The sequence below is a fragment of the Prinia subflava genome, chromosome 14, assembly GCF_021018805.1.
Source record: "Prinia subflava isolate CZ2003 ecotype Zambia chromosome 14, Cam_Psub_1.2, whole genome shotgun sequence".
Classification (NCBI taxonomy): domain Eukaryota; kingdom Metazoa; phylum Chordata; class Aves; order Passeriformes; family Cisticolidae; genus Prinia; species Prinia subflava.
Genome location: NC_086260.1, coordinates 20531478 through 20650054, shown reverse-complemented (window position 1 = coordinate 20650054; position 118577 = coordinate 20531478). Strand labels below are relative to the sequence as shown.

General features: G+C 39.3%; 1 protein-coding gene across 24 annotated transcripts; it reads right to left on the bottom strand.

Annotated features, from left to right (window-relative positions):
- Positions 1-27797: 27797 nt before the first annotated feature.
- SLMAP (sarcolemma associated protein) lies at positions 27798-109076 on the bottom strand. 24 transcript variants are annotated; one of them, XM_063411544.1, is made up of 25 exons: positions 108970-109076; positions 107501-108865; positions 76147-76294; positions 70615-70687; positions 69755-69791; positions 69530-69592; positions 68434-68529; positions 68091-68162; positions 67280-67420; positions 66477-66614; positions 65056-65224; positions 64918-64968; positions 64354-64404; positions 60743-60805; positions 55091-55147; positions 51657-51740; positions 51341-51400; positions 46503-46625; positions 45849-45923; positions 41624-41944; positions 40679-40796; positions 40278-40449; positions 38728-38862; positions 35213-35302; positions 27798-34192 (listed from the first exon to the last, which is right to left on the bottom strand). In XM_063411544.1, exons 2-24 carry the CDS (start codon positions 107696-107698, stop codon positions 35219-35221), a joined length of 2529 nt encoding a protein of 842 aa, XP_063267614.1. In that variant the 5' UTR covers positions 107699-108865; positions 108970-109076; the 3' UTR covers positions 27798-34192; positions 35213-35218. The 24 variants fall into 24 exon arrangements, with proteins under 24 accessions (XP_063267614.1, XP_063267612.1, XP_063267623.1 ...); XM_063411542.1 differs by lacking the exon at positions 35213-35302; XM_063411553.1 differs by lacking the exon at positions 46503-46625.
- Between the last annotated feature and the right edge of the window lie 9501 nt (positions 109077-118577).

Sequence of the window (118577 nt, the reverse complement as noted above, 5' to 3'; positions counted from 1 at the left end):
CTTCATGGCTGCTCATAAATAAGTCAAGCTCAACTTTATACTAAGTCATAAGTAAACAATGAACTATATGAAAATCAGACTCAGCTGTGTTATAACTGCATGGGCACAGTGCCCACACAGAAATGAAAAGTGAATGTGATACCATCACTGTTTGGTTTTGGAGACTGAATTTGGGACTGAGACTCTTAAGGGGTTTTGATGTGTGTAGCAGGGCAGTTGGACATCCAGGCCTTTGAGGCCACTGGAGATGCCTGTTTGCAATAAATAACACATTATCTTGGCCATTAGCAGTTCTGAAACTCAGATTCCAATGGGCAGATTTTTTGAAATTATTGTCTGGTGTCTTCTCGCAACAGTCCAAAATCTCCAGGCAGTGCTCTTGTGTTCTTGCAGCCTGTTCCTTCATCAGTGCTCTCTCCTAGAGGGAAATGAAGGGCAGCAAAAAGCTGTTCCTTCACCCTGAGATGAGCATTGGTACATCCTGTGCATCTCTCATAACCATAACCTGAGTGCTCGGCTGGATTCACAGAGCTGGCTGCAGTTTTTGATTTAATAACTTTTTGAACCAGTGTTGTGAGAGAAGGCAGGAAATAGCAGAAAGTATTGATTAACTTCTATCTTGTTATAAAATTAAGAGCATATAAAACACAGTATTGAAATAACTGGAAGCCTGACCACACTTCACACAGCCCAGCTGAAGGGCCAGGCAACAGAAGGTGTGTTGATGGCACTGGGAAAGACTCTGGCACACGGTCATGAAGGATTCCTTCTGCAGCAGGGGCAGCTGAAGCCACCTCCAAGTTTGAGCTCCTTTGCCACACCAGCGCCCCACCCACATTTGTATTCAGGTTAATGGAGCCAGCGGGGTACAAAGAAGATCACAGGAAGCAAATCCTGTGAAAATTTTAAGGAAATCCAGGGTGTAGTTGGATGTGTTAGAGGGTACACAAGGTTGACAATCTCAAAGGATATTTGCTTTTCATTATACTGACACTGTGCAGGTAACCATTAATGGCAGAGCTGCTGTTGCCTGAAGAAAGTGCTCCTGCCTGACAGACGAGCCAGTTTTGAAATCTTCCAGGTCTGCATGGGCTTTGTGGTACACTCTGAAGTGATGTCCTGCTGCTCCCTCACCGTAGCCTTCTCCACCCAAATACAGTAGAGCAGCTCAGGCTGCCTTTCAGATAGGCAGTCGCTGTCTGGCTATAGGAAGGGAAGAGACCAAAGCAGCTTTTCCCTGAGAGCAAAGCTCCAGCATCTGCCAAAGTACACAAGGACACAGACCGCCTTGTGACTGTCCCTGCAGAACAGGGGCTGGGGCAGATGGGGATATCTGTTCTACAGTGATGTGTCCAGACATGGAGGAGGGCTTCAAGATGTGTCACAAGAATGAAAGCCCAGAAGAGGCTCAAGCCTGGCCACAGGCACTCAGTCCATCTCAAGGGATACAGAGTCTCATGATGGGAAATGGTGCCTGGCTCCCTTCCTCCTTCCTGCCCTGACATGACTGCATTTCTTGAAAAGGCTGAGAACAGTTGTGCCCTCTCAGGATTCTACAGATGATTTACAAGTCCTCTCAGGAGACCTCCAAAGAGCTCCTCTGGCTCCTTGACTTCCTCATGGTCCTTGACTCAAATGACTCTGGCAGTCAGAGCAAGCTGGGCAGTGCCACAGCCTCAGCTCAGGCTTTTCCCAGAAAAGATGCTCTGATCAGGGAAGTTGTTTCATTTTCTCAACCCGTGGTACAGTAGTAACAGGGCAAAGCATGGATGATATCCAACCAGAGATGTGACTGCACAAGCCCAGATCACTGCTGTCCAAGCAGAAATCATCTGTAAACATTCTCTTTTTAACATTGGAAAATTATTGTACTTTAATAAAGTTCTGTAAATGGATGGATAATTTCCACAAGGAAAGAATATTAAACTTGCATTGGCAAAACATTACTTCTAATTAAGTGATCTTCATAATCCTCCAGAAAAGCAAAACTTTGTATTTTCCATATGTAGCCATCTTTGTCACCCAAAGTACTTTGTATTCAATAAAAATACCAGCTTTCATTAAAGAAAAAAAACCCTTTTGGTGTGCAGTTTTCCTGGCACTGCACATCTCTGGTTCACTCACTCAACATGTTTAGAATTAAATCACAAAACCTTAATTCACCCTCTAATGATCTGTTTGTTTCCAGATTCATATTCCCACAATATGTTTGCTGACAGCAGTTGGGCTCTTTGACAAAAGTCAAGAAATTTTTCCCAACAATGTGTATTTGCTTAATTTTGGTGAATTACAGGGGAAGGGTGCAGGCTGTAGAAGCTGTCACCAGTAATGTGACTATAAGACCAAGTGTAATTTATTTAGTACAAGCTAAATGTTTATACTAAGCATTATTTTATCCGAACATTATCACTTCAACATTGAGCTTTTTATGAAGAGAGTTGTGAGAAAGGTTGAGCACTGTTTTGAAAGGATTTTTAAATTTAGCATCACCATGACAGGAAGCCAAAACCCTGACGCATACAGTTCTCAAGAGAATGATGGTAAAAAGCTGTTCCCCTTGGTTTCAGGCACTTCTAAACTCTTCTTTTTGACTTTGTATTATGTGTTAGAACTGAATAAGAGCAAACCAAGTCTTGAAAGGATATGTTGTTTCAAAATAAATCGAAAATTTTACAGTCCAAATAATGTTCAGTGTGGTACTTTGATATAATTGCACCTTATCCCTATCTCCCACTCTTAAAATAATCCCTTCAAATTCATATTGATTTCACAAAGCACTTTGACCTCAATAGAAACAAAACACACTGGGATGAAATCTGGTCCTACCAATATTTCTCAGCCTTTTTCACCTGCTCATTGATGGATGGGATCTGGAAGGTGTCCTCACACAGCTGCACTTCAAGCAACAACGACAAGCAGCCCTTCTTTAATAAACCAGTGACACCAGTTTATTAAACTGGTGATAAAGCAAAACTAAGTCTGTGACACCTAGAGAACCCAGGATATTACATCTTTTAAAAGTCAAGTGCAAGCTACTCTGTCAGAAGACTACTGAACTTTGTCAGCAGCATGAATAATCTCATTCCATATAAACACACCTGAGACTGCATCCCAGTATATTTGTCACTCAGAAAAGATAACATGAAAAAGGAGAGCAGCAAGGAGGATGACGACCACGGCACAGGAAACCCACCTTGTAGAGAAAGACTTTGGGATCCTGATCTGCTGCTGAGAAGGTCAAGGCCAGACGTGTCACAAGCTGCAGCACCTGGATGGAGACAGCAATGTCAGCGGCGAAAGGTTTCCACTTCCCAGGGGAAAAGTGACTCATGGCAGAAAGCTGCAGCTAAGCAGCCCCACACTAGGGAAATATATGTTCAAACAGGAGTAACCTGACCTTGTGAACAGCTAACTGTACCTTTAACTATCTCTTACAGTAGATTCTCCATCTCTGATATGGAAGGAAGAATCAATGTCAGATTTTCTCTAAAACACATGTATTTTAAATAGAAAGAGTTGAAGGCAGTTGTCCCACCTTACAATACTGTACTTCATTCTAGTTCCTGTTTTCCTGGGAGCAATTCATCCTATGAATAGTGATTCCAAGTTTTACTCCTAGAAGGCATTAACATCTTAGTATTACTTCCATTTTTACAGCAGCTAGAATTGTCCTTGTTAGCTCATTGAAAAATATTTTAGACACAACAAATACGATATCTTTGGGTTTATCTGAAGATAGGAAATCCTTTCTGCAGACTCCCCTTTGGTCCCTGCTGAGTTGCCACCTCCAAAGCCTTTGGAGTGCCCAGCAGCTTGCAAGGGTGTTTCTCTGGTGTGTGAACCCTCCTACAGATAACAGCTTTATAACACAGGCATTGTTCGTTACCAGGGCACTGTTTTCACAGGTATTTAATGAATAGGCCTTCAACTGCAAAAACATAGGTGGAGATCAAGAAGGCAAATTACCTTTGGGCTTGTGATTGTATGTTCACATAGTTACGCTTATTTTCCTCATTAACATATTGGAATGTCTTTTTTGTTAATGCACTTTATTTAATTTCTAATAGGCTTTTTGTTGTATTTAAAAATCTAGAGGAAAACAGAAAAAAGTCCCATTGTTCTCCCACATGTTTGTTTTCACTACAACTACTAAGAGGAAAAGCCCTTTACAAAAACAGGATACAGCAGACTTCTCTATGCTGTGCATCCCCCCATCTCCCCTCCCTCCCCCCTCCCCCCCCCCCGCACACTCGGACACTCTGGGCATGGCTGCAGTGGTAATCGAGAGTCCATAGAAAGTCATTAGTGACTGAAAAACATCAATGGGAGTTTTATTATCCACTTGAATGAGAGTAGTATCAAGTCCCTGTTGAATAAACCTCACCAGCTGGGCAGGTTCTGCTCCCCTCAGACAAATTACCACCTGCCTCAGGACATTTTTTCTGTGACATTAATTACAGAGAGAGGGGCAGATAGGGATGTCTGCAGGGTGAACTCCACCATGGAGGAAAGGCATTTATGTCAATGACAAAAGCCATAGCATCCAGCATCCCTTCCCAGCAGTCCTAAGAGACAAATCACCAGGGAACCATGTGATGTCACCTACATCAGGTGCTGCTTGGTCTTGAGAGATGCTCCAGATCCCCCATGGATCTTACTGAGCAGCCACAGGCTGTCTGGGGTGGCCTCAGGAGTGGGATTCTCCACTGCATTTCTATTAATGACTTTTCAGAGCTCCTTTCTTAATGTATCCCATGGCCTCCTCTCCCCCATCTTGGATTATTGCTTCCCCTGATAGATTTTTGGCCAGTCAACAGAGTTTCTGGCTGTGCCAGCAGCCCTCAGGAAAGGCCAGAGCTGAGGCAGGGGAACTAAGCTGCACTCACTGCAAAGCATATTCCTGTGGGCTGTTAAGAAGATAATAAAAATTGCTCTTTTCTTTCTCCCCACACATTAGCACTTGGAAGAGTTCATACTTCGAAAGAATAACACTGACTTGTTCTCCATGATACAGAAAAATAAATCAAATGAAATTACCAGAAGACCTGCATTTTTGTAATCAAGAGCCTCGTCTCTGGCCAGAAAGTACCTTGGGGGAATCGAGTTCTAGTGACTGGAAGTCCAGTAAAGAGCATTTGAGTTTTTCTGACTGAAATGTGGTGATTACACTTCCAATCACCTAGGCAGAAACGACCACTTATCAGCCTGGCAACTTCCTTCAAACACCATCTCAAGAGCATTTCAGTTTAAAAAAAAGTCTCAAATTTTAGGGAAATATGTCTTCTGATTTCTTTCTAGGGAAAAACATGAAATGCCATAAGGGTTGAGGATATTCTTCCAGTGAAGAGAACAGAATACTACTTTGGTTTTAGTTTTATAGGATTGTGATTCTACTTGTTTTTCTTTTAACTATGTTAAGTAAGTCTTGTTTCTTCACCAGAAATTATCATGACATTTGATTTAGCTATGCTTTCTGAACAAGAGAAATCTATCATGCAAAATGATTACATTACAATGTAAATTATATGAGAACTGCTTATGCAAATCCTTAGGTAAAACAATACCACTTTATTACTGCAAAATAAACTTTCAGATTACTGACATTTTATCTTTGAATCAGAGAGTCTGCTATGGCTCAATAAACTGAAGAGCCAGGGAGACAACTTAGCATAAGGCTATGCCTGATAATACTTAGAAACAGACCACAATATTTTCAGTTCAAGGGGAAAAAAACCCCAATTTCCACTTATATCAAAATCTTTCATTGTTTAGAAACCATAAACTGACATCGGCTGCTTTTTGCATTTTTTGGTAATTCTCTGATCATCATCAGAGGACAGGATTATAATAATGCAGCTGTCAGTCCTTCCTCATCAGAGAAATAAACGCCCAGTGTCCTCCCTTGCTGCATGCAAGGAGTTCAGCTACAAAACTATGCTTTTCCCAAACTCTCAGTATCTGCTGACTGAGTGTCCTAAAAGGCAAGAAATCACAATTCCTCAGGCAGTGTCGGGGCAAGCTCACTTTGAGCAACTCCTTTTCTGAAAGCAGAACAGGGACAGCTATCTGACCACTCCCTCCATCTCACAGACCCTCACTCCCTGCCATCACCCTCCAGCCCCAGCCCCGGGGTCCCGCCAGAGCCAAGGGCAGGTCCCACATTGTTCCCAGCCACGCCACCACTCGCACCTACCGTCCACTGCTCCCTGCAACCTCACCACGCTGGTGGATGGATGGAAGGAACTGCTGGGCTTGGCTGGAAACTGCTGCTGTCCCAGCAGCGGGAGGTCACCAGGCTGCTGGTCTGATCTTCAGCTTGCTTTCCATCTGAAAAGTTTAACTCTTTCATGCCCTGAAAGGCACAATATCAGCAAATACATCCCTTGCCAGGGACTCTGGGCACACCCTTGTTCCAGGATGCTCAGAACAAGGACATGCACCTGAGAGAAACAAGGATATGGGGGGTTGGCATGGGCAGTTTTGCTCTGAGACTTGGGGGTAAGTGTGATGCAAAGAAGTCTTCAATGAGATATTCCACTTAACAACATACACCCCTAAGCCCTGTCCTGAAGTCTCCTGTATTCCCACACATTCCTGTGGCTGCCAAATTCCTGCTGGGGACCCTAGAGGCTTACACTTTGGAAGGGAAGGGGAAAACCTTTGACAGCACTTTTTTCCCTATCTCACCAAGCCCCAGGGAAATTGAAGGAGGTGGAAATTGCTTGTGGCAGAGATACCCAGATCTGAAAGGGCACACTGGGAAGGGGCCCCAAAAACTCCCAGCCCCATCCTTGTTGCCAGGAAACCCCATATCCTGGGCACCCATGTCCCTCCTTGCTTTGTTCAGAGAGGGGCTCCCTGTGATGGAGTTTTGTGGTCCAGCTCAAGATGCCTGTGCAAGAGTGGGGGTAAGAAGTTGTCTCTGCTTTGCCCTTGCAGCCCACCGTGTTTACAGCTCTCTGCACAGCAGCCCTAGGCCCTGTATGTGGTACTACCAAAATGTATAGGACAGAGTAGTGGCAGCCATCAGGAACTCCAACCGCTGCTTTTTCCAGCAAGAGTTTAAAATGGTTACATAATTATGTCAACCCTGACCTCCATGTTCCTCTTGCACTCCTCTGCTGTGTGACTGCTGAGCAATGGAAACACTTTCTGGGTTTGAAGGCACTGACTCCTGTCCTGAATCCCTGGCTGTGGGCTCACTCTCACCCTCAGCCACCACACCGTCCTCTGCAGCCTATTCATATGTGGCAGATGGGAAGTTTTAGGCTTCTGCCCCCCCCAGAAACTAGGCTAAATCTGGCCCCATTCAAGGCTTCTTCAAACATCACCTACTAGGCATGAAATCATGGCTCAATACAAAAGCCCACTCTTGCTGCCACACACAGGCTGCCCTCTTGCCCAGCTGTGGTGGCAGTCACAGGAAAGGGACAGGTGTGAACTTATCATCCTACTCCAAAGGAGGATGTGCCAGGCAGGCAGGCTGCAGGATGTCACAGGGAAGGCCACACATGTCAGAGACAGGAGCATTGCATGGGGCCAGCAGGAAGGCAGCAGGTCCAAGGTGTGTTGGAGATTTTCTACCCAGAGTGTTGCAGTGCCCTGTGGGCACAGCACTTGCTAGCCCAAGTGCACTGGCACTCGCTATGCTGAGCCCAGCTGCTGCCCACCCCTGCTCAGCCTCTTTGTCCTTTCCAGTGCACCAGCACATGCATCCACAGGAACCCATACAGGTTCTCGTCACTGGCAACAAAGTGCTGACAGCAACCAACCAACACAAGCCTCTGGTAACCCACAGCTCCAATACCAGCATGTCCCACCCTGCACCCTGTGGCTGGGCTTCACTTGTAAGCTGCCCAGGAAGAGGCTTTGCTGAGACCCTTAAGTCAGTCCAGTGCATTTTAGCTCAATATAAATAACATGACCCTCATCCAGTCCCTCCAGATGGGGTGCACTTGGCAGAGTCTCTTCCTATCCCAAAGGTGATTCTGAAAGGACCATCAGCGCATACTACAGCCAGACCCCTGAAGCTCTCAGGCACTGTGAGTTATGCAAAAGGTGATTTTTGTCCCCAATAATAGGAGCCTGAGTGAGGGAGAGGGAGGGGAGAGGTGCCCACTTGCCCTTTTTCTGCAGAGCAGCAGGCTGTGACTGAAGTGGTATAATTCCAGGTGACATATGGCATATCTGAGGCTGCACCAATGGGGTGTGAAATGGTGGCTGACACATAATCCCCATGCAAACACACTTATCAAGGGGCTGCAGTAGCTTTTCATTCATCCCTTAGATCAGCAAACACCAACATTTAAGATAATTTTCCAAACCTTGCTCTGGAGGGAATAGAGCTTTGGGGTTTTTGATTTCAGGTATGAGAAATGTAATTATGGATAATGATGCCTCTTGCTGTAACCCAAGCAAAAAACCTTTCTGCATTTCATGGCTGGTCCCTGTTCCCTAAAGTAAAAGAGAGTTTCTGCTTTCATTACCAAACATATTTGTATTTCATCCTGTAAGGTCTTCTCATCTGGGAGCTCTCTAATGTGGCCAGCAGTCTCTCCTGCATCTGATGTTACTTAGCCAGCAATTTTATTTCGGTGTTGCCTGGGGGCCAAAAGTACTCCCCAAAAGGCAAAACACAGGTTAAAATTGTTTAGGGAACAAAACTCTTTTAGAACGTTTTATTGGAGTCCAGGGAAATTACTTCTAAAATACATATACATAATATTAGCAGCAATAATAGAATTTTAAAAAGTTCAGTGTAAAAGTAATGACATTTCAGATGCCAGCATTTCAAACCCATCTGTCTGGAAGATGACATCAGACACATACCTTATGTTTCCACTTTTGGTAGTGTGAAAGAAAATACGCTACACGTACTTACCTTTAGCTTGTGTGTTTGCTTAACTTGGACAGTTTGGTTGGGTAACTGCTTGAACTCAGAAAACTTCGCTTTCACAGAAAGTAATAACTGTGTTTTTTTCCATTTACAGGCTTCTCAGCTTGTATCAAAACCACCCCTCTCAATCCTCACTGCGTTCTGCCACTATGACACTTAAATCCACTATTCTGTTTAAATTATTGTAAGGTGACAAATTAATCTGCTGAATGCAAGACCTGACGCAGCAGACATTTCACAGTGTTACATTGCAGATGTTTAGGCTCACCTGGTTGACATCAACCTTCCATCTTCCCAGACAGTTCAGTGAGGGGTGGCAGTGCCAGGGTGGGCACTGTGGAGCCATGCTGGCTATCCTTCCCTCCCCCTAGGGCAAGGCAGCTTCAGCACTCCAGCTGGCCGCAGGCATCCCGGATGTCAGGTAAGCAGTTGCATTAAATGCTGGTGACTTCCTGGCTGAAAATAAAGAGAGTGGGTTATTCCATGTGTGTCTCTTGTGAGCAAGAGCCAGGTCTCATTTCTCACCTGCCTGTGAGCAGGAGCCCAGTGGGTTGTGGGCAGTTGTGCAGACAGTTAAAGGAGGTGCAGTCCCTACTGATTTGGACCCTGCCTAGGATGCACTGAGTCCAAGAACATTATACATTGCTTTTAATTAAGGATACCTGCCACTGGTGGCATTTTCTGCCAGGAATGGGAGCTCCTGAGGACCGTTCCCATCTGCAACAAGATGCCATTATCTGCAGTACAGAGACAGGCGGTGAGGAGGGGATCTGCTGGCATGCACACTCTAAAGCCAGTCTGAGATTTTCACATTATCTTAAAAAGAGGGTAAAATAATCTAAGTGATAAGAACAGAACAATGAAATCTGAGTAAACAGCACTAATGGATGTTTCCTAATTCCCTAAGATCCCTCCTATGTTTATAAATGGAAGAGAACCATCCAGATGTTTCTAGTATGAAATCTCTTTTTTTTTTATCAGAAATGCCCTGAGTACTTCTCAGTTTCTGTCTTCAGATGTTGCCTTCTCACAGAAATGACCACCTAAAGCATTCATCTTTTTATTAAAAACACATCTTCTCATTAAAAAATTACATTGGGATTTCGTTCTTATTCCAATACTATGGCTTTTTTTTTTTTTTTTTTTTTTTTTTTTACATGGGTAGAAGTATTATTCTAAACTGAAAAAAAATCCTTCTCGGAGGGAGATAGAGAAATGAAATATTTTTAAGATGTAGTGTTCTTTGATTTCCAAAGAATTTGATTCCAGAGCTAGAAAGCTGCAGCAAATAATCCCAGTGAAAGGAATAACCAAGACCTGGGTTATTCCCAAGGCTCTGAGACCCTTTCAAGTTGGTCTGAAAGCCTTATTGTTAATCAAAATAATTGCATGAGAACCAATCAGGAAATCCTGAAACATTCAGAATGAAACCTTGTCATTACAAATTCGCCATAATGGCTAAAACCCAGATTATTTCTGTCAAAAGCTGTGGGAAAGTTTGTTTTGTAGCAGTAGGGGCAGAAGTAAATATTTGCCCAATCTGTTTTGTTTATCCTAAAAACATATATGCATTTAAAGAGTTTCAATTAAACACTATTTTCTTTTTCCCCATGTGAACATCATTTGAACTGCCCATGTGAGGAGCTTTTAAAGCATCTCTCACAGGAGTCAGGGAGGTGGCTCTGTGCCAGTGCCTTACTCAGACCATTGCACCATGGCAGGGCAGGTTGGATTGCTTTGAATTTTAAGCCTCATTTCTTTGGTCTCACCTCTAAGTCCAGCCATAGCTGGCCCCTTGCTGTAATTTAAAGCAATCTAAAGCAGATGCACGAAGTGCCACTGAAAACATGCCCACCGATGGGTTGGTTTTGCTGGTAAATGCCACAACTTCCCAAGGCTGGTGATTGCAGGGAGCAGGTACAGGAGAAAGGGGTTCGGGTGTGGGCGAGGTCTGTTTCACCAACATGCAGATTTCCCAAGTAACTGTATTTAAACCACTTAAGAAATTGCATATTTTCTTGAGGAAGAGTGGTGCTGGGGATATCTGAGTTGGTGGAAGAGCTTGGGGGAACACTGGGACAGACCAAGAGTTCAAAACAGCTATTTTACTGCCCTGTGGGGGTCACAAGCCCCTCTTGTACCTACCCCAGAACCCTCCATGCTGACACCACTTTTGCAGGGACACAGTCAGAGATACAGATGCAAAAGGTCACCAGTCTGGGCTGTCCTTTGCAACAGCTGTTTGCAAAATTAGTTTCAAAAACACTTTGTTTTGAAAATGAGGTCCACACTTATAAACATGCCATTTAAAAATGCAGTCGTAAAAAAAAAAAAAAAGAAAAAAAGAAAGAAAAAAAAAAGAAAAAAAAAAAGGAAAAGAATAAAAGGAAAAAAAAAAATCCAGCCAGTGGTTGAACCCTCTGATTCCTTTTTTCCTGTGGCAACAGTGTTCAAACAGGTGAACAGGGAAGAAAAACAAAGGCTGGAGAAAAAACAAATGGTCACCTGCTGGAAGTGACTGCAGCAAAAAAATCATTCAGATCATTTCGGAAAATACCTGAATGATGCCCATAATCTACTGCTGCTGCTGAGGGGGCTGGAGACCTCCAGGCACGGCACCCTGAGACGCCACCAGAGTACCCACTGATCCCACTGGCATCACATGAAAGTGCAACAATCCTCTGTGAGGTATTAAGATCATTTCAGTCTCTTCTTGCATGAAACAACTCACAGCAAAACAAAATTACAGCTTATTTTGTCCACATTTAGCAAGTCTTAGATCTTTAATCATCTCAGGGCATCACGGTCCTTGTGCTTCTCCCACCCAAGTCATTGGGAATGTTGCCACAGGCTCCAGATGGCAACCAGACCTTATCCTACAGGCTGCCCTGTCAAGCTGACACCTTTTCATCTCCCAGCACCTATGGCAGCAATAGATATACCAGAGCTGGGTAGTGTCCAGGAAGAGCAGTGGGACAGACACCAGCCTCCTGCGGCTGCCCAGGCATGCAGTGATGCTCAGTCACAACAGCTACAGGTCCCTCCAAACCCTCAATTCCCAGACCTGCTGCTAAACAAACCTGTGCCAGGATCCCTGTGGTGGAGGATGAGCTGGAGGGGGCACCTGGAAGCCCTTATCCCTCCAGCCTGTGGTTGGGGCTTCTCTTCCCTGGCCACAGGTCAGCAATGCAGGTGAGAGATGTGTCCTAAAAATGAAAAATCTGATATTTTGGCCCTGCTCTCCCTCCAGGTCCTTGCAGTGCAGTGAGGGACTATCTTACGCCAGAATGCTGCAGCCAGGACTGCACAAAATTTTGCACATAAACACCACTACTTCCATGTGAGGAAGACAACTGATCTGACACAATGCTCTATTTCAGAGTAAGAACTGGTTGCAGCTACAGGCTGATCCCCTGCATGGCTGTATTTAATTTTCAACCCATTTCTGCTGGATGTAATAACAAACCTTTGTAACGTCATGGAAACAGACACATCCTGTGTGCATCCCCCACCAGGACCATTACTTCTGGTGTCCTGAGCTTGTCCTGTGCAGGGCCAGGAGCTGGACTCAATGAGTCCCTTCCAAGTCATGATATTCTGTGATCCTATGTCTAGGAGCCCTTCCAGCCACCCACCTTGCTGTGCTGCAGCACCTCACTGCGATCACAGGTCACTGCTGGTGACCCATCAAAGCCGAATAACAGCTCTGCCTGGCTGTTTATGCCTCCACATACACAGACATGGGTCTGCCCAGGTGAATAGGCAAAGCAGGCACTGCTGCCAACCAGGCACCTTTGTCATCCCAGCCCTCGGAAAAAATGGAGAAACCCAAAGGAAGTCAAGGACACCTTAAGAGAGGAACAGAAAACAATGGGGAGCTATGCTGGGAGGGAAAGAGACCAAGGAGCAGGATTACAGATAAATAATATGTGCAGTGTAATTAATCTAGACTAGTTTTTATATTATAGCATTAACAGCCTGCAGTCGCAGCATGGGGTGATCTGGCCCCGCGAATTCCCAGCATTGCAGGGCTGGGCCGGATCGCTGGGACAGCTCCAGGCAGACCATCAGCGTGCAGGAAGCGGTGCCGGTGACTCACCGGCTGCATGCTTGCTTGGAGACGGATGAACTAATTCAGGCACTCTGGCCCTTTCCACGGCCCCCTTCCATTAATCTTCGGGTTAAAAAGTGCAGCAGTCGCTCAAGAGGGAAATTCTCACAGAGCAGAAGGATTTGTGCCGGGAGCCCCCTGTGCTGACCTCCTTGGCAGCCCTTGCAGAGCCAGAAAAGTCCGACTCCTCCGCCTCAGCCGCCGGGCTCGGGAGCCGCTGGGATTTAGGGCTCTTCCTCCCAGACGCCCTAGGAGGCTGCCGGGGCCGCGCGCTCGGGATGCGACTCGTGCCTCGGGGAAGCAATGCAGAAGCAGGATCTCGTCCTGCTGCTGGGCAGCTCACAACAACATCTTTCCCACAGAAGGTTCCCCTTGCCAATTTTTTGCATATTCCAACTTCGGCAATAGCATTCACTGAAATGCTTACAGCCGTCCTCACCTCCCTCCCAGCCTCCCCTTCCCCACTCAAACTTTGGAGAGTTGGGGTTTTGCTTTCCCTAGATTACACATTGCAACATGCTGTCCCATTACCAACAGGCACTACTCCTAAAGGGCCGAGGGGTCAGTTGTGCCTCGAGATGTATTAGAGCTTTCCCAATTTCAAAAAAGTGAAGCAGTTAAAAATCGTTTCTTGAAACTCCTGAGACAGAAGAGCTGCACAATCCACAAACAGCAGGAGAGCAGGGGATGGTGGAGACAGGCTCTCCTGGAGAGTGTTGTGCAACAGAATTTGATCTCTGCTCCCCTTTTCATCCAGGACAGTCTGTATTTAACATTGTATCACGTGGAAAACACCTAAATAATTCCAGGGATGGCAGAGACCTACAACCACAGCCTTGGGGAATGGGACAACCAGTGCAATTGGGGACTGGGGATCCAGTTACCACACAGCTACTTTACTTCATCCTTTGTCTTTATTTTATATTTGTATTTCTTCAATATAATAGATTACAACTTATTTTACATAATGTATACAAACTATATCACAGTGCTTTACAGAGCTAAGTATGGTGAAACATTACATGGTGAATACTGTGTAAAATATTATATGGTGAAAACTGGGAGAAAATAGAAAGGTCCCCTGCTTTGCTAAGCCCCTTCTTTTCTCCCTATTCCAGGAGACCTCCCAGGACACCCTCAATCTAGTGGGAAGCTCCCACCCGACTAATTACTGGCCTCAGGGTGAATTTGGCTCATCACAACTGTGCTCTCGTCTCTCCAGAGCACTGGCAGGGCTCGTATTACAAGGAGTTGTCACATTTAACCCTCTTGTTCTTATCTCCTTTTTCTCACAAGACAAGCAGCAGCTCTTTCTTTTGATCAACATAATTCTCCCAAAGTAATTACTGGAAAGGAGGGAAACCCCCCTATCACTCTTTTCTCCCAGGATGAGCTATTTTTTCCAGAGCATATGGATGGTCCCAGCTAAACCACTGGGTTTGGCAATGCTGTTTGCTGCATTTATGAAAGCAGTAAATCCATCACAACTCCACAGTACCAGAGTCAGGATGGGATGCAGACCTGGCTTCTTCAGCAGTCTCTTTGTAGCACCTTTATGAACACAGCAAGCAAAAAGCACTCATAACCATCATTCATGGTGTTACAGGGTACTGTAAATTACATTGGCTTGATGGCTGTTAGAGGTCTCTCAGACCTAGGAATGATAGTACTTACAATGGGAAATTGGAAGTTTTTGGATGTTGGGAGAGAGTGGGATTGTGAACAACAGGAGATGAGGGTCACACACACATAACAGAAAAATGGCAAGGACAGAAAGAGGGAGACTGACCTCAATGCCAGATGAAAAGTTTTCAGATGGATCTCCAAAGTGATCCCTGTAGGAATCCTGAACACAACACAACATACACTTCTGTGAATACACAGACATGTAGCAACAAAAGGAAGGCTTCCCTCAGGCCCTGAGCTACTGCAGAACATCACACTGTGAAACAGGGCACTGTTTTAACACATAATTTTAATGAGTAATAAGAATAATAAAACACCCATTTTCCATTCTCTAATGTAATGGAATAAATGAAGAAATTCCCAGCATTTGTACAATATCATGTCCAGAATGATCAGGATCCCTTTCTGCAACAGTAAAATGGAACATACCCATGGCAGAGCTGATGACAATGGGCAGAAAAAGAGCAAAGGCAGACACATGGGAGTAACTTTCCCTACAACACTTAAAATAGAAACATAGGTCAAATATACATTTGTTGAGTAGGAAAAAGTGAACAAGAAACCAAAGTTTTCCTAACTTCAGAGTCCACTTCCTCTCCTAATCCCTTTAATTCTAGATCCACATCAATGAATCAGAATTTGACCTAAAAGCTTTGTAGCAGGAGAATTAGCCAAATGCTTGAATTATATATTGCTTATAAAAATCTATTTCCTTTTCTTAAAAGAAAATTTTCCAACTGAGAAACGCTTTTGAGACCCATATGCTTTCTAAATTTGGAGAATTAGACACCTCTCTCTTAAATCCCATCCCTCATAACCTGGAAAAGATAGAGCTTTACACATCAAATTATTTTCCATGAGAAACTCAGCAGGATATTTGCTTAGGCAGAAGGATTTCTCTACATCTAAACAATTCTTGAACAACCTCTTCATTTCTGACCACACATCCTGTAGTCATTGAAACCACTTCGAGCATGATGGGATCTGCTGGCCCTGGTGGCTGTTTGGTGTGTCAGGACTTCCTCCTGACCAGAACCTGAAGCATCTGCTGGGGCTCTCCTGGGCTCAGTGGCCAAGGAACAAACTTACCTTGGCTTGAATGCAAGGTCAAGTGCTACTGTGAGGTCACTCCAACAGAAAAAATAAATACCTCAGACTCTGCCCACATAACTGCACTTATCAAGAAATTCCCAATACAGTCTGACCAAAAAAACCCATGTCCCTCTCAATTTTATAGTGTATTGATATTGCGTAGTTACAATCTCTGGAGCAGAGCAGACAATGGCTTGTTGAGCACACATGAATGAATGCTGCGCAATGGCCTCGCTCACAAAATAAACACATTGCCAGATCACACAGGGCCACGCTGGCACAGGCAAGTGAACCACAGCTTACAAAACTTTAAAGAAGTGACTAAGACTTTGGGGATAGGACTGGGTCCTACCTGACTAATTTTGCTTTATACAAGCTTTTATCTCTACTAATAAACTTTGGGCTTGATGCACAAGTGATAAAGATGGGAACTGTAAAATCTCAAACAGAAAAATAACAAAGCATTTATTACATGAGTAATGGCTGGTCCATGTGCAGCTTCTTTTCCAGAGAAAGATATGACTATGATTAAAAAACATTTAATGCTTAAATAGGACTTTGGTTACTATGTTACGGTTCTATTTTTTAGTCCATCAATCATCACTCTTTGCTCAGCTTTGAGCTGCGACCATTTTTCAGACCACGGAAAGGAGGTTGTATCTTCCCTACAAGCAAGTGGAAGACCATTGAGTTTAACTAATGATGGAAGCTTTGCCTGGAGGAAATATAATAATTTAAGTTTCCATATTGGCGGCACAACTGGAATATCTAAGTCATGGTGTGAGTGTTTTCTTGGACTAGTTTTAGGATTACTGCATTGTAGAATTGCATTTTATGGAAATGGTATGCTCTGGCTAGCTCACCCCTAGAAAGTGACTTATCCCAAGTCTGTAACCTCGCTGCAGTATCGTGTATCTGTAACTCTATTGGCTGAAGAATGTTACTGCGCCTACTTTGAACCTCCCTGTTAAGAGTGCAAACGGAGAGGGCTCGCCCTCTTTGCCCCTCTTTGCCCGAGAGGTCTCCAGAGGCTCCCCTTCCCTCTCTCCCCTTCCCTCCCTTCCTTCCCTTCCCTTCCCTTCCCTTCCCTTCCCTTCCCTTCCCTTCCCTTCCCTTCCCTTCCCTTCCCTTCCCTTCCCTTCCCTTCCCTTCCCTTCCCTTCCCTTCCCTTCCCTTCCCTTCCCTTCCCTTCCCTTCCCTTCCCTTCCCTTCCCTTCCCTTCCCTTCCCTTCCCTTCCCTTCCCTTCCCTTCCCTTCCCTTCCCTTCCCTTCCCTTCCCTTCCCGCTCTCCCTCAGTGACCATGCTGCCTTCCCGGGGTAAGACTCCAAATAAACCCTCATCTCATCAGCACCCCACCAGCGTCTAAAGTCTCCTTACCTGCCAGCATGCGAACACCCACGACCCTAGAGCCCGGGGGGCTCCCAGGGAACCTTCCCTGGGGACCCCCCCTTAAATCTAAAACACAGCACTGCATAAAAGGAAACACTTTTAAGTTCTGGCAAAAATCAGAATTGGTAACTGGTGGGTTTATATCCTGCTGGGCCTTTCAGAAGCCATGGGCATACATTTAGAACAGCAATTAGGTAAAGCTTTTCTGTTTTTCCTAAGAAATGTAAAAACATTTTTTGAGAATTCTTCTTTATCAAGAGAGAAAAAGGAGGCAGCTCTCCCTGCATCACTCCTGACTTGCAGAGGGTTGTTGCCCTGTTTTTGAAGACTTTTCTGAGCCTTCTGAATTGTCCTTCATATTGGAGTCAGAATTTTTACTTTATCACACTTTATACTATAAACAATAGCCATGTTTTGCTAACTCCTTCATTGTTTACATATTTTAGGTAGGCTGAGAAAGTTGATTGGCAGTTGGTTTGACCAATGTGGTTTGAGAGATGGGATTCCATCCTCCAGTCCATGGGCACCATAGGAAATATACAAAACTGAGTTTTGTAAATAAACTTGTCCCTTTTCCTGCTTTGCTCATCAGCGTGTCCTCGTGCAGTTCTTTTCATGTCGTCTGTGACAGAGAGTGACTCTACATGATGCTCTGCAAGTGCACAAGGAATTTGTGTGCTCTGGGGCCCAGTCCTACACACAGGCACACAACAAACCTGGGGACTTGCAGTGAGCCCCTCACTGGCTCTGTGCACACACACAGACTCTTCCTGCCTCTCCCTCATTCTGACTCCAGCCATCGGAAATGTGTCCTGCAGGCTCCTCCAGGGAGATTCTCTGAACCTCTGCCTAGGGCTGTATGTTCTTGCAGTAACACAGGGCCATGGTTCCAGGCAAGATGACAACGCAGACCTCCCCGAACTCCCCCAACACTGATGGCACCCTATTAAACAACTTTTCCTGCACACAGGATTCCTGCCTGCCATATCCCACTCCCTCCACAGAGCAGTTAAGACACATACAGCAAACTGCATCCACAAGTTATTTTGCTGGGTGAAAAAGAGCCAGAGGACAAGACACAATAAGAAGAGGCAAAATATCAAGAATTTAGCATGGCACAGTTAGATTAGATTAGTCTTTTTGCTTTACCCCCTCACTTTAATTGGATCAATATTTTTTAATGAAAAAATTATCACATCTTACTAATGAAAACATTATTCATTTTTTTTGCAGCAAAATAGGTGGCAACACAAAGTATAATTTCCTAGGAGCTCATGCTCATGGCATGCTAAGTCACACTGATTCCTGTTCTAGGTATGCAAATAGAGATGTGTCAAGTTTTGAAGGACACAGAAGATCCTAATAAATACCCACAAAACAGCTGTTCCTCCGAAAGTGCTATAAGTAGATATACAGAGCACTGAGATAGTCCAGAAAAAAAAAATTGTATCCTAAAGCAGTCATGTTTCAAACATGTACTAAAGCCCATAAAAATAAGTTAAAGGCTGTGTTGACAAACAGGATGAAAAAAAAATCTGTTTCTGGGATTAGTAGTTACAAAAGGTCTTCCAGATCCTGGAGTAATCATACGATGAAATTTCCAGATGGCTCACCAGGATCTTAGTAAGACCAGGGAAGAAACACACATCCCTGAAGTTACCAGGCACAGCAAATCTTCTGGATAAATGGTATCTCAAGGATACTCCTGAGAATCGTCACATGATGGTGGCACCCAAAATCTTCTCCAAAAGATGATCAGCTTCTCCAAAACTGGTCCAAATCTCCTCACCTTCCTGGTAGCAGGAGTGAAAACTGCCTCTTGCCCTACATGTCAGCCAGGACACCAGCCCTTAGCTCTGGGCAGGCCCACACCTGTGAGGGACACACTGAGGATCTGTTTGGGGCACTGTTGTAATTTGGCCCCAGTGAGGAACTGGTGTATGTTTGTGAGATGCCCCAAACCATCTCACTTTGGCCCTCACATTAGCTGGGTTCATCTGCTTTTATAAAGCTGCTGTTTTGAGATGAGGATGAAGACACTTGGTAAGCTCAAAACAAAGCACAAAGTGCCATCAGGGAGTTACCCCTCCTACAGGGAGCTGGAAAGACGTAACACCTTCAGATGTGGTCTTCCTCAGGTTTAAGTGTGAAACTCAGGCACTAGAGCAAGTGAAACCTGGGAAGAGCCATGAAAAGCAAGTTGGTGACCTCCCCCAAACCAGCTCAGCAGCACTGGAGCCTTTCACAGGGCCAGCCCAGGCTGACGGACTGGCAGGTCCATGAGCGCTTCCTCACTCCAGCTGACAGCCTGGAAGTGCTGCCAGAGACAACAGGAAAAGGCATCTACCAAATGAGAGAAGTCAGGAATCTCACCCAAAGGTCGGCTGAGCCAGCCCTGGCTTAAAGCCAAGGAAAAGTGGCAGCAGCTATTACAAAAGGAAGGTTGGAGAAATGCTGTTCTGCCCCTAGTATAATGGAACACTTGCCTTCATTCACGGAGGAAACAATTCAGAGAGGACAGAAAGTTCTCTGGTTTAGAACACGGCTGGAGGACACTGGGCTGTGGCACCTCCCAATGTCCAACGGCACTTAACACCAGCCTTTCCCATGGCATGAGGCCAGGTTTGAAAGCAAACCCACTGGAAGCAACCACTAATGCTTGCTAAATACTTGCTGTTTTTTTTTTTTTAACAAATAAACAAACAAGCTAACCCTTTCAGCCTTCTGTCCCTACCTGACCGGCACAGATGTAGTCACTTCCTGACAGCAAGAAGAGGCACAGAGACATGTCCCTGCAGCAAGGCAGGTGCTAGGAAATGGGGAGTTTTTGTCTACTTTCCTCATCATAATTCACTACAGAAGCAATTCTTTTCAGTAAATATGGCAGAGAAAATCCAAGTGAAGAGAAATCAGGGTTTTCTCTCTCCAGCAGGCAGATCCATGTGTTGCTGCACACGTGCAGCTGGCACAGAGGTGGAGCTTGTCAATCTGCAACCATCCCCTTTGGAGAGAGTGATTTCCCATTCAGGTACAAAACAGATGCAAGAACCAGCCAGGTCAGTGCTCTTGGCTGCTGCATCCTGTGGATGTCTTTAAGGGCTGAATGACAAGCTGTGGAACAGATTTTCACCCTTGGCAGCAACTCAGCCATACTGTCGTGTATGGATTTGCTTTTTCCACTCTGGTCAAAAGGATGCATATTTCCTCCACACTGTGTGATGGAGGAGAGAACTGAACATGGCTGTGGTGATATTTTCTAACAAACATCAGCAAACTCCCCCAGTATGGAACTGAGTGCTTTACTGGAAGTTCAGCAATGCCCTGAACACCATCCCCTGGATGACTAACACTGAATCCCGGGAACAAGGCAGTCGTTATCATCACTGGATGGGTCAGACATCACTTACAAAAGGCTTTTGGAGGAGTGCAAAAGCAGATTTCTGGAGAAAGCTGAAAGGAGACAAAAAAGCTGGCTCTGCTGCTCTTCACACTTCACACTTGCAGGCTGCAAGCACCAATTTTCACATCGTTTAAAAGGAAAAAAAAAAGTGATTAATATTTGCTAATACATTACAGTTTGAACTGGAGTAAAGTCAGATTCACAGAATTTATCAGACTCAGGATACAGCATCTTTCTTAAATATATACACTTGAAGATGAATCACTCTTGTCTCATAAGGATACTTCCTAAAATTTGCCCTCCTGTAACATTTAGGGTTCCCTCTCTGCAATGGATGATGCCATTGTTTACATAAATAAAGGCAACGGTGCTCAGATCAGATCTAGGAAACCAGTCTCATTCCTCTTAAGTTACTAACCATGTCTACTTTCTTACAAGGTTGGGGAGTGTAAGAACGGACCAGGGCATAAATAGAAGTGCAGGAAAAAAAAAAGAAAAAAGAAAAAAAAAAAGAAAAAAAAAAAAAAGAAAAAAAAAAAAGAAAAAAGGAAAAAAATAAAAGTGAGCTAAATCACATACTTGACACAGATTCCTTTTGTTCTTAGAAAACTGGCCATTTTAAAAGTGATGTAGCTCTCATTGTTCTCACTCTGTCCACAGTAGGGAGACTAAACTTCTGCACAGGAGAGTTGCAACTGAAAAATATTGCCATTACACTGAGCACAAATAGCTTTATCTTGAACACTGAGCATGCACGTGGCCTCCCCTCTCCCCCCAGCTAACATTTTATAAGATTTTTTGACAGTCAGAGAAAACTCTCCTTCCGTATGTTCAGGATGTTAAGATTTCAACCTCCTTGCAGCAGGAAAACAGTCATCTTCTCTGTAATGCCACAGCACTGAGCACACACAGAGCACTGAAACAGTAACGCATGAACTGATCTCTGCCATTGCGGAAAACTGCAGGGATCCCGGAGCAGGTCTTGTTCCTGTCATGTCTGCAGATGCTCTGTTAAGGATTCCAGGGACATAGAGCAATTACTAGGGTTTGTTTCTGCTTTCCAGGAGCAGTTCTGTTTAGGAGAGAATAGAAAGGGATTATTTTTACCTTGTAGTTTGGACTTACAGGGTGTGAACTGCATTCTTCTTCCCACAGAGAGACATCATGTAACAACTCTTCCAATGTCCTGTAATGCAGTGCCCAAAAGCCCAAGGGCTAATGAGGGTGACAGGCAGTCAGGCAATTAGCACACTAGCATAGGGACGGTTGTGTTTAGACCACACACTGAGTTTAGAGGGGTTTTTTTTCCTTTTGGGGGCTTTGTTGGTTTGTGGTTTTTTTTGTTTTTTTTTTCTTTGAGTCTAGAAAGTTGACATCTGCCTCTGATACAATTAACAAACTATTTTATTTGTCAGTAAATGTAGATTGAAACAGTACTGAGAACTGCATTGTCTAGGTCTGTGGGCCTGCAGGAAGTATCGATGAAGCATTTTCTATCTGGAATGTGTATAGAGAAAAAAAAGCCATTTCAGTGAAGATAATTTTTTCCATATATATTATGTGCATTACTATATACAAGTGAGAATTAGACAAAACAAAACTAGAACAAAGATTCTTTTAAATTTTAAAAGGATCTTTGTCTCTCAGGCATAGGGATGGCTCAAGCCAAGCTCCGTGGGTGAGGCAACGAATAAGGCAACAGATGCATCAAAGGCATACCACTTGTAGTACAGTTCAGCCAAGGCAAGACTCAGACCACGCAGCAGATGTACTGGCATGAGTCATTCTTGCTACAGCAGAAAAGATGTTCCTAGTTCTTACCTTCTCCTGATGCAGCCAGGCTAAGGTGAACCCTCCACTGTGCCCTATACAAGTCCTGGCATTTGGGCCAGCAGAGCTGCTTTCACCAGGGGCTCTGCCCACCCTGCAGTGGCACTGTGCTCCCATGGCAATGTACCCAGCTGCATTCTGCAGTGTGATCTCCACCAAATCCCATCCCACCATGTTTCCTGCAGCTGTGACTGCCCAGACCAAAGACTGCTTCCTGGACACCTTAGTGACTAGAAGAGTGTCTCCAGTTAAAATCCCCTGGCAACTATTTTATTGTTCACCTGCTTAATGCTGCAAACAGAGCTTCAGGTCACCTCCCTGTTGTAAAAGGTGGGAGAAATCTGCACTGAGGGCAAGGGAAGCCCATGGACCTGGCTCTTATGTAGTGGTGAAATCTCAGGGTTGCTCAGGGTTGTTCCCTGAGATTCTCCTCGGGGTTGCTGTTCCCCGAGGTAATAAGGTTTTTCGTCTTTTCTAGGCCTAAGGGTTCCACGCCAGAGCCAGAGATGACAAGCTGAGTCCGCCAGTCCGTGTTCTCAAGGTTGTTTATTCTTAATTATCTATCAGCTCTTTCCCAGCTTTGCAAGGCATCCCCAGCAAAGCAGGACACACGGCAAGACCAGGGCAGATCAGAGAGCCCCGCACCTTATGTACGGTACCCTTGACCCAACCACAATCCAAAATGTATTTTTTATTTACAAAATTTTGCCAATAACTACTACCTATGCTAACATGTGGTTTCTATTCTAAACGAATCCTTAAAATCCAACTCAACAAAATATAGGGGACGAGAACAAGAACAAGGAGGACAGGGGCCACTCCCCAATTCTTCCATCTTGTCACTTCAGCCCCATATACTAAAAATCCTAACTTCTATATTTACATTCTATAATAAACTAGCTACTACTTGTTTTAAATTCTTCTGGCTTGTGATTCTTCCTGCATGTGAGTATTCACTCCCATGGCCAGGAATCAAGAGCATTGTCCTCCTGGGCTCTGTGTGAGGCTGGCTGACCCTCTTGTACAGATCCCAGATCCCCCTGTCCAGTCTCCAAACACTCCAGGGTGGCCAGAGGGATATCCTGGACTCTGACAGCAGAAGGTGCTGGCCCTGCACGGGTGGCAGGAAGCCTCAGGTCACAGCAGACCCACGCGTCAATGCCAGGAAGGGGATAAGAATGGAGCAGGCTTCCCATGAGGTTCAGGCATACGGCAGGAAGGCAGATATTGTCTGTGAGGCCCCTCTCTCACACAGTGTGTTAAACATTGCACAGCACCTTCCTTCTTGCTGCTCCTAAGGTCTCACAGGGCAGCTCCCCCTGCCCCAGGCAGCAGCTGGGGCTCTCCACCACCATGCTGGCTCAGGGAGGCAGGCAGCAGACACAAATAGAGGATGGGGATGCTCTTTCAAGGCTGGAAGAGTACTTCTTCCCTCTGTGGTAAAACCTAGCAACACCCTTCCCAGACAGATTTGACCCTTCCCTTCTTGATGCGCCCTCTACTCCATGCCTCTCCCTTGCATTGTGTGGGAGCGTTCCCCAAAACACACAGTTTTCCCCTCATTTCCTTCCTCTCGAGACACCTGGAACTTCCTCCTGCAGGCTCCTGCCACTCCTTATGGTGAAACAGGCCAGATCAGGCCTCCCAGGCACCAGTTTATTGTCCAGGAAACCAAAACAACCAAACACCCAGCATGGGGCCTCTGGGGCAACATGCTCAGGGAACACAGCTACCAGGGTCTTTGTGTACTGAGGATGACAATTTATTTCAGCAAAACCGCCCTGACATATTTGAGGAAAAACAGAAGCAGCAACTACTAGCAAGGACACCCCCAAGAAGGCTGTAGGGGAAGTATTTTCCACCACAAAATATTTTGAAATGTATTTGAAATCTGTCTCAAGCTGTTAGTAGAAGTTCCTTACTGAAATCAGTCTGTTTTGCATGCATTAAGCAATGCAGCACAGAAACAAAATATAAAATCCTCTCCAGCTTCAATGCCAGTTTAAAAGTTACTGGGAGGCAGACAATATATTTGGGGAAGGTTTTTAAACACATCTCTTTCAAACTAAGATGCTTTAGCAGAGATCTGTGCATACAGTACACACCACAGATCACAACTCCAACTTTACCCTTCCAACACACTGAATTTTAAAAGCTTGAAATACTTTTATCTAAATCTCTATCCTATTGCAACTGCATTGAGAAGCACAAAGCTTCATCCCACTAAGAATGTATAGATAAGTGGAGTTTCATGCTCTGCTCCACCAGCTTGTTTCTGCTCCATGATCATTTGATTCAGGAAGCCATGCAAACACAGCTTTGCTAGTCCATTGAATATGCACTATAGAACAGACACTGGATAAATACCCTTAATCACAGAATATTCTGAGTTGGAAGGGACCCACAAGGATCATCCAGTCCAACTCAATGTCCAACTCCTGAAAGACCCATACAGGGATTAAACCCACAATCTTGGGGTAACTAGCACCTGCTCTGACCAGCCAGGCTGATCTGTCCCAGAATCATTGCAGTTTGGACTGAAAGGGACCTTTAAAGATCATTTCAACCCCCTGCCGTGGGCATGGACACCTGCCATTAGTCAAGGTTGCTCAAAGCCCCATCCAACCTGGCCTTGAATACTTCCAGGGATGGGACATCCACAGCTTCTCTGGACAACCTGTGCTAAGGCCTCACCACCCTCACAGGGAAGAATTTGTTCCCAATATCCAACCTAAATCCATCTGTTAACATATGCTGGACTCCAGCTGAAAGCCAACCCCACAAGGCAGACCACGGCACACTGAGATTCAAGAGCCAGACACTGCTTTTCACTGATGGTCATTCACAGCCTCCTCAAATGGGTACTGCCAACTGCTGGGATTCAGCTCTCTCCTACTCTGGACACTGGCAGACACTGGAGCAGGTGTAATCACCTGTGAAACAGAACCCACATCACAGCAAATCACCTCAGCCTGGGACTGCAGAAAAAAGCACAGAGTTCTTAGCTGGAGGGAAGCAAGGCCATTATGTGTGCCTGGCTCTGGAGCCACCTGCCATGGAAAGAGGCCCACCTGACCCTGAGACCCCCCATAACCACAGTGCTGAGCCTGAGCTGCTTTTGAACAGGTCAGATACCTGCGTGCAAGATTTGAGCAGCCACAAATCACTGAAGGACTGGGCTTTCTTACACTTCAAGGGCTTCTTTTTATTAAGGCTTTCATTAGTGAGAAGCAGGAAGACTGAAGTGGTGGTATCCCCAGCCAGTGTTAACAGGATGTGACTCTACCCTGAGTCATCATCCTCTTTCTAAAGTGGAGATGGCTGCTCACACCTGGGTCATGGACACCTATGGCCATACCCAGCGCTTCCCAAGCTTGCACTTCAGAGGCTGAAGGAAGCAACCGTCACATCACACCATTAGCACTTTATATTTCCAAAGTACCTTCACAACCAAAAGGACTGAAGAACTCCAAAATGTGCTCAAAATGTAAAGGATAATACAGCAGTTTTCTGATGAAGTGTCTGAACTAGCAGGATCACACTGAGGTTTTAAGTCCAAGAGCCACACAGCTGCAGAATATCACTATGTGATTATTGTTCTCTATTTTACAACTGAAAATTTACCATGTTTGAATAATCTCCAGTGACATGTATTTCCTGGGAACTGGAAACAATTTACATTAAATCAACCAAATGAACACCACTGTTAATGAGTCCACCTGCACATGAGCAGAACTGAGGTGCCTCAGCTGAGAATTATCTCTGCCAATACTGTGGCTTATCTTCCATCCTGACAAACTTTACAATAAAGGTTTCCAATACATTTGCCTGCCCATCTAAGGCAGTCATTCAGTAGCAGGGATGTCTCACAGACTCACATTCCAAGCAGATCCAACATCCTACATGTCTGACAAAGCAATTCAGTTTTCACCAAAGAAACATCTCAGAAGTGCTCATTCAGATGGAATTATTCCAGTATTTATTTTTTAATTACTGGAAGAAACATCTTGTGGGGTAAACAATTTTTTTACCACTCTCTCTAGACTTCAAATGAGACACACTATATAAGAGACCAAAATTTTTTTGGTATGTCTACTAAACATCCTCCTGAACAGGGACACAGACATGCTATGGTACACCCTCACTTGCTGCAAAGGCAATCATGTAAAGTGACAATAGGGGAGATTGTTAATAATTTAATATTGGCAGGAACATAATTCTTCTAAAGAAGAATTACAGCTCAGAGAAGTCTACAGGAGAAGGATGTAGTACTATTGCTGCAACATGTAGCACAGGCACACCAACACCTGGCCAACCCAAGACAGGAACTGCAATTAAAAAATGACTGTGAAGTTGCTGCAGGCTGTCTTTGCTTATGTGCCACTGCAATAATTACAAAGTGGGGAAAAAAAAAATCTCTTACAATGGCCAGCTACAGTTGGATTCCAGTCAGGTTCTGCAACAGAAAAACTGCCAGTCAGCTGTGGCTGCTATACATAGAACACAAACACCAAATGCCTTGAATGTAATACCTACTGAGCCTGGAATATTGACACTGAACCATTAAAAATGAGCAAACTTTATTACCACCTTTTGCCTGCATCAATAATCAGAAATAAACTCATTCAGGGTCTAAGGAAGAGCGCTCTGCGCTGCTATTGGGACACACAAATTCAAGACAAACTTGTAACACATTAAGTGCTACCAGCAATGTCCCATGAAGAGCAGCAGATGTATTTATCACCTTTTTAGGCTTCCTTCTCCCCGCAGTCACTAACTAGTGCATCTGGAAGAAATGTTTTCATGTAACTCTAACTTTTTAAATTGAGATATAGAAGATACAAGTTACCTGGGTATTACACCAGGACTTTCTGCTTGCCTGGAATGAAACCATGTGTACTTAAACTGCACCCTGAGGTGGATCCAAACCACACAGTCTCCCAACAGGGAGGAGACTTTTTTTCCTCAGACTTGCTGAAAACTATGTGAGTGACTCACTGAATGTCGTTCTCTTGAGTCAGCACTGAAACAGAGCTCCAGAATTCCCTCTGATTTACAGTGGAGATAAAAGACTGTAGGATTGTTGGTTTTCTGATGATGATCTGTGACTGATCTCCTGAGGATGTCTCACCACTAAACCCAACAACTCTTGCACAAACTTCCCCTTCTCTCCCTTGGTTCAGACCTGCTGGAGCCCAGCTTTACAATGTCACACAGAGGAGGGAAGGTCACGTGGCTGCAAATCCCATGGCACAAAGTAAACAGGAAAATAGATTCCAATTTTGAAATCAGTTTTAATCGATTCATTAATTAGTAACTTGTCTTCTAATGCAGTAAAGCAGGTTCAGAAGTTGTGGAGTTAGGCTGAATGAAAGACTATATACAATACAGATCAGCTTTCTGTTGTGATGTAAATTTATTCCCATAATTTTTACCATTTATTCATCCCAAAAAACATATTGCATATTTGGAACATTTTTAAAGTAAGAGCCACTGTATTCGAAACAAGAAGTAGTTTTGTCACATCAAAACGGATGACATACTCAATAAAATTATTTTCCAGAGCAAGAACTCCGTACAAGAAATATAAATAGAATATAAAATTCATAAATGATCTAGCATGAAAAGATTAAAATAGCAAATTCATTCCATACTGAAGGCAGTACTTTACCACTCATAGTGTGTGTGCGGTGTTTCTAAAAAAAATCCACGTCCCAACACTGGGTACTGAAACAAATACAGGTAAGCTTTTGGTTACATCTTATTCCAATAGAACAGCATGAATTGATGACTTCATTCTTTTGTCTCAATTTACTGACTAATATCATCAAGTAATAAAACATTGCTTTAGTTTAACCCAGGTTTGAATTTGTTCATCAGACACGATGAAGGGATGACACGCTTTGGCAGCACACTGGCATTTTCAATGCCTCACCTGACACAACACAGGAATTATCTCTTCCTGCCAACATTTCCATTCCCACAGCTCAGAACCATTTACCCAAGAATCAAAATTACACTCCCACTCTCTCTCTCTCATGGCTGCTGAACACCAGTGACCATGTCCTGGTCCACCACATGCAAGTGCAATCCCAGAACAGTATGGACACACATCCACATCTCTTGGTGCCTTGGAGCTGAGACACAACCAGCTCTGGGAATGATGCTCACTGAGCACACTGAGAAACTCAGTCATGTGAACAACCTTGAATTTGAAATGCTTGGAGAGGCAAGTAATGTGCAAACAACATGATGGGGCTGAGGCAAGAGAGTAAAATGTCTGATTCTGGGAAAAGGATTGGCTTTGCTTCAATCTAAGATGTAAGCAAATAATAAAACAACCTATGGGAAGCAGTCAGCAAAAAAAAAATCTCAAATGTAAAATAATTCATACTTGTCAAAGCATTTAGAAAACAAAATCCCCCCTTTTTCAAGATTTTTTTTTTAAAAATGAGTTTATTAGTGTTATTAAACCAAGACTTCTGTAATCATGACATTCCAATAAAAGTGATCGCTACACTACTATCACTGTAACTAATAATGCAGGTTACAGAATAGCTGTCAGTTTGTAAAAATTAAGTGAAGGAATTATTCTATGAATGTTTTCCCTATTGTGCTTCAGGGATCAGTTTTTCTCCCACTACTGTTCAACAGTGTATGATCAATAGTCTAGAATAAAGCTTCAGGAGTCATCCCTATAAAACCTGAAGGGAAATAAAAAACCTCTTCAATGCTGTGCTGAACGGTCATGAGAACAGCCTGCTGCCTACAGTGGTTTTTACCAAACAATATTGCGAAGTCAGATACCACAGAACACACCTCGTACTGGGGTGACGTGAGGAGCACAGTGATTTGATTGACAAGGTTAAAATCTAGAAGCTATAAGTCAGTGAATCCCCCCCCAAAAGTTCTGGTAGACAATCAAACAAGAATACCAGAGCAGGATATAAAGCTCATTGTCTATTCATGTGATGTTAGTAAGGTAATAACTGTAAGGACATTTTCTATTCTGGCATCTGCTCCTCAAACAAGAACATTCAAAAAGTTAAAAATAGTTTAAAAAGCTGACAAGAAAATCTAGAGGGATGAAGAAAAAAAAAATTCAATCCATTAATATAAAGTAAGATTGGAAGGTATGATCATGGTATATCAAATCCCTGGATCAGGACAATGTTTGCAGCAAAATAACATCCTCCAAGAGAGATGTACTGTAGTTCAATTTTTGGAAGCCAAAGCAAAATGAACTCAAACACAGGTTGGGGATTGGCTTGGAATTTTTTTTTGAGAGAACAGTAGTTGCTCACATACCTGATCTACAGAGGTGACTAATCTTTTTCTGAAGTTCTTAAAGCAAGAATTCTTTTTTTCTAACAAATGCTAAACTTCTTGAAACTCTGCTGCTGCTGCTGTAATCAGACTGAAGTTTTATGACTGTGATATCCAGATTAGTGATGAGTTCCTCTTACCTTTACAAATGGGAACTTGAGCCTGTAATGTCCCTTCCCATCAAAAAATGTGTTTCAATTGCTGATTTACCTTCTACTGCTGGGAGCCTTTAGTTGGACACTGGTAGCACCCAGCTTTTAAGCAGGAATGGGTGCAGCCCCTCTCTTCCAAGCAAAAGGCTTGTTGGACAAACCTCTGCTCACTTCCAATAAGTCGGTACAAAGTAAAAACACAGGAAGGACAGAAAATAATTCCCTATATACTGCAGCCCAATTACCCACCAGCGAAGAAAAAATTCTGTGTTCATAAGCATGTGCAAAGATGGACTGAGATGAGCAAATCAGCTGCATCTGGGGGATTCAATGCAGCTGTTTGCAGGAAGTAATCACTCTTCAAACAGACCCAGAGGTATATGCAAGAGAGAAGAATATGGCTTCTGTTATACGATCAATTGCTATTAATAATGGAGACTCAATTTTGAGACAGTTGCTAATGAAACACTAATGGGAAAAGAAGGCCCCTGGTGAAACACGACCAGCCCCACTTGCAGAGCCAGTGCAAAGGACTGTGGCTTCCCAAAAGTGACTTGGTGTTTTAAAGCACTCAGATGCTTCTGGTGGAATGAATTCAGCAGTGGATTTGTCATGGAGAAGATTCAAGCTGAAGAAATGATTCTTGCAAGTGGCAGAACCCTATGGATTAAGGCAGGAGACATTCAAAATCTTACATAAAGCACACAGAAATCTGGAACAAGTAACATACTTCAGAAGACTTGATTAGGAAAATAACTTAAGGATATACCCCAAAAATACATGCACAGGTGATTACCTTGGCTTCAGCTATCAGTCATCTGAAAGTAATTCTCACTGTTTTATGAGAACTCTTGCAATATATTGTGCAGGCTCACAATTCTCCATTTAGCACCAAAAAAACCAGACATTCCGCAAAAAGGATGAGGCAAAGACTCTGGAAGAATGCATTTAATTCAGCTACAAGGAACAGGAAAATCACACTAAATTTTTCACATATTTATATTTTTAAATAAAAGGTCTGCTCTGCTATTGTAGTCCCCATGTACGTAAATTCTTTTAGAATTTAAAAAAGGTGCCTCACTCAAGACACCAGGACAAACCTGAAAAAGTGTTCAGATATTCTAAGATTTATTCTAAACCTTCCAAATTGAACTAGCAACTGATAAAAGAGCTCCCTGACTAACTTTGCTGCTATGAGGAACCATTTTAAAACCTCGAACTCCAATGCAAGCTCAGAGGACTTGTTTTACAAGTGGAGCATCTCACACATGTGAAAAGCTGCTCGGTATAGTAACTCCAAGGCTTAGCTAATCAAGCCTCACAAAAGAAAGAACCAAGATATAAATGTAAAAGAGCACAGACATTTACCATTTAAAAAAAGCATTAAAAAACCAGAAAGGTTTGTGCAAGGAGTCCTTGCAAAATAACTCCACTTGGTGTTTTAGTATCGAAGCACTGAAGAACAGTAGCTTCCCAGTTACACAACCCTTCTCCAAGGATTCTCACAACAGAAGAGTGAACTGTGCATTTTAGCCCATTCCTTGTAATTTTGAACATGCAAATGTCAAGAACTCCTGGAAAAGGCACTGTATTAGGGAACCACAGGTATACTTGTAAGCACAAACCCCCATGCAATGTGTACTATGCACCTATGTATATAATATAAATATGCATACATGCACATAATGGAATTAGAAATATTTCTCCTTTAATACAACCATGTCGGGCCTCAAACTGCAACTCTCTGATAGGCTAGAGATTTCTGAAAACACAACATTTGTCTTTAATACAAGGACAAAATTAAGCCCTCAGCAGAACTGCTGTGGTGCATGCCCCCTGGCTGCCGGCTGCCCCCAGGGAATGTGGCACCTTCCCTGCTGCTAGTGGAGATGGACCCCTGGCTCCACCAACCTCCACTCCTCATGCCACCTCCACAGGCTACCAGCAGGGAGGAGGGAAGGGAATCCACTGCAAAAGCAATAGTAGCTGAAAGAGGGACAAACAGGGAGTTTGAGATGCTTAAGAGGTGAGGAGGCAGCACCAGGATCCCTTCCCCCAGCAGGGCTCTCTCTATTGCCCACTGCTCCTCCGGTCTCACCATCCCTGCCATGGGCACATCCACCCTGCAGCTCGGAATACCTTTTCTTCCTCCATGGCAACATGCTCCCAAGCCTTCCATGACTTTCTGCTACCCCATTTCCTTCTGAAAACCATAGACAGAGGGATCAGCTAGACCAAAACTTAAACAGTGCAAATGTGAAATAAAAGGTAAAAAAAAGTCTTTTGCTCTTACTGGACATGCTGCAGACATTGTGCCTAATAACTGTGGCAATATCTAGTGCAAAAGAAACTTAGCATGAATCTCGTTTTCAAATGACATTCAACTCAAACATGCATAGGGAGAGTATTATTTTATTAAATCATGCACATCATGTGTGTTAGTGCAAATAGTTTAATCTGTACTCCAGAAATTCTATTGTATTTTTATATCTTTACAAAATAGATTTAAAACAATAAATTGCTTAAAAAATGTAATTCTGAAGTTAAGCATTTCAGAATAGTATTTGCAATAACCTATATACAAGAGGTACTGAGTACCACTGGCATACGAGTATTCTGTGGTTGGGCAGCTTCCTGCAACTGAAAAGGATGAAATGAATGAAGTAAATGACAATAGTTATTTTCTACAAGTCACTTGTGGACTATTTTCTCCAACTAATAATCCTCTCATTAGCAAATCCCATGTAACTTAAGATAGAACCTTTAATTACAGGACAATGACCCTTAAAACCCCACAAAGTCAATTATATACTAAATTTCTATTTAAATATTTAAACTGTCGATTGCCATTACATTCTTTAAAGCCAACTGAATTGCTGAGATTACCTCCCTATTTTGAAGTTTCTTTTAGCAGAGCAATTTTACTTTACCATTCTTTAACATATTATTTAAGTATTTAATAAACTTTTTTGACAGAAGGGTTGAGCTGAGTAAGACAACTATGGTCAACATTTAATTCAGCACTAACTATAGTGATTCCCACTAAAAGTCAGCAAATAGCAATAGTACTTAGATAAGGAAAATAAACTTTGTAATGGGGACCACTGCACCATACTTAAAACCATGTGATAAGGAGCCATAAAATTTTACTATCAAATTAAAATCCTTTTCACCTGACAATAATTCATCTGTTATATGACTCCAATTTCGTAGTATTTTACATATCTAGATTTTCGTAGCTGATCACAGACGTACTGTAGCAGTTGTCTTAATAAAGTTACGTCCACAAAAGCTTATTCTAAGGAGCTTCTCCAGCTCAAGTCAGAAAGTATCAAATGACTGAAAAAATAAACTGATACATGTGATATGTGAGAAGGTATTCATACTTTTAAAGAATGTATCTCTTTAAATATACGAAATTTAATAAATTACATTCAAACTAAAGTTAACGTAAGTTGAATCACTGCACTATGTCCATCAAATGACCAAGTACTTGCTCCCAGAAACACCTTAGTTCACTCAAGAACACACACATGCTTACATTCGCACACGCGCACACTAAATACTTCAGGCTGGTCTTCACCGTCAGTATCTCTATCTCTTTAAGGCTGGACATGAATTGTGTTTATTCCCAAAACCCATTAATAAACCAATCCTTACGAAAGAAAAATATGCTTCCTTTGAAAGGCGTGGTAAGAAGTTTTCTTAAGTCTTGTTCCCAATAGCTCAGTGACTAACAGCAAGTAAAATGATACACTAGTTTAAAAAAAAATAGATCATACTGGAAGGCACTGAGCACACTGCATCTGTTTCCCAAGTATCTGCAAGGTTACTTGGATGTCCAAATCAGTATCTTCCTAAGTCTAGCAATCAGATTCTAAAGTCAGTGTCCACAACTCTAGCCATTATAAATAATTTGATACCAAGAAGCCTACTTTAGGCCACCATTATAGCATTCGGAATCCCAACATACTAATTTAAAACTTGCATGAAGTTGTAAGCAAAAATATTGCTCACAGTATGATGAATCACAATTTTATTCCCTCTTTATAGACAGATACATTTTATACAGTTTAAAGCAAATGACCCTACTGCTGTTCTCACGCAGAGCTGTGCTGTATTAAGAGGTAAAAAGGAAGAGAATTAATCTGTTTTCCCTCAGTATATGAATGTTGCCAGCTTCTAAAGGGAGGACGGTGTATGGATTCAACAACAGTTCTCATGGAGAAGCTCTGGTTAAGCCTGGGTACAGCACCACGGCTGTTACAGCAACCAAAGCTGCCATCACAGGCATCCAAGGCCATTGTCTCTGTGTGGAGAGAAAAAAGAAATCAATATCATATTTGTTCTAATTCATACTAATCAGTTTACCTCGTGGTTCCTGCAAGTCCTGAGTACCTGTTGATAGGCATCACTACGATGTTACCCATGAGCCCTGCCGCAGGCTAGTCCTGACTTGGGAGCACCACAGCAAACCACGTTCCTCTAGCACAGGGAATTCCACACCTCTTCGTGACTGAGGATCATCTGGAGGACTTTTGGCAGCTCTGTATTTTGTAGGTTTGTTACTGTACACACCTCAGAGAATCTGCCACTGAACATGTGAAGGCTTGAGATGTTTAAAATATTGCTCATGCCAAGTCAAGGCTAGACTTGGCTAGAGGTTTTTGCACATCTTTAACTTTTGACCATTTGAATCCAGATCTCCAACTCAGTTTGTAGCAGAATCTAACAACACCATTTTTAACAGACTGTCACAACACTGCATGACAACAATGGCATTTTAAAAAGAGGATACACTGAGAGACAAGAGAAAATGCAAGCTGAGAGTTCAGAATACAAACCAACCACCTATTTCTTGTCTTTTTTTTCCATCTTTGCATCAGCAATAGTGAGAAAAATTAAAGTGTTTAGAGCCAGAGAGGAATTTCTTAGTCCACAGATAAGAACCAAAGCTTGTTGAATTTTATTATTGCAAACTCTTCATTTTTTATAGTTAATTAAGCAATTAAGTTTTCTTACAAGCCCTAGCATCGCAGCGTTGTGCAAAAGGCAGCCCATTTGCTAAAGACAAACTGAGATCGAGTTAGAAGAGGCACGTTCAAGCACCAGTTAGAACAAAATTGTTAGAATTAAAGAAATCACAGAGATGTTAAATGATTAGTGGATTGCTCAGCTCATCAGTGTCAACAGAATGGTATATTAAATGAAGGGTTTGCTTCAGGTAAAGAAATACCTGTGAGCATTTCACCATGCACTATTTGATACAGAAATGGCACAAACAGGTGAGAGGGACAAACATACATTGACTGAACAGTAGTGCTTGTACCTTTCGCTACCACAATGGGCCGTAACACCAATACAGGAAAGCCAGGATTAGGCCGATGAATACGGCTGGGACGGGTTGTAATATGGAAGGCTAAAGAAGGGAAGGGATATTAAAAATCACTTAGTGCTATAAATCAATCAGGTAAAGATGATTTAGAGAGGGGAAAATAAGTCACTAAGTTTTAACTGAAATGTATTAAAGACATCTAACACATTACAGCACTATCTAATCTGGTATACAAAGTTAGTACACCATTCTACTGAAATGAATGGGGATGTTTAAAAATAAAGGGAAGTAGGCAGAAAATGTTCCAAGAAACCTCTTGTCACAACTTGGAATTTACCACTTGAAAACAATACGAATGTTAAACTGATTTGCATGTATCTTATTTATAGTTTTAGTTTTTCTAAGTAAGAGGAAATCCTATTTGGATTTCTTGAGAGAAATGGACTCGCATCAAATACTGGATTTTCCATCACCAGCCTCCAGAAAAACAATCTTTTTTCCTCCATTAGTGAAACAAGTACAGCTATGTCCACAGGCAAACCCGCAGTTCATACATTTCCATGAGATTGTAACATGACTGTACAATCCACACCCAGTTACTAAAAAGCAGAGAAGCACATTTCTATCAGAGATACCACAAAGCTCAGCATCTCTGCGAGTTCAGCAGCCGTGTGACCAAATGAATTCTGAAAATTGATCAAATGCTGCAGCTGGGCCAAACCATCAGCTGGCCAGACTGCAGGGTTCATCCAGCTTATGGCCTCCTCAGAACCATCCACACTTTTTCCCAGCTATGCTCTATTCATGGAAAGTACTGCACATTCTGGATGGAAAAGCCTCTGTCTGTGATACGAAAAATTAAAAGCAAAAATGGACCTAAATGCTTTTTAAGCTGTCCCTGGAAGACATCTGCTTTCTCTGTATCCTACTCTATGTATTTGTGCGCACAAAAAGACACACAGGAGTTAAGGTTGAACCATGCCAAATATTTTTAAAACTGTTTGTGCTGAAGCTACCTTGATTTTGTTCAGTCAAATAAATAAACAAATGATAAATTCATGCTTAACTTTTCTAAAACATTGTGATTAGTATATAAAATCTCATCCTGTTACGAATTTTGGGAATCACTTATTTATAGAACCTCTAATATGGTTCAAAACACAGGAATATTAGAAGGTATTCTAGTCTTGTTCAATTACATTTTTAAATCAATTAAATTAAGGCAATACTTAAAGAAAAATTATGTGTAATTATTGAAGACCTTTTCATGCAAGATTATTTTTGTGTCACAGGTGCCATGAATCGCAGTGCCACCTTCTCACAGAAAGCCTGTTGGCAGAAATAATCACAGCAGTGCTCAAAAAAGTGCCAGAGGTTTAAATCAACCAGAGCATCTGATGTTCTCAAAGCATTCACATCATTAAATCTGTTGTGTAAAGCGCATCAAGAAACAACCAGTGACTACAAGCATGCAAACTCAAGTAGTACGCCACACCACTGAGCATTTCAAAAACACAACACTGCATCTTAAAATCTTTTTTAAAAGTACAACTTAAATATTAGAAACTTAATATTTAAATGATATCCCAAATGGAGTACAGAAGCCTTGTCTTTTCTAATATTTGTTGGTTCAATGAACAATTCTATAGTTTTTTTTCAAGTTATACACATTCTTGGCAAATGAAATCAATGATAAATATCCATCACATTCAATGAGATCACCTCCACATGATCAGATTTTCCCCTCACAAACTTATCAATATATAACAAATATCCCTATTGTGAAGGAGCATTTAACTAGCTTCAACAAAATTGTGCATCTTCTATTAGAATATGAAGATATGCAAACTCAGACACAGATGGGCTGCAAAAAGAACAAATCCCACAGTGGGAAGTCACTTGCTGTCCTCAGAAATGAAGTAACAGATAATGATTCCAGCATAAGGGGGCAATGGTACTTGAAAAATTTAATCTTGGAACTCAGCCCAATATCCACGATGTTTGAAACAATCCCCAAGATGGGTATGTTTTACATTACTGACTGTGAGTAATGTTTGGTGAGCAGTGAGTTTGCCCTTATATGGAGGATGCTCTTCATCATACTCTGACCTCCAGGTTTCAACTGTCACAACTAACTCCTCTTCTGCAAGCAGATTTTGGCAACTGCTGTGGTTTTTGCTTTCAGTTCAATACTCACCTCTAATTCTCCCTAAAATTTCCTTTTAGTTTTTTCACTTTCATCAGGTGCTCAAATTTCCTTCATAGTATTTCAACACTTTACTATCCCCCTTTTTCCACTGATCATTTTGATTCTGAGGTTAATGTTTCTAACAGAGCAGAGAATCTCACATTCACAATTATTTATTAAGTGCGATCTCTTCTATTAAAATGGGGTGAGGTTTTAGTCTGGTTGTTTTCGACTTCTGCTTTAAATAAGTCAAGCAACTCAGCATTACCTGAGCACTGCAGAAAAATTCTAAACAAGAATCAGGTTCCAAGAGATTTGTGAAATCATATTCCTGAAAACATGGCTGAAAAAAGTGAGAAAGGCTTTAAATTCTTTACATCTTTGACAGCTCCAGGATGTTCGAGGTTTATATTCAAGAACTGATTATGGCAAGGATATTCATACAAACTTTAGGCATCCAGCAGCCAGCTGATTTAGAGGATGGGACCTGTAAGACTTTCTTTGTAGTCAGAGAGACAGTTTGCTAAAGTCTGTTACAGAGCATTCATTATCCTCCTGTTTTGTATTGTGCATTACAGGAGCTGTTCACCCTGCACTGACCACAGAGGCAGTACAGGAAGACAAAACCAGCCCTCCCAGGGTAGTAAGGGACTTACTTAAAATACGGCTGTGACCACCTTTTAATGTGTTTGCCACACTCTTAATGTTTGGAAGATTTCAGAATCTCAGTAAAATAAAAAGCTGTCTTAGCTGGGAACTCAGATCTAATGATACAACCTCTCAAACAAATTGAAAATGAGAAAACATTATTTTCATTAGTGAACAGAAAGGACAGTTCAATTGTATTGTTTAAAGCATGAGCCCATCAGAAATAACCATGGTTAAGAAGCATAAGCAAGAGTAAGGAGGGAACATCCATTGTAATAAATACTAATAAAATGAGAGCAGCTTAAAAAGGTTTACTCAGTTCATTTGCATACAGGTTTGTCAGCTTTTACACCTGTATCATTCTTTGAAATCAGAAAATTTTACTTAGTTCTAGTTCACTAGTATTTAAGCCACATGTTTTCAAGTGAGCAGGTATCTAAGGACATACTTAAAATTGTCAAGCAACTGTAAATTTAACTTTCATGCATAATTGTAACAGTGTAATGATCTGCAAATCTGCACAGGTAGGACCAGAATGGAATTTCGCATAATATGGTACACAGTTGTTTTTTTTTAGGTCCATCCTTTTCTATTTGACTCTTCTATATTCCTTCAATCAACAAGATTGCCAGTGTCATAACCTGACTTCCCAAGACATTTGGTAGAGACTTACATTGTTTCCTTTTTCTTGTAGCAGCTTCAGGTTTTCTTTACATTGTTTAAGCTCTTCTTGGAGAGACTGGTTTTGTTGTTCAGCCACCTCATACTTTGCCTTCAGCTCTGAGAGCACAGTCTGTGTTCTTTCATACTAAAGACAAAGAGAGAACAATCTGTGGACCCCTGGACATCCAACACATGCTGACATCTACTTAGCACACAGCTACCTTTCTGTCATCTGCCTAGACTAACTTGCATCAGTGCACTCTCTTTTCATAAAAGCAGGGTAGAATTTAGAATTCCTTTTTTTTCTAAATTAATTTCTTTTGCCCAGCTTGGCAGGGCTAGGACTACTAAACCCAAGGAAATACAAAGTAAATGCAAAGCCTTAATTAATCTCTCATACCAATTATTACTGTATTGGAAAGGACTATAAAAACTACAAAGACGAAACAAGAAACAAGGGAACAAGGAGTCCTTCACATTTGAATAGTGGTCTCACATTTAGGCTGCAGCTTACATACCTACACCCCTCTAACATGTGCAAAATTCAACACTCTGTATGAAGTAAATCAAACCCTCTTCCCACACAGCAAATTCAAATGTAAGAGCAAGGCAGGCATTAAAAAAATATTATGGCTTGGTTACTGTCATGCCATAATCCTCAATGGGGGTCAAGTACAAAAACAGTACTGGGTGAATGTGACATGTTTCTGCAGAATGAGTAGCTTTTCTTTTTCAAACCCACATTCCATTTTTTCTATTCTAGCAGTCCTCTTGACTGGGCTTAGTAAGGACAGAACCAATGACCTTCAGTACTGGCATTCGCCACAAATTTGGAAGATGAGGAATCTTTACAAATACTGATCTGATTACAAAACAGAGATTAAGACAACTGGGATTTTCAGATTCTGAGAACTGTAAGGAATGTGACATGGATGAATTAACCACACAGCAAACAAAAGGACTGCAAAAGAAACTAAGAGCAGTGACTGGGGAAACATTCAAAATGCTCATAAGAGGAAGCAAGTAAGTTGTTGGAGAGAAGTAGTTCTTCAAGACAATCTTTAGAGGCCAGGCAGATTAAATACATGCTCAGAATGCTGGCTCTTCTTTATGCAATTAGAAATCCATTAAGATCAAATGAGATATTTGTAAAGAATGTGTTGTCCCATTGCCAAATAGAAGAGTTCAAATCTAACTGGGAAGATGAGACTGTAAAAAAAAAGAATTAACTTTGACTCATAACAGCTAAAGAAACTCTGGATCATCATGTCCATGAAGACTCTGAATAATGATATACCTGTCTGAACATCTTAAAAGTAAAATCACTACAATAATGCAGCTAAGTAAAGTTCAGGAAGTTCTCAAAGAACACGTGTATTTACCTGAAGTCTTTCCTTTTAGATTTGACTCCCAGTTTATATGTTCTTAGCTACCACTTAAACTGCTTGCAATAAACATATGAAAAAAATTCTTTACTAGAAAACTTTCCCTTTTCTTTTAGCTTTAAAAGGTCAGTCATCGGGCATTACATTCTTGCAAAATGGAAATATTTCATGTTACCTCTTTCTGAAAATCTTTTGCTTGACTCTCAGCTTCACTGAGTTGAGTTTTCAGACTGGCTGCATCCCGTTGATGTTTTTCTCTCAAAGATCCCATCTGATTTTCAAGTTCCTTTCGAGACATTTCAAGAACACTTATATCGCTGGTTAGTGCTAAACTCTGTTTCTGGGAGCTGAAAAACAAAATCCAATTGATTCGTTATGCATTTCAAATTTACACAAACAGGTGCTTTTCACCCTTGAAAGCTTAACACACTGGTTTTGACATGTAAATAGCAGCTTAGAGCAATCATAGAAGTAAAGACCATTATTGTTTCCCTTTACAGAGTGCTGACACAAAAGGCTGGCCATGGTCGGTCTTAGCTGCTGTGGTACCTCCTAGACAAACCATTGTGCCCTTACCTGGAAAGCTCCTTTTCTTGTCGCTGAAGTTCAGATGTAAGTGAAGTATTTTCCTTCCTCAGTTTAACACATTCAGCTTCCAGAGCAATCCATTCTGCCTTCAACCTTTCAAGTTCACCTGCAACGTGTAAGTTAATTCAATTAAGTAAAATTATTTCATGACTGCTTCAAGGAACACCAGCTAATAAACGGAGGAAAAGCTGGTATCAGCCATAAATCTCAAATATACCTGTTTGTAATCATGTCACATGAATTCTCTCATGAGCACCTGTAAAACATTGCAGTATCTTCTACTGTTACGAGGTTTATTATACCCAGTGCCAGGTGAGTTACTTTTTTCATTAAAGCTTTTTCTAAGGTACTAAGAAGTAGAAAACAAATCTTTTTATGGGTCAATTCTAGTATTTTAGAAGCGGTAGTAAAAAAGCATATTTGAAGAAAATTTCCAAGGCCTGAAAATAGCAAGAGAATCACTAGATATCATGCCTCTGTTACAAGGAAAAGAATGTTTAAAGCAATAAGCTTTGGTGAAACTTTGGTAGAATTAAATATTCAGGACCTCCCCCTTAATGGGCTTAAACAATAGAGAAGTTACACAAGTCCTCTTGGATTGTTTTTGCCACTATGAATCCCTCAAACTGTGAAAGTTTTCCATCTTTTCTAAGTGGAATTACACTTGGTCTACTGATATCAAAGAGTACCTCAGTTAATTTAGGCATAATTGACAATAACTGTTCAATGAAGCATGCAAAATGTCTTTTCTAACACCACAAGCCTTGGTACACCACATAGATACATATGCGTGTGTATACATACACGCACACACACATACAGGGCAAATGGCTACAAAGGGACAGACAAACAGTGATTTCAGTAACTGGTGTTCACCACAGTAAGCAGGATGCTCTGGTAGCCATGCTCTGTGACATCATTTCAAACAAGTACCTTTTAGGCGAGAGGCCTCTTCCTTCTGCTGCTCCTCACACTGCTGGCATCTGAGCTGAAAACTGGCTTGCAGATTGACAATTTCTTTTTCATAATCCGAGGCATCTTTCCTCCACCGTTCAAGCTCCGTTCGCACTGTCTGCAGCTCAGTTTGCAATGCAGACATATCCGTGTCTCGTTCTGATGCTACTTTTTCTGCTACTTTTTGCAATGACAGAATCTCATTTTGAGCACTGACTAGTTCATGTCGAGTGCTTGAAATTTCATTCTCCTTTTCCTTGCGAAGATTCTCAATTTCTTCTTGTAACCTTTGCAACTGAGCTGGAAAGCAGACATTCATGTTAATATTTTTTCAAACTGTATTTACAAAAAACCTAAAAACTTTACCTCCCTTTCTCAACACAGTGATATTTAACAGGATTAAAGAAACCTAATGCAACTGAAAGAAAAATAGTTATCTTGTCAAATGCTGTACCCTTAAAGAGGCAAGTATGTAGGCCATGTAATATAGAGAGTCAAAAGAAACAAAAATTATGTCTGGACAAAGCTGTCTTAGATAAGGCTGTGCGTGTGATACCAAAGCAACTTTCCAAAATCTCAAAACAAGATTTAGATCCAACATCACTATAAGCAAAATAAATATTAGAGGACAAGGACATTAGGACTTTCAGGGACAAGAAGAAAAGCAAGAAAGCTTCTGTCACAAGCCAAACATTTGCAAAGCTACATCGGAAATGTCTGCCTGTTCAGGAGTTAACTTGTGATGTCTATAAATATTTGTGACACAGAATAATTTCTACTCTGTTCTCAACATGCAGTAGAGGAAATACACATTATTTCTTTGCAAACAGCATTTTTCAAAGCACAAGATGAATTTTAAATTAAAAGGGACAGCTGCACCATGTATACTGAGCTAAAAGAAGGTCCTTTAGCATTTACAGCTTACTGTAAATGTGCAGCAGTCACATATACGAGGCTACTTGATATTTCTGCAGGAAGCAAAACTTATAAATTATTCCTATCTAAAACCCTTTCATTACTAAAGACAATTTTTCATAAATTGAGCACAATTTATGAAATGAGCACAATTTTTCATAAACACATACAGGAGTAGAATCCAGTGCAAACAGTTAAAAAAAAGCACAGTACAGAGGAAAGGTAAATATGAAAGAACAAGAGAACTATAGTTATAACACTGATGAGAGCAAAGTGTTTAATTTGCTGTTGTTCTATTTAACTTTTTAAAAAATGTATTTCACTTATTTCAACATGCAAAAAAGCAATTATTAAATTAATTAAGAATTACTCTGAGAAGAAAAGGTAGAACTCTTAAGAGCACTTTTCAAAAACCTAATGTAAGATACTGCAGAGGGTCAGAATCAGAGATTTAAAGTTGTATGTTTCAGAACCAAAGGGCAAAACAAGGACAGTGAAAAGCATGGGGAGGATAACCAAGGCTGAGTAACCTTCCTAGGTTACTTGTATTTATTTTTGTCATCTCAATCCATTATAGAACATGACAGGAAGAATGTGTTTGAGTCTTGCTGTAAACTGACAGAGCATCAGAGCTACTCAAAGGAGACTTGTACCCCCATGACAATTATACTTTATGTTTTTCAGTAGCTACATATGCAGCAATACAGAAAGAATTCATATACTGGTACAACCTAGAAACTTTGTTGATATAATTTAGTTGATGTGCAATGAAGAAGAAAAATTCATCTTTTTTGTGCCCTCGTCTAAACAGGCTCCAGAAAGACGTTTATTTCATTAAATACAGTAAAGAACCTATGAATTACCCAATTCCCCACTTAAAAGGAAAAAGACATAATGGGAAACTATATAGTAGTTATATATTGTAATACCTAAGAGGTATTATAGACAATAGTAAATTAATCTCATGGCAATTCTGTGCAAGATGAAACAGTCTATCTGTTCCATAACAAAAACATTTGCAGCATGATGGATTTTGGAATATATTACAAGCAAAATGAGGCTTACTACAACCTCCTTTGGAAATAATTTCTACAGCCTTATACTAAAAGAAAGCAAATGAAGCTGTGAATGAGAAGAACCAGACAGTAAGACAACACATGATGCATCAACAATTGCCTTTCCACGTATCTTTACATCAGAAGCCTTGAACCTTCAAAAAAAATGCACTAAAACACAAATAACTACAACTTGCTAATACAGCAGGTGCCTGAGCAAAGGAATGCAAACCCTATCTTCCTGATACTATTTTCTTCATCAAGCCAAGCTAAACTCCTACTTCTTGGTGCTGGCAGCATTTCAAAGAAATGTGTTTTTTTATCCTGTGCACGTTGTTGATGAACAACTCTCCCTTCAGATGTTCAGGCCTGAAAAGAGTCTTGGACTGAAATCTGAAGACACACACGAGTTCCAAGTTTGGTGTAGTTGTAGAAATAAGTTACACAGGAAAATTACTACTAATAATATGGGAATGGTTTCTGAAGCATTAGATATAATTTGAGAGGACAATTAGAAAGAAAACTTCCATTACATCTCTTGTTTATGGAAGCCATTACCTCATCTAAACTGAATGCTTTCCTTCGTTTTTTTAAATAAGGAGCAACAAGTTATTTGAACTTCTTTTCTCGGCCCGTTCATCTAATGAACCTGACACGTAGAGACACGACCTCAGTTGTTTCTCTGGCACTTTTCTCTATCACAAACAAAGCCAACAACACTGGCTGGCCTAAAACATTGATTCCCTGAAAATACTTCTAGAAATGTTACTTCATGAAGCTGCCAGTTGGTTTTTTTTCTCCCCTGCAGTTCACAGGGGCTGCCAAGGGAGAACCCTAATAACTTTTCCCAAACTGTGAGATGTCACACCCTAAAAGTTTGCAAAGCAGCAAAGCAGACAGTGAACATCAGAACATTTTGAACTACAACAGAGAGAGGAGGAAACACTAGCAAGACCTCTCTTGAGAAGGATCCAGAAAACAAAAAAGTACTGAACTGAGGAGAGGAATCCTGCAACTAAGTTTGGCTCTGTCAAGTTTCTACTTTCATTCTCTCTTTTTCAGAGGAAAAAAAAATTGAGTTTTTTTTGTGCATAGAAGTGACTATCAAATATTTTGTGGTTTTTGTTACAGCATTTACTACTTGGAGAATTTTCATTATTAGCAAGGTAACACTCAAAATTAAGTTGCTCCTCTTGTTCTAAAGATAAGCATTCGTAAGCTACTCTTTCTTACAAGACCAACAGCAGAAAATTTAATAAATAAAGATAAATAAAAATTTAATTAAATAAAGTTTCTTTGCTGACAGTCACATAAAACAGTGCTATTACAGAAGTTTTTCAGTGTAACTAGTATATGACAAGTGCCATGTTATCCAACAAACTACTGCCGAGAAAATTTTCTAGGGCTATTTTGACTTACTAAAAAAGTCAGGACTGTCAGTCCCCCTGTCTGTTTGCTCATGTGCCTTCCAGACATTTTTGGGTCCAAAGCAAATGATATGCTGACGAAGATCCCAAAGGAATGAAGCTCCTGAGTTTGGTAATAATCAGAGGCTGAGTAGCTCTTCAAACTAATGGTTACTCTAAGGAAATTACAACATAATAATATAACCTTTTTTGACCTTAAGGCTGGACAGACTGACAGACTCTTGATCAACAAGCTCACTCACATGCATGGATGAGAAGTTAATGTCATACAGAACATGTGACTCAGAAGTTATGTAAATCATGGGATTACATTCTGCTGTACACATTTTGGGCTGAAAAGAGCATGATTGATTTTATCAGTTTTCAAAAAGGCAGGGACAGGGTCTCTGTTGCAGCAACTTTACTGCATGCTCTGATGCTGGATATGGATCTGGATGAAAAATTTCTTTAGGAGGATCCTATAATCAAGTGTAGAGACTGAGTAGCACAAAAACACCTAAAGCTTCTGAGTGCTCTCTGAAGGCAGTCACAGTAAGAATCCCTGGATCATTCAGAACTGAGAAAGATTAACGAGAGATGAAGAACAGGTACCTATGACAGATACAATCTTTTGCGTTTTCTAAGTTACTATTATATCCATAGAAATTGAAATGAAACATTACACAACAACATTCCAAGACAATGGTGAAAGAAGTCAGATTTAAAACATACACTCAGCTAAACATTTTCCTTTATTAGTGACTATGATACCACAGAAACAGTCAAAACACCATAGTTTCCCTAAAGAGAAGGGGAAAAAAATCCTACCTTGCAGAGCATTTATTTGCTTGCTGGATTCTTCAACTTGCACTCGATATGCTTTTTTCTCTTCTTCCAAAAGAGCTACAAATAAAAGCGAAAATGTGCCCAAGAGTTTTTGTTAGTAACATGTATTTCACCTGTGTAATTAATTTAGTCAGAACCTCTCCTTAAATGAAAAGATTAAACAAACATTACTTCAGGAAGTTATCGAAAGTAGTAACTGTGTAAGTAGTTTAATAAAAGTTAATATTAAGACATCATTCCATTATTGTGGTAGTATTACAATTTACTCAAAATTGATATAATCTGTTGTCTGATCTGAAAACTCTAGGTGTGCTAAATGCAAACTGATGTGGGAGGAAGGAGAGAAAAAAAATGGTCGGTAAATATAACCCCAATGAACACTGAACAATATGCGATTAAACTGGACTATATTATTTCCTCTCAAAAACAACAGAGCTGCATAGCTGACCGGATGATCTAATGAAGAGCTACCACTGCAGACATTCAATTATATCCATTATCTGCCTGAAACAGGATGAAACATACAGAGTTCAAGTATGTATTCAATACTATGAAAATGTGTTGGTTTATCTTGAACTACCTGATATATACAATTTTAATGAATACCCTATAGAACCAAGTTGATCTGGGTCTCACCTTGAAGTTCAAAGCATTTTTGTTTACTTGTCCTAGCTAGCTCTTGGGCTTCAATCAGCTCCTTGTGCAGTTGCTGAATTCCTTGTTTAGCCTCAGTCTCTGATTGTGCACCCTGCAATTCATCTGTTAAAAGAACATTTTCTTTGAATCATAAATTTGGACAACAGCTTAATTTGCACTGCCATGTGATGACTGGCAACTGTTTATTCAAATCTTCCAAAGTTAATGTAAACTCAAATTTGGATTAGGCAAATGTTAGCAAAAATATTAATATACCTTTTAAAGTAGTAAAACATATGCAAACTTTAGAACATTCATTATATATAACATGCAATATCAAACAAAAGTTAACAAGAAAGAATTAGCGTTTTAAAAACACTGTATAAAATGGCAAGGACTTTTTTTTTTCTAGATTGACAAAAACAAGGAACAAGCCTAAGGCAATCCTTTACTGTGTTTACAACTTGTCTTTTTTTAAAGGAAGATGCTCTAAGACTGTTTCAGTGTACAGGCTCAGAGGCAGGAGCTGCTATTCTGTGTTTCACTACTGCCACCCATCCGCCACATCACCAGGCTCAGCCACCCATTGGCCCTCTGGGGACCACCAAGGAAATTTCCTATGATTAGTAATTATAAGAATTATTAATTATTAATTATAATTTCCTATAACAAAATTAAGAAAAATATGAAAATTTTAGCCTCCTTATTTCATTCAGTGCCCTTAGTGAATATTAAGATAAATACTGCACTTAAAAAAAATCTTAAAATATTAGGTGTATCTTTAATATTTTTATAAATCTATGCACATTATTTAAATTCTAAATAAAAACATTTGCTCTTCCCTTGAAGTTTTGTATTAGCTAAAACGCATATTAAATGCTTTTTACAAGAGATGGTCCACAGTCACAAACAAATTAAATACTTTTACAGTTGAAGTTTTAAAAGAATTTAAAAGAGGAAAACTAAGTATTTATTACTAAGAGCAGTGTCCTCTAGTGGGCACACATCTAGAAATCAGATGTAGAAACACTCCAACCTGCAGGAATCTGCAAAGCCAGGAACAGCATCCAGCAAACTCTCATTTACCAGATTTTCCTTAAGTTTGTGCCTGTGCACAAACTGATCTTTCAATAACCACAAACAGCACTAATAAACGCTACAGGTAGAGGGCTAAAACTTGGTATCAAGCTTGTTTGGTGAGAAAGGCAAAGGAAGGTACTTAGTGAAAGAATTCCAGCTGTGTATCATGGGAGAGGGTGAACAGAAAAGGGTTAGACAATTACCTGGTCAAAAAACATCTGCAACTATAGACCATATGGATTTCAGATAAAGGCTTAGAAAAAAATATTACTTTGGTTTGTCTGGACCTTCCGTTAATAAGAAAAAAAATTAAAAGAAACTATAATTTAGCTCATCATTACAATTTTGACATTCATATTTAGCTGTATATGTTATCAATAAAGTAATTATAGATTTTTTTTCTTTTTGTCTTAATTAAGAAAATTGTTTAGCAGATCATGCCAAACTCTTCATACAGCATCTCTCTAAGGGGCTGTTTTTTCTGCTCTCACAGTAATGAACTGTGGGTTTGAGCAGAGCTGAGAAAACATGTGCTTTTAGACTTTCTCAGAATAAAATTATGAGAGCAGAAAGAACAGAGGGGACTACATATTTCATCCAAATATTTTGTTTTATAGTTTATGAGTTCTAAATCTAAGTTTCTCTTTACTGAACATGTTTTGTTCTTAGCTTCTCATGGATAAAGATTTAGGGCAATTAGACTTTCAACCCTCCTTAATGAGACTTTTCAGAAGAAATGGATGAGGAAGTTGACAAATTATGCTCAAATCACGTCTGATAAAGAAGCAGTGTCCCAAATCCAACAACAGACACCCTAAATGAACTTTGTGGTGGCAGTGTTTTCTGGTCAATGAAAGCACACATCATAAAAGGCAGTACTGCTTCAAAAAAGACTTGAGGCTCAATCTAAGGGAGAACATAATCTCTTTAGCAAAGGCACAATCAAGGTAAACTCTTTCCTATATCAACACAAAAGGGTAATTTCCATGTGCCTGACATGTTTCTAAATCAAATGCCAAGAAATACAAGCACAAGAAAATATTAGCTTTCTAGTCTTACCCGATGAAAATTAAATGTCATTTAGTTCAAAGCAAATACAACTTTAGTGCTAATTCTAGTTTTGAAAAGTACTTCTTTAGTAAGTAGGATTGCCCTATTTCAAATAATAAAACTACTAACTATCATCATGGTTAGAATCAGGTCCACTAAGAAGCAAACTGGCATCACGACTAACTGTCCTCAGAAAAGGCTAACGAGTTACCATTAATTACAACAAGGTGCCAAAAAGAATTAAATAAAAAAGGTCAAATACAGCATTTTTTCTCTCTCATTTATTTTTTCTACCTCATGGAAAACTCATCAGTTTGCCATATTTTAAGAAATGTTCTCAATTTATATCACTTTGTTTCCCACACAAATACAGTAAGGTGTCCCTTAACATTGAATCTAATAGTAATTTTAAAATTGTTTAAAAAAACAATTTTTTTTTTACCAGTTTTAATTCCTTTTTTTTTTTTTTTTTTTTTTTTGGCTAACAGAGATAATGTACAAACATACACAGGCTGTGGTCTTAACTGATTTCTTATCTGTATGTGCCTGGCCCATGGAAGCAACTTTATGAGCAGCCTGATATTTCTTCAAGCTACACTTCTGAAAGTTCACTTTCAGAATTTCGCAGGATTTCTCAGGTTATTCAGAAGACAATTTTCAGGGTACTCTGGTGACGTCAGACACGACAATTACAACCCTGAGATTTTTTTCAGCTTCATAAGATCCCCATGAAGGAAACAGTAATTTATATTTAAAATAAAGTATCTGGTTATTCTGACATAAAACGATGGTTCCTAAACTTTCTGAGCTACAGACCACTGCTGATTTTCAAAATTTCTTATGTAAATTACCACTATTCAGCAATCCCTCACCTGAAAACATTTCCTACTAGCATTCCATGGATCAGCCCTGTAATTACTATAAAAACACAGGGGCATTGCTTAGAACAAGATTACCAATCTTCCCATGACATTTACTGCTTCTTTCCATCTGTTTAACATTTACCTTTTCTTAACTTTGCAATAAGTAGTCACAAACAGCCTATTTAAACAGAAGTGTCCAGGGAGCTATTATGAATGGTTAATAAAGTAATTCACCTTGTGGGAGGAAAAAACAAAGCCTGTCACAGCTTCTCCCCTTCCCTTCCTTGCCAGATTCTGACTTGTAGAAACTTGAATCAAATTCTGAATGCACTCAAAAATTTTGATGGAAAATGCTTGGAGAAAACTACAGCAATAAGGAGTCTCATAATTTCCTTGTTCCATTAATTTGCTTTGTAAATTTCAACAAGACCGCTGCCTTTTCCAGCAGCCATTTCTGCATTCCAAACAGACATCAGATGAAAAATGTTCTCACTCTTCCTTAATTATATGTCTGCATAACACGTTTACTTGAAAACCTTTCTGAGGTAAATAAGATCCTTTTTAGGGCAAAGTCAGGCACATGAAACAGCTCTCTAAAAAAAACCTCAAACAAAACTGTGGGTTTATAGACTCTTCATAAAAATTAAAAGGGCAAATGATTCATTGCACAGATATTTTTTAATGATTTCATGAGAACAAAATAGGAATGCCAGTAAATAGTCTCAAGAGGAAAAGTTGCTGCCAACCTCAGTTTTATAACCAAAAATAAGACTATTATAATCACTACAAACAACATTATCAAATTCTACCTTCTAGCATAGAAAGTCACTGAACATACTTATTATTAGTTGGAGATATAAGAGCAAACCCCAAATAGAACATGCCCGGTATCTCAAACACTCCTTTCTAAATGACTTTGCTGAACTGATGTCCACTGGGAAATATCAAACTCAATTTTATACATTGCCAAACAGCAAAAGTAATTTGTGTAATTTTGGAAGCCTTTCTGTTGTAAAATTAGGAAGTGTAAACAATTGCAGAGAACAGCTCTTTTACATGTCTCCTACATTCCGTTATGGTTTCCTTTCTTTCTGAATCACAAAGAACTGTGACTTTATTTTACTTGTGATCTCAACAGGAGCATAATTTCACAGATCTTGTCAAGTGTCTAATTTCTAAAGACATAAAATGATTTTCAGTAGGCTAAATGTAATAACTAATTATTATGCCACAAAGTTCCTCAGCTAATGGATATGTAAATATCAGCTTGCTAATTAAGTATATGCCTTCAATGCAAAAAAAAAAAATTACTTTCATATAAATGAAGCTCAAAGCTAGGCCTCAGCAATCATTTCAAATATAGTCACAACACAAACTTCTAATTTTGGTTGTATTAATAAGAAAATCTAATATCTTGTTTTGATTAACCCATCAGTTGCAAACTAGCAGAAGCATTTCTGACAGTGATAGAAGCTATGCAAGTAAAATTTGACAATACTAGAAAAATGTCAGTGATGGAAGTATCCCTCCTCTCCACAGTTACAGTCTTAAATGTATGCTGAGTCTACTTCTCAAATCAAAGTTATAACATGTAAATTCCTATAACAGCATTGGCGAGTACAGAGATTACCTTTATACACAGATTATTTCTATAGCAACACTCAAAAGCGTGCTTTTGTATCACTCAAAGGAGTCATTACTGATATTTCAATTTAACTCTTCCATACTATATGATTAACATCTTTGAATTGCAGCATTCTATTTTAATGCACTTTTGATTAAAACTAGGTAGATAAAAAATTACATATACAGAGTATGCATCTAAAGTTGCAAAAGTTTGTTTACCTTTTAGAAGAGCTACTTTGACAATAGGTTCATTTAGATCTTGGTCATCCATTTGAGCATCTAAAAAGAAATCCCACAGCTTTCAGAGAGCAGGTAGACTGCAGACAGTTCCCATATACACATTCTTTACATGAAGAGAAGATTTTATGTCCTCAATTTACAAGAGGCAAATTATGAAGCCGTAAAATATACAACACTGCTGTAAGCTTGTCTCTAACTCTGCAGAATACACTCCATTCTTTTAAGAAAATGCTCATGATTACCTAGATTTAATTCAAGCTAATTAGAGGTTACAGAAATCCAGTTAAACTCTTACCTGTAGTGTCGTCGCTGCTTTTTTCTTTGCTTGGGCTAAGGGTGTCGGACAAATCATTAGATTCTTTGACTCGTGCTTGGTTCTCTGGAAGAGACAAGGAAAAGCAACTATAATCAATAAATGCTTTGTTCATAATTTCTCCTATACACCAAAGTACTGCTAAATGTCAACAGAAAACAATTTGGTTCAAGAAACAGTTAAAAACCTGCTGGGTGCTTATTTCTTTGCAAGTCTCAGTTAAAATGGATTCCACGTCCCTGGAGTCATTAACCTACTCTAGCCTCTAATAAAGGATGCAATTGTGTCGTGCACAGCTTGAATTTGGGTTAATGCTGTGCTCTTGCCAGCTGGAACTGTGGAAAAGCGGATTCAATCAGCAAACAAATAAGAAAAGAAAACTAGAACAATGCAAATACTGGAGCATGTCAGAAAGAAACTGCTGTTAAGAATAAAACTGTGCTTCAGTATTTTGGACAAATAAAATAATAACAAGTCCTGTACATAATGTACTGTTTGAAAGAAGTGTGATGTGAACCATTAAGGAATCAGAGCAATAGAAATTAATACAGTAGTTTCTAGAAAGAATTTTCAGTTTAAATTGTATTAAGAGAAGCAGTGTATGTTGTTTCCACAAAAAAATTACAATAAATTACCTTCATGAAATATCTATTCGTATATAATTGAACACTTTATTACATGCAGCCTAGTGAAACCACACATCTGGGGTTTTTTTTTTTGGTTTCCTGGATTTTTGTTGTTGGGGTTTTTTTTCTCCAGTTCTATATTTTTAGTGGAGACCACATATTTTCTAAAGATATGGGGATTTAATTACACCAGTGCATCTTTGTCCCATACAGAATTATCCCTGACTCAAAGTCTAAATATCATATGTGACTTAAATACATTTAAAAAAATTTTCTTAAATAACAACTATGGTTGAGTTCTAATGGGTCCATTAAAAGAGGACACACCATCTCTGGTGTGGGCTAACCCAGCAGGTCTGTCAGCAAGGAACTGTCACCAACATGCAGGTGAGGTTATGCGAAACAAAATCTTTCTTGGCTACCTATTCAGAGCCTTTCTTTGACAGCACTGCTGCCCACCTGCAGGTTAACAGATGTTTCCTCTGAGTCTCAAGTTCCAGGCAGAGATATTGTATGAAAAGGGGTAAATACAGCATTGCCCCTACACAGACTTCTACCACCCATGGAGAAAAGCACAGTGAACACAAATAATATCACCACAAATAGACAGCGTGCATGCAACAATGAAGTATTAGAACATAGGAAGAAAGAGGCACATCAGTAAATAAATCATGTTATACAACAAGGATAGTTTATGAAAATAAATAAAAACAAAGGGAATAATAAGACATTTTTTCAAGTAACAAGAGAATACACAGAACTAACTTCCCCCAAAACAAAAGAAGTGGAAACACGAGACAACCTGTGTGGTTACATGAGGAAATTAACATCACAGATCACAGACAGGTTAACAGAAAAAAACGCCTGAAGTTTTCCTAATCTAACATGAAAAGTTTTCTATAACTCTGTGCCAGATTAACATTCACTTGTACATGAAACAGAAGGCAGCAAGTAGAAACAAAACAGCTGATGAAAAGCAAGACTCTTCTCATTGTAATGCAACTGAAATCACTGGAGAAGAGGAAGGGGAAAATAACCATTAAGTTAAAAGCTCACTAGAGGTTCAGACCTGGCAGTTATTCCAAACATAACTCAAATTTTTGCAGACTTCAAAATTCATAATGATTACTGTAGTTAAAAACTTTGGGAGTGGGTGGTTTTTTGCTAAAACGAAAAGGCTTCTTTCTTAGTTTTAGGAATAAGGTTTTTAACTAATATCTAAAGGTGTTACAAATCAAAACATTTTGCATACAGATACAGAAAAATAATATAGAACCAAGCTTGCAGGATTGTCACTAAAGCTGTAATAATTACTAAACCAAGTAATACATTATTTTTTAAAACTATTAAGAAAAGTATAACCTAAAAGCCTCACCCATGTCATTTTTATTAGTGGCCGATCCAGAAGTACTAAGCTGAGGAAGATCCATATCCAACTAACTTTACCATATCTGGGCATCCATGGAAATACTGCTTTCCTGCTCTGTGCAAAATGGGAGGAACAGTGCAAGTTCCAACCACTGAATTAATTCTATCTCTCACAGCATCCCCTTATATACTTCCCTCCTACCCACCCTTGGTACACCAGCTTCTCCCCACCTCGTATCCTCCCCCTCTGAAACAAGGCACAAAAGATGAGGCACCAAAGGAAAGATGTACCAGTTCCACATGTGAAACAGCAGAAGACAGACAAATTATTAGAAACCTGTTTCCTATTCTGGAACCAGAGTCGTAAGCACAAAACTCTTTCCTGTATTATATTATATCACAGCAGTTGTTCCTATTTCTCATAATACAACTTAGCTGAATAAATATAGCCAAAGTGATAAAGTATATTAAAATGTGTTGACATCATACTTGATGAGTTAGAATATATTACTAAACACTAAAAATAGCACAGAGTTTTGCAATGGGAGAGGCATGCAAGTGTTACGTTACAGTTATTGTATGCATTCTTTTGCCAAATATGGCACCTTATCTATAGCTTCCTCACATACAGAAAGGAGTTAAGGGTGCCATTCCATGCACTGAAGGAAGATAAACAAAATGTCTCCAAAACGCTGGACTTTTAACAAACTAACATTTATTATTAATGTGTATTAAAAAGCTGCAAGAGAGGAGCGAGCCTGCAAGTCCAAACAATTCTACATTATTAGGCACTTGAGAAATATTGACCTGCACAATTGGTTGCAATCCTGACCTTGACATTGTAAGGTAAGGATGACTGTTCCTTGACAAGTCTTTTGCAATTAGCTCCTTTAATTTAACTTGCTTTATACATTAGAGAAAAGAGTTAGAGAGGCACAGATATGTTTTACTTGGAAAAGACACATTTAGGAGGTTAATACTTATTTTAAAGTTATGAGAGTGTAAGATAGAAAATAGTCAAATTAAAATAGGCTTTTATTTAAAACTTAAAATGGCACCAAACATTATTTCTATGTAGAACTATAATAAAACCAAAATCCTGTTTGGAATTCATGCAGGCACTAAAACTTGAAATGAATTTACAAAAATTTTTTTTTTTTTAAATGCATATTCAAGTAAGAACTCAGTCAATACTGAGACTAGCATTTCATGCACTCAATCTTCAAAAATAGTTTCCATTAAATCTTTTTAGCCTACAATGGTATTTGGAGTAGAGTTCAGCATACAATTTCCCTCTCTTTTATTGAATTTCTCCTCAAATGCATATTCAATCAAAACTCAAACTGCTGGCTTAACACAGAACGTGCACTGAGTGACAGAAAAATCATGCTTCAAAACAGTTAAATAATCCAGAAGTCTAACCTTTCAAAAGCTTTGTTTCTTCCTCTTTGGTTAGATGTCCTTCATCTATGATCTTGTCTGCCAAACAAAATAAGTGTTACTTCCCAAGCTCAAATCTTCCCTACACACATCTACGTAGAGTAAATTCCATGACCAAATTAAAAGCTGATAATATTACTTTCTACTCAGGCTCAAACAAAAACTTTATTCTGGCACGGAATAATGAGACAGAGCACACAAGCTTACCAGAACTTTGTAATACAGTGCATAATTATTTCTCCTTATTAACTTACATAATGCTGCAGTTCACTAATGAGAATCTAGAAAAATTAATTTTACGTACTTTAAAATAAAAAAAAATCTAATTGGAAACAACAAGTAATTAACACATTTCTCAAGTTTAGTTATCAAAAAAGGAATCTGAAGAGCTTCTTGCATGAAGTAGACATCCACCCACCACAGCTGAAATCTAGAAATACATCACAGTAAAACAGTAATAGAGAAGTTCCCTCTACATCACAATTTGCTTTTAACAGCACCTGTGAAAGGTACACAGAAACAGCCTTTCTTCGTTTAAACCTTTCAAGAGAGCTGCACAAACCTCCAAAAAAACTAGGAACGCATTACATTCAGGTTCATGAAAAATGGAGTCTCTTTACAAAGTTTACTTTAGGGAAGTTTGCTCATGTATGCGAGGTGCTCAAAAATCTTAGAAGTGGAATTTGAGACTAGATTGCTAACTTCGTCTTAACTCCTGCTAGGACATGAAGATAAACAAGAATACCAAGGGAGGAACAGGACTGGATTAATCAAAGACAGTAAAAAACTATTGAATAATTAGTTTATTTTTGCAGGTGAGATTTCATTATTTCTAATCCCTTAAGAAGTGATGTTGACACAGAATTATTGAGGGTCTCATCTTGCACATCACATCCTCAATTTCTTTGCAGTAGATTTTGCAGTTTTGCATGTAAAGGTGTTAGTCCCTGAAACATCAGGCTTTATTGAAGCTGCCTCTGCCTCTCCTCCATGCTCTCCCTGTCAGATCCCTGATAACCAGGCAGGGAACGCACTTTGCTGGATACTCCATGTGCTGTAACTGAGACAGAAGGCTGAATGAACAGCACAAACAGGAGAGGTCAGACTGGAGAAGCTGGATGACAGGAAATCTTCTTCAAATTTAAAAGAAATAATAATAATAATTTAAAAAACACACTTTAGTCAGCATTTTCAGCTGCAGGTATCTCTGAAATTAACTCATACCTCTACTCCTCTGAAGGCATGTTGCTGTTAACTATGACAATTTAAGGACAGATGCAGGACAAGACCTGGGAGGAGACATCTTTTACAATGCTAGATGGTAGAAAAGCTTTCAGACAAAAAGCCCTGAAGTCTAAAGAAGGGTTTTCATGGCCAAAAGGTTGCCTTGTCCTCTGCCTTCCTCCACACAGCCAGATAACCCAGTCTAAAAGAGATGTTCCTACCACCTACTTTCATCTACAAATATTACCCTGCATTAGTGTAACATTTTACTAATACTGCTTCAGAAACACATGGAACAGGACACTGGATTTTCAGGACTGGCTTTGGGTCTCAAGCAACTGTAGGAGATCACTCATCATCCAAATTCAGAACAGCCTTGAGTTCCTCAGAGCTGGTGAGAACGACTTGTACCTAGACTGAGAAAAGGACTGTGGAGGGAATCAAGTTACTGGCAGCCACAAGTCAGGAGTTCGAGTGATATCATGAGTCCTCTTCCACTTTAAAATAAAATAAATCTGAACAAAAGTCTTCAGATATGATTATTCCAGGACTCAGTTGTGACTGGAAGAGGGGTGGAAGGGAAGACAGCAAGAAAAAAGCTGAGGAATTTTTCTTGTAAATCTGAATAAAACAGCTGAAAGCAAATAAAGTATCTTTCAACTATTTGATCTGAAGGAGTAATACCTCACCCATGCTAGACTGCTATCTTAAAATAGGTTTCCATAATCAGCTTACAGAGTTAAATTTAGCATTATGAATTGATGGATCTTTTAGCTTTCACAATTCAGTAACTGCTAAACTCTTAATAACTGCAATACAAAACAGAAACTACCCTTCTTGACACATTTTCCAAACTGAAACTTATGCAGCAGTTCTCTACACTTTATTTGTGACTAAAAGAAACCGCAGGCATGGGTTTTTTTGGCTTTTTCTTCATTTGCATGGTGGCTTATTGTTTTCTAGTGTTCATTACTGGTTTCACCATTTGTTGAAAGGTGTCTCCTGAAAGGTGGCACCATTTCTTCAGCCAAGACCTTGAGCAGCAGTACACGAGTTTGTCCAGGCTGACCTAAAGCTGGCACAGTCAGTGTTTTGCACCTGGTGACTGACACCTCTCCTAACTTTCAGAACAAGTGAACATTCTCCATATTTCAAGAATTCTACCACTAATATATGGCCTAAGCCAACAAAAAAAATAGTTTATCTCAGCATGTTGGTATTTAGATAATACACAGAAAATTGGATGTTGGTATCGCTGAACTCCATAGAATCTTATTTTTCTCTGTTACCACCCTAGTCACTAAAAATGGTAGAATCCAGACAACAATGAGAAAGAAAAATAAAGAGACATCTTTAAAAGATCTCTTTCAAATCTCTGCATTTTTTTATTTTACTGTTTCAGAAAACTTCATGAACCTGATTTGTTTTTAAATCAATTTGTGTCTTTCCTGAATGAAGACATGCAGTTTTGGCTACCAAAATATAAATTAGGGTGAGGATCCTAGCTTTAATTTCTGGCACAAAAGAACTTTAGCTTTCATGCTATCCAGTCCCTACTTAACAGAAAGCAGAGAGATACACATAACTAATGTTTTTACTGACACAATCTGCTGTGAAGTTAAGCTTTCAGTTCATCTTTAAGATAATTAATATTTCCTTTTGCAGCTTAAAGCCAGCTTTCTTTTAGGTTTTTAGTCATTTCCTGTATTTTCAATTTAAAAACTCTATTTTAGATTTAGGTTGTCTATCACTGTGTGCAATATAATAACTAAGATCTGTTAATATTCCAATTATCACTTAAGTAACATGGCCCCTCTACATTTATATTTTGGCATCAAAACAGTCTTTGAGGTAGCCCAGGCTTAAAAATCAATAAAAAACCTGTCCCTCAATGCATAAATTTCTGACCATCTGAAAAAAGTGATACTAAACAGCTTTAACTTTACTTGACACCCACAGATCAAAGGAAAAGTTAAAAATAACTATTCAATCCATTCAGAAACTATTACTAATAAATTTGCAAAAATCAGGTTGGTGAACATAAAGAAGTTGAATTGCATTTAAAATCAAATGCAAAATCACAAAGTAAGGGAAAAATAAGGACACAAATAAAGAAGGGTTAGACTGGAGTGAAAGACAGGAAGCTAGCAGGGCGACACATACCACTTTGGTCTGTAGATCACCACATTTTTGCCAATAATTCATATCATGTACTGATCAAAGAGAAGCACCATGACTTCTGCTCTTGATATCACTGATTTTCACCAGTGGTTAGTAAAAAGAAGCTATGGAATGAGCAACAAGTGAACTGGATGTAATTATGAGAAAATAAGAGACTTCCCAGATCATTCAGAGCCAGATTTCATAACACTCCACAGATGTTAGAGATCCGGATACATTACTGTGTTGGGGGCGCACTGTGCTTAAAAAATAAAAATAATTACATAATATCTTCTAAAAATCTACAGAAGCTGGATTTTACAAACCATCTGGTTTCTGGGACTTTTATTATATCATTACTGTTTAAGTAATTAACCTGCTCCTCTCGCAGTACTTAAACCTCCGGGTAAAACCCCAACATACTACTATATGATGAACTATATATTCTTGCTCTGTCTTGCCAATTTTTACGATATTGTTCTACACTATTTGCTGCGTGCTTTAAAACTTGACTTCCTCACAGTCTCTAGAACTGTAATTTTTCTCCACAGGAGTCCCCAGTCCTTGAGGCTACACAGAGCAAAGAACAGGAGTAGGACTGAAGGGTAGCATTTACATACAAAAGGAAAAAAAAATAGATCCTACATTTTGCAGTTTCTAACCTCAAGATATTGTGAGGCCTGACTAAACATATTTGAATGTGGAAAATGCAAACTTTCAGTCCAAGGAAAAATAAAAGGGTCAATGATTTGAAATTTTTCTTGATGTGAGAGTGAAAACTTAAGACTGTCATAAAAATGCAAAATACTGAACCCTTTTGAACTTGTATTCATTCCTTTAAAACTGAGGCAGTCGAGGCTGTGCAGTGTCTTCACTCTGTAGCTTTCTTGAGAAATGGTAGGCAAAAATCACCTGATCTTAATTTTACTCTTATTAGTACTTCTTTTACATCTTAGAATATTTTACTTGATACTGTTGATCACTTTTCCTTCTCAAAAGTGACAGGACTGGTCACATTTAGTTTGCAGAAGTAACACTAACCTAAGTTTTGCCAAAATAGGTTACGCTAACATCAGAACAATGAAAACAGGCAACCAGTTTGTGTTTGAACATCACACAGTGTGCTCCTCATGTTCTGGACAAAAAAAAAAGTTTACTCAAGCATTTAGCTTCATTTTTACATACTGAAAAAAGAAGATCCATACAAGATCTTTGCAAAATTTAGAATTATTTTAAACTGCAGCCTGACAAAAGACAGGTACCAGTCACTATTTTTTTTTAAATAAACGTTGTTCAATAAATAAAATTTAAATTTTCTTAGACAAACATTAGCAGTATCACGTCATTTGGTTTATGGTACTGCAATCTGGATCCCAAGTCATAAAATCAAACAAATCCTCTACACTTTCTCATGAAAATTTGAGAGGAAAGAGTCCAATGAACCTTACATCAAAAATGATCCTGTCTTATTTCTGCTTCTAAATGCTTATCTGCTCAATTTTAGGTACATAGTTTCTATAAACTCTGAGGTAAAAAAAGAAGAAGCAGATTTTCTTCAAGTTTAACAGCTCTTTGCTTCTCTTCATTCTAATGATATTTTTCTTTCAGTAGGCAAAAAGTATTAACATCTTCAGTTTTTCCTTAATTATAAATGTGCAGACAGCGCTATTTCTTTACACTTTGAAAAACACATTTCATATTCCAGAATAACACAACTTTCTAAAGACTGGTATTGCAATTTTCCATTATTCTTAAAACAGTCTCTTGGATTTCCATATATAAACTACGGATTTGTTTTCTCTTTTGTTCTTTTGTTACAACTAATTTGGAGAATGTGTAAGGCCTTGAATTATCAGATGAATTACAGATATGTGAAAAGGCACCTCATTCTCTGTCCCTCTGCTGCCTGTGATGTTTGCTTAAACTGACAGACTTCAATTTATTTTGTAACAGGTGAAAAATGACATTCAGTTTTGAACACCATGTGGCAATATCACCACCCTTTTGTTGGTCAGGGCACAATAATGGATGAACTGAGAAGAGACAATGTGACCACTGCTTTGCAAGAGCAAAGATATCCTATTACTGCATCTACCAGACATCTGCTTAATACCACAATGCCACAATTCTATGCTTAGAAAATTTCTGCTACTACAGAAATATTAAACAGTAGTGACAAATTCTGGTTTCATCCAACTTTTCTGTGTTTTCTGTTGTTTTTAAAACAAATGTGAACACTCTTGTACTCACTCTGACATTCTATGAACTGATGAATAAAAGTGCAGTCCCCTTCACTCTTTGAAAGAAAGTGCTCTAGTAGAGAAAGAAACACTTCAGTTTACATGTTCTTATTTTCCAACTGAGGCAACAAAAAATTTGAAAGGCATATTAACAATATTTGTCAGTGTATTCATAACAGACTTCTGAATCAAATCTGAGTTAATATGCAGGCAGACAAGACATGAAGTTGAAATGATGGCTGAGTGATACTAGGAAATAGATTACTCTTTTGAACTGATCAGAATAAAGAAGTACTTCAGCTGCATTTTCAAAAGAAACATGTTTTTAATCTATATTTTCAGCATTTTTAATAGCTTTAAAAGGGTATTTTCAAAATTTTTCATTAATCTTCGTGTTGATTCTTCATATCTAACACCCTCTATTTTACAAATCTCATTGAATATATGCCTATACTTTTTGAACAGTTTCACTTTGAAAAGACAGTTCTGCAGCAGAGTTCCTAAAACTGGCCTCATTTCCCAGGTTTACTCAAGTCCTTGCTCAGTTCCCAACTCCATCAGAATCCTGCACCTATTCAAGGCACAAACACTTACTTTCTGAAGAACCTCAAAAATCCTTTGATCAAGAGTCCAGCAATGAGAAAAGGCTGTCATTAGCACAAACCTGCAGAATGTGGTAACCAAATTGTTCAATCATTAGCTTTGACATCAGAAGCTCAACTGCAATACTGAGCTTTACTATATTTTAAGGTTGCTCTGAAAAGTCAACTTTTTTCAACCCAGAAGGACAGAGCTTTTAAAAAACAACACCACAGCTGTAAAATTTATTATCCATATTTAAACTTGCCTTTTTTTCCTTTTCATTTTTACCTGGTCCTCTAAGTGACTGTATACAAATTTCTCGTATCTTTCCTTATATAATATATGGCTCACAAAATTTAAAGATAAAAGCCAGGTGTGATGCAACACATTAAGAAAAAAAAACCTTTTGAAACAACTTAGTTCTACACAACTTTTATCAGGGGCTTGCTATACAAACAAGTTCCTCTCCTCTGCACCAGCTTTGCTGTATGTGCAATGAGACCAAATGTATGCCTAACCATCATCCTCTAATACACTTTTCTAATTAAAAGCTTCTTAGTTCCTCTACTTGGAATGCAGCTCTTGACTGCTACAGCCACCGAAAAAAGTAATGTAAAACCATTATTCTTATCATGGCTAGGTAGTGTGCCTATGCACACACTTTGAGAGAAAAAGAGACAAAAGCAATTTTTAAAAGTGTACTAATTTTACATGGGTTTTACAGTTTTCCTCTTTTATTCCCAAACTTGCTCAATTTGCATTATAAACTCAAAATTTTTAGCTCTTCTAAAATAATACAAAACTACACTGCACAAAAAAAAAATCAAACAAAAAGCCCAGCATTAACTGCCTCCTGCTGCTTTAAAGAGAACAAAATCCAAGATCTGGCAGAGCATATAACTGCCCATCTGTTATACACAGGCTACATAAGGGACTGGAAGATGCAAAAATGCACAGACTGTCATGAAGAGAATGCAACGCAGCAAGCTGTGAAATGCCAGAGAAATGGGGATGGGTTGGGTATGGCAGAGATGCAGAAAAAGGTACAACTGACAGAATACTGAAAAACTATGCTAAAATACAGAATAATGAAATAGCATGGTATATGCATGACAAAAAAGGTAATATAAACATACAGAAAGAGAACTTGAATAAGCAGTTATATGTTGTCTGTACTCAAAGAAAAATAATCTGGCAAACAGCTTCCTAAAACTTCCAGGTTTTAAGTCAAGTTCCGCTGTTACTCATAGGATGGAGGAATCTATCTTGTCATGCATCAATTCAGAGGACACTGACTCTTGTACAACCCAAAATAAGTCCAAAAGGGATTGCTTCTTCACCTTCGATCAAACACGTGAATTTCAGTCATATAATGATTTGTTATAATCACATAATGATTTTAAATGGGCAGTTTTAAAATTTGGACTCGTAAAAGGTATCAGTATTTCACAATCTCACATGACATTCCTATCAACAATTTTAAAACAAACAAAAAGTGTTTCTTTTAAAAAAGTCAAATCTAGTATGATGCTATAAATTATTTCTCTATAAAATAACTTACATTTGAAGTTAAAGCTCAACGGCTTTTACTAAATGTTTCAAATGTAGCTCTAGTTTAAAAAAGAGACAAGCAGATCTATTTCTTAACCATTCCATCAAATATTAAGCTATTACCAATCTAAAATTATGCATCAGCAAGATAGATCAATCTATATAAAAATAAAATCTCATGGTAGTGTAGAGGAGTGGGAACAAGAACTGAATGTCCTGCTTGCTAACCTCAGTATGCACCACAGCTAAGTGCCTAAAATGCTAAGACACATAGAGGCAACCGGTACTCTTAGCTTTAGGGGAGGTTTTGGTGCAGTTCCTGTAGGTGTTTAACAGATGTCTCCACCTGCTCCCAGTAAGGACCAGCCATGAGTTTATGTCATAAGTAACTTTCGATTTTGCTATTGGTCTCCCTAATTAAGAATCTCACAATTTACAAATATGCATATGGAACTTTAAAATTCTGTTTCAAAAATATAAATACAGGAATCCTTAAACACTGTGAATATTGATTAAAACCACGAGTTCCCTGTATAGGTCCCTGAACCTTCAAACCAATGCTACCACCATTCCTCAGATTGTAGAAGCAAGCTACATCAAGAAAAAATTAAAACTGACATAAGAGGACAAACATATCTCAGCCAATTAAACTATTCAGAATCATAACTGGAATATTTTTTGCTCTATGTGATATTGGACAATTTCACTCAAAAAACTTCATGTACATTAAGACATAAGCTAAAATATTTGGCTCTAACTAACTGGCCTTTAAAAAACCCTATCACTTAGTTTAATCTGTATTAATTGCTGTTTCACATAAAGATACTTCTGAGTTTTAGAAAGTTAGTTTCCATTGTTTGTAAATTTTATATACTCACATTTTTCATATTAAAGCTATAAAAAATAGGTTTTGCTGTCTTTACTCAGCATACCCAGCTTTACTAGAAAAACACTGTATGTCTATGTGATGCAAGGGAAAATTAAAAGTAAAAACAACCAATGAGTTCTCCACTTTCTTGTGTCACAACCCTGAGATCATTCAATCAGTAGACTCCTACTGATTCAAGTGATGGCCCATCACAAACAAAGAAAGACAGCCTCCAAGTGGTTTTGTTGTATTTTATAGAAGTTTCTAAAAACACTGTGACTGGAAGTATAAGGGGAAACGAAAGGAACGAGAGAGGGAAACGAAAGGAACGAGAGAGGGAAACGAAAGGAACGAGAGAGGGAAACGAAAGGAACGAGAGAGGGAAACGAAAGGAACGAGAGAGGGAAACGAAAGGAACGAGAGAGGGAAACGAAAGGAACGAGAGAGGGAAACGAAAGGAACGAGAGAGGGAAACGAGAGAGGGGAAAAAAAGCTGGTCAAGAGTGGACAAATTCATTTGTAAAGAGAAAAAAATCCAAGCAAAACTTTAGAGAACCTTTTGAATTTGTTCATTTTCAAACATCAACTGTAAGACAAAAGGTAGCCTTCAAATACACTACCTTTCTCTGTGCTCCCATTAATTTTAGGTATGAAGTCGTCAACTTGTATGCCTAGGATTAAGAAAGGGCATTATTTTTGGAACCAAGAAAAATGTTTTGTGTTCTGTTTCTTTCTAAACATAGCATTTTGAAACGTACCTGGCTTTTTATACCACCTCCTCAGAAATACCTAATCAGATAAACCAGGCAGAATTTGATGTGCTTCCTACTACAGATCATGTTGCTGTTCGTTCAAATGTCTAAGAGGTTATTAACTCCAAAGAATTACTGCCTATTACATACAGATACATGTGTGCATATATATATATATATAAGTATTTTAAATCTAATGGCTCGAAGGCCCCTCTAAGTTTCGGGCCCTGGGCCAGAGCAAAAACCCGCAACAGCAGCACCCTCTGCCGGCCCTGACCCGACACTGACCCACCAGTTCAGGAGAGCTCCCTACTGGGTAACCGGCAATCAGAACTTTTCTTCCAGGCACCGAGACTACAAGATTATCATAACAAAAGTAACGGAACAGCAAACCCAGAAACCAGCTTGAAACAAGAAATTGATCACACCTACCTAAGCTCTTGTGTTCTTTAAGAGTTTTCCCTTGAAGGTGTTCTAACCGTACTGTAAACAGAAGTCCAAGAAAAAAAGTATTTCACAGATTAAAAGAAAAAACAAATAATCAAAGTTTCTTCCCTGCTATTGACTAACCTTGTAAAGCAGTCAGCCGCTCATTGGTGAAGTCATTATCAGCCTGCAAAGCTTCTATTTTTGCTTGAAGCTCTTGCTCTCTTTCTTCCATTTCATCTATTTTATGCTGCAATTCCTTTTTCTCAGCCAGTCCTTTTTGTTGGATTTCTTCTTGTCTTCCTTCTGCTACCTACTCAAAAAGATTTTTAAAATCCCCCCAAAATCAAAATTAACATGTGGAAAAATAGGTCATCTTGATTTTCATGTAACTAAATGTACATAGTAATTTTCTCTGCTAATCAGATAAAGAAAAGAAAAAAAAAGCAAAATCTATTACCTATATAAAAATTTCACTTCAAGCAGACTGAGAAAAATCTCAAAGTATCTTAACTAACTTTTTGACTGAGGAACATCAGTTTTACAGTAACAGTAAAGGGCCCTAGAACTAAGAAATGCCCAAAGTCTCCAGCTCTTTGATTCCATCAAAATCCAAGAACCCTTCTGAACTGAATGTACATTTCACAGACCACCTTGATTGAAAGCCACATCTTTTTCCTTGCTAGATCTCAATAACGTAAGTTTTAAACAGTCTCCTCTCTCAAAATAAGGTAATAAGTTTCAGATTTGATCCTTCCGGGTATACTCATCATCACCAGGGATCAACCCCTTACTGGGAGATGAACTGCCTTAAGACCAGCAATTTAACATTTTAGTTTGGAAAGAAAGATTTCTCTGAGGTACTGAACTAAGAACCTAGGTTCCAATTTATCCAAGATAAATGTAGCAACTGTCTCAGGTCTCCAGAGGTAACACCATTACCTTCCTCCTCCACAACTCCTACTTATCTAGATTGGAGACTCTTAGCAAACAGGCTTTATCTTAAAGTGATTATTGTGTTCTCCAGCATAAAGACTCCTTAAATATTCATATACTTAGATATTTAATTTAATATCAAACTTGATAGCAAGATGGAAGATGAGCCATATTATTACAATGTGGTGGACTAGTTATGTTTGTTATAACTGCATGAAGAGGAAACATAAAATGCAAATTTATTTCTAATTCTAGATTTTTATTCCTCTTACCTTTCTGATGTTTAACTTGAAAGTTATTAGTTCAAAATAGAAGCAGATTGATATAAAGTTTTATACTACACATCATTTTACACTATCATCTATTTCAGCCCCAAAAATATTGTTAACTTTCAAAGTGAATGAAGAGGGAACCTTTTTAGAAGTTACTTAACTGATGACAGTTTCAATTACGTTAAAATGGAACCTAGAGAATATGTAGATGATATGCAACTTTCTATTGTTAACTGCTGTTTAACAAGTTTCTTAACTTTTTTTGCTTTTAATGTTTGCTGCATTAGAAATTAAACTGTATCTCTTTGTTCCATTTATCACAGTTGTATCCTAAATCAGATTAAATTCTGTCATTACCTTTAGCTTGTCAGAAAGATCTTTAATTTCATTTACAGCTCCATTGTACTTATTAGCTAATTCCCTTAATTCTTCCTGAGTCCGCTCATTCATTTCTTTCAGGTGTGTACATTCATCTTCTGTATTACTTAAACTCCGCTGTAAGACAGAATTATTATGCAATAAATAATAACAAAAGACAGACAATAAATTACCAAACACCGCAGATGATCTGTTTTTTCCAAGCACTATATATGCACAGGATGCATATATATGTCATAAGACAACCAGTCCTATGAGATTTCTTGACCAAGGGAATATAGCAAATAATGATAAAGGAAAAAAAATTAAAGGAAATGAGAATAATGTGAGATATTATAGGGGTAGAAATCTTACTTCAAAAGAGTGTCTAACACTTTAACTGTAAAAGCTCATTCATTGTAAAAGCTCCTTTTAAGCACACTTTTTACAAGTGGTTAAGTGTATGTTGCCAGAAGTGCTGCGGTTTAAACAAGGTCTTACAGTATTTTTTCAATACATGTATGTCATTTTCCCTGTGTATGTCCCACACACAGTAGTTTCTGTAAGACAGCATCATGAATTTTGAAAGCAGTGAGAAAAGGGAAGAGCTGGAAGAATAGTTTATCATTAATGGTTTAACAATCTTAGTCTTGCCCAATAGGAGAAATAAGCACTACTTCGTATCCTGGAGGCGTCAGAGTACAACAGATAGTGACATATTACAGCAACAAAGCTGGGATCTAAATAGCAGCAGTTTGAACTATTTCAGCACTTCCAGAAAACCAAGAATGAAATTTCAGTACCTCCACTTCAGACAGTTTTCTGACCACTTCAATTTTCTCCTGAAGGACCCGCCTCAGGGACTCTTTGGCTGTTGTCTCATAGTTGTGTTTGTCTTCCTGTAATGCTATAAGCTCTTTTCGTATACTGTCTTCTGTTTGATTCTGCACATGCAAAATAATTCAAGAATACAATAATTACTGTTTTGCTCATTAAATAAATTAGATTGTGATAAATCCTGTTCTATTAAAAATGTTTAGCAATCTCTGATAGATGAGAAAATATTATGTACAAATCAGTGATGAAAGATTCTTGACATAACTGGGTATAAATCAGTTTTTTTGAAGTGTATGTATAGGAGCATACATTCAGTGGTCAGTTTTGATCCCAGGAAAATAATGGCACTTTTCTTGGGCCCTGCTAAAACAATTTCAAGCCTAGGAGACATAGAAGTGGACAAACCAGGTCCCAGAGGAAAGACCTTAAACAGGACCTGCAGAAAAAGTTCTTACAATGTAGATAGTTAAGGGGAAATAGAAATAAAATAAAAATTAAACCCCAAGGCCTAGGTGGCCTAAACAACAATCAGGGCAGCACATACTTTTAACTCTGAATATCAGACAGGATATGGGCAATAAAAACAACAGTCACTTACTGACATGCCTTGAAATACAGAGCGGATGTCCAGTTTTTGTGCTACTCAAATTATCAAAGTTGCATAGGCTCATTTTGGAAAGTTTGTGTTCCAAATGCTATCCAACAACTAGTTTCAAAACACTTGAAAAGAGCTGCCTTTCAGCATTCCTAATATTCGACTTTAAGTGAACTACTTACCTTTGAACAAGCCTGTAACTGATTTCCCATAACCTCTAGTCTTGATAGCAGCCTGTCTTCATCTATTAAAGCCTAGAAGAAGTATCATCTTAGAATTATCACATGCTTAATGTAGTGCCAGTAGAGCTCTGCTTTAAAGATCTGAATTTTGCTGGAGTACCTACTGCTAATAGCTATTTCAAAGGTACACAACCATAAAATTGATTAAACATTGTCTTTTGCACAGTCTTAGAGAACCACCATAAAGTTTTTATTATTTCTGCTGCTTTTTCCCCCCATTAACAGCTAAAACTTATATGGCAGTGCATAGTTCAGTCTATAAGGAAAGGATGCCTGCAGATACCTGCCAACTAGTATCCGAAGCCTCCTGTGTGACAGCAAGTAGTCGCTGAAGGGTTGCCAGCTTCTGTTCCAACATTTGTTCCCGATGTAAGGCTTCCTGTGAAGAGAGTAGGGCACCAGTCAGTTCAGCTATAACAACTCAGGAAATCAGAAGCAACAGAAGAGATCCCAAGAAATACAACAAAAAGGAAATGTGAGTAGCAAACACTGTCAACTTATTCAAAACCATAATAAGCCCATTCCATTTTAACCATCCCTAAATTTATTTGGATAGTTTAATTAGAAAATGCTATCCTATAACCTCAGGTTCCCAAACCCTTCATTTTTCATGCTATGCTGCACGTACTGAGGATATACTCGTATTCTTCCCAAGACTTAAAGACACTTTGTCTTGTCAATAATTTGAGTAACAAAACTGCAGACACCAAAAGACAGCTTGGCAGCTTCCACGCAATGAGCTGTTCATCCTCAAATGAGGTCATAAACAAGAAATGCCAAGCAAGAACTACTATTTTTGCTTGATTTTTAGTTCATGACAGGAAGATAGAAGAGCATCTTCATTAACTCCAGGATATGGAGAGTGAACAGATTGGTGAGTGAGTATGTACTTGGCTTCCAAAGACAGAGCATCTGCATGAGCTCCTTCCTGCTATGTCAGCAAATACATATAAAGATAGATACTATCTCAAAAGCCTTGATGTGAACAAATAAAAATTGCCATTATCAAACAAAATCAGTCAAAATAAATCAGTAGAACTTACACGCAGTTAAACCTGGACAGAATTTACCAACAAAAAAGCTTTCTCTTTTTTCCCAGAAAGCTGATTTTATCATCCTTTCTAAAGAGTTTATTTTTATCTATCAGCACTCAGTTTAACATGCTGCCATTTATCAGTCTAACTCTTTTGTGGCATGACATCTTGGGAAAAGCACACCTATTAAACTGACACAGAAAGGCTGGTAATGCCAGTGAGGAGGAAAAGCTGCCAGCACTGTCCCTTCCTTTGTAGTTTCCAGTAGATACAAGCCACAGGATATGATGTGTGTTTTAAACAAAAATATTCAGCCAAACTAAACGCCCTTAAAATAAAACTTACTTGTAGATACTGTGAAAGCTGAAACAATTCCTGAGAATACATACTGGGAGTGTTAGCAGCAACCTGAAAAAGAAGGTAAGTAAGAATCAGAATGGTTTGGATTTTTCATTAAAAACAACATATCAAAATGTTACTGAACCGACTTCACTATTTCTTCATCTTTATAAAAGGTCTGAAAATAGCATGTGTCTGAATAAGGTACAAACCAGCAAATTACTGACTTACCTTGTCAACAGGACTTGGCAATGGAGCATGGATAACACTAAAAAATAAAAAAAAAAGTGGACACAAAATGCATAAATGTTGTACTTGGACATTTTCATCAAAACTAAAAATATAACACCATACATTTCTACAATTTCTTATTTGGACATGAAATTGTATGGAAAATCTTATATAGTAATTTACTTTTACTTATCGTCTCACAAGCAAGCAAAGACACCCTAAAACTCCATGCAAGTATTTCTGGATACTAATAATAAAAGAATGTTTAAATTAGCAGTAAACCCAACAAAATTGTTGATAATGAAAGGTGACTAAAATTATGCCATTTGTGATTAGAACTCAGTGTAAACAAAATGTTAAAAGTTTTGGTTTCTACTACTCTTGGAAGATTTCTCAAAAATGGGCATATACACAGAACATGCTGTCAATATTCATCTGAATTTCCATTAGCTTCTCTTTAGTCAAGTCTACATGCATTTAAAACAGGCAAAATAATAATCACAAATAAAGAAAGAGGGCAGGAGAATTTTCTTATTTGCTTTCTTTTTCTCTATATTATTCTGTTTCTAATATCCATTTCAGCAGAGTAAACCACAGTCAGAAAAGCCCAATTACATAAGAATTTTTTTCCTCTTTTGGAGAACTTCTTTATTCTTCATAGTTGTCTTAATTACTGAAAACAACAAGCAAATTAGGGGTTTTTTTCCTCATAATGCCTGCAAAAGAACCATGCACTCAGTTACTCGCTTTGCAGGATCACAAGAAAAGAAACTGCTCCTATTATGATTTTAAACATAATATCCATCAAATCCTCATCATACAGTAGTTGAATTTTGGTACGTGTGAATACATATTCTTACTCTGATCGCAATCGAGCTTCCATTCCATCTGGAAGGAACAGTTTGATAGTAGAGACTATACATCCATGCGTAACTGAAAAGAAACAAATACTAAGTCATCATGATCCATTACTACTTAAATTTAAGTTCAGTGCTTAACGTTATAGTAACCAAGCAAATTGTCTTAAGAAACCTTGAGACAGGCGAAGAGGAGGCACGAACACGTTCAAGCATCAGTGCCTGGGCCTGCCTTCTCAAACCTCCTCTGGACACAGGAAACATCATCATTATAAACTTCAAGAGATTGTACTGTATACTCAGTCCTGGCTGGGTATACTACCAGTGGAGAATTCCAGTTGAAACTCTTCCACATGCAGCAATACCTGAAACTTGTCTTCACTATATTAAGTTGAAAAAGTGAATGTTTTGATCATGAGTGAAGAGCATCTTACCTGCACCAAGTAATGGGAATGCAGAGGTACAAACAAAACAATCTTTTTGACAAGATCCCCACAAGCATATCCAGGGACTTAAAAGGTAACATGTCCAATTTGTGTCACTAACACTTACTTCAAGATCTGGAACTTGCCAAGCAATTATTATTTACAAAGATGGATTGAAAAGGAAATGCAGAGGAAGTGTGTAGGAACAACTGAGAAGTACATCCTTTCAAATACTATAAGCAGCATTATTCAATACAACACATTTCTATTTTGGGGTGCTTGTAGTGCACATCTTTCGCATAGCCCTAGACAAGTCCTTTCAGAAGAGGACTTGCTCCTTGAGGACTAAGTTCAAGATTCTTTCAACTCGAGAAAGATCCTAAGGAGTAAGAGGGGGAAATCCAATCCTTGATTCTTATACCAAGTTCAAACTTCCTACACAATGTTCCAAAAAATGTTACTGATACAATGTTCAATGCCTCTGTGAACAGTCAAATTATGTGTGAGTCTTCATTGATTTTTTTTCCCCTGTATGGTTCTATGAGTTGGAAAAAAAATTATTTCTAGACACACAAAAATACCTGTACATTGTTTCCAAAACACTACCACAAGTGAGATACAAAGAAGTGTGTGGCCACCCATCATGTACCACCATACCTCCAGCATCCACTAACATATAGCACAAACAGCTGCTCTCCTTTCTCAGTTATTAATATCAGTAAAACAGTTAATCTGGCTTTGAAAAAAAGAGCAGTGGGCATTTTAGGACACTGGTAATACTCCAGGGAAATGAGACAGGTCTTTAAGGAAACTACCTCAATAGAATCTAAAAATACTGGAGAAATAATCCAATGAAGACAAGTTGGTTTTAACCTTTATTTAGCTAATGCGTTGGAGACGTATTTTCCTGGCTAAAAGATCTTGTTTTTTCAAGCTGACCTGGCAAAGTATTGCATTTACATGGCAGGGCAGACCAGATTAAACTGCAGGGTGTTTGTTTATAAAGGAATAAATCCAGTCTACAAAAACATTTTAAAAATACATTAGCAATATTAGCTGTACCCTTATTAGCTTTTATAACGAAGAATTCTTTCTTTAGGAGGAAATCAGTGATTTTAATAAGAAAACATTAGGACATCTGACCTTAAATACCAACAGACAGCTTTGTCTTTGAGTCACATATCAGGTAGGTCTGCTTTAAGATTATACAATTCTGAAGTTTTTCTGTCAACAGCTAGACTAACAAAAATCTCCTAAAATCTGCAAGAACTTTATTTGTGTCAAATTAAGATATAATGGGCATCTAGCAAAAGGTCTCAAATAGACAAAGTGACTGGAAAAAGGTACCAAGCATTTTGAAAAACTTATAAAATTACAATAGTAAGAAAGGAAACAATACCCAAAATCTGCAGTCTGACCTTTAGCTATGAGTTCATTGCAACTGGAAAAATAAGGAGAAAGCCTGAGGTAAAGCAACATAGAAAACATGAACACAGTACTGACTGCACAGAACAGTAGCAATGGTTTAAATTCAGGTCTGTAGTATTTCTTTTGAGGAATTAACAAGAAAAGGCAGTAAAGCAATCTCTGGTTTCCCAATGGAGCTGAGGTAGCCCCTGTCCCCACAACTCAGCCCCCTCTCCATCCCACTCACCTCCGGGCGCTCCGTGGGGCCGCCGCTCCTGCCCTGGCGGCCGCACAGCCGCTATTGCGCACCGCCGCCGCCAGGCGGCGCCCCAGCGCCAGTCACCGCGGCAGCCGAGTCCGCCCCGCCCGCGCCCTCCGGAGCGGGAACAGCCGCCCCACAGCCACAGCTCCCTCCACATCCACCGCTCCCTCCATGGCGTCAAACACCCGCCCCACATCCACAGCTCTCTCCACGGAGTAAAACCCCGCTCCTGCTCCATTTGCTGTTCCACACTTCAGTCACGAACTTGTTGGTCCCCTCCAAAACACGGAGCTGCCACACATTTCACAGGTTGAAAACCCCTGAGACAGGTTCTACTGCTCTAGAGCACAATGGGAACAAAGAAACCATTTCCGTTTGTCTCGATTTTTGCTTCCTAGAGAGACAATTCACCAACGATGCTCTCATTTTTATTTTCACTCATTAATGTACCCAGCCCTGAGGAGCCCCCCCATACCCCTCGGGGGTCTGTGCACTGCTCTGCAGCACACACTGGACTCCCCACTGGCATGCTGACCTCCCACAAACATCCCATGACATAACAGATGTATGAGAGCTCCAAATCTGACCAGAAAAAAGTGCATAACATTTGAACTGAATCATGTTGGTATTATTTGACCTTGCTTTGCAATGCTGCTGCTTATTTCCATGCAGGTAAGTATCATCAGTTAACTTGGAATACTCTGGCACCGAGTAGGAAATTTAGAAAGAGGTAAAAGAATATAAACCACACTAATACAGAGAAAAGCACAGTAACATGGTAATAAGTGCATGCTGTATTAAGGAGGGGGTAATGGCCAGGCCTCTGTGCTTGTCAATAATACAGCAAGTGGACAAATAAGGAAGCAGGAGGGATGCAAACAATTCTCCAGGACCTGTTACTAAGTCTGGCTCAGCAGCAGGAAACTGACGAAATTGTGCTCATACGTGATAACCTGAAAAATCACATACTGAACATGCCACTATTTTAATGAACCAAATCCAGATCACATTTGCAAGGAAATTACTTACTAAAACACAACTTGAACAATAAAAGAAATGTATTCTAGCAATACTGACAGAATTCAGAATTACATGGGCAGCTACTACTTGTTCTGTCCTATCATTCCCTTATAATTACACACAGCAGATTGCTGAAATGTCCTGTGCAACTAAGGCATTATGTAAATATCAGAGTGTAAAGTACTTTTAAAGGGAATCACCCATTTAAAAACTACTTTCCTGTCTGTTTCATGACTAGATTAGATTAACAGTAACATCCAAGATTACTAAACGAACTGGCGAACACCCCATGTTTATATGCATTCCAACAGCATTCCCAGATAAACACCCTGTGATGATACAATCTTCATTCTCTGCTTGGCGAAGCAGAAAGGGGGGAAGCAAACTTGAATCCTCCTCCTCATTAGCAAGCTAAACACATTAATGAGTAACATGAGCACAGCTTCCATGTTCAAAGCAAGGGAAAGGACAAGGAAGGCTGCATAATCTGATCACCCATTACACAAATACCAGGTTCACCGGCATTTGTGTAATGTATCATGCTTTGTAAAACTAACATAAAACCACAGCAAATAACTACTACTGGCAAAAATTCATGGCAAGAATTTGCTTACTATGAACTTTCCACAAATGATTCCATGAACTAACTACAATGTGCTGATAAAAACAAGTCAAATTTTTCTTCCAACTAAACCTTATAATAAAAATTGTTTTTGTCTAAATACACTTGAAGAAATTCAGCTTCTCTTAGCAAGGACAGCATCTCAACAAATTAATAGCTCCAAGTTCATTAGACGCAGTGTATTCCTTTCACTTCTTCCATGTATACTGCTAGTATTAATAAATGTTTGCAATCACTTCACATGGAAACATTTTAAATAACTCCCAGGCAGTTTCTGCTAGGCATCCTGGAGTTGAATCTTTGCAACTAAGACCAATTATTATCATTTTTGATAAGAGTAAAACAATGTGATGGGACATTCACTACGATGGATCTCTCAAAAATCCTACAACTCTAAAAGCTTTCCATGACAAAGTACCACTACCACCATTACTTAACAACATTTTCTTTAAACACATTCATTAACCTTCCTCTGATACTTCAGATCTGAGAATTACAACCCAGTCTGGCTAAAGACAAAATTCAGGAGTAACAGCGCAGGTACCATCCTTATGTTTTGTTCATCTAATGCACTTTAAGAAATTCTCCTATTGTACTATGGTTTGATTTGTTGAGCTCTGGGGGGGTTGATTTGTGAGAGGTTTGCTTTGATGGACATTTACTTCCTTGTTTAAAAGAACTTTATCAGCCTTCCAATTCAATATTATTCTTTCATTCTTCTCTAACGAACTTCTCTTTAAGGATAAGCTTTATGAAGGTCTTGTTCAGAAAAGTAGTAAAAGGGTGATGGCAATTGACATTTTATTGCCTAATCTTGTGTGTTACTGAATAGGGTAGGATTCTACAGAACAGGGCCGGAAGTTCAATGCTTACAGAAAGCAGCAGATCCATTAGGGAACTTTAAAAAGTCTTGACAAAACTGATTACAACCTGATAATTCCCAAACAGACAAGTCTCCAGACAGATAAAGAAATAGTTTCTGAAATACTATGTAATTTCAAAAGAAAAGAGATAGAGGCTACATTTTAATTAACACAGATACAGAGCTATTGACATAATACAAGATCTCCTAAGCATGCATACTGGGAAGAAGACAGTAAGAAAAACAAACCAAAGAAAAATGCCTCATTTGTTGGCTAGCAACTTTTCTCTAATTTCATTTTAAAGTACTTGCAGGAATCAAAATCAGTAGCCGTCACAGAAAAAAACAGTGGGCATACTGAAAAGAATGAAGTTAACCTGTTTTAAACCTACACTGACTACATGATCAAGAAATTTCAGGTTCATACTTCTGCCACACTATTAGCTGAAACCTTAGGGTTGAAAGGACTTGAAAGAAAGGTAATTACAATTATAATAATAAAACCCAAACGCAAAAAGCTCAATACAGCACTACACACACGCTTGTGCTGCATTTTTAAAACTGTTGCTGCCAATTTAAGTGAGGCAATAGATGAACATGTGTCTCCAGTTGAGCCTCCTTTTCCAGACCTACAATTCCCCTGCACAGAGCAACACCTACACATCCAGGGAAGAAAGTAGGCCATGGAAACAACCCAGTGAAGTCCATCTTGGGGCGTGCGGGTAGAAATAAGAGTCTGTGTTTTCAGCAGACAAGTTTCTTTATCAGGTACCACATGGGCACAGGGCTCACTGCCAGCACAAAGGAGAGAAGACGTGAGAAAAAACTAAACTAAACAATTTTCTTACAATGGGAATGCCATTTAAAGACCAGATTGTAATGATGTTCTAAACAAAATATAGTTGAAAAGAAACCAAAGAATGATCCATACCCTTACCTTTCCGTGTGTTCTCCGTCACATCTACACCAAACTGGATGACATCACCTGACATAATTTCACATGGTGGGCTTTCCTCAGATCCTCTACTCAGTCTCTGACTATTAATAAAGGTACCATTACTACTTTTAGTGTCTTGAAGATAGAACTGTAAAAACAAAAAGAACAGTAAAATATCTGGGAAAGGTGAGACAAGAAATACAAGCACAAGTAAAATTTTATTTATATAAAATTTACTTCTAGAAGATAACAAATGTCTCAAACTGTAAACACCCTCATCAGGATGCAACACCTTTCCATTATTAAGAAGTATTTGTATTTGATGTTGAATTAACTTATGATTGAATTCTAGCACATACACTAGGCAAATAATTCCTACGAAGCGTGCCTGAACTACTGCCTGCAGTACAGGATCACCTGTCATTAGCGACAACACCTTTTGCCACATACATATAACAATTCATATTTAAGTTGGTCAACACACAACAAATCTAACTGCTCATACATTTAAGTTAACAGTATTGCATGACAAACATGCTGCAGAGAAGGCTAGTACTGAAGGCACAAGGAAAACCTCTGGAAGAAGACAGAATTCAGGAACTGCAATAAACCACCATGGTGAAACTTACAGAAAACCAGCAGGATACTCAGCAATACTAGTTCACATCATTAACTTAAAGTACTTTTGTAAATATCCATCTGCAGAGTTAATTAAATGTTGATAGCAACTTACTGAATCTGAAACTGCTTTTATGACACAAGACTTGTAGTCAAAACTGCTGCAACTGAGAAGTTACAAATGAATCACCTAGCAGAAAACCAGAGTGACTGACTATGACTTGAGCAGTGACAGCATAAAAGAGGGGACCTGAATGTTACTGACAGCCAGATGTAACTACTGGAAAGAGTCAATCTCACTACTCCAAGATAACAATAGCTACTACAGGAACCTGCTGGAATGGTGGAAATCACTGACTTCCTGCACTCAAAGAATCTCTTCAAGTCCTAAAACAGGTATAAGGTTGGGGTAAAAGACGTGTTCAGAGAAATGGATGTATTCCCATCCTTTTCTTATAAAAACAATTTACCTTTCTTTTTTTTTTTCAGCATCCCATGCAAAAATTTTCATGCTTTTAATTGCTTCTATTATCGCACACCTAAAAAAACCCCATAGCTCAACACCACAGTGTCAAAGGGAAAGATGGGTTTCAATCAGAGTGAGAGAACAGCACTAGGGCTCTTCGGATCTCGTACTGGAAAACTACACCGACTGATGATATGATGTGGATTTTGTATGGCATAACACAGTGGTCCTAAGCACAGAGCTGGAATTCAATTGCATCCAGCACACAGGACTCAGTAATCAAGGGGAATGCCAGCACAGGAAAGCCCATGTAGGTGTTTGAAATGAAATGCAGTATCTGAAAAGAATGAAAAGCAGTATGTGAAAGACTTCCCCTTCCCCCAACAGATACACCTTAGATCTTCAACTGACGGAAAAGAAAACAGTAATCAGTCACAAGCTGGTAAAGATGAAGGTAAACATAAATTATGGATAGATCAAGAAATTATGACTGCATTCACTGTATCAATAATCAAACCCATTCTACTCTAAATAATACTCTCCTATTATGAAACACTAACATAGTATATAATACATCTTTAACAAGTTATATGCTTAAAAGCCAATCAAATTCATTAGCTTATTAATTTAATAGTCTGCAAATACAGAACCCTCTCATGGTTCAGTGCAGAAGTCATTATTTCTTGCTTCCTGTTTGTTTTGAATTGGCTTTCTTCTTCGTTTGAAAATTCTGTTACGAAAAAGTGAGTCACAGGCAAGGAGAAACAAACATGCCTCTGCTTATTTGTTCTTCCCCACCCTTTACTTCTTTGTGCATATCTGCCTTTTATCCCTCCCAACGTTTTGATTAATCATTGCTCCTTGTAACTACATTTTTGCAGAATCTGCAAACGGGACTCAGACATGATAGCACAAGGACAGGGACTGCAGGAAAAGAAGTGCAACAGAGCATGAGCCACACAAAACTTATAAAATATCAAGAGACACAAAATTCAAACTGCAAAAGGATATTTAGCAAATGTGCACAGAAAACACACATTACATTTAATATTATGTAACTGATGTCTGCTTAAGTGCACAGTAGCAAACTGTATTACATAAATTTTAGAAAAGTGATGCTCTTCTAAGTCTTTTCATCCTTTTGTAAATACTCTTCTTCCTGCATCTAGTAAAGAAGCAATACCAGCCACATGTTAATAGCTGATATCTAAGGAAGGGAAAACACACTGCCTTCAAATCGTGCTAAAAAGGATTCTGTTATTTTTAATGTAGCCATTCCTCAGGAACCCACTGAGCTAGTCCCTTTCAGGTAGCAAATTGAAATGTTACTTCCATGCTGGTTTTCACTAGTTCAAATGATCTTTCTCAAAGGTCAATCTCTCCATCCCTTTTGTATAATTTCTAAAGCTATCTTCACAAAATAAAATTAAGTGTGAAACAAACATGTTTATACTAGTGTTTTAACTAGTAGTTGTGGCAGTATACTGGTTTTTAATGTACTGTTTAATTATGTAATACTACAGAGGGTTCTCTGATTCCCAAACCAACGCCTTTGACACAGCAGCTGTGTAACACAGCACCTTCTGTGAATCCAGCAGCACTTGTCCTTCCTGCTCCCAGTGCAGCCCAAGCTCAGGCAGCAGTGCCAGCTCACAGCAGTGATGAATCCCGCCCTTCCCAGCTCTCACTGCTGAGCTGTGGCACCACCTCACTTGGACTGGCTCGGACGCTTGTTTAGTCACTGCAAGCCAGTTTCGAGCTGATGCAAGGTACACGAGGAGGTGCTTAAGCTAGTGCTGCCAGAAAAAAATGGCAGCATATACTGGCCTAATTATACTTGCTTTTATGACTCTCCAGAGCAAAGTCCCAGCCTTTTTATATCTCATATTAACAACAAGTCCAATGTAGAGCAGAGATGGCAGCTCATACACATTCAAAACAACTCAGCTTTTGAGGACTCTTAAAGTATTACCACATCCTTAATTCAAGGGATAGCAGTATATATTGCTCCAATGCTGGTTTCCCCTCCTTTCTTAAAAAATACAAGGTAACACACAAAGTACTCAAGAAACTTACACTCCATTACCGTGACTGCTCAGACAAAAAAAAATCCTAGCCTGTATTTCTTTCTTTGTAATTTGCTGTTTATATCCCTTCCCATCTACACACCATTAATAAGATCGGTTAACTGCAGATACCTTACCAAGCTGCTTCCACAAAATTTGTGAAGATTTTATTCTAAACTAAAACTTGCAGTTCATCAGTACACACAAACTTCTCCAGTACAGTCCATCTTCCTTAGAAAATGTATTAAGAAAGTTTCAAAAAACTACAGATTTTGTTTCACTGTTTTGTAAGGAATTATGTACTTATTTCACAGCTTTAGTATTCATAACACTTCAAGTTACTGTTCACTTTTCTTAATGGAACAAAGGTACCTCCTCTGCTCTAACCTATGGTGCATAAAAATCACATTCCTTCTTCTAGATCAATGACTCAAAAGAGCATCAACAACCTGCTAAATCAGTTCATGTGCTATTTTCATGCAGTTAGATACCACTATGATTTTCCCCCCACAACAAATTCCTAGTATTTTCTGATTAGAGAAATAGAAGGTTCTTCTGTAGTGACCCCAAACCATAATACATCAAAATGAAGAACAAAAAATATATTAAGTCTAACTGATATTAGCAAGTTGCAAACTCCAGGAGGACAGATTTTAACCTAACTTAGGAAATGTAGGTAAACTGTTTTCTACAAAGTAATAAAACCAGTGAGCAAATAAAACAAACCCATTCTGTTTAATGAGCATAATTGTAACATCTTCCTGGAGGCAGGCCGAAGAGAACTCCTTGATTAGCCTGACAAGTGAGAAAGCCATGATGTGTTTTCTTTCCCAAGCCATATGCAGGCCTGATACTGGAATGAGACACTTCTGAAGGATCTCAGAGAAAACAAAATATGGGCTCAGAGATGTATAGAAAATCTTGAAAAGAAAGTAGCACACTTCTTCAGTGACTTGATTACCTGGATTCAATAATAGTAGAACTAGAGGAACAAACAACTGACCAGCTTTTTAATACTTCTAATATTTGCTATTACTATGTACAGCCACCCTTTGCCATTTTAAGAACACATTACTGCTATTCCATCTAGCCCAGCTTGAAACTGCAATTCAGGGCAATTATTCTGAGAACTACAGTGAGAAGAACTGCTGGAAAACTGAGGCAGTTTTTACACAAAGATGTAAGATTCAGTATGTGAAGAGGAACAACTTGTACATCAAAAAATGCAGGAAGAAGAAAGCATCACATATAATTAAACCTATTTCAGCCTCATTCAATGGCTGAATTAGTAAGCTATTTTCTTTTATGCGAAGTAAAAAATTAATCTATTTTATTTATTAAATAAATTTCACTGCCTAAACAACTAATGCAGAAAAAGAACCCCAATTTCAGAATCTCCTAGTTTACCATTCTTTTTCTCACCTCTTATTTCCTTTGTGAAAGAAGTACACACAACTCCCATGAGCTTCAGGATCCTATTATATCTTTGTGGCTTTAGCTTAAACCAGAAAGATTTAAATTATTTTGTCAAATTATTAACTATAACCATTAAGGAGATGGCAGCTTCATTTTTGCCATGGTTACCGCCATAAAGGGACAGCAAGGCTGTTAGCCAGAGCAACTAAACCATTAAATGCTGCACTTAACGATGCAAGATTCTTCCCCTACTCACACTAAATAATCATCGAACAACTAATGCAAGCATTATAAATGCACCACCTGAGTACTAAAGCTAATACTCAAAAGCAGCAAGTAAACAGGGATCTAGAAATTGGAATACTTGCCCTGGAGTAATACTTCACTAAGCAGTAATGCAACTGAGTTCATTTACTCACTGCATGCTGAGAATTCTACCAGGAAGCAATGTACAGTGTGCACAAGCCCAACTGTGCATAGCCAAAGATTTTAAAACAACACACACCATGGTCAAACCAACATGGCCAATATTTGTAACACTGGCTAGAAATATTTTTGTCATATTATTACGAAATTATTTTATCTTATTTGAAGTCTTAACACTGGAGATTTTCTCATTTTCAGAGCAGCACTCTGCTAGGAGAGTACACTGTGCAAACCATACTGAATTCCAGGTCGGTTTTCTGGCTGTAAGATAGAGAAGTTCAAATGTTAAGTTATCTGAAGGTCCAATTGATTAAGGTCCTCATTCTGGTCTGCTTAGACAGATCCTAAATTCCTCTCCTCTCACTTGCCTAACTCCACTCGGCTATAAAGGAAGTAGAAGTATTTGTCTCCATAAGCAAGCATAATTCACAGGGTGGGGCACATCAAGCAAAATTGCTTTTCTTTTTAGTCTTCTGTTTCTTAAACTCATTGATCTAATACCACTTTGCTTATTAAACCCCGGGTCCTTCAACTCAGAAACAAAACTACTGCATTAACTTTTGAGTTCTTATGAAAGCTCCTTTTTAAAATTATTCTAACTACCACAGGCAGGCACTCACTATGAAACTAAAAGCAACCAGCTGTGAGGAAAGAGATTTTCCAGTCAGATTGAACAGAGTGAAGGAGTGGCAGTTGGTTTTTCAGGGACTATAAATATTTGCTTTCTCAAGCGAAGCAAAACTTGCTAGTAGTTTCCAGTAACTTTTCTAAAACATAATAAACTTTACTGCTTTTTCTATGCAGTAATAAAATAAAAAAGGATAAAAAATTAACACTTTTTGATATAGCAATGGACAAAAAAAAGTTGAGATGTTTTTAACTCAAAGTGTAAGCCTAATGTAAATCCAGCTACACTGGTGAGAAAAGGTTAAAACCTTCAGCTATCCCCAGGAATCTAATATTATCCTTCCAAACTTGCCAGTTCGAAGGGGTAGAGGACAAAGGACGGCAGGGAATATGCTCTTCTGCTGACCAAGTTGTTCCCGTGTCTGTTTACACCTTGAAGTTTTGTTGTCTGTACTGCCAGGACAACCCTGCTGGTTGCTCATACCTATTGTCAAGCAAAATAAACTCTGCCAGTAAAAGCAGCCTTGTGCCAGCATAACTGAGCATGGGTATAAACACAGTTTGGCCTTTCTAGACACGTTATTTGAGGTGCTATAAAATATTAGTCCCTGTGTTCCTGCCATGTCCTGGTTGTTCAAGTGCTTTGAAGTTCACTGTCACTCAGCTTAATTTTTGTGTGAGGAGTCAGCAGACTTTGCCTGAAAAGGACACAGGGACTATGACAGGGAAGGGAAGATGGATGGATTTGTGGGGAGGAAGAAGAAGCACCTTAGGTAGGCAGAAAGGCAATGCCCAGCACTGAGAGGCACCAAAAGATAAACTGTGCATAAAACATGTGTTTGGCTACAAAGTTGAGTTGCTCTAGTGCCTTCCTCAGTAGCAAAATGTCACCTTTCTCAACAGAACAAAGCAAATGTTCAAGTTGTACCTGCGAACATTTCAGCACAGACTTTGGCATAGGACTTTGCAATGCTTATTTTAACTGCTGACTTTTACAGATACACCTCTCAGAACTTTGAATTCTGGCATATTAAAAGCTTTCACAAAAAAGAAAAACAAAAAAGTATGTCTGCAGACTTAATGCCACCTCCTGTATGTTGTGCCCATTTAAGCATTGCATCTACTTTTTAAATCACTATTCAAACCACAGGTTTGCTAGTAGTTGCAACTCAACTTACTCATCTGAAGGTGTAAAGCTCAGGGCTCAGGGTTACTATTAGTCAACAGCTCTATGGTATTCTTCAAGTAGTTACAGATAACCTACTTTACATCCAAAAATTGAGAAAGAGGATATCATACATTTATTTTACAATCATTTTTGATTTGTATTAGAAAGCAGTCTTTATTAACAGAAGGGCTATTAAAAATATTAAGCAATTCTTTCTAATTATTCAGTTTTACAACTAGCTACATCGAGTTTAAAAATATGCTATTTAAATGGTTTGAGCTATTTTTATGAAATATAATTCTCAAGCAGTATTGTTGCATTTTTCCAAGTAATTCATACTTGAGAGAAAGACAGAAGATGGCTAAAAGTTTAAGTGTAGGACCTCAAACTATATCACAATCCAAGTTCTCTAATTTAAAACAAAAGCAAAAACCCATGTTCACAATTCAAAATTTGTGCATGTGTATGAAAACGAGAAGAAAAATCTCTATGGCTTGTGTCCAAAAGTTTGTGTGATTATGCATTGCTTCCCCCAACTTTAACCCATAGTCCCCCGCACCTTTCACAACCACTACACCATTCCACACTGGTTTCTTCAACTCACAAGTGATAATGGACAAAAGGAGTAAGGCAGCTGGACCAGGATGGTGGTGGGTTGTCTGCTCCTTAGCAATCACAGAAAGCAGCGAAGTTGGCTTGATGGCAGGGACAGCTGAAAACCCAGTGCCGTTTCAGAACTCCTATCACTTCCAGTTTGCTAAACTTGCTTGGTATGTAATGATGACCTGAGCTAAAAATGAACAAACTTCAGAAGCTGGTTCCTAAGCCACATACTCACACCTCCCACAGCAGCACATCAGTCAAGAACAGAATGGCAGAGAGCAGGATGCATTTACAGTGTCAACCACTTGACTTCTGTCAATTGTAATATGTCAGAATCAGTACATAAATTACCTAAGTACTTTTAAGTACAGTTCACGACAAGAATGTGAAGTTCTTTGTATTAGGACACAACTGTCTCAAGCTGAATTAAGAAAATTAAGGAAACCATGACCTACATCATCTTTGCTTTCATGAAATACATATTTTTTCATGAAATGTAGTTCTGGGCTCCTCAGTCCAGGAAAGATATGAAGCCCCTGGAGCATGTCCAGCAGAGTTTACAAAGATGATTAAGGCACTGGAGCATATCTCTTACAAGGACAGGCTGACGGAGCTGGGGCTGTTCTGCCTCGAGAAGGGACAACTGACAAGGGACCTCACCAATGTCTCTAAGTATCTGCTGGGAGGTGTCAGAGCATAGAGCTGGGCTCTAATCTGTGGTACCAGGCAATGAGACACAAGGCAATGGGCAGAAACCGATGCCCAGGAAGTTCCACCTAAATATGAGAAGAACTTCTTCACTCTGCAGTAACTGCACACTGGAACAGATTGCCCGGAGAGGCTGTGGAGTATCCCTCACTGGAGATATTCCAGAACCATCTGGACACAATCCCATGCCACATGCTCTTAGATGATCCTACTTGATCAGGGAGACTGGACCAGATGACCCACTGTGATCCCTTCTAATCTGAACCATTCTGTGATTCTGTGAAAATGTAAGTAAGGTTTACTTACTGTAATTGCAACTTGTATTTGTAACTGTAAATGCATTACAATTGTAATTGTAACTGTAATTGCATTACAGTTCCTGAATCCCTCAACATCAGTGAGTGCAGAACTGTATGAACAGCACTAACTCACTTGCAGAGGGCTTTTATTTACTTCAGTTTTGAAAGCAACTATCAAAGCTCCAAACACCTGAAACAAGAAAATATCTGTAAAAAAACCCAGTAGTGTTATGGTGATAGCAGTTTATTTAGGGAAAGAATCCTTCATATAAGATCATATATATATAATATATACCAATATTGAAGTAATAGATTAAATTGAAAACAAAGTATTTACTCTACAATTGTGCACTGTGACTGCGCACAACCAATGTGAATGGAAACATTATCACAAAGCATGGCTCCCCTTGCTAACCTGTTTGCCTTCATCCTCCTTCAACAGAACTGCAAGCATTCAAATAACACACAAACTATTTTCTAGAAACAAACATTTCAAGCCTAGCTTGACAGTTGTGAAATTAACACCTCTCAGTAATCACATTCCATAATGGAAAAATGTAGTACAACAGCAAGTCACAGTCCTGGACACTCCCTATTATGCTGTAAGGCCTCCTGAAAATTCTGTAGTAAATACACTCTGGTAGAAGATTCATGATGAAGGATGTGTGCAGAAGCAATACCAGGCATGATAAAAATATTCCTTAGTCTTCTAAATAAAATTTTCTGCAGGAAACACAAGGTGTGGAATGAAGTGACTGCAAAAGGTAGATGTTGCTCATGTACCTATCCCTTGATTATTCAAATAATCTATAATATTTGGCATTCACTGTCAAAAGGAGAAGAATGACAAGATAGATACTCACCAAAAACTTCAAAATTAAATGTTTTAGCACTGTACAAAAATAGATCCCTCTCTACACATCAGTGTCACTAGTTTTGATGCAAAAAGCTATTTTTAAAAAGAGATGTAGAGGAAGAGTTCTAATTTACAAGTAATTTGGTTTATATATAGCCGACTGATTTGCTGCAGTGAGACATCTGTCACTATAGTTACTAACTACTACTCTTTAGAATGTCTCTTTTACTTAACTTTTGTCCTCACAGTTCACAAAAATTTCTGAATAACAGCCTTCTTCTACAAGTGCTGGATGGTTTCAAGTTAACTAGAAGAATTTTATATTTATTCTCTTCTCAGCAGAATGAAAGTCTGTTTCTTCACATACATCATGCTTTAAAACTTTTGTTCATGAATCACAAAAGAGGGGAAGGATATTAACACTTTCAGAAAAGATACAACTCCATTCTGAATACGGACAAAGCACAAAGGTTTCCCACAAAAAAAACTACCCAGCTAAGTACTAGTTATACACAATATTCTTGAGGAAATTGAATTTTTAGCCTACATGAAAATTCTCAAGTACTATTTTAATTCCATGCTGAAAATGCTGAGAAAATTTTAAGGCACCATTGCTTTAACTGCAAAGCTAAAATACATTATCAGTAAAGTACAATCAACAGAAAGTTTCCCAGGAAATGATTACTCACACATCATCCCAAGATGCTCAAATTGACTCATTAGAATACTAAAACAATATAAAGAAGAGACTTATTTTGTCTTACTGCTCTCATAGATTACAGTATCTTACATAACATCCATGGACTTCGAAAGAACTTTTCCTGCTCCATATTAAAACATTGACTAGTGCAATGTACTCGTAAAACCAGTGAAAAGTAGATAAAAACAGGTTTCTGACAGGAAATTGTAGTTCTTGCAAATACGTTTTCTGCTTTATTTCATTAAAGAAGCTCAGCCTCTTGTTACACAAGACACTTGTACAGCTACATATCATGTATCACTGTGACACCAGTGATTACTTTGTATAATTTATCTCAAATTCTATTACATCAAACATGGACCCTGGGGAAAACATATGGCCAAGGTGACTTCCTGAGGTTTCACTTAATGCTACTGTGTTCTTTATATTAATCAATTATAGAAATATACTGCAACTTAATGCAGCTTTAAAATCAAGAAACACAATACTCTAATGGGCCATTACCCCAAACTCCAGGCTTCTTCAGGCTAGTTACTTCCAAATGTAAAATATCACTGAAATACTCAACAATCCTTATGCCCTTACAGGAATACTTTCCTACAAAATAGACTGAAAGCTAAACACTATTATTTATTCTAATAAATGTAATTAAAGTTCGGCAACATGGCACACTCAAACTTTGCAATACGTAAATTTAACTTGTTTTCAACATGTACAAATTCCCAACGACTGTATTTGTAGGACTCATATATCCAAATAAAATAAATAAGCTCTGCAAAGAGCAGGTTCTCATACAAAATCTTAATTTCTTTTCAAATACGTGTTTCATACATGTTTCTAAAGGTTTGTAACATATTATTGCAATTTACTCTTACCTTTAGGAGGCAAAAGCACCCATAAATATTCCACCCTAGTGAAAAACACTGAGACTATTCAGAAAACAAAAATTTTTGTTCTTAAATTCACAATCAAAAAATGGTTAAACTTGATAGTTAACATTATGTGGCCAACCTAATGAAGCACAAGACTAAAATGAAGTATGCTTTTGTCTCCGACTACTGCAATGAAAAGTATGACATAAAAAGAGTCTCATTTATGTCATGAGAGTATGACATAAATACGTCATGTTTGGACAGAGCTTTGCCCTAATTTAAGAGGTAAGGCATAAATCTCTCCTGGTCTTTAAATTTTAACTGACTTTATTAGAACCTTGCATAAACGAAAACTAAAATCAAATTTCTGTAGCACCTACTAAAAAAAAACAACTTAATTGTTTTTATGGCAAAATATTGATGAATAACCAATAACAACAGAAAAAGAAGAAAACAAATGAAAAACAAATGTTTTTTTAAAAGCAATCTTGAAATACTATCAGCATCTGTCAGTAAATACTCAGAATGAGAAACCCAACACCAACATCATCCATTGTTTCTGCTTCCTCAAAAGTCTTGAGCCAACAAGGTAACTAAATAACTAGCAAAAATTAATTGAAAGAGGAATTTTCCTTAAGAAAATTGCACCACTGAACTTCTGTCAGAAAACAATTACATTTTCATTTGCAAGCAAATTGGATAAAAACTGCAACAAAAGCCAAGATTACCAGACACTCCCCCAGAAGAGAAGAATTAGTTATATGAAAGCAAAAGGTTATGAAGCAGCTCATTAGTTTATCAGGATACTCCCAACATAACCCCAGACATTTCAAGGCAGGTGCAGAACTACAAAAACTTCTTAATTGTCTTGCTACTCACTGCTGAGTTGCTAAATTAGTTAATCATTACATTTAAGTTCCTCTACTCCTGGCACAGAAGAACCCCTTGAACATGCTAACTTTTCAACTGCTTAGAGAGTAAAAGGAGGTGTTGAAACTATTTCAAACTATTTCTCATTTCTACTCCTTCCACACAAAGGAAGGTGTAGACACACAAAGCACTGTGTTTACGTACTATCATTAATTCCGTACTGCTGCTGGTTTATGACAGCGAAAATTCTCAGTGATCACACATTCATATAAAGAAAAAACCCATATCAGATTTCACCGATACCTCCAAATGCAATGCAGCAGTGGTTTTGTAATATCTCTCTCTATATAAAACCTCTCAAAATATCTTGAAAAATTTAGGAAAGTTTCTCCCTTCCATTTATTAAGGGGTATATTCCATCTGAAAGGATTTGTCTAATATCACTGCAGTATTTTTATTTTTTTAAACAAAGATCTGCAGCAGGCCTAGTTGATTCACTTCTCCTTTGCACAAAAGCAATGTTCGCTTGCTTTCTGCCATCACCTGCTCCTGAACTATTAACTCAGAGCACAAAGTGTCACAACAAAAATAATGTTCAGCACATTGCTAAACTACAGATACAATTCCCATGTTGAGGATAAACTTAAAGCTACTCTAATTTATATTAAAGGCAGCCAATAAAGATGTAGAAGTACAAGTCCTAACTGAAGGGAACTGCCTTAGTACAAATGACACTGCACTAATTTTAATCATGTCAAACAAGATATTTTTGTAAGAGTTCCAAGCCACAAATATTACCCAAATAGAGTGTAGTGAGAGTTCACTAAACAGTTCCTCATACTGAAAACAACCGGTCACCAGAGCAATACACTCCTCCTTGCCTTTCTGAAGACTTCTCTGCATCAAGGACAGACCAAAACTTCAAAAAAAATTACTAAATGTAATTTATTTTCGTTCTGTGTTTTGAACTTCAGCATTCCAAGCAGAGAGCAAATGCAATTAACTGGAAACGAAACACCAAAAGAGAAGGGTGCGGCTCCATCCAAAGATAGAAAATTAATTTTCCAGCACAGAGGAGAAATCTGACAATTGGGAGTTTAATATTTGTACTTAAGGCACTGCCAAGCCATACCTCCGACAAAGTGAGAGCAAAAATACCCTGGGAAGAGCCTGTATTTACTTGCAATGCATTCCTGGATCAGGACTTTTAAAGCAAGTAGTAATTAAATACTGGTATTCATGAACAAAGGCTGATTTATTCTGGTGCTCCTTTGAGATCAATACTTTCACAATAAAGAAAAAGATTATTTATTTTAAACTTAAGAAATCCACATATAGAGATGGGTCAGCCAGCAATGGGAGAGAATGTATGAGCTTACTTCTGATAGGCAATCTTACAGAATACTGATCATTTCTTTAGCTGTGTCCTACTGGCTTCAAAACAAGGGGCAACCTTCTCAAGGTTCACATCAGAACCACCCCAGCAGAGGAATGGGCAGAGGGCAGATAAGGAATTCAAGGATGTAGATCAATTACAGTACCAAACATCGTGACTCACAATTATACATCTTAGTCAAGGGCAAAAATCACATACAAGGCACATTGGATTTACAGATTAGACAGGTTGCTAATATAGCAAAACTCGACAAGGTACAGCTTTCTACACAGACAGACATATTTTGCTGGCTTTTTTCTTAGCTATTTTCCATCAGGGTCATTGTGGATGTTACGCTGCTAACTCCTGTGCCCATGAATGTGATTCTTCCAACAATCCAAAAATAAAAAACAACACATATACAAAACAACTAGTAAGCCAAATCTCAATCTCTTTGTCAATAGAAATGCACCCACAAGACGTCAGTCAGTGCCTGTGGCCAATCTGCCAGTGGGAATTACAAGCAGGGGAACGGCAAAGTCCTGATGGCAATCCTACATCCTTTCAGCTGAAAAGCCTGAGGGAATGGTCGTCCACACCTCTAAAAAGTCATTATCAAGCCTTAAAATTTTTGTACTGAATGTGTCTTAGTTCCCTCTAGAACACAGACAAAAAAATTCAAAGTACAAAAAGCGTGTCTTTCTAGCATCAGAGATTCCAGATTGTCAGTCTAAGAAGAAATAGCCTCCCCTGATGATTTAATTCCTTCAACCACCACAAAAAAAATTCCAAATCCCTTCCCTAAGCACCAAAATGCCTTTTTTGTTCACTATTTAAAGTTGAGTTGCAGCTGCTAGAGGGCAAGGCCACGACAGACAACACACTGTCCAGGCTGGGTAATGCAAAACCAATGACACAAAAAGCTGAGCAGAAGCTACAGCTGAAGATTGCTTGTTTTATGAAGATTTGTTGTTCAAGGGTTTTTTTAATACTGAATTTTCTATTAATTATAAGACTATACCCACATATTCTGTGTGTTGCCTAAAATATTAATTCTATCTTTACGGTCTAAAGCCCTCCAGACAAGCCACTTCTATACTTCAACATCCACATTAACAATTCTTGTACTTCTCAGATTTTAAAACTAGGTTTCTCAACTTCAGTGCTCCTGATACTGAAACTACTGGAAGCACGTTACTGGAATTCTACTCAGAATAAGCAAGCGTAGGTAAAAACCAGAATGCTGTCAACAGCTTTTCCCATTAAATATAGAAATTGAATTTCTTAATCAATGGTAAAAAGTATCTAGCTAGAAATTGGCTATATGCTGTAAAAGAACCGGAATTAGCATGCAGATTTTTTCTGTGTCTAATCAGCATTTTAAAAAATTGCTGTTCTGAGAACAGTTAGGCTTTTTCTATACAAAGATAGCCCCTTGTTGAAATGTATTCTTGACATTTAATATATTAAATCCTGCAACAATTCATTATCTATGCTCTTAGAAGAACAGAAAACAAGGTCCAGAAACTAAAGCAAACCATGAGAATGAGTCATTTACTAAAAGCAAAAAACCCCAACTGACAGAAGACATATATACTAGAAGCTCAAAACACAAACATTTAGAAGAATTGTTTCAAAATTGGTCCAAACAGAACATGGAAGAAAGCTCAGCAAGCTTGTCATTAAAAATGATGACACCTAGTAATAGTGGCAACGCACTGGTAGAGTGCGTGAAGTAAGTCCCATCTACACTGGCCCATTTACTCCATGGAAAAAAAGCATCTGTACTGTGTATCACCAAAACAGATGAGCCCTCAAATTAAGTTCACATAACATTCAAACTGCACTCCCAGTACAAACACAGCCTTCCCACAAAAAACATGTTTGCTGTTAAGTAATAAGCTTTGACATACCAAGAGGTTTGTCATACAAGCTTAAATTTAATACAGCTGTAGACAAGATTACACTTTGATTAAAGGAAAATCAGCAAGACTTCTACACTACCTATAATCAGGCTACTGTTAGTACAAAGTTTATTAAAACTTCAATTAGATGCTCTCCAAAGCTTGTTTCAAAGGAACATAGGTTGGGCCACTGGGAATTGGCAGCATTAAGAGCAACATGGTTAAACACAAATTTAAGAGAAATGTGTGTCCCTATTTCTTCTTTAAAATTTTTTGGAAAAAGATTTTCTTCTGCAGCCAAGTAGTATACTCGGGTCTTAAGCAAATACTAGGCATATCAAACACAATATGTGATGGAGGTTGATAAAATGTTTCACTGGATTATTACAGCACTATTTCATAAAAACAAAAAATTTAAAAATCCCAGACAAATCTGTGTTAGATTTGTTAGATGAATTTTGTTAGATGAATTTTCAAGTGTTTACCAGAAAAGACACTTCACAAGTTTTCCCAGCCAGCCTTAAAACAATTAAGATGTTATTGTTATAATAGAAACAGAATATGAAAATTGTATATAGATCAGTAACAGCTGTCCTGATTGCTCATACAAAAATGCATGTGAATATCCACCAAAGTTACAAAATCTAAGAGATACAGGAAACAAGTAAAGGGCAAGGCCCCGTCACATGAAAGTACTTTTCCACAGTGCTCTGGTCAGTAAGCAGGAATTAGTCTGTCTACCACAGACTTAGAAAGAAGTAAGCTTGTCCTTCTACTTGATCTTAAAACTACCTCCTGCCTCTGTTGCCACCTGACAGTAGCTCTTCAGGGCTGAGGAAACGGCTGTATTTTAGACATTCTTAAATTACAAACTGCAGCAGGAAAGGACCATATGCACAACCTCAAGCCTTTACTCTTGGCTTCACTGCATAGGACATTCCTTGACTGCACTCAGAATCTCCCATTAGGTTTCCAGGGAAGTGTCAGGACTCAGCTCCCTGCTTTCTTCTCTCTGTATCTGAAAAGGTTTTCATCCCATCAGGTTCCCCCATTCACACCAGGTCTATGCTGGGAGCAGTAACATGTCACAGCAATTATGGAAACAAGCCCTGTGCAGTGCAGAGCTGCTGTGCTCTCCCTAACATCCACTTCAAGAGTTGCACCACAGGACACCTCCAGCTTCCTCCCTGTTTATACGTTCTGGTTTCTTTCGAAATTTTCCTTCAAAATGGACAAAACCCTCACAGAAGTGGTGGAACTGAGTGTAGACCAGTCTCCCCCCAGCAAGCAACAATAAAACATACAAAGCATTCAAGGGACTGGAAAAACATCACAGAATACCCCGTACTCTTCCAACATTCAACAAGGTACCTTAAAAACAAAGGAGTGCTAAAATTCTGAGCTTAAAGTATATTATTTAATCCTTAACAAACTCTCATGGGACAAGCAAAGTGCATTTTTAGTACATTAATTTCAGGGATTCTCTCTCTCTTAAAATTAGTTCAAGTCAGATAAAATAAACACATGCTCTTAACAAAGGTGCCTCATTTACCTTGTTACATTATACTTTTGACACTTAATTCAAAAATGGACAACTTGAGCAGCTGATCTACCTCCTGACTACACAAACAGGATGGGCATGCCAACTTCCAGACTCAGCAGCTGAGTGTCTCCAGACTTCAAATACCATCCACTCATCCAGTGCCAAGCAGAACTAATGCAAAGCATCTCACACTATCATCAACCACCACCAGCAGCTTTCTGCCACCTGTTTCTCAACCTCAGGGAGAAACATCACATGTTTATGATGTTTAATAATAAATTAAATTTATTATTTAATTTATTATTAATTATATGTGCCTTAACAGGCACATCAGGAACACTCATGTTTTCTTCACTTCCCTTTGAAAGGTTTAGCTTGAAAATTTAAATATCCAAAGCAGCAAGCTAGTAAACAACATTGTGCAAACCACATCAACAGTTCAGAGTAACAAAACAGAGAAAAATCCCAAGAGAACTCACACAGCTATTTCTAAAAGCAAAAAAGGTACGCATTTAAAACCAACTGAAGTTAAATCCTTATTCCTAACTGTTCTATGAATACCTAAATATTTTGAATAAACTGATTTTCAAATACAAATTCTTAAAATTTCAGAAGGTTCTTATGGATTTTATCAGTCACTCATATATACAATAATCAATGTGCAAATTATTAATCCGTTTTTGCTTATTACTTGAAGAGAAAATCAATAACCATTTACAGAAAGTAAGTCACTTGACAGTAATATTCCACAATAAATTACAAAAGAGGACTTGTAGTGGACTTTTTGGTAGAATGCAAAACATTTACTTCTTTGCCAGTTAGACAAGAAGAACTACAAAACTTCATGCAGGATCAGATAACACCTTTCAGTCTCTCATTCCTCTCTTTTTAAGAGCCTACCAGCTGTGTGTGACTAAGATTTTGGTCAGTGACCCACAAAGAAGTGTGTCTATGGTGAGTCAGTGAATCCTCTGGAATACCTCTATCACTTGAACTACAATAAGTTACTGTTTGTTTTCTCTCAGATTTATGTGCTGCATAATTTTAACTAAAAATTAAATGCATACTAGGATTGAGTCCCTAAGCCATGAAAATGAATTAAACAAAAACAGAAATAAAATTTCAAAAAGAAAAAAAAAAAAAAACCACTCCAAAAACCAAAACAAACAAAAAACTCACAAGATGTCAGTCACTTTATTCAACGAAATAATGAACTTAATAAAGAAAAAAACTATTAATTTTAAAAGAAAACTACTAGAGCTTTTGCATTCTACAGATAAGTTACCCTTGTCAATTCAAGGATAAAAACATTCATCTCTACTCAGCATCAACTAAAAGGCAAATTGAATAAGTAGACTTCTTCATGAAGCAATATATTCAAAACTACATGAAGTATGAAACAAACTATTTTAGCTGTGACAGAAGCACAAATGACAGGTATTTCTATGCTCTTAAACCAAAACCACCCAGTGAACTCTAATAGGGAATGCTCTCATTAGCAAGTCACAATTAAAAACAGGTGAAGTGCTCAACAATAAGTGTCTCAAATAGGGCAGAGAGACAGCACATTCCTCACTAAGAACAGACTTATATGAAGAGCTGAAACTGTTTTTCTTAAAATCTTTCATGAAAGATGACCCATCTTTCAACTATATGACTAATTCAATTAAAAAAAAATTGCCTGCTCTGGCAATACTTCGCTTGACTACAAAAACAGCTCCTTACAACTGCCATTCCTGTACTGCTCATAGCAATGTCTGTTTTCAAAATGCTAAGAATATTTTAATAGAACCTGAGAAGTTAAGCTGAGAGAAGTAATCATTTTTAAAAATTAAATACTCAAACAGCATAACACAGAAAATTGCCAATAAAAAGCTTTGTTACCTTAAATGATAATTGTAAAGCTTACTATCATTTTTCAACAGCACAGAACTCTGCTCTTTGGGCACTTGTGCTTAATGGTACAAGCAAATTTAAAAAGGAGAAGTAGCAATACATGTTTCCTGTTGGTTTTTCTTTTTTTTTTAAAGGGTAGTTTGCCATCTAGAGTAGGCAATTGTGACTTCAACTGCTCTTCAGTTTCAATAATCCCTTCTGCATCACTTGATGCACTTGTAACACTGATCCCCCTTGTCTCTATCCCATCCTTGTAGAATTTCCCATGCAAACTCGCTGACATCTTCAGTGCTCAGAGCTGTTCTCACCCGATTGTTTATTCTCAGTACAGCCTCAGTGCTGGTATGAAGTTCACCTCAACAGTTCTCCAAACTATACAGGTGACTATACAGGTGTGCTTCCTGCCCTCACAGCATCTGAGCACTTGAAGGCCACCTTCCACAGCTGCCAAGCTAAACCAGAGAAAGTGACCTGAGAACTGGTTTGTTCCTTGTATTTAGAAAAAATGGGAAACAGAAGCAGAAAAGTTTCTTCCAGACTTTCATCACATTCCTCTTTCCCCTGATTTTCCTCTCTCCAGCCCCTAAATCGACTTATGTCTGGCTTCTCCATCACCATACATACTCAAAGTCACTTGGACACGAGATGAAGGCAAGGTGCATGAAGCTGGAATTTTACCACTGTTGTTCGCACTTTGCAGAAAGGGACGGTAGCAAGAAGAAGGCAGCAGCTAGGATTACTTACAGACTCCAGTGCAGAAGCATTGTGAAAACCAGGTAACTCTGCAGTTCTTTTCATTCCATAGACAGGAAGGAAGACAGCACCAACATTAGAGAGGACGGACAAGGGAGATGAAGTCTAAGTTGAGTTGTTTTAAGAGTGGCCCAAGTGTGACAATCAACATGGGATGAATGATGGGCCAGCTGTGCAGAAGAGCACACTTGGCATGTGACAACTGGTTTAGAAATATTCTATGTACCCATAACCTTTTCTGGATATATTTGTTCTTATTTCTTCAGTTTTGTCAAATACCCGCCTAAGAATCAGTATTTTGCAGAACATTTTATTTTTTACCTTCTCAACTAGGAAAAAAAAAGAGAAATTTAATTCCAACCTGAATGATCATATTTTCTAACTGTAATATACATACATTAAAAATGAAAGGAAGTTACTAACCAGCAATTGACAAAAACACAATACAGACAGATCTCCCAGGTACAGGGGCTTTAGGCCTAAAGAGGATCAGCTCATTGAAACAAGGAACACCCTACTCTGATGTTAGGGCTCACTGTGCATTTTTGCTGCCTATTCCATTTCACTGTTCCTGTTCAATTAGATTACTGTCCTAATGGTGGCAAGAGCATCATGGTCTAAGCATCATGCACTAAATAAGTGTTACCACCAACACTTTCAGAAACATGTAGGTTCAGTGATCATGAATTTTCTAAAATACATTTTCACTGGATAATGTAAGATGACAAGATTTTGTTCTATGCTATTTGCTTTAGTTGTTCTGTCAAAGGTACTAGAAAGCACAGAGGAACACAAATCGATAGTGAAAAAAGTACCTTTTGAATTGGAACAAAATTCTGTAAAAGAGTAGAACTGAAACTGAAAAGCAAGAATTCTCTCTGAACTGCAGCTCTGAGTTTTGCAGCAAATAACAATGATTCTGTATTCCACCACAGTTTTCAAAATATCAAGCAGAAAAAACCCCCTATTGACACCTTTATAAAGAACTGTCATCTGTGTCTGTTCTCTAAAACCTAACACTCTAATACTTGGAAAAAAAGTAACAATTCAAGCTATTTAAATGATAATGTCCTCAAAACTTGTAAGTTTGACTTCATACACTGCTAGCAAGTTAAACAAGTATGTAAATTATCATAATCCAGAGACTTAAATGTTAATACCCTAACTATGCCTCAATTGTAAGCAGGTATCTAAGTGTTTTACACTTTAACAAGCGGCATTTAACTGAATTTACCACTTGTGATTATATAAAATAAATATACAAGATATTCCTCTCATCACAATCCTTCCTCAAGCAAGGTCACAGAGCACTTTCCAAAGGCCTGATTATCAAAGGAGATAAACTTTCTCCTCCCTCTTTTAAGATGCCAGCAAACAATGCTCATACTTCAAAGGCTGTATTCAAAACAAAGTATAGTTCATACTCTTTCAAATGCTCAGAAATACAGTGCATGAGGGAAATAAGGAGCTCACCTCCACCAGCCTTAGTCTACACAGCACATGGATAAACCAAAAGAACCCTGCTAAGATGGCCCTCAGACCTGCTCATGGACACTACTGATAAAAGTGCACTCCTGACAGCTGTTCAAGCAAATGTAGTGTACCTAACATGCACCTGATTTTGTAGTCATTTATTGCTGGTGTGGTTTTCTTCCACTGAAATGGGACATTTCATCAAGAATTTTTAATTATTACCGACAGAAATTCTTCTGCTTTGGAATATTATAATAACTACTACTATTACTAATACGCTAGTACTTAAAGAGCACAATAAAGTTAAAAAATACCACGAAAAGGAACAATGATGGGGAAAAAAACCCCAAACCTAAACAACTGGAAGATGCCCCATCTCTAGAACTACTCAAGGCCACCTTGGATGGCACTCTGAGCAACCTGGTCTAGTGGGAGGTCTTCCTGCCCATGGCAAGGGTGTTGCAATTAGACGACCTTTAAGGTCCCTTCCAAACCAAACCATTCTGTGATTCTCTGATAAGTAGCAGGTTGGTCCTGTCCATCCACTGTATTATTGCTAGCTTTAGTGAAAGGAAACCCCAGAGCAGGACTTATATGGGTCAAAAATAATAAAAAAGACTGAATTGGCCCATTTTTCATATTTCACTCAGCACACTCACTGAAGCCCTTTTTCATGCCCTAGCGATTATACTGTCACTGCTAATATTAAAATTTTAAAAAGCTGGCCCCTTCCTATGTTCCAAAATATTTTTCTTGTGACTTTTTTTACCACATTATTTGTAAATTCAAGCAGAACTTTCCAAAAGTCACAAATTCTTTTCAGATGGAAGAGACTGTACCTAGAAAGCTGATTTGCCTCTTTTCTTCTTTTTTTTAATGTTTCCATTATCTCACCCATTAAATAAAAACATTAAACATGATGTTATATATTAAATGTAACCATTTTCTAAATAAAAATGCACCTTGACTGTGTCTGTAAACACAATTAAACTTCAAGGTTAAAACATTTTCTGTCCATATAGGATCACAAATTCACATTTTAAAATCCTGTCCCTTGAAAAAGAATACTTGGGACACCTCAGCATGAGTGTACAGGTGACAAAAATTACCATTTACAAATGTCTACAAGTATAACTAAGCACTTATTTCTTAAATCCTTCCATTGTCTGAAAAGTTTTGGTCTGGACAAGCCAGAATAGTCTCCATTGAACTTTGCTCACCTGTGTAACAATTGTCTGAAGCAATATTGAAAGCAGAATGGTTTAACATACTTTCTATATTTGAGACATAACACCAGCAAGCAGATCCAGTCACTGAAATAATGTTACAAGATTACAGGTACCCTAACATTAGACTCAGAACTACATCTTCATGAAAAGCTTTAAGGGATATTACAAACCAATTATTTACAAAACGGCAATTATAAAATAAGATGCATACAGCAAGTTTAAACCATAACACACATCAAAGAGAGAGTACAAGTAACATATCTCAAAACAAAGAGTAGTAGTCATGAAAATCTTTTAATATGTTTATAAAACTCAGATCATAATCTAAAATTTATCCAGTAACACTTACCCTGGGAAGGCTCAACATTAAGCTATGTGGGGAAGGAAGGAAGGAAAATGAGCACATTTACAGTTGATAACCAGGGGAAACAAAAAAACCCCAACCCTCTTACCTGCACATCTGCATACCAAACTGTTCAACTGCAGGTACATTTACACTGACCTGTGAAATCCCAGAATAGGGTGACCTAAGGAGCCCCCAGAAATGCAATGTGGATGTCCCAGAGTAGCTCAGAGAAAGGACAACTGTGTTGGTGCAGTGTGTTTTGCCAACCTAACCCTTCCCAAGCCCACTTCTGGAACATGGGGTCAGGGAAGGTCAATCTGCAGGTAAAATGTAGATCTGCATTAAATTGTTCAGGAAACAATATGCTGCAACAGGACGGATGTACAATCTTTGCTGATCTCAGTCATTGAGGCAGCATGTGTACAGAGACTCAAAATTAAAGCATGCATTTTGAATGGAAGGTTGTCCTTGTGCGCTGATGTAACGCATTTGTTCAAGTACAAAAACCTCCAGAAACATTTTCTTCTCTGTTTAGGTGGAAGTTAGAAGTTATCTAAACACAGCACACACACTTTTAACTTTCTAATTAAGAGTCATTCATATATGTAGCCAAAGATCAGAATGATGCCATAGGTAAAGAGCATTCAAATAGACTTAGAACTTCCACATGTCTTTCTGTGTTATAGGTAACATATTCTTAATATAAATAGCAGCCTATCACTTCTTCCCTTAATTACATAGGAAGGGCTCTGTTGATAGATCAAATCACTGGATTTCACTATCACTGACAATATTTATATACCTACCAAAGCTCTGCTTAAGCAGTACAACCAGCAGCTTTACCTAACACTGAATAGCTACGGAGATTGCAAAAATAAATATACCCTTGCCCTGACAATTTGCATTCCTGGCTTTCTCTTACAAGTGCTGGAATATGCAGTTTGTGAAAAGTCCTCAAAGAGGAAGACCGAAAAAAAAAATTCTCCTATGAGTTCTTCATGAATGCTGACAGCCTGGTCAGAGAAAAATTTTCAAGCATCAGACAGTGGTAAGGCCTGTGAGAGACAAAGTCAAGTAACTGTCCCATACACTGATCTGGGGAGCTATGGGAAAGCTCAGTGAAAGAATTCGAAACAATCCTTGCACCTGTGTTTGCACTTGTTGATTTGCAAGATGTTTACAAAGGGGTGTCATTTCTAATTAGCCCATGATGGTGAGGGGGTTAGTTAAAGGACCAATCATGTCCAACTGTATCGGGATAGCCGACAGAAAGATGTGCTTTCTAATAAATTGTGCTATATGCCCTCCAAGAACATTGGAGTCTGTGTCGCTCATTTCAGCCATCCCTAATTCACAGCAACAGTTCTTAAAAAAGGAAGTAGTAGTTGACAGTTTTAAGTGAAAATGTGGTATTATTTCCACCCTTATGGAATTAGGAGTGGAACTAGGGACATTCTTATGTCATTCATTTAGTGCTTCCTTTCCTCCAGAAATTCTTTTAAAATTTACGTGACACATTTTGGTGGTAATTTTAAGTTACACTATAAAAGAAGTACTCCAGGTAAGCATAATACTGAATTCCGGCTATACACACATACACTGGAAGTTAGAAACATAATTTAAGACAACAGCAACACAGGCTAATCTACCAGCTAATATGCCTGACACTGACCTTGGAAGCCTATTTCCTGGTAGGGATTAATTCTGTGCACAAAATCCTCTACCAATTCCACAAGCAACCTCAACTCCTTAGACCTGCTGTGGACCAGCAGATTAGACTGGACAATCTCTTGAGGTACACACCAACCTTAGTTATCCTCTGCCAGTTCATCCATGTCACAGGATTTGCTGTCCTTGTTCACAATATTGTAAATTCCCTCAAATAAGAGAACTACTTAATAACACCCTAACTACTTAATGACCTACAATTCTGGAATCCATAGAAACAAAAGAAATTTCATCCAATTTATTTTTTGTCCCTTGAAAGTATGTGTTAATATTGACATAACCTTAAAATTCCTCTGGCATCCAGCAAGAGGAATCCCTGTAATGGTACGAAAACAACAAGGAGTTACCCACAGAGATCACAGACCTGCAAAAATATTTTCGCTGCAGAATGGATGTTTTCACAATCAGATATAAAAAGCAAAGCTTATTTTTTTAATAACAGAGTTCAAAATATGAAGAATTACAAATAATTCATTATGCTGCCTGAAAGTTTTCAGATTCTTCAAGCACCTGAAAACAGCAGCTATAAGTGCAAAAGCCAGCAATGCCAGAATAAACTCACAAGTAACACTAGAGAAACTGATTTGCAATTCTATCGCCTGTAATTTCTGTCATAACTGCCACAGCTAACAATGAAAAAAAAAAGAGAGAATGGAAGTTAATTGTTAATGGGAAAGGTCACCAGGATATTAAAAGGCAAAAAGGTAGGCAGGCTATATGCTCAGCTTTGCAGAACCAAGAGATCTAACTTCTAACCTATATAATTAAGCATTACACTTCAAGAAAACCAGTCAAAAAAAAACCCCAGAAAGCAAGGCAATCATCAAACTCTGATGGGGTGGGTTAAACAAGCAAAACCACACAGAACATGGATACTATGGAAAATACTAAGTTTTAGACAAATCAAGGTTTGAACTTCATCTCACTCAACTTCCAAAAAGGGAACAACTTTGGTAAAGTTCCATTTAAGAGAAGAAACTTCCATATCAGATAAGACTAATGACATATGCAGATAGCAGCAGCCAGTACCAAATGTCTTCAAAAGAACTTGCTGTACAAATATCTATCTGGCCCATTGCAGAGCTTTTCATCCTGGATTTGAAACATACCATTTCTATTCCTTCTTTTAAAAAGGGTATTACTTAATACATAGTTACAAGCATCCATAACTTTTCTATCTCAAGCTCTTGCATTTATTTTACTTTTATGGAAGAAATACTACAAGTGCAATTATGAGAATATGCAGCACTAATAATTTTGTTCTTAGGTTTCTATTCAATACTCTCTTAACACAAGAGCAAAAGGTCACCCGTTCTTATATAGTATTTGTACATATATGGGACACTGTATGCTTTCTGAATTGAAAACTTTCCATAATAAATATTTTCAACACATTTGAATTATCACGTGAAAACTAAAACTAAACAAGATATTCCTACTGGGGAAAAGCTTACTTTAGCAGTAGCACAACACTGTCAGTATTCTTTGTATTTAGTTACAAGTTCTCCTATTTTACACTATTAGGACATTTGCAACTGAGCCCACCTTACTGTCAATTCTTCAGTCTTTCCAATGGTTGGTTAATCTAAAAGTTCTGTGGATAGCATATATTTCCCTTCACTACACACCACAGTTCAACTATCAATACTGTAATGTTCCTTAGCTGTGCAAGGATCTTATACATTCCTCATACCCTAAAAACCAGCCTTGACTAATCCCTGTACTTTTTATGTTTATTTTTTACAAAAGTAAAAAAAAAGAGTAAAACTCCTGCTACCATTTTTTGTGTCTTTCCACTCAACAACAGTGTTACTACAGGATTTTGGACTTTCTATTATAAACCTACTGGAAGTTCATCATTATTTGTATTTTCTCAAGACTGAAATAAACTCAAAGGGATTGCTCAATCACACACAAGTCTGGTACAACACAACAGGAAAATTGTATCCAATTAATTGTCTGGCTCCAGCACAATGATTTTCCTTTTCAAGGAGGAAACTGTTCTGGGCTTCTGGCAGAGAGAAATGTCTTCTTGCAAGATGGTACAGTCCAATCCATCTCTCTGCCTGATGTTTCCACTCCTAGAGCAGACTGAAAAAATGCTTATGATCAACAAAAAAGTGACAATGCTGAGCCTTCTTCCAACAATTCTGCCACATGCATAAACATTTCTGGAAAGACAGACAAGTTGGAAACATTAATGCATGGTCACAGCAAGATCTAACAAAATTCGGAGCTCTTGGATAATCCAAACTCTCAGCAAGTGAGTAAAATTAACAGGAAGCAAGTACTGATGTGATTCAAAAGAAAATCCAGAGACAACAAATAGTCTTATAATTTAGCAGCAACAGACTGTAAAATTGCTAGCTACACGGATGGAGACAGCATTCTTCCTTCCTTTTCACTGTCCTGGTTCCACAAACACTAACCATTTTCACTTTATGTTATCTATTAAAAGAAATTACAAAACCCCAAATGCAACGAAACAGCTATTGACATATTTTGCAGAATTCTAGCTAGATCACACTCAACACAACCAAAGTAGCACAGTGACATAGACACTCCTCACCCACATAGCCCTCTATAGCATACACAAATTCAATTACCTTCATTAGACAAATAAGCAAATGAAGGTGTCCTATTTAAGAAAAATGAGAAGATAAAACCAAATCAAAGTATTTCTCCAGTGCCATGTACATCCACCTGCAAACGATCACTAAATTGCCCAACTAACATATAAAAAAGTAAAAATCAAGAACCACTTTATATAATCAAAGTGTAGGGAAGCAAGGTTTTGCAGTTATAACCCTAGGACCAGGAGTAAACCAAAAACATCCCATAAGAGATCTAAGGAAAACACATTTACTGGCCTTCATTCTGGCTAGTAACCTGATTCATTTGAGGATTGTAAAAACTCATTGCAAATACAAAAGGGATTTTTGTTTGTTTTTAAAGCCTAATCAATGTGTTGGTGTTCCTGGCTCAGGATAGATGCTTCATGACTGCAATGGATCAGTTCCAAGAATTACAGTATTAACTCTGCAGCAGTGGCTCTAGATGGTATCTCTGCAAGGAAATCCTTGTCAGCACTGATTTACCTCTTCTATAAATGGCTGCCTGCACTCCTACATTGGCTCCCAAAACCATGGTGCTGAAATTTGTCGAAAGCAAGAGCTCCCTGCCCCATACTACTATCATGATCGTATCAGTATAAAATTGGATGGTTCACTCAGGGTGAAAAGCACTTACATAAAAATATTAACAGGTGTATGTAAGGGCTGCCTGACATCACCCTCTTACCAGAAGCACCTAAGCACTGGAATTTCACCTTAGTGCATTACAGCAAATCCCAGGGCACTTGAAACAAACATTCAATGTTTGGAAGAGAGTGTCTCCACTGCAGATTGTAAGCATATAGCAACATCAGGAGTACAGAAAAACAAAACATCTGTTCATCTCTCAGACAACAATCCTAACAGAAAGTTGAAAAGATATAACAGAGGACAAAACAAGTAATAGACATGGTATCTATCAAAGTAAGTGCTACTGATACATGGCAAACTAAACATCCTTTACATAGGTCAACACTAAATAAGCCAGAGTATTACACAGGATTCTCTACTGGAAGCACCAGGAAAAAAAAACTCCCAGCAAAACCCTGCAATCCCAAATACCATTTTTCATATCCCACTTAGTTTTTTAAGATAAATTTACTAAAATACTTCTGCACAAACAGAACGTCCAAAGAAAATGTTCTGTACTCTACTGAATCATGCCAAGTTCTCGATATCCACAAAACATTTTATGTAATGTTAAGTAACATATTTCCTCTTTGCAAATCTTGTTTGCTTTCTTTCATCTCAATTTACTTGTATCCCCAGTGCAATATAGCAAAAAAAGACTATCTAATTTCAACTCCTGTTTATCAATGTATTGCTTGCATTAGTGGTCCAAAATTAGATGCAGTATGCTAGACAGGGTCTAATAGGCTGCAAGGGGTTCTTCCTTTCCAAGTGCAGCCTCCGCGTTTGTCCTGAGGCTCCTGTCTGCTGTTCACCCAGCACAGCCAGGTCCCTGCCCTCAAGCAGATCAACTCACCCCCACAACATCAACACTCACAGGCTTGGTGTCATCCCAAACATGACCGGAGTAAACGTCACTGTATCCTTCACATCATGTTAAAATGGCTGTACCTTTGGGCTGGTTGTTACGAATTGTTGGGGTTTGATATGATTGCCTGGGTTTGGGTTTTCTTGTTGAACTTTTGGTTGGTTCTTTTGGGGTTTGGTTGAGGGTTGTTTTGGGGAGAGGAGGAGGGAATCTGTTTTATGTTTGTTTTCTTTAAAGGTGGTGCTCCCTGTAGGAAGTATTTTGTAGTGTTTTTATCTCACATATTTTAAGTCTAGAAGCTATAATGCACAGCTTTAATGAATTTCATTTACTATTACAAGGACTATGGATTTCAATATACTAGTCAGCATTTCTACCACCAAAATATGAATTCAATTCATATCCACTTTTAAATGAATGAAAACAACAGCATTAGTTACCACCAACACATCAACTTGTGCCTACACTCTTTTTTCCTAAGGCAGAGGAAGGTAGAACTGGTCATTTGTAATAACTGAAAAAAGAGTTCTGTACTACTTTCCTTGGCATGGCTTACTGATGTGCTCTCTCTTCAGGCTCTACACCTATTTATAGATAATACTGACAAAATTGTTTACAATTTTGGGGGGAAAAAAGGGGGGGAAAAGGGGGGGGAAAAGGGGGGGAAAAGGGGGGGAAAAGGGGGGGAAAAGGGGGGGAAAAGGGGGGGAAAAGGGGGGGAAAAGGGGGGGAAAAGGGGGGGAAAAGGGGGGAAAAAGGGGGGAAAAAGGGGGGAAAAAGGGGGGAAAAAGGGGGGAAAAAGGGGGGAAAAAGGGGGGAAAAAGGGGGGAAAAAGGGGGGAAAAAGGGGGGAAAAAGGGGGGAAAAAGGGGGGAAAAAGGGGGGAAAAGAGTATGACTGAAAGGCAGCTCAAGAGGCAGCACTGAGACTGCACTGAGTGACTGGTAATTCCTGAAATTGTTATTGCCGAAGTCCACAACTTATGAAACTGTCGTCCCAGGTCATTCATGAACTATTTTGAAATATCGGAAGGTTTTTCTCATTGCTAGATTAACATTTGAAGGTCTTTTATCTTTTGAAAAACCCAGAATTGATAGTTGTCCTATATATATGCTTCTAAGAAATGTTTACAAATACTCTGACAAAGAGAATTTGTGCAGGTTTAAATATAGGCCATTGATAGGATAATGACATTTTCCTAAATGAGATGTGCTTATTAGCAGTTATGTAAACAATGATAATAGATGCTCCTGCTTGTAAATGTTCTGGCATAGTTTTATGGTTTTGTTTGTACTTTGAAAACACCACAGAATTGTTTTAAGTAGTTCTTGTAATTCAAGATCAAGCTTGTATTTATCAGTATGTTCTACCTACCATTTCAAAACAGCACTTGATACCTATTATCTCTAATGGTGCATTTCCCTCTCCCCCTCAACTGTCTCACAATTTACCATTTGGATACTCAACCAGATGAAAAGCCAGTCCATACAGCCAACAAACAAGCACGGAATCTGAAATTCTCCACACTGCTGTATTTTCTCCACGTGCTTTAAACCTTTTATAACACCACATCTAAGATGCAATAGGAATGGATTCCAGGGCATGATCCCAAACCCAATCATTAGTTGTTTATCGTGGCTACAGATGCCCACCTTGGAAATTTTCATCAAACCTCTGTCAAAACTTCACATGTTGTTATCTCAAGAACTATCAAATACAATCCTCTTATTTACTACTAAGTTGCTATTTTCAAACAGATAAATAAAATGAGTAAGCATATAAATTTTTTACCTACATTAGAGAAGCCAAAGCTAACTTAAATTTAAAAACAAACAAAAATCCTGACAACTGATGGTTTTTAAAGCTTGTCCATCCGTTCACAGACTTGCTCAATGCTCAGTGCTTTGTCAAATTAACCATCTTGAATATGACAGACTATTTGTAACCATAATAGAGCATATGAGGGTCTTCAAATCTTTATAAGAAGTCATAAGAAATGCTGATAAAAATCTATATGCATAACAGTTTCTAATTTTAAAACAGCACAATAAATTGGAGCATTTCACTTTGTTGAGTCAAACGAGAAAGATTAAAGACTAAACTTAAACTGAAATAATTTCAATCATTTAAGTTTTCTAGAATCCAAGAATGCACCTGACATACACAACAGAGCCAAAGCAAGATGCTTAATGAAACATTTAATACAGATAGCAGTTCACATAATATCTGCAGGTAACTTGAAAGCCATGCCATAATCCAGCCTTAAGAAATTAAATGCTTGTCTTGTCCCATCTCGTCCAAGTATTGCATAACATAGGATAGTTAACAACTGAAGCTTTAAGAACTTTGACTGCACTGTACTGCTCCTCATGCTGTGTCATACTACTGAAAAAATCTGCACGAATTACAGACCACATCATTCTTAAAATCCAGAGCTACATTGACTGCATTTCATAGAAGGACTTGGTGTGAAGCTAAAAACCAGTTGACTAAGAACATGTTAAGTTCTAAGACATAACATCAATATATTTGGAAAAAAAATACAGTGCTGAGCAACTGTAGTCCGCCCTTTGTTAATATTTCGCTAGATATTTAAAATTAACTTGACAGTCATTAAGTAAAACAACTTTACTTGTCCCAGCTCAATCCCTAGTGGACAAAACACGCACTACAGGACCCCTCAATTCGGCTTAACAAGACAGCCAGACTTGTGAGTGGAACAGTTAAGAACACAGGACATATTTTAAAACCATTTTCACTAACAATAAGACTATATCATGAATGCCACCCATTACACTCCCGTTGCCAGTAATCAATCTTCTATCACAACCAAGTAAAATACTCCACAAAATTTCAACAGGGCAAGTAGGAAGAGTGCCAAGCAAGCACAGTATCTTTTTAAAACCCATTTTTCAACGCTCCTCACGATCAATTTTCATACACCGATAAAGCAGTAATTTCTCCGCATTTGAAAGAAACACCATTACACCACTACATTGATACAGTGTGCTTTCACATTTGTATGACTCTCTTCAAAATCATCTATTTCCAATAATAAATAAGACACATGCAAGTCTTTCAGCACTCTAACCATTTTCAACTGTTAGTGAATATTTTCATAATATTCAAGGTTTCTGCTTAGTAAGAAATTACCAACTTACCTGGAAAGTTACCACTTTAAAACAAATCTTACTCCTGTCCTATACAACCGTATTTATTACAGCAAAACCAGAGTGATCGGCAATCTACAGGGACTTGCTAAAACAAATGTGCAGTTTCAGTGTTTTTAAATAAACATCTTACCTTGCCTGTCTTGTGATCAAACCAGACAAGTGCATGGTTTCTGGACAGCACCTTGCAGTCAAACGTGGCATTGTTCTGGGCTGGCCGGCAGCGAGCCACGGAGCGACCGATTTTGACAGGCTCGTCCAGATAGACATGACGCTCCTGAAACGGGTGGGAGTTCGGGCGGCAAGTGAAGATGGCCAAGGCTGAAGGCATCGAGGACAGATTGTGGTTACCACACCAACTAGAGACGAAGAGAGCCTCTTCTGATGCAGACTGTCCTCCACAATTTTTAAAACACCTCCACAGCAACTTTATATTAAAGCAGGACAAATACTGTCGTATGAGAGGTCTAACAACTCAGTGTTGTTACAGTGTGTAAACTAATTCTGCCAATAATCCAGTGAAAAAGTCCCATTATGTCTTTTAATAATATCAGCAGTGGCCCAAAAAAAGTCTAAAACGTACAACTTTCAATCCATACTCCTCTGGAAGAATATGAATAAGCATCTGATTCCTTCAGAGAGAAGCAAAGGCCCCGTGAAAGAAGGATGCAATGTCTTAAATCCAAGTAGATGAGTCACACAAGTACTTTTGTTTGTAATCTCAACTGCCTTCTTTACCCCCCGCCCCCTTCCGTAAACAACTCTGACCAAAAGCCTGACCAATGCAACAAGAAAGCAAGGAAAGGTTTAGGCAAGGGGGATGAAGGAGAAAGATCAGCGTCCTCACACACGGCACAGATCAGGAACTGGAAGGTGAACACAAAGCCCTCGCTTCACAACAGGGACCTACTGGTTCACCCAGCAATCCGCATTTCACCATCGTCGTGTGTTAAACCCCAGCAGAATACGTGTTCCTCGATTTAGGATGGAGTGCGAGAGCTACACTGTTTTTCTCCCCTACACCAGATAAAGCTGAACTGGTCTACAGCTTCAGGGAGCCGCTCAGATAAGGAACTTGATAAGGCATGGAGAGGCTCCCAACTCTCCTTCTCCCGCGGTCAAACCAACGCGTGGGAAGGGTTCTTAGGGCAGGCCTGCGAGGTGCCCTGACAGGTCGCTCGCCGGCGGTGGCTATGGCTGGCGGCGGGGTCGGTGTGCGTCCCTCGGCGGTGGCTCCGCAGGGGCGGCCAGAGGGGGCTGCCCCAGGAAGTCCCCGCCAGGAGCCCCCGGCGCGGGGCGCGGCGGCGGCGGCTCCGCTCAGCCCCTCCGCAGGTGGCTGCGCATGAGGCAGGCCCGCTGCGCACCCCTGCGCTCTCCGCCCGCCCAGCGCGGCTCCGCTGCCCCGGCGGCGCGAGAGGCCTGGCGGCCGGGCCCGGACGCTCCCGCTTGGTCGCTCTGCCGCTCAGGCGGCCACCGGCCCCGGGAAGTTTCCTCCAACCTGCGGGGCCCAAAACAAACTGGGTCAGGCGTGTTCTTCAGCGCGTCTCCCCGCATCTCCTCGGCCCCGTGAGAGGCACGGGGCGCGCCCCGCTCCCCCCTTACCTTGCGCGCAGCCGCCGCCATAGCGCCTGGAACCCTTCCCGGTGTGGCCGCGGCGGCGGGGCCGGGGCGGGGCGGGGCCGGGGGCGGGCAGCGTGCGCACCGGCGAGCCCCGCGCATGCGCCTTACGCGCGGTGAGGCTGCGGCATGGGCGGGCTCTGCCCCGCTCCGGTCGCGCGGGGAGGGGGTGGTGGGATAGGCCGAGAGGGGAGAGGGTGCGACGTGTTACCACGGGGCAGGTCGTTGAGGTGAGTGAGCCCCGGCTCTGTGCCGTCGCTTTGCCCTCGCTGTTCTCAGCTCCGGGAGGGAGGGGGCGAGAGGGGCCCGTCAGCCCTTATAAATAAAGGAGAGGGAATGGCCTGAAGTTGTGTCAGGGGAGGTTTAGCTTGGACGTTAGGCTTTTCATCCAGAGGGTGGTCGAGTACTGGAACAGGCTCCCCAGGGAAGGGGTCATGGCCCCAAGACTGCCAGTTCACAAACCTTTTGGACAGCGCTCTCAGGCACAAGGTGGAATTCTCGGGGCTCCCTGTGTAGGGGCAGGAGTTGGACTCGGTGATCTTATTCCAACTCAGAATACTCTGTGATTCTGTGAAAGTGAAGAGCCTAGAGGAGGAGCTGAGGTGACACGTTCTCAGCAGAGCTTGCATGAGAAACTGCAGGAGTCTCCTGAACATCCTCCTGCTTTCCCTGTGTGCGTCTGGTCGTTTTATGATCCCAGATTAAAAACCTAGGGAGACGCAGTGTCGTTTGATGTGTCCTGGGGCAGGAGGAATGCTGACCATGTTTGCCATGTCTTGTTGCGGGTTGGCAGCTGGAGCACGGGGACTCTTGGAGCAGTAGCTGCAGGGACGGGACTAAGATGGGGTCACTTGTGCTATGTCTTCCTTCGGTACAGTATGGAGCATCATCCAAGGTCATATTTATACCTGTTTTCTAAAAGCCAAGGAAAGATCACTTGTCAAGGTCATATGGTGGGCTGGTGCTGAACTAGTCTCTCCAGTCCAAATACATTTTTAATTCTGTCATCACCTGTAAAGCAAACAAGTGGAAATTGCTGATATAAGATAGATGTTGGGGTTGTGCCAGCACTATAGTTACCCTGTGACAGGGTGTTAGGATTAGGGATATGGGAGATGGCAGGAAATGCTGGCAGCCGTGGAGGACAGGAGTGGAGCTGGGCAGGCGCTTCAGCAGTGGATGAGGGGAAAAGCAGAGATCAAGGTAAGGCAGTGCAGTGTATGACACAAAGTATGATTGGTGCATTCTTAGTTGTAGCACAGTAAAATCTCAGGGCTGTCTTCATTTTTTTTCCCTTTCTTTCTGACCACACTGTGATTTGGGGAAGGGAGATTGATTCATAACAGACTAGTTTTCTTTGAACAATCCAGTGAGAAAAAGACAGCAAAACCAGACTGTAGCATCTCTGTTTGAAACAGAAAAATGAAATCCAAGATTAAAGACAAGTCTGATTTTGTGAAGACAAAACCAAACAACTGATGGTGGAACCTTTAGAACTGTTTATCATTAGTTTTAGTTCTCCTGACTGGGGAAAAAAATACCTGGCACATCACTTCATGGCTTTCATTAGCTTATGAGATTGTACTACTTTGATAAATATAATCATAATCTACTTCTACTGATTTTTTAATAAGTGGAATTTCAGTGTGGCTGTTGCTTACAGCACATAAGGTACCATAACTGATCAAAGGGAGAAGGAAAGGTATAAAAATAAGATGGAGAAAGTGAGAATAAATTTATGTCCATTAGGAGTTACATTTGAGGGAATGAGTTGCAGAAGTAGAAATAATTGAGAGCGCTTTGCATAGTGTGAAAAGTGGGGACAAAGGGCACTACAGGTGCCCTTTGGAATGAAAAGAATGTTTCTGAGAGCATTTTTTATATTTTTCTGTGCATGTGTAATGGACAAAGGACACTGAAAGTACAATTAGAGATGAAAAAGATCCATTACCATCTACAGCGCCTAAGAAAATCAAGTAAAATAATAAATTAAATAGTGGATACCTTTTTCTGACATTTTTAGTATTTATAATAACAAAATAATAATAAAATATAACTGTGTCATTTAAAGTGTAAGCCACTCACTGGCATATTATGTTTTCCTGAACCCTTCTTCATCCCCAGAGAAATTGCACTCTGACAGTCTCATGGGGAAGCAATGGTATGTGCCTGCTGCCTTTCTAGTTCTCTTTGGCACTGCCAAATGGCTCATGTAACAACTAAGCTGTACCCATTGCTCATCGAGGACATTAATTTGATCCACCCTTCTCTGCATGAGTGCCAGCTCTCAGTGGAGCTGTGTGGGTGTAGTTATCCCCCAGGCTTTTTAACTCCTATTTCAAATTGCCTGATGAGTTCAGAAGCTATTGGGGGCAGAATCATAGGCTAAGATAAAAATACAGAAAAAAGTTGTATTTTGAAATGAGGATACAGTTATTCTATGGGTATTTCATGAGGTGTCTGCCGCTTACCAGAAAGTGTCCATCGCAGAACTGTGGAAAGCAACAGGTGGATGAGGAGTTCGGTGTGAAGTGCTTGGCCGCCGTGCTGTGCTCAGAGGAGGAGAAAGAGGAGGAGGAGGAGAGAGGAAGTGTCAGTTCCAGCTTCGTTTCTGCAAATGCTGTCACACAGCTAAAGCAGGCAGAGCACCTCGCAGCCATGTTAAGTAAGGGCAGCAGGAGCACACTGTGTCCATCCTTTTTCTGGGCAGGAAGTCCATGAAAATGTTATGATAGGCATCATAGCTGAGGGCAGAAAGAGCCCGCTCCATAGCCATCTTGGGTAAGGGAAGGGGAAGCAGAGGGAACTGTCACTGTCACGTTTGTCCCCTAAAGAGCCGGTGTCTGTTTCAGGAGGATGAAATGCAGCTGAGATAGTTAATGTGTGTTAAAAATGTGAAATGATTAATCCATATTCTTATGGTTAATGATAAATTGAAAAACTATAAAACTGTATATATGTGTGTGTTGTATAAAAGTATAAGTTTCAGGATACCTTGCAGCAGTTGGTGAAACCAAATCGTGAAAAGGCAGGCACCACCCCAAGAGCTCACATTCAGAAATAGACAAAAGGTTTACAGGAAAACCAGCAGTCTCCTCAATCACCGGGAGGAGACCCATCAAGACACCCTCACAGATCAGCAAGCATCATCATCCATATCTCATATGACCATTCATCAGCCATAAGGATTTATAGAAACTGGACATTAACATATGAACTGAGAGAAAGAACTCTTTCCAGCCTGGTCGGAGACACCCTTGGATTTGAATAGCTAGCCGGGAAACAAAGGGAAATATGGGGAAATATTGCCGAGGGCAGAATAAAGTGTATAAAAACTAAGCCCCGAACCGGGCAAATTTGTGAACCAGAGGGGAGGCAGCAGACAGCCAAGTTCTGTGTCTCACGGTTCACCCTTGGCATTTTCCTGGGAAAAAGACTATCAAGTATCTCCGCTGTTGGTGGGTTTACCGAAATTCTGTAATTCGATCTTTGTTAATAAACCAAATTATTATTTTAATTGGAATATCGTATTGGCATTTATAACAATTTGCATACCTAAAAAACATCTGGATCTTCTGCTGAAGGAAGCCTATCGTGAATTCTGAGCTAACTGTAAGCAACTCAGAAAGAAAAACACTGAGCAGTGTTATAGGCAACTCAGGGCCAGATTTCTGACTACTGAGCAGTGATGATCTAAAAGACTTCCAAAATAATTAATATGTATCAGATTGAGATTTCAGTGCAGAGGTATGAACCAGTTGCTTAGATGCTGATTCCAGAAAAATTGTTAAATTTGAAATGACTGAGGCATGCTGTATAGCAAAAGTTCAGTTTCTAGCGTAAAAATTAAGATGCAAACTGATAATGAAAGCAGAATAAGCAGGTAAGGAGAAAGTTGGAGATGCAGTTTTCTACTGAGTTCTCATCCCTGAAACTCATTCATCAACAACTATCCAATCAGTTTTGTACTGGTTTTCAACAAATTCCATCTATAATTGCCATACCATGTTTAAAATATGACAGTCTAAGAAGGCGTTTACTGCTGTATAGAGCAGTGTGGAAATGTAAAGCAAAATTTGAACTGTTACTTAAATCCTTGTGTATCTTTTGCAAAACAAACTTGCCTCAGAAGTAGCTTCTAAAACATTCTGAGCCAAGCTGTCAAAAAGTAAGGAACTGTTTTAGAGAAGTTTTCTCCAGTGTTAAAAAGATTGATTCTAATTATCACTCCAGATTTAGTGAAGGGGTCACATTTTTTTATTTTAGTGCTGTTACTATTCTTAAGTTTCAGACTTGTTTTCTGGTCATGATCTTTAAACTCTCTGACTGGTTATGTAAAGAACAATTGCATTATCTTTCAGCATGATTTTGAAAGAATAAGCAACTCTACCAGTTTAATCTTCTCTTGTCAGGTAAGTTCTCCATTTATTCCATTTTCTTTCAGATCCTTCCCCGCTCCTCTTTTCTGGTTTGCCTTAAAAAAAAAAAGGATAGTTGTAAAGATCCAGCATACAAATGAGTGTCTTACTAATATAACATTTACATAAATGCAATATATGTAGTAAGGATATACTGAATGTAATAAATATGATTTTTTTTACTATGAATTAAAATATATTATTTATTATGTGCAATATATCCTGTCTATATATACAATATATATTGCATAGTATGTTGATAATACATGTATTTGGTATATATACATAAGTACAATGTAATATGCATACCATTAATACCTGTTATGCTAATATATAGCTAATTTTGCATGCAGTGTTTTTTCATTGCAAATTAAGTCAGACAAGCTGAAGTATCTGGCATTTTCACTGCTTTATCCTTTTAGCAGAACATAGTCATCATGTGACCAGCTCTTATTTGCTTTTCTATTAATAGATCAATTTAACAGTCAATATTAATATTGACTTTTTGAAATGTTTGATGTTTTCTGTGGCTTTTAGAAAAATGGGAAAGATGCTTTAAAAATAATGATGACTTTATGTGTGTGTGTTTATTTGTTTTAACTGAATGTATTTATTATACCAAATCTCATTTTCAAATACAAATAAAACACTGCTTTAAACTGAAATCTCAAGGGGGAGGAGGGAGGGGAAGGTGAGATGAGCAGATGATGTTTATGCAGTTCTTTGGTGTTACACTGTGGATGTGAGCAGTCTGCACAGTCACTCCCCGATGAAGCTGATGGAACCTGGCCAGCCAGCAGCCAACACAATTTGCTGCTACCTGATAGAAGCTGTCCTGCTGAGAGACACAGGAGAGAGCCATGGAGATCACAGCTGCAGAAGCAAGATAGAGCATGGAAGAAAGCAAGGCAGGCTCAAACACTGAACAGCTGTGGATCTTTAGAACCCAGCTGTCCCACATAGGCCTTTTCTCATTTTTATTCCAGCAACTGACATCACAGGGCATGCTTTTTCTAGAAGTCTCTCTTGTCCAAATATCCTTCCAGATATTAACAGATGGCTGTATTTCTGCAAAACAAGGCAGAGTGTTGTTGTTTAAATTTATGGGGGGTCCCCGGGGAGTGCTCCCCGGAGACCCCCGGGGTCTTTTGGGGTCGTGGTGTTCCCGTGCTGGCAGGCAAGGAGACTTCAGACGCCGGTGGGGTGCTGATGAGGTGAGGGTTTATTCACTGAGGGAGAGGGGAAGGGAAGGGGGGAGGGGGAAGGGGGGGAGAGGAGAGAGGAGCGTCCGGACGCCTCCAGGGGTAGAGCGGCAAGAAGGGCAGAGCCTTCTGCCTTGGCATTCTTATCACAGAGGTTCAAAGGGGCGCGGTAACATTCTCCAGCTAATGAGGTTACAGATACAGGATACTGCAGGGAGGATACAGACTTAGGACAAACCATACATTTTCCAGGGGTGAGCCAGAGCAAACCATTTCCATAAAATGCAATCCCACAAGTCACCCTTTTTTTTCTTTAAAATGTGAGAAGAGAAATATGACATATGACAATTAATAATTTAAAAAATGAAACAGTAATTACAGTTTTGCAGCATGAAACTAAATACAATTGCAGTAAGGATTATGTTATACTGTGAACAGTTGATCTGACCTTGTAATTGCAGTAGACGGGTTATGTGAGTTTATATTGCAAGATTTGAAACAAGTTAACAAATTTGTTTGAGCCTTTTTAGCGTGACTGGCCTAATAGTGTCTAGTCTTTTCTAACTGGCTTTTCAGACTACCACAGCTCCCAGCTTAGGCTGAGGCGCTGACTATGCTCCCACTCTAGGGACAGGAAAACACGTGGAGTTCTCCGGGCTCTACACACGGCTTCAGATTCTCTAGGTGGCCTGCTGCAGTTCCCCCATTGGGGCCGGGCAGGGGCAGTGAGGAATTTAAATCAACTCAAGCTGCTATTGATCTGTCACGGAATTCTCTTAAGGCCTGAACAGCAAGTCACTGACACTCACGGATCTGAGCCAAACTACTCCTTTCACTTTCTAACTGGTTCAACTAAAACAAAAGACCCCCAGTTTTAGGTCATCAAAAGAAAAACAAAAGAAAAAAACTACAAAAATCGTCAAATACTTTCTCAGACACTAATTTAGGTTATCAATCACCCTCAGAACTAACTGAGGACAGCATAAACCCAAAAGCGTTACAGATTCAATAGTCTACACTACTGAATCGCGCCTTACAAGAAGACAATTCAAAAACTGCTTCTCTTGGATCTACACTTGTGACCTGAAAAGGCCTCTGCTTTCTAAATTAGAAAACAGGGGAATCTGCAATATGAACACACACAAAAGCTAGAAAGGCATAATTGTAAAACTACTTCATGGGGATGGGAAGGAAATGGAGGGGTTTGGGACACCTTGCTGTTTGGCCAGAACAGCAAGGCACAGGGGCAGAAAAACAGGGAAAGGGAATCAAAGTAGCATTAACAATTATACAAGGCTGCAAAACTGGTATTACAAATTCACTTTAGCTTTGGGGTTTGGTTTCTTAGCGTTTACCTTGTGGGACTTGAAAAGCGGAAGATGGGACTGAGAGCACGTGGCCATGGTGGCCATGCGGTCACAGCGCAGCACGTGGTGTTAGCTGTGCCGTGCCGGGTTTAGCAGGAAAGGGTTAACTCTCAGGGGTTTGTTAAGGGAAAGGGGGTTAGGGAGAAGGAGCAGCGAGGGGAGGAGGGGGTAAGGGTAAGGAAGGAGGTTACACAATTTACAAAACTGAGTTTTGGAAGGTGCGGGGCTTGGGTACAACTGAAGACTGCTTTTTCTTTCTCTGATGGCTGTCTGGCTGAGTTCCTTTCGCTGCTGTCTAGGGCTGCTTGTCCGCGCGGCTTTTCCCGGTGCTGGGGCCCGCGCGCACTGCGGCGGGGCTGGGGCCACGTGTTGGCTCCGCCGGGACTGCCCCGCGCCGCGGCCGCGCTGGGCCGGGGCCGCTCCGCCGCCGGGGCCGTGCCGGGCCGGGGCTGCTCCGCCGCCGGTTCGCCGCCCGCGCCGCGGCTGCCGCGGGCCGAAGGGTGCCGCGCCGCTGCCGCGCAGCTAGCGCCGCCGAGCCGAGGCGGGCCGGGGCCGCGCCGCAGCCACGCACCGCAGCAGCGGTCCCGCCGCGCCGGGGCTCACGCTGGAGCCTCGCCGTGGCGGGGCCGCGCCGTCCGGCGGGGCTGCGCAGCCCGCGCAGCGCCGAGGCGGGCCGGGACCCAGGCCCGCGCCGGGCTGGTCGGTGGTGGTGGGACAGCCGCGTGGTGGCTCATGAGGTCTCTGCACGGTGGGGGAGGGGCCGCCCCGGGCCGCGATGGCCCAGAACGGCCGCTCCACCGGAGACGGCAATCCCACAGCAGAGTTCCTGGAGATTTGTAAGGGCAAATTCCATATGCAGAGCTCTAGTGTTTTATGAGGCTTTATTGCAAATTGTAGCAAAAGGCTCTCAGTTAGTAGGTTCACAACACTGAAGTCTGTCTTTTGTCATGCATTGATACTTCTTGAAGAAGAAAGCAGTCTCAGATGTTTCTAAATGTTACAATACATTCAGAAATATTTTTCTTTCTCAGCTGAAGAAGATAATCACATTTTATCAAAACTAAAATGCATTTAAAATAGTTGAGTGAAAAATCTTTCTGAAGCAGCGTTTCCCTAGTTATTGGGAATATCTTCAGTAGGTAAGAATCCTGTCTTCTGTACTTTTTTATCAGAGATTGCCTGTCTATTCTCTTAACATTCTCCAGCCAAAAGATTATTTGTTAATCATCCAGTGGAATTAATTTACTGTTTAATAAAAGGAGCAGAGCATATCACTCTAAGTACATTATTCTTATTATCTCACATAGCTACACTTTTTATTCACATGAAAACTTAAAAATATGGGCCAGCAAAAACTAGAAGTGCATGCATGATGATAATAGCTGAAAATTTTGGTTTGCCCATGACAGCAAGAATATAAACAAGGGAAGGCTTATAAGAAGCAGTGACACGGAATCTTTTATTAAACCAACTGATAAAAGCTTTTGGCCAGGCCATTTCAGTTCTTAAATGGAAACAGCAAACAAAATGTCACTGAGACTGATTGTGCTGAATTGAACTTGATTAAGCTTAGGCTTAGTTATGTCTTTTTGTGGAGAGTAATCCTCTACAGAATTCAGGAGTTAACTAATTAAAAAATGTGTGAGTCCTCCATGGTATCACTGTAAAAGACCTGAAGGAGCTGGAGACAGCAAGAACCTTCCCCACAGAGTCCTGCCTGAGGCTGCACACTTCAGAACCCCATTCCTATCTCAGTTTGTATCTAACATTCACTTTGCTAATAATGGTTTCTGATAACTGAAGGCCACTGTATCTCAAATTATTACCATGATAATTTTGTGTGTTATAATTTTGTCTGAGTTATGTGTTTATTCATTTGTCTGGAAAATTACTCTAGTGATCAAAGCATACTTTAATTTCTAGCAGTTTCCTTTTGATAGATAAACAAATGTTGTTAATGGGCCTTAAGGAAACAGTGCATCTAAGGAGTCATACATTTTGTTTTAAGTACGTATAGATGTATTATCTTGGTTTTAATATTTCCAACTCCTGTTCTGGAGAAAAAATGGTATGTAGTGATTCAGGTAGCAGCCCATCTACACCTACTGCTGCTGAAGCTGTTCTAGTAGCCTCAACCAAAATTCTAGTGTGAAAAATTAAAAGAGGTCAGGAGTTTGGCGGGGGTGCAGGGGTTCATGCTTTTTTCTCTGTGTGTGTGGTTTGTTTGTTTTGGGTTTTGTGGGTTTGTTTGTTTGGGTTTTTTTTGTTAAATAAAGTAGCTATTTAGCACTTTTAACTCTACAAAATATTTCATAATGAAATATAAATAGCTGTTGGACTGTGCCACAGGAATACTTGAAAGCTCTTACATTATTAAAGAGCTTGGGCTTTGGCTAAGGCACTAGAAGAGGGTTTTAAGAGATTTGGGTGCTTTTTTTATTATCCCAGTTTCCTCTGAGGGTGAACCTGTCCAGCCATCAGTCAGAGAGGTATTCCCATCTCGCACCTTTGCCATGCTCAGCGGTGCATAGGACACGATGGGGACACGCCTGTTAATTACTTGGCGGTCATGTCGGCCCCCAGCAGGTGCTGTCAGTGACATGTCA

Coding starts and splice junctions, on each gene's coding strand:
- SLMAP (XM_063411542.1), bottom strand. CDS start 107,698: ATGCCTTCAGCCTTGGCCATCTTCACTTGCCGCCCGAACTCCCACCCG. Junction 51,401..51,656: donor AAGCAGCGACGACACTACAG/GTAAGAGTTTAA, acceptor ATTTCTTTTTAG/ATGCTCAAATGGATGACCAA. Junction 38,863..40,277: donor CAAAAGATTTTCAGAAAGAG/GTAACATGAAAT, acceptor CTTTGTCTTTAG/TATGAAAGAACACAGACTGT.